Genomic DNA, 121,896 nt, shown 5'->3' with positions numbered 1-121,896 from the left:
GCGGCGACCACTTCTAGTCGACTCCCTTTGGGCAAATCCGTACTGCAGGACGAAGCACACTTCACAAGGTTACAGCGCTCGTTTGTCCGACATATTACATCCGTGTTGATGTGCGTCGCTGTGTTTGATCGCAGTCAGGGGGGACCTCAGATGTTGGCTTTGAATCATAGCAAAGATCAATTAAAAAATAGAAGGTCCGCTTCAATTCTTTAATGCGTGCAAGCCAATATCTGTGAAGGTTTTCGTGAAAAAGTCAAACCCGTCTGGAAATCTTGCCTTGATACCCTCACACTGGAAGACTGAAAGCCAAATCTGCAGCAGAAAATTGGGCTTAGTGCCCTCATTAGAAACTCAAACTTGATACCACAAACCGGATTGATTGATACTCTTGAAAGCCTTTTTCCCCCCAAATCTAACCCTGACCTGAAATCACAATTTGATACGATAACCTTTCTTTAAAGGTTAAAGGACAAGCGACGTCACTTTTTTGTTTCCTAACTGACATCAGAAAAACGTTTTATAGCATCTAAAATAGCCAAAACACGCAGGATGATAGTTTTAGTCAAATGCAAAACACCAAGAAAAATGACTTCAAGTATCCAAAATCTGCAAAAAATTGAGCTGCGAATTGGGCATTTTTCAGAAAGTCCCGCCCCCTTGTTCGTGACGTCACGCCAGGACGTCTTGCACTGCTGGAGAATCAAAACAATGGCTTCAGATTCGGAAAATATGCTTTCTTCTTACACATCCAGTTATGAATGTGATTCAAATAGTTCTGAAGAGGAAAACGTACATGTTTGCAATCGATTAAAGAATTTATTCCGTGCCATTTTGAGGCAATAGGGGGCAAAATGTCGCACAAAATGTCGCACAAAAAAAAGTGGCAGAAAATAGCGACAAAGCTCCGTGTAAGGAATTAATCAGTCCGTTTCCACAGGCTGATTATTTCCTTACACGAACATCCTGAACATCGATATAACGAGACTTTACTGTAGCTGGATGAGTAACAAGAAAGCATCTTCTCCCAATCTGAAGCCATTGTTTTGATTCTGGAGCAAGGCAGTTTGTGAAGGAGTATCCTGACGTGACGTCACGAACAAGGGGGCGGGACTTTCTGAATCTCGCCCCTTTCCGAGCTCATTTTGTGGCAGTTTTGGGACATTTGAAGTCATTTTTCTTGGTGTTTTGCATTTGACCAAAAATTTCAGCCTGCGTGTTTTGGCTATTTTCGATGCTATCAAACGTTTTTCTGATGTCAGTTAGGACACAAAAAAAATGGCGTCGCTTGTCCTTTAAGTGACACTTCTAAATCTACTTTTGGTTTTCTCCCCTGAAATGTTGCAAAAGAGCTGAGTGTTCTGCATTTGAGAGCTTTTGCTACTTGAGCGGGCCAGAAAAAGCAGACGCGAATGGAATCCCTCAACAGGGCATCCATAATGCAGCTGCCATTTAACTGAAAGCCTTGATCGATGCTCTCGTATCAAGCACCGCTACACTAACGCAAGGAATTTCTATGTTAAGCTTGACTGAAAATCTAGAATGATCATGGCAGGTTATGGTTGTTGTCCAGAGTCACGGTTCCCAGAAAGGACATGCAAATTGGGGTCTTCAACCTGGATCAGTCTTTCAATAATTTGACTTTCACAAAAGAGTTTCAAGACAAGGTTAGAGTTTTAAAGGTTAGGGTTTCCAATAAATCTGTCAACCTGCTTTCAGGTTACAGTTAGAATCCGGAAATATGATTTCAAAGTAGAATTTAAGAAACATTTAAAGGACAAGCGACACCACTTGTTTTGTTTTCTGACTGATATCAGAAAAACGCTTGATGGCATCTAAAATAGCCAAAACACGCAGGCGGATATTTTTAGGCAAATGCAAAACACCAAGAAAAATGACTTCAAGTGTGCTAAATCTGCAAAAAAAATGAACCCGGAAGTGGCCAGTTTCAGAAGGCCCCGCCCACTTGTTGGTGATGTCACGCCAAGACGTCTTGCCTTGCTGGAGAATCCGAACAATGGCTTCAGATTCGGAGAAAATGATTTCTTCTTACACATCCAGTTATGAATATGATTCAAATAGTTCTGAAGAGGAAAGCATACGTTTGCCATCGATTAAAGGAGTCCTCCCATATCAATTCGAGCAATGTAGTGTCCCAGAAAATGCACAAGATGGCGCCCAAGCGCCGTTGGAAATGGGCTGATTTGTCCGCTGGGAATTTGTGTCAACTTACACCATCTTTATGCGTGTTATAATAATAATAATCCATTTCATTTCTAAGCGCCTTTCAAAACTCTCAAGGTCACTTTACAGTCACCGGATAAGTTCTTCTGTGGGTGAGCAGCGGCAGCCACACACGCCGGTGTTCACTCAACCCGGAATAACTCAAATAGAAAGTCTGAAAAGGTCAAATATATCTTTGTTTTTTTCCGGTGGAATCTTTGTCAAATGCGCTCGCTCAGTACAAGTCATTTTACAAATGACGGACACAGCTTGTCCAGAGGTGTCGGTTGTCCTTTAAATAGGTGGCTTTTGAGAGGGGATTTGAATGTTTATGTCATCTTAAAAGTCAATATTGTATGGGTCCTGGAATTGGAGTGACAATGACAAAAGCCCTGGCACTGGAGTGGACACATTTTTGCACCTCGTCTGCCAGTCAATGAGTTGAAAATGTCTTCTTGTTTTTGTGGTGAGTTGACATCCATTTTGTGGCTGCAACTGAATGGAATTCAGGTTCTGTCTTGTTGCCCTGTGATTTTCTGACAATAATCCCACTGCTTCATCGCTCGCTCGCTCGCTCTCTCACTCTCTCTCTGTGTCTCTGTGTGTGTCTCCGTGGCAGCATCCTGCTGAAGGACAGTCGTCCCGATCCGCTTGCGTGGCCCACTTCTGATTGGCTCCTCGCCCCCCCCCCCCCGTTCATCCTCGCCGCAAATCCCGCTGGTGGGGGTGCGCACTCGAGCGGAGGTCAAATCGGCGACTGGCTCGTTCGCCGGCGCACACGCGAGCGACGCGCGACCCGGCCGAGATTGTCCAACCGTTCCGCCGTTCGCCGTGGGAGCTGTCGGCGGCGTTTGCCCCGTTTGCCCCGTTTGCCCGCACCGCTTCTGGGACTTATCGTTTGGATTGCTGCAAGCGCTCATTTGCACTTGTTTATTATTTGTTGTTGTTTGACGTGGGTGGATTATTTCTTTTTCTGGATTCTCAGCGCGTGGACTCTGACAGGTAAAGATATGTACTCTTCTTCTTCTTCTTCTTCTTCTTCTTCTTCTTCTCTTGTTTTTACTTCTTTGGAGTTTTAGAAGTCTTTTTTTTATTTGGGTGTTTTTCCCTCATTCACTGCCATTCCTGAATTGGCAATTAAACATATGACGTGGAGCGCCATTCCCGCATTTGTTCAGGTCTTGTTTTTTCATCCTTGGGTGATGATAAAGCGCTGGTCAGACCTCTTTTAATTTTTTTCTTTTCCACAAGGGGCAGCATTGTCCCCTTTTTTTCATTTGAGCACTTTGTTCCAGTTTCAGCTGTTGTTGAAGCGCTATATAAACCAATATGGATTTATTGTATTGTTCGGGTTTTTTTTTCCATGCTTGGGTGACGATAAAGCGCTGGTCAGACTTCTGGCAATATTTTTTTCTTTTCCACAAGGGGCAGCATTTGCCTTTTTTTTCCATTTTAGCAATTTTTTCCAGTTTCAGCTGTTGTTAAAGCGCTATATAAACCAATATGGATGTTTTGTACTGTATTGTTCGGGTTGTTTTTTTTCATGCTTGGGTGATGATGAAGAGCTGGTCAGACCTCTGGCAATATTTTTTTCTTTTCCGCAAGGGGGCAGCATTTGCCTTTTTTTCCATTTTAGCAATTTTTTTTTTGAATTGAGCTGTTGTTAAAGCGCTATATAAATGTATTGCATTGTATTTTGGGCAGCCGCCCCCATTTCAAGCTCATATAACTCCAGACCCATATCATTTAGGAATTAGCTATTTTTTTAAACAATAACAATTAACAATATTATAATTAGATATAATTAACAACAATTCACTCATTCACTGCCATTCGCAAATTTATTCGGGGATTGAAAATATGACGTAGACTAGAGCGCCATTTCTGAATGTGTTGGGTTTTCTTTAGTCATGCTTGAGTGCCGATTAAGCGTTGGTCATGGCCGCTGGCTATGTTTTTTTCACTTCCACTAGAGGGCAGCATTTCCTTTTTTTCATGTTAGCGCTTTGTTCCCGCTTCAGCTGTTGTTAAAGCGCTATATAAATGTATTTCATTGTATTTTGGACAGCCGCCCACATTTCAAGCTCATATAACTCCAGACCCATATCATTTAGGAATTAGCTATTTTTTTTCCAGATGAAAGAAGAGAGTCTATGGGTTTTAATGCTGCATTGAATGATGATGTAGTCCTGAAACTCAATATTGTGTGGGTCCTTCAATTTGAGTGACAATGACAAAAACCCTGGCACTGGAGTGGACACATTTTTGCACATTGTCTGGCAATGAATGAGTTAATCCAAATAATGAGAGGATACATGTGGAAGCTCTTCTTTCATTATTCATCCAAATACTTTGTGGCTGTCCGTGCATGAGAGGGTGGGATGGGTGGGTGGGGGGTTCTAATCCTTGAGTGACACCGTTTTGCCGCACAGGAATTAAGACTTTTGTTTTCATCCTGTTTTGCGAGTAGATATGTCTTCTGGGTCAGTGTGTATATATGTGTGTGTTTGTGTGTGTGTGTGTGTGTTTTAGAAGCTCAGATTGTTTTGATGTTCTATCATGCCACGTTTCGAGACTGTCCTAATCTTTGTAGCAGATGGTAGTTGAAGTGTATGTGTGTGTGTGTTTGTATGACTAGGCTTGTGAAGACCACTAACATTTGATACCATACGTAGTGAGGACATTTTTGACAAGTGAGGACCTGCATCTGTTAAAGTTTCAGAGAGGTCCTCACGAATTCACCCAAAATGATTTTTGGTGTGTATTTTCATTTCACTCGGATACACACACTTTTTACTCACTGTGTTTGTGTGTTTGTGTGTTTGTGTGTGTGTGTGTGTGTGTGTGTGTGTGTGTGTGTGTGTGCGTGCGTGTTTAATGAGAGGAAAAAGTTCATACCACAAAAAGTAAAATGATATTTTAACCAAATTCACTAGAGGGGTGAGGACTTTGAGTGTACCCATTCAGAAATGTCACTCCTGCTGTTATTTCACTTTCAAGTCCACTTTTTATTTCTTTGTTTTTAAAGACGTTGAAGTGGGAAATGGGCTGACATTTAGTCTTCAAATGGACCTCACCAAACCATTGAAACAGGAATGTGTGTGTGTGTGTGTGTCTGTGGTGCGTGTAGTTTAAAGCAGATTAACTTCTCATGGACAGTAATTTACACCCTAGAGGGGTTTGAAATGAATTGTATACGGTGGTGCCTTGAGATGAATTTTGTTATGCGCATTCATCTTTTCAAATCATGTTTCTCCATTGAAATGAATGAAAATAACATTAATTTGTTCCAATGTCAGCTATTACGACACGTATTCTTTGGCATTTGAGTCAGCATGACTCACACTTGATTTTAGTGTTATTGCTTGGTGCTTTCTACCGTCTTTGTCAGTCATTTGTTGCTTTATTGTTGTATACGTGATAATTGCTCCATTTACAGCACTTTGTATGCAGCGATGTCTGTTTGAAAGTGCTCTGAAAATACAAAAGAGTTGAGTACCATTATTTTCGCACTGAAAGCCTTCATCATAATCCAGTGTGACTAATATGTGGTGAAGTTTAAAAATACTGTATGTCATTCACTGAATTGCGCCTAATAATAATAATAATAATAATAATATAATCATTTCATTTCTAAGCGCCGTTCAAACCGCTCAAGGTCATTTTACAGTCACAGGATAAGTTTTGCAGTGGGTGAGCAGCAGCAGCCACACGCACCAGCGTTCACTCAACCCGAAAGTAACTCAAATAGATATAAAACTAGCTTGCAAGCTAATAGATAGCTAAGAATAATAATACATTTCATTTGTAAGCGCCTTTTAAAACTCTCAAGGTCACTTTACAGTCATAGGATGCGTTTTTATTTTTGTGGGTGAGCAACAATAATACGTAACTCAGATAGAAAGCTAGCTAGCTAATAGCTAATAACAATAAACGTAACTCATATAGCCAGAAAGCTACCTAGCTAATAATAATAACAATAAACGTAACTCATATAGATAGAAAGCTAGATAGCTAATAATAATAAGACGTAACTCATATAGCTAGAAAGCTAGCTAGCTAATAGATGGGTAATAATAATAACAATACATAACTCATATAGATAGAAAGCTAGCTAGCTAATAGATAGCTAATAGATAGCTAATAATAACAATAATATTTAACTCAGATAGAAAGCTAGCTAATAGATAGCTGATAATAACAATAATGTGTAACTCATATAGATAGAAAGCTAGATTGCTAATAATAATAACAATAATATGTAACTCATATAGATAGAAAGCTAGCGAGCTAATAATAATAAGAATAATACATAACTCATATCGTTAGAAAGCTAGCTATCTAGCTCGCTAATAGATTAATAATAATAATAATACATTTCATTTCTAAGCACCTTTCAAAACTCTCAAGGTCACTTTACAGTCACAGGATAAGTTTTTTTTTTTTGTGGGTGAGGAACAGTAATACGTAACTCAAATAGATAGAAAGCTAGCTAGCTAAGAGTTAGCTAATAAACACTAAACCCGGAAGTAACTCAAATAGATAAAAAGCTAGCTAGCTCGCAAAGAGTTCGCTAATAATCACTCAACCTTTGAGGTGCCTAAGCTCTTCCAAAGTGGAACATGCTGGCATTTCATCTTTATCTTCAACTTAAAAGCTGTGCTGATCTCACAGCAGGGCACTTATGGTGGTTTACCAAACTGATTTTTCACAGATAAAAGAAGCGCTTTCAAGCCTACTCGAGTCTTACAAGGTAAAATATCGCTCTATGCGGTGGAGTCTTTGTCTTGTACGCTCATTGGAAGTGATTTGACAAATGATGGACGCAACTTGCGCGTAGGCGTCGGTTGTCCTTTAAGACAAAGTCGGCTTTCACGGCCCCTAAAAAGGGGAAAAATGAGCCCATTGTCAAATTGGATGCAAACCAAAATGGCAAATCTTTTTGTCAAAAACTTTACATTGGATTAGATTAGATGAGCCTTTAGTCTGACCTTCCGTTGACCTCCTTTTGCAAACCCGATTAACGTGCGAAGGCCGCTGAAGGCTTACCCAAAAAAAAAGAACGATCGATAGCGGTTGAAGAGCTCCGTGCTCCATCCCAAATGGAGGCTCCCATCTTTGACAACTCACTTGTGATTTCTTCAACCTCTGCTCGCCATCTTTGACACCCCCCCGCCCCCCCCCCCCCCCAAGGAATCACTGACCCTCATTTGTTGTGTGTGCCCGTCCATCTTGAGCTATTACACACCCGCAATCTTTCTGTGCTAACGGGCTGCAGATAGAGAGAGAGAAAACAAAAAAAACGCCCTCCGTGTATAATAGCTTTGAGCTAGCTAGCGGGGGAATCACATGAGAGCGATGCCATGCGTTCTTGCATGCGTGTATTGGTTTGTTTGAGAGACCCCCTGCTGCCCCCCGGGCCTTCAGCTCCATTTTTTTTCCTCACCTTCTCTGACATCTCAGTTGCCTCATTTTATACCTTTGCTAAATTACTTCAGGGAAAAAGTAAGACCGTGTGTGTGTGTGTGTGTGTGTGTGTGTGTGTGTGTGTGTGTGTGTGTGTGTGTGTGTGTGTGTGTGTGTGTGCGGGTGGGTGGGTAAGACGAAGACAAAGTATTCACACTTATACTGCTTGATTACTTTGGAGCAGCTTCTTCAAACTCAGTCCAAAGCTGTTCAGAATCCAAGTTTCATCCTGAAAGGCCTTCTCTGCTGGCCGAAAAATATCTGAATCATATACTAATGTGATTATATCATTTATCATTATTTATTATGATTTTTTTATTTTTATTTTTATTGTCTTATTTTACTCATTTTATTTATTTACTTTTTTATTTTTTATTGTTTTTTGTTTATTTTTTACACGCACCAGCAACACGCTGGTGCGTGTTGCTGCCGCTGCTCACCCACAGAAAAAAACGATCCTGTGACTATAAAGTGACCTTGAGAGTTTTGAAAGGCGCTTATAAATGAAATGTATTATAATTATCTTTTGTCTCCTGCAAGGCCAAAACACCAATAAAAATGAGTTAAAGTGTCCCAAAACTACTTCAAAATGACCTTGGAGATGCCGAGTTTCAGAAGGTCCCGCCCCCTTGTTCCTGACGTCATTATTGGTCACACACTGCCTTGCTCCAGAATCAAAACAATGGCTACAGAGAGTTCAGATTGGGAGAATATGCTTTCTTGTTACTCATCCAGTTATGAATATGATTCAAATAGTTCTGAAGAGACAAGCATAAATGTTTGCAATCAATGAAAGAAGTCCTTCCGTATCAATTCGAGCCGTTTGGACTCCAATGTAGCGGCCAGAAAATGCACAAGATGGCGCACAAGCTCCTTTGGAAATGGTCTGATTTGTCTGCTGGGAATTTGTGTCAACTAGTATCAAATAGTAGTCTTGGTGCAACACGCAACAATTCACCATGGCTTTATGTATGTGTTTTCCTTCTCATTTCGCCATCAACACGATGTTTTCAGAGCAAACAAAGTACCCAAAATGCATTGTGTGTCACTTTCTCGCTCAGTGACGATAGTTGGTGCTGTTCAATAAGTGTGATGGTCGTTGATGTAGTTGTCTCTTGATATCCGAATGAAGTTGTCGTGCTTTCTCTGCGATAATACCCTCACTCACACTGTCCCGTGCTAGCTGCTTATCGTTAATCCAAATCAACATAAGTTTTTCAACCTCTTCTATTGCCTGAGACCATTGCTTAGACAACACCGAAACACCCTTAGCCACACGTAGCAATGGCTGACTTAGCGTACTGGTACTGGTAAGCTAAGTCACACAAACGCACACCTTGTTGGTGTTTTTCGATGATCTCCTTCTTCTGCTCGACCGTCATTTTCTTTAGTGGTGGGGTCTTTTTCGGTCCCATTGTAGCAAAAGTACTCCACTCGATAACAAACCACGTCTGCACTCAAAAGCGGTGTGGAAAGCCACTGTGATCTCCTTCTGCTGCTCGATTGTAATATTTTTTATTGTCTTCTTAGCCTTAACACTAGTCTGTGGTGGGGTCTTTTTCGTTCCCATAATAGCAAAAGTACTCCACTCGATAACAAACCACATCTGCACTGAAAGAAAGTGGGTGTGGACAGTGGCGCTGTTCGACCGTGTAGTTTGAATGGAGTGATCATTTCAGTTAGCTGAAGAGCTAGCAGCTCATTTTGAGAATCACGCGGCCGTGAGCCAAAGCAAACATTGGAGAGCAATTTCAATCAAATGAGGAAACATTTCGTGGCTTCTAATTGGGGAAGATTGGCAGAGAGCTGAGTGTACTTTGTGGAGAACACAAGAACATAGCACGCTAGCATGTTGGAACACATATTAGTATTGCTAATTAATCTTTCGCTGACATTAGGAGTTAATCCCTTCACATTTCAACAAGATTCATTTGAGCCGCAGCAAGAAAAATTGGCGGGGGTAAAAAAAAGTTTTTGAAAATTCCAACCCTGGAGAAAAGTTTCACTCAATGTGACCTTTAATAAGCATGACAAGAAGCGGATTAAGTTTTTCAGCGGGTGAGCAGCGGCAGCCACACGAGGCAGTGTTCACTCAACCCGGACGTAACTCAAATTGATAGCGAGCTAGCTAGTGAATAGATAGCTAATACCTAGCGAATAAATATCTAATACCTAGAAAATAGAATGCTAATAGCCAGCTAGCTGGCTATATCTATCCAGCTAGCTGGCTATCTATTACCTAGCTGGTTGGCTGGCTATCTATTAGCTAGCTGGCTATCTATTGCCGATCTATTAGCTATCTAGCCGGCTATCTATCAGCTATCTATCAGGCTGGCTAGTTAGCTAATAGATATCTAATAATTATAACAATAATAATACATTTCCTTTATAAGCGCAGTTCAAAATCTCAATGTTACTTTATAGTCACAGAATAAGTTAGATAGCTAGCTAGCTAATAGATAGCTAATAATAATAACAATAATACATTTCCTTTATAAGCGCCTTTCAAAACTCTCAAGGTCACTTTATAGTCAGAGGATAAGTTAGCTAGCTAGCTAGCTAATAGATAGCTATAATAATAATAACAATAATACATTTCTGTTATAAGCGCATTTCAAAACTCTCAATGTCACTTTATCGTCACAGGATTAGCTAGCTAGCTAGCCAGCTAGCTAATAAATAGCTAATAATAATAACAATAAGGCGTGTCCTTTGTAAGTGTAGTTAAAAATCAGCAAAGTTATGAAAGGAAGAGGAAAGGAATGAAAGAAGTAGAAAAACACAATTATGCTGATGAGGTGATACCAGGACGAATTGTCACGTCACTTGAGGCTCGAGGGCTGGGCTCGAGTGACGAAAGGAAAGCGGGGGGTGTGGATCCGAAATACACGGCGAGACAGATACTCGTATACAAAAGTCTTTACTGAGGCACGCATAAAAAAGGACAGCAGGATGAGGTGAGTGAGGGAGATCGGTGACAGCTGATCTGACGGCACGGAAGTCCAGGATGGCTTTCAGAATACTCCGACGGCGCCAGAATGGCGCGATCGGTAGATATAGTCAGAAGGCACAATCAAGGGAATGACAGTCAGCTGTGGGGACCCAGGTGCGTGATGATGGGAGGGGCCGTCTCCCGGGAGCAGCGGAGGAGGTGACAGGAGGGGCGGGGCGCGCCCAGGACGGCGACGAGATGTGACACGAATAGGGCAATCAGAGCCATTTATAGGACATAATCAGTCAGGACAGTAGAAGTAATCAGTGTAGCCTCAGCGAATAGTCCTCTGCTCCCCCGAACCTGAGAGCAGGGACCAATCATCGCAGAGGTCTGGCACCGCCACCCCTGGACAGTCTATGTAGGGCCAAAACTACCAGCAAAAGTTTAGTTCGCTGACGAAACCTCATGGATGAGAAGCGAAACGTCCGACACATTCAAAGAAGTACGGATGACGTCTGAAGAAACCTTTTCATCGATGGATGGACCACTTCTGTACGGCTGAGAACGTACACAGACGCATTTCCAGCAGTCCTTCAAAAAAAACAATATCGGCTTTGCGAAAATGTGCCCTTTTCTTATCAATTTCGTAGATTGCTACGAATTTGACAGACAGCCAACCCCGATGGATTCCAGTTTTTGTTTTCATGTGTAAACATGACATTTATAAGGTCAATCAAAGATAAACTTTGAATGTTTATTGATCACAATGAAAAGGTTTCTTTCTTCTGCCATCATCTGTACTTCTTCCCAACTTTTCGCTCCTCATCCGAAAAGCTTTGTCAGCGAAATAAAGTTGTACAGTCATACCTCGCTTTACGAACCACTTGGCTTGCGAACTTTTCGGCTTACGAACGTTAAATGTATGAACATTTTACCTTGGCAGATGAACTTTTTTCGGGATATACACGGACCTGCCACAACAACAAAATGGCGGCAGGCTTGTTTTGGTCCTCTATTCCCCGCCCCCGGTCTTCGGTTAAAGCCACGTGATTGGTCAAGAACGCAGCAGTGAGGCGAGGTGGTTTAAACATTAAAGAGACAGGCAGACAAAATGGATAGAAAACAGTGACATTTGGACGTGTTTCAACTTTGATACTTCAAAGGCAGAGTGTAGACTGCAAGGTTAAAACATCCCATCAATCCACAGAGATGGGAGGAGATGCTACATGCTAATTCTGTTTTGTGTTTCCTGGCAGGAGTAAACCAATGGCGATGGCCAAACGGTGGTGGGCGGCCGTTTTACTGGCGGCGTTAGCAGCTTTCTACGCAGACGGGAGGCCCGACGATGACGACGACGACGACGGATCGCAGCGTTATCGGACAATATTGAAATTCAGACATAAGGTATCATATTAGTCATCAGAAAAAAAACCTTAAACTCTTCTTTCATCAGAAAAAAAGTTAATTCATAAATTATATTTGCTGTCTATTAATATAATCATATAATAATAATAATGAGCCCATAATATGTACTCATTCAATGTCAGAATCAGAATCAGAATACCTTTATTCGTCCCGCAATGGGGAAATTTGCAGTCCACAGCAGCAATTGAAGAGTGTGGCTATCTAGCTGGCTATGTAGCCAGCTAGTTATTTTCTATCTCTGAGCTATCTAACTATGCTAGCTACTATCTAGTTAGCTATCTATTTGCTATCTCTTAGCTAGCTAGCTGGCCAGCTAGCTAGCTATCTATTTGCTATCTCTTAGCTATCTAACTAGCTAGATGACTATTAGGTTAGCTATTTATTTGCTATCTTCGCTAGTTAGCTGGCTATCTAGCTAGCTATTTGCTATCTCTTAGCTAGCTGGCTAACTAGCTATCTATTCGCTATCTAGCTCTCTTGCTTTCTATCTATTTGAGCTATTCCGGGTTGAGTGAACGCTGGCGCATGTGGCTGCCGCTGCTCACCCACAGAAAAACTTATCCTGTGACTGTAAAGTGACCTTGAGAGTTTTGAAAGGCGCTTATAAATGACAATTATTATTATTATTATTATACGGTTGACGCAAGGCAGTTGGATAGTGGCGAAGCATCATTGCCATTGTTAAAATTCAAGAAAACCCCGAAGCAAAAAGTTGAGACATGAGATGAGATGACATGACATTTTTTCCCTTTTAAACGGCTTCCATTAAAGGACAACCGACACCTCCGCTTGCGTCCATAATTTGTCAAATCACTTCAAATAACTTCTACTGAGCGCCTTTGACACGGCATATAGCTAGATTTTACGTTTGAAGACTGGCGCTGAACATTCCGGAAGTCTTTTTTTTCAAGTTGATGACGATGCCCTATGTGATGTCACGGAGGGAACGCTCCTGACCGAGAAAGCCACACACAATGCATTTTGGGTACTTTTTTTCATCTGAAAACACAGTGTTGATGGCAAAATTAGAAGGAAAACTACATAAATAATGCCATGGTGAATCGTTGTGTGTCGCAGCCAATTGCGCTAACACGCACAAAGAAGGTATACGTTGACACAAATTCCCAGCGGACAAATCAGCCCATTTCTGATGGAGCTTGGGCGCCATCTTGTGCATTTTCTGGGCGCTACATTGGAGTCCAGACGGCTCAAATTGATATGGAAGGACTTCTTTAATTGGTTGCAAACATGTATGCTTTCCTCTTCAGAACTATTTGAATCATATTCGTAACAGGATGAGGAACAAGAAAGCATCTTTTTCCGAAGGCAGTTTGTGAAGGAGTATCCTTGCGTGACGTCACGAACAAGGGGGCGGGACTTTCTGAATATCTCCAGTTTCAAGCTCATTTTTTTGGCAGTTTTGGGACACTTTAAATCATTTTTGTTAGTGTTTTTCATTTGACTAAAAATATCAGCCTACGTGTTTTGGCTATTTTCGATGCTTTAAAACGTTTTTCTGATGTCAGTTAGGAAACAAAATGGTGTCGGTTGTCTTTTTTAAAAAAAAGAGAAAAATCCATGTGGATTTGTCAAACATTTTAGCATGTGAAACATCCCCCAGCGTGTATGTATTGCTTGCACCAGTAAACACAGCAAACATCTGCTTTTATCTCACTGAAGAGCGGCGCCATTGCTTATTGGATACTCCATCAATCAAGGAGAGAAAAAAAATGTGCCTCTTTGACAAGACTGCTGGATCAAATCAAATCAAATCGGAAGCCAAATATTAGCCTTTTTTTTGCAAGAGGATTAAAAGCAGCTAAGAAAAATAGAAAATCAATAGAGAAAATGACGAGTGTTCTTTTTGAGAAAATGTGCCCTTTTTCAAAGCGTTTGCATCACCCAATGTGGATATGTGGCCGTTATGTGGTGCCGATCATCTCAAATCCAGCCTCTCGTTTCCTTCAAATCATTTAGCTTTGGCCACATTTTTACACCAACCCAGAAACAAAATGGAGTCAAAAGGCCACTCGTGTGCGCGCGCGACATGCTAATCCAGATTAACATTGGCCGATTGGGATGGCGATGTGGTGGAAAAGGACGTGTAGCGAGGGACGTGGGGGGGGGGGGGGGGGGGCGCGGATATTCAAAGCCACAAGGGAGCGCAACAAGGCTGAAATGAAAAGGAAATAACAATAATAATAATAGTCATTTTCATTTCTCGGCGCCTTTCAAAACTCTCAAGGTCACTTTACAGTCACAGGTCACAAGTTTTTCTGTGGATGAGCAGCAGTAGCCAATCGCGCCAGCCTTCACTCAACTAGGAATAACTCAAATAGATAGAAAGCTAGCTAGCTAATAGATACAGTAGCACATAGATAGCTAAAGGATAGCTTGCTAGATAGCTAGACAGCTAATAGGTAGCTAATAGATAGCAAGGTAGACTGGTTTATATGTTTTTCTGTGGGTGAGCAGCAGCAGCCACATGCGCCAGATAGCTAATAGATACAGTAGCTCATCGATAGCTAATAGATACAGTAGCTCATAGATAGCTAAAGGATAGCTAGCTAGATAGCTCGACAGCTAATAGTTAGCATATAGATAGCAAATAGATAGCTAGGTAGCTAGCTTGATAGCTAGAGAGCAAATAGCTAGCCAGCTATCTAGCAAATAGAGAATTTATGCTTATATAATGATGTTATTGTTAATTATATACTTCATTTGAACCCATTTGATACTTTGTTTTGATTTTATTTTGATTTTTTTGAAATGAATTTATCTGTGCTCATATAAAAACGCGCCGGGAGAGTGGCTACCTTTACAGCAGCTCATGTATTTTGTTTTTGCTGCTGTGAAATGTACATTTCTCCACTTTGAGACAAATTAAGGCTCATTTATTCTAATCGAATCTACATCCCAGCAAGAAGAATTTATATGAAAAAACACGGGGAAAAAAGACCTGTCATTTCTCAAAACAAAACAAAAAAAAATTGATCTGTCCTCATTTTGATGACTTGCGAAACAGTATCAATACTCATTTTGTCACAAAAAAAACTTTATTTCCGAAATGTAGTGGAACGGACAAAGCATTCTCTTCACGTGAACTCAAAGAACTCTTGGACTTGTGCCGAGGATTTGTTGATGTAACGAGTGGGTTTTTACAAAAACAACAGCCAAAGAGAGAACATGAGAGGAATAAAAATAATAAGAATACATTTGATTTCTAAGCACCTTTCAAAACTCTCAAGGTCACTTTTCAGTCACAGGATTAGTTTTTTTCTGTGGGTGAGCAGCGGCAGCCACACGCGCCTGCATTCACTCAACCCGGAAGTAACTCAAATAGCTAGAAAGCTAGCTAGCTAATAGATAGCTAGATGGCTAATAGCTAGCTAGCTAGATAGCTAAAATGTTTCCTGACTCAAATAGCTAGGTAGCTACCTATATAGCTAATAGATAGCACGTTAGATAGCTAATAGATAGGTAGCTAATACGTTTCCTGACTTAAATAACTAGGTAGCTAGCTATATAGCTTATAGATAGAAAGCTGTATAGATAGCTAATAGCTACCTAGCTGATATATTCATTGACTCAAGTAGCTAGGTAGCTACCTATATAGCTAATAGATAACAAGTTAGCTAGCTAAAAGGCTAATAGATACATAGCTAGCTAGCTAGACAGCTAATATATTTCCTGACTCAAATAGCTAGGTAGCTACCTAAATAGCTAATAGATAGCAAGTTAGCTAGTTAGATGGATAATAGATAGCTAATATGTTTCCTTACTCAAATAGCTAGTTAGCTCGCGAGCCATATAGCTAATAGCTAGCTAGCTAGGTAATATGTTTCTTGATTCAAATAGCTAGGTAGCTAGCAAGGGTTTGGTTGGACGGTGCCGCCTACAGGTGGGAGGCGAGATGCATCGTTGCCTTCCTTGAAGGCCTGGGGGGAAAATCACTGTTGAAACAAACAGAGTATGAATTGTGTGGGTGCGTATCCATTCCTGTGTCATACGCTAATAAGACTCAGGCTAATACCGCCGCTACCTGTCGGGCTCTGCGAAATGTCAACCACCAGCGAGAAGGCAGGAATAGCACAAAGCCACAGGTGGCCATTGCACTAGTCAGCCGGAATTAAGCCCGATACAAGGGAAAGGGAAATGGATTCATTTCACTCTTTGCTGACAAGAAATTGTCAAAAAAAACAAAACCCAGAAAAGTTGCTTTCTATTATTTTTTTAAGAATGTTGGCTACATTGTACATCTCTCTAGCTGGCTAGCTGTGTGGCCGGCTAGCTACAGCTAGCCGTCTATTGGCTATACATCTATTTATCTGGCTAGCTGCAGCTAGCTATCTATTGGCTATACATCTAGCTAGCTAGCTAGCTCTGTGGCTAGCTAGCTATTTAGCTGGCTAGCTGTATATCTTTCTGGTTGGCTGGCTAGCTGGCTATCTATTTCCTATTAGCTAGATAGCTAGCTTTCTATCTATTTGAGATACTTCTGGGTCGAGTGAACGCTAGCGCGTATGGCTGCCACTGCTCACCCGCAGAAAATGTTCATCCTGTGACTGTAAAGTGACCTTGAGAGTTTTGAAAGGCGCTGATGAATGAAAATTATTGTTATTATTATTAATCTTAAAGCAGAGTGTAAAAGCATCTTTTTGGCTAGCTATTTTCAACCCGCGTTCAGGTGTGGCTGTTGATGATTGGCCTGTTGCATAATGCATCTTGTTCTTCATACCGCCAGCCAGCCAGCCTGGAATTTTTCAGTGCAAGAACAAGTATTGCAGAAATATCAAATATTTATGGTCTGTTTCTTCCACATTCACAAATCATGCAGGTGGAGATGTAGCACGCTAGCTTTTTTTCCGCAGAATCTTTTTTTTTTTAAAGCACCATTTCTTCTTTTTCGGAGTCACTTTTGACCCGTAGATTTGATCCATTCCTGCTGAGTTGTTGGTTGATTCTCAGCTTGATGTTCACGCCATGTCAAAGTAAGTCAAAGTCAGCTTTTGTCACGATCTGGTTGGCGACCAACGGGCGGCGCTGTCGGCTCCGCCTGCACCTGCACAGGTGTTGGTCGTTCCAATCAGTGGCAGTTAAAAGGACTCCCGGCATGACCAGTCTGTGTCGGGTCATTGAATGTGTTTTCTTCCCCCTGTCGGGTTTGTTTCATCTTGGCAGATTTTGACTCATGGTTTTCTTTGCTACTTTGTACTTTTCTGTTCGGATGACTTTGATGTTTTAGATTTTGTTCCTACTGACTTTATTTTAATACAATTTGTCAAATACAACCTGCTGCTCCCTCCTGACTGCTTATTGGGGATTCACCACCATCACCACCTCACAAACCGTGACAACTTTATTGTGAAATATGCTAATATGCATGACATACAGCACAGATGTGGCTAAAAAAGACAAACAATTGGCAACAGACAATACATGTCATTTCTGAATGTAAAGTGAGGTCTTGCAGAAAAAAAACCCCAAAACAATAGAGTTCAGGATGATACTACAGCGTGTAGCGTGTACTCAGAGTTCGGGGAGTTTGCTAGCGAATAGCTTGCTATTCGCTAGCGAATAAATACTTACTTAGTAGCGAGCTAAATAGCTACATAGCCAGCTAGATAACAAGATAGCCAACAAATAATATTTTCAAGGCGTCCTGAATGAGGCAACTGAAGACGCATAGCTGATGGATTGCCTACATATGCTCAATAATAATAATAATATCATAATAACTGATATTTTTTCTTTGCTCCGCAGGACGGAATCCCTGAGAGCTTAAAGATGAAAGGTACCTTTTCAATTTGTAAATTGTGAAATCAATGAATGACTTTTAGGGGGGAAAGATAATGATTGTGTTGTGCATCGGTGGAGATAAGCGCGTGTCATCTGATAAGCGACATATGTACACTCTATTATGATATGTAGAAGTTCATAGTGTCCATGCGTTTTGGAGCAGAGTGTGAGCTGTGGAAAACAACCTCATGACGAGACGTCATCTCGCCTGCTGTCACTTTGCTCAACGTCCACTTCTTTATCTTGTGGACGTCTCCATTTTACTGATTCAATGCCTCTACTTAAATAAAAGTCAAATAATAATAACAACACCAATAATAATAATAATAATAGCAATAATATTAAGACTACTACTACTACTATTCAATTCAAAATATGACAGAGCGCCATTCCTGAATTTGTTCGGGTTTTGTTTTTTCATGCTTGGGTGTCGATAAAGCGCTAGCCATGGCCTCTGGCAATGTTTTTCCCTTCCAAAAGGGGCAGCGTTTCCCTTTTTCCATGTTAGCGCTTTGTTCCAGCTTCAGCTATTGTTAAAGCACTATATAAACCAATATTGTATTGTATTTTGGATAGCCGCTCTCATTTCAAGCTCATATAACTCCAGATCCATATCATTTAGGAATTAACTCTTTTTTTTCTGATGAAAGAAGAGAGTCTAAGGTGTCTCAATCCTGAAAGTTTATGTAGTCGTAAAACTCAATATTCTGTGGGTGTGCATGTATTCATCCAGAGTTCATCAAAGGCAGACACTCCGGAGTTCATTTACTTTCTTAAGAGGAGTTTTTTGTTTGCTCATTTCATCATCAACAATTTTAACTTATTTTTATATTAATAATAATATTACATATCATTTAGCGGCAGCCACACGCGCCAGCGTTCACTCAACCTGGAATAACTCAAATAGATAGCAAGCTAAATAGCTAGCTAAAAGCTAGCCAATGGATAGCTAGCGAGCTAGACAGCTAATCGATAGCTAATAGATTGCCAGATAACTAATATATAGCAAATAGGGGGTAACTAGGTAGCCAGTTAGATAGCTAATAATAATAATAATAATAATAATAATAATAATAATAATAATAGCAATAATAATAATACATTTTAGAGGTGAGAGTGTAGCTGGGAGGACACAACTTTTTCTAGGAATGATCAGCCTTTCCTCAACGGTCTGCTTAAATAGTCCTTAAAAGACAACCGACGCCTCTGGACAAGTTGTGTCCATAATTTGTAAAATGACTTCAAATGACTTATGCTTTCCTCTTCAGAACTATTTGAATCATATTCATAACTGGATGACTAACAAGAAAGCATCTTCTCCCAATCTGAAGCCATTGTTTAGATTCTCCAGCAAGGCAAGACGTCTTGGTGTGACGTCACGAACAAGGGGGCGGGACCTTCTGAAACTGGCCACTTCCGGGTTAATTTTTTTTGCAGATTTTGGACACTTGAAGTCATTTTTATTTGTGTTTTGCATTTGACTAAAAATATCATCCTGCGTGTTTTGGCTACTTTAGATGCTCTAAAACGTTTTTCTGATGTCAGTTAGGAAACGAAAGAGTGAGTGGTGTCGATTGTCCTTTGAAATAGTCCTTAAAGGTGTCAAAACGTGGCCAAGTGCCGAGTAAAAATCTACCGTCAGATGGGTTGTGGACAAGGTCCAGGCAGTAATTCCGAAGTCTGTATTAGCATAACACGCCCAGAGGGAAGGTCTGATCGACTGCGACCTGTTTTCGACATCTCGTTTGCTGCCACAACGTTGACGAGGACAAGGATGAAGTCATACATAATTCAGAGTTCAACCTCACGCTCTCGCCGCCGCCGCCGCCTTCTGATGATTACACAAGTGAGGTCAATTGAGCCTTAATACCTCCTTGTTACCAACTGCGTTGCCTTTCTCAACTGGGATTTCACAGCAAAATCAGTCGATAAAGTTCAAGCCAACAACAAGCAAAATATCCAAACCAAGACCAAAGATCTTCCCCCTTTGTGTTAAAGGACAACCAAAGTCACTTTTTTGTTTCTTAACTGACATCAGAAAAACGTTTGATAGCATCTTAAATACCCAAAACACGCAGGCTGATCTTTTTAGTCAAATGCAAAACACCAATAAAATGACTTCAAGTGTCCAAAATCTGCAAAAAAAATTAACCCGGAAGTGGCCAGTTTCAGAAGGTCCCGCCCCCTTGTTCGTGACGTCACGCCAAGACGTCTTGCCTTGCTGGAGAATCAAAACAATGGCTTCAAATTGGGAGAAGATGCTTTCTTGTTACACATCCAGTTATGAATAGGATTGAAATAGTTCTGAAGAGGAAAGCATACATGTTTGCAATCCATTAAAGAATTTATTCCGTGGCATTTTGAGACAATATGGGCGGAAAATGTAGCACTAAAAAAGAGGCAGAAAATGGCGACCTCCTGTGGCCACCTCCGTTTCCACAGGCTGATAAATTCCTTATATGACTCTTGGATGCCCTCTTCTGGCCTTCTGGCGGCTTTTGGGTGCAACGCAGTTTTCAGACCAAACACATACAGCAAAATACATTGACGTGATGGAAGGACTGCTACAATGTGTGATTTTTTTTCGGTTAGGGGCGTTCCTTTAGTGACGTCACGTACAAACTGGTCACCAACTCAAAAACAAGACTTCTTGAATATTCAGAGCAAGTCTTAAAAGGTAAAATAGAGCTATATGCGGTGGAATCTTATTCAAATACGCTCAGTAAAAGTCATTTGAAGCCATTTTACAAATTATGGACGCAACTTGTCCGGAGACGTCGGTTGTCCTTTAAAATCAGACAGACGATGACATCGCAGGGGGCCATGTTGGTGAGCAGTTGTCGGACAGATGGTTGGACGACTGGACGGACAGAGAGCCAAGCTAAATATTGCCTTGAAAACCATGAGTCAGGCTTTGGTGACGAGTTTTCAGCGCGGGAACTCCCAATTAGGAGGCAACGCTGGCAAGCGCTTGTCATTTTTTTTTGTCCACGTTGCTCTTTTGTGCGGCAAAAAAGGCCATTTGCTCGACCAAAACGGCGACCCATCTCGCTTCATTTTAATCGCATACTTGCTGTACCACATAAAAGCCTCAAGGGGGGAATATAAATTGATTGTGTTAGCTCCTCGTATAAAATGATGCTGATTTCAATGCAACCTGATGTTTTTTTTTTCATAATTCGTGATAATAATCATAATAATAATCGTACATTTGATTTCTAAGCACCTTTCAAAACTCTCAAGGTCACTTTAAAGTCACAGGATCATTTTTTCTAACTCAAATAGACAGAAAGCTAGCTATCTGTCGAATAGATCGCTAATAGCTAGCCAGCGAATCGATAGCTAATCTCGCTAGATCGCTAATAGCTAGCGATCTAGCAGCGGCAGCCACACGCGTCAGCATTCACACAATAACTCAAATAGACAGAGAGCTAGCTCGCTATCGAATAGATCGCTAATAGCTAGGTAGCGAATCGACAGCTAATAGCTAATAGATAGCTACTGTAGCTAGATCGCTAATAGCTCGTGATCTAGCTGGCTCTCTAGCTGGCTACCTCGCCGGCTGGCCTTTAGCCAGGCGTGAACGGCGTCAATGGAGATCGCGCTGAGTGAATGGGGAAACGTTTGCCACCGTGATGGAGTCGCAGGAGACAATCGATGTGACTAAAATGTCCAAAGACGCGTGCGTCCTAATAGCTTTTTGAACGTAGCCTCCAGAAGATCTTGTTTACTGGCCTTGTCGACCCGCTCGCTCGCTCGCTCGCGCCTTTCTCGTCCGTCAACTTCTCTACCAGTCGTAATTGTTTCATTTGGATGCTTGCATGGCGTCATTGAAGCCGATTTTTCCTCTTTTCTTCTAATCGTATGCCTGCAGATTTGCTTATGCAGTGATACTTTGCTTTACGAAGCCCTCGGCTTACGAACTTTTCGCTTTACGAAACCTTCCATTTAGGAAAATTTGACCTTGGCATACAAACTATTTTTCGGGATACACATGGAGCTGCCACAGCGAGTGATGTGTCGTTCGCGAACTAGCCCGTTCTACGAACAAGAAATTGGCAGCCGATTGTTTTGGTCCTCTCGTCCCCGCCCCCAGTCTTCCCGTTAAAGCAACGTGATTGGTCAAGAACGCAGCAGTGAGGGGAGGTGGTTTAAACATTAAAGAGACCGGCAGACGACAGAGTGAGAAAATGGATAGAAAACAGTGACAGTTGGACTTTATTGATAGTTCAAAGGCAGAGTGTAGACTGCAAGGTTAAAATATCCCATCAATCTCTCTTTACCTCTCTCTACCTCTATCTTTCGCTCTCTCTTTATCTATCTTTCTTTCTCTCTCTTTACCTCTCTCTCTTTATTTATCTTTTTTTCGATCTCTCTTTCTCTTGCTCTCTGTATCTCTCTCTACATCTCTCTCTTTCTCTCTCTACCTCTCTTTGTCTTTCTCTCTCTCTATCTCTCTCTCTTTGAAACTCTCTCTACCTCTCTTTCTCTCTCTCTCTATTTATCTCTATTTCTCTCTCTGTTTTTCTCTCTCTACCTCTCTATCTCTCCCTCTCTCTCTCTCTCTCTCTCTCTCTCTCTCTCTCTCTTTCTCACTCTACCACTCTCTCTCTTTCTCTTTCTTTCACTCTCTCTTCTCCCTTTCTGTCTGTCTCTCTCTCTCCTAGTGAGTGTGTATGTGTGTATTCAAATAAAGCAACTTATTTGCAAAGCCAACACAACCGATTGTTGCCTTCTGAAGTAAAGAAAACCTCCTCACACGCAACCCAATGGCTAGTCGATATAAAAAACAAACTACATAAATAAATAAAATAGTTGCTCAGTGAGGTGGAAGTACGTCATCAATGTTTGAAAGGCGAGCGAGTCGTTCCTGCGAAGGGATGAAGAAAACTCTTAAGCCTCAAATAGCTTCTCATAAAATCTTCACAACTTGTTTGCTGCCAGCGGGAGCTCAAGCGTTGTCGCTAGCGCAGCAATTAGCAAAGAGAGAGACGTTTATTTGCTTAGCATTTCTCGTCTCCACTTAACGTTGAAAATGTCTTTGTCAGCGCGGTGGTGTCCATGCTGCTTCCATGACAGCAGGGGAGCAAAAGAAAAGGAAGAAGAAGCCACGGCCGTTGGCGTCTCTAATGAAATGCGTGCATATATTAGCACGTTTTTGCTTGACAGCAGGTGCGCTAAAAATATACCCGCAGCGAATACCACTAAAAGTGTCCTTGTCGTACTCTCGGGTTTCTTATGCATGTTCCAATCAAGTTATGACCGTGAACAAGCAATCAATGCCAGATATATAACATACGTATATATTCACCCAGCGATGCTTTACCGATACAACTGTTTCAAACTACAGTGATACCTCAGTTTATGAACTTAATTGGTTTTGTAAGGCGACAAGTGTGTATTCCAAACATTAATGTGTCATGGGAAACCATTAAAATGAGAATAATCCCTTCCCAGGTCACCATAAAACATCATTTTCTACTAAATAAGCCTTAAAACTAGACAAAATATACCTTATTTTATGTATAATAAATGTGACATTGTATTATAAGTAAAAAAAAAATATCACAAATCACCAGTGTGGATTTTCAAGACAAACATTTGTCGAAATCTTGGGAGATCATTGAGGCCAAGCTCTCACTTTCAATGCAATAAAGAATAAACATTTATAGTACATCGATACTTCAGCTTTCAAACTTAATTGGTTACCAGAAAGTCTGTGTTTGGCAAAAAAAAGTTCATCTTCCAAACATTTATTTTCCCATTGGAAACCATTAAAAGGAGAATAATCCGTTCCCAGGTCACCATAAAACATCATTTTCTACAAAATAAGCTTTAAAAGTACACAAAATATAGCTTATTTTATGTATAATAAATGAGCTATTGTATTGTAATTGTTCAATAAACATCTTTTTCCCTGATGTCCTTTGACAAACAGACGCTCATACAAAGCATCCCGGTGACAAATGAGGGCGCCCTTCAACGACCCCGCCGGTGGCCCGGTCGGGTGGCTTGCCCTCCCTCTCCTACCGCGTGGTGCAAATTTGCGGAATAATCATTATGCCGGAGAGCCGGCGGGAATTAATAAAGCTGCAAATTGACTGTCTCCATTCAGGTCGTAGCGCGCTTGCCTGTGTCACTGTGGAACTTTGTAATGGCTTTGTTTACACCAAGATGTTCTCCTTTGGAATTGAGGCTATTTATCTAGCTAGCTATCTATTTGCTATCTAAGAGCTATCTATCTATCTCTCTCACTGGTTATGTAGCTACCTATCTATTTGCTATATATTACAATAATAATAAAAAAGATAATAATAATAATAATTCATTTCATTTCTAAGCACCATTCAAAACTCTCAAGGTTACTGCCTGGACTTTGTCCACAACCAATCTGACGGGAGCTTTTTACTCTTTACTTGGGCACGTTTTGACACCTTTAAGGACTATTTAAAATGTAAATGTATTATTACAGTAAAGTCTCGTTATTATTATTTATAGCATCGATATATCCGTTGAAGTGCGTGCAAAAATAGGATATAACTATCGATATATCCATATCCAAAATCCTTTACTGATTATTAAAGTTGTTATCCTCCCAGCTACACTCTCACCTCCTTCAATATTTGATCTTGACTCCTGGTTTTAGCTCCTTCAACTTATGATCTTGACTCCTGGTTTTAGCTCCTTCAACTTATGATCTTGACTCTAGGTCTTAGCTCCTTCAACTTTTGATCTTGACTCCTGGTCTTAGCTCCTTCAAGTTTTAATCCTGACTTATGCTGATGGTACACCACACAAAGCTAGCTCTATTTTGAGCTATCCCCATCAAAGTCTTGGTTGTTACTTAGTCTTGACCCCTTAAAGGTACATTCACCATGGATGACCGTCTTTTACTGAACAACAACCTGATGCTTTCTGATATCGCAGAAGTCGACGGTTAACTGTTGCATCCCTTTGCGTTTCTAGGTTTGATGGGCCATCACGGCGACCCGCATCCATGCGAGACCAAGTACTGCGGTCCGGGCCGCCGCTGTACCGTCAGTTCGCAGACGGGCCAAGGGGAATGTACCTGCTTGGATGGCTGCAAACCTCACAACAAACCCGTGTGCGGCTCCGATGGGAAACTTTACGCCAACCATTGCCAACTGCACCGTGCTTCCTGTTCGGAACATCGCAAGATTACCATCGTTCACGGCGAAGAGTGTCTCTATAAAGGTAGGAGCTCATGTGACCTTTTAGTGAAGCATGCTGGGATTTTGTGGATACTGTCTTTTGCGGAGTCTGATGAGGATCCAATGTCGCGTTTCCTTTTCCACTGGATTATAGAGACATTTTCACTCCTGCTTGTGAAATATACCAATGAGGTGCTTGAGAATTGTCCAGACAGTTACATACCGAAAAGTCCTTGCTAAGCTCGACAACCAATGAGTTTGAACCTCCAGCTATGAACTCGTTGAACAGAACATGAGTTTTTTTTTTTTTTTTTGGGGGGGGGGGAATCTGACCCCCAATTTTGAGAGCACACCTGAGGTCATGCAATTAAAAATGTGACTCAATTTTGAGGTGACATTTTCAAAGTCAAATGCAATGAAATTGTATGTTTTCAACTAACGTGCCATCACCACATGTTAGTCTGAATCTGTTTTGCTGGGTTTTAGTGTCTATTGTTCAAAGGTAATACTTTAAAGGACAACCGACACCATTTTTTTTTTTGTTTCCTAACTGACATCGGAAAAACGTTTTATAGCATCTAAAATACCCAAAACATGAAGGTGTTTGTCCCAAAACTCCTTCAAAATGACCTTGGAGATGGGGAGTTTCAGAAGGTCCCGCCCCCTTATTCGTGATGTCACGCCAGGACGTCTTGCCTTGCTCCAGAATCAAAACAATGGCTTCAGATTGGGAGAAGATGCTTTCTTGTGACTCATCCAGCTATGAATATGATTCAAATAGTTCTGAAGTGGAAAGCATAAATGTTAACACGGATCAACACAAAGTTTTCAGACCGAAACAAAGTACCCAAAATGCATTGTGTGTCGCTTTCTCGGTCAGGGGCGTTTACCAAGTACTAAATTCCGCCCAAGGCCAAATCTCCTACATGAAGATGAACATTTTACAGGCTGTGTCTGTTCACCTCAGATTGACCCCAGATTTTCTGTGCTTCCATTGTGGCCCTTGTGTTCGCCCAACTACATTCGTACAACAGCATGGTACTTCTATATGACAACTTTGCTTTGCTTTGGACACAACAAATGATCGACAGCCACATATCAGTTGTTAGCTTCGCCCGTCGTCTGTTTAGCAGCATCCCAATCATCATTACTGCCTCCGCCCTCTCTCATCTTTGGTCCAATCCTGGCATGCAGATAGCGAAAAGTGCCGACTGTGAGCCTTTTCTGACTTATGGACTGAATAAAACGTCAATGCTCCAGTAAAGTTGATGATGTGATTTCACACGCCGGTCAAAGATCATTTTTATGCTGAAACAACACATTGCGGGATGACGTCTCACTGCGGTGAAAGTAGGAAAAAAGATGAGACCTTGCACTTGTAACGTTAGATGGTAAGTCTTTCGATATGAGCCGCCGTTTAATGGAACAAAACGGATGTCAAAATCAATCCAGAAAATGAAGCGATGCTCACAGAGATGAAAACATTCTAAAGGCTAATGTTTCCCATATCTTAGTAGCGGAGATAGCATCTAGCTCACTTTAAAAGAATAATGGTCGTACGTGTGTGTGTAGGATCGTTAAAACCACATGAATTGTGTTATCCCTCTGTCTCTAATAATAATAATAATAATAATAATAATAATAATAATAATAATAATACATTTCATTTCTAAGCACCTTTCAAAAGTTATTTTCGGTGGGTGAGCAGCATTCACTCAACCCGGGAGTAACTCAAATAGATAGCAAGCTAGCTAGCGAATAGATAGCTAATAGCTAGCGAATCGATAGCTAATAGCTAGTGAATAGATATCTAATAGCTCACCAATAGGTAGCTAATGAAACGCAGCTAGCAGGGGACAGTGTGAGTGAGGGTATTATCGCCGAGAAAGCACGGCAACTTTACTCGGATATCATCGAGAGGCAACGACATCAACGGCCGTCACAAAGGTAAATAAAACGACTTGATGATACAGTACAGTTTATTTCTTTTATTACAACAAAATAGCACATTTATTATACATAAAATAAGGTATCGTTTTGTGTAGTTTTAAGGCTTATTTAGTAGAAAATGATGTTTTATGGGGACTTGGGAACGGATTATTCTCATTTTAATAATTTCCTATGGGAAATTAATGTTTGGGATACACACTTTTCAGCTTACACACACTTTCTGGGAATCGATTAAGTTCATAAGCCAAGGTATCATTGTCAAATGTGTGCTGGATATGTCCTCCATTTTGCCTCAATCTAAGTATAAGTGAAGTATCTGTGATATGTATTTTCATCTGGGAAATATGGCTCATTGCATTCATTTCATGGGGTGTTTGTTCCAAGGCCAAGTCCCGAGGGACTTCGCATGCTGGCTTTTTCCAGGAGTGCCGCTCGTAAATAAATGACTCTTGCCGTCCTGTCGCTTGCCAAGTGGGAGGGCGACGTGGCCGAGCTGCCTGCCTGCCTGCCAATACGGCAGATGACTCCATACATCAGGCAACATTTCCATTTCTGACCGCTCATCCGAAAAGACCAATCAATGGGCTTTTCTGGAGGACAATCTTTTACCGTCCTGTTGACCTGGATACAGAGTCCAACCAGTGATACCTTTGCTTACAAACTTCATTGGTTCCCAGACGGAGTGTGGAAGGCGAAACGTGTGTATCCCAAAAATTAATTTCCCATAGGAAACCATTAAAATGAGAATAATCCGTTTCCAGGTTCCCATAAAACATCATTTTCTACCAAATAAGCCTTAAAAGTACACAAAACATACCAGATTTTATGTATAATAAATGTGCTATGGTATTATAATTAAAGAAATAAACGGTCCTGTTAATAAAGTGGTTTTATTGACCTTTGTGAAGGTCGTTGATGGCTTGATGGAATGGAGTGGCCGCTTTCATCAGCATTAAACACTTGATGAGGAACGTAGCCTTCTTCTTTCACCATCTTGAGGAATGATCCCTTGGAGGTGCTTTCTCTGCTATCATTTTACCTAGTTCCTCATCAATTGTGTTCTGTTTAGCTGGGTTGATAGCTTTTTGCATCAAGTGTACAGATGGCTTCTGCGGGTTATTTGTGGAGCCTGATTGATGGGAAATTTTGAAAAAATCTACTTCCGGGTCGAGTGTACGCTGGCGCGCTTTTGCTGCCGCTGCTTGCCCGCGAGTGTTTTAGCCTCTTTTTAGCAATCAGCTATTTTATTATTGAACATTTTAGTTCTGGTTTTATTGTTCTGTGCTTTGTTTTTATTGTAAAGTGTCCTTGGGTGTTCTGAAAGGCGCTTGTAATTAAATGTATTATTATTATTATTATTATTATTATTATTATTATTTTCACCTTGCAGTCTACACTCTACCAAAGTGGAAACGACTGGGGGCGGATAATAGAGGATAAAAATGAGTTGCCTGCCATTTTCCCGTTAGAACGGGCTAGTTCGCGAACGACACATCACTCATTGTGGCGCTCCGTGTGTATCCCGAAAAATTGTTTGAATGCCAAGGTAACGTGTTCATAAATTTAACGTTCATATACCGAAAAGTTCGTAAGCCAAGGGGGTTCGTAAACCGAGGTCTCACTGTATCCATCAAGCTATCCGTCTTTCTGTGAGATTCGCCTTCCTTGCCGCACAGAATTAGACCGGTGACTTGAGCTAGGTCGTGGTATCTGTTCGACTTTTCGTCTTTCCTTTTGGATGGCACTCTCGGGCGCACTGACGTGATGGATCCAATTAAGATTGCGCAGTCACACAAGCATTGAAAAGTTGTACCCCTGTGTAGTCGTTACCGTTAATGAAAAGGACTGAAATACAAATTTGAACTGAAACCGCATCTTACGTAAATCATCGTCGCTACAATTAGAGTGAAAAATGTTCTTTGGTGCAGTCGCTGGAAATTAAAAATATATCGCAGCAACCTGGGTGGATTTAAAATGTACTAAAAGAAGCTATTTTCATAAAAAAAGCACAATACTTCCCTTAACCACCATGGTGGGGTGAGGTTCAATTTGGATCGTTTGTACAATAGACTGCTTAGGCAACATAGGCTTACTTATGCTGATGAGGTGATACCAGGGCAAATTGGGCAATCAGGCCAGTCGTCAGTCAGACCAATAGAAGCGATCAGTGGAGCCGCAGGGATTAGTCCTAGCTAGCTATCTGTCTAGCTACCTATCTAGCTAGCTATCCAGGTAGCTATCTATCTAGCTAGCTGACTAACTTGATATATCTAGCTAGCTATCGAGCTAGATAGCTATCAGCTACCTCAACGTCCAAACTTCCATCAAGTTCCGCCTATTGTGCCTTTATCGATGTTATTATGCTGAGTGGACTTTGAATGTGGTCTCCGTGGCGATTTATGCCTGGGAACTTTTAATGCGCTCTAATGATAATTTAATGAAAGGTCACATTTGAGTGCCCGAGTGTGGTTTAATCACACGGGAAAGAAAGTCCCGATGGGGAAGGTTGCGATGGGGACGGACGGCGCTGTCGAGCGGACTATTCATAGCTTTGATATGAGCAAAAAGGGCCCACGCTACGCTAACCAAACCGGCGCTCTCTTTCTTTTCCTCCTCCTCAAGTGTGCGGCAGCAAAGAGGCGAGTGACGACACGCTAAAGCGTTTTTTAAAACCTCATACATCTAAACAAACAGCCACAAGACGTCGTCTGAAAGATTAAACACACAGCGGCGCGTCACGCGAACTGCCCCTCGCGCCGACGCTGTGAATAAATAAAACAAATATTGAAGTCACCTTAGCTTACGAACGCTTTAGCTAACAAACTTTTCGCCTTACGAACATTACAGCGCCCCCCCCCCCCCCCCCCCCCCCCCCGATACTCCCACGGCATGCTGGGATTGATGATGTCATCAGACTTGTAATTATGATGTCACTCTGTCTACGTCCACCGGCCAGTCAACATAAAGCTTTTTTTGACATGTATTTTTTATTAGCGATGAAGAAATTAGCCACATGTAGCATTTTAACGTAGTTAACATGTTTTGCTGAGAATACTGATGGAGATTCGGGGCCCCATTTACTTGGCTATCTGTTAGCTATCTATCCAGCTAGCTATCTGTGAGGTAGCCGGCTAGTTGGCTAGCTCTCCAGCTGGCTAGTTATCTATTAGCTGGTTAGCTGGCTATCTATTAGCTATCTATTGGCTAGCTTGCTGGCTGGCTATCTATTAGCTATATATTGGCTAGCTTGCTGGCTGGCTATCTATTAGCTATCTAATAGCTAGTTAGCTAGCTTTTTATTTATTTATTTGAGTTATTCCGGGGTGAGTGAACGCTGGCGTGTATGGCAGCCTTTGCTCACCCACAGAAAAACTGATCCAGTGACTGTAAAGTGACCTTGAGATTTTTCTTCTTCTTATTATTATTATTTAAAAAAGCAACTGCTTCATAGACATTGATTTTAATGCTCCAGGGCCTGCAGAACTGATTGTGAAGGCGCCCAGTTTGTTTTGACTATTTGAGATGCTATAACACGTTTTTCTGATGTCAGTTCGAATGGTGTCGGTTGTCCTTTAAGGTGTGTCTGAATGCTGCGTGTCTGCATCATCTGGAGCACATGCAATACATCCAAAAACAACATTGATGAAGTCCAGTAATTAGGATGTTCCCATAAACATGGCGCTTCAAACTCCCCCGGGTAGCACCAACAAGAACGTAAACAACAAGAAGCCTCAGGAGAGCCTCTGCCGTAACAAGGCGTCTGGTTGTCCTCGTGGACATGGGATGTGTGTGTGTTTTTGTGTGTGTGTGTGTGTGTGTGCGCTGTGTGTGTGCTGTGCGTGTGTGTTCTTGCTCTCCTTTAATGACTTGTTGGCATTTGATAGTTAATTATGAGGTCATCCGGTTAGGTGTTGTCTCCCATGTGAGAATGATTGCACTGGTAGGTTTGAGGATTTGGTTCCCAGACAGAGTGTGTAAGGCGAAACGTGTGTATCCCAAAAATTAATTTCCCATAGGAAACCATTAAAATGAGAATAATCCGTTCCTGGGTCCCCATAAAACATGATTAGCTACGAAATAAGCCCTAAAGCTGCACAAAATAGACCTTATTTCATGTATAATAAATGTGCGTTCTTGACTACTACTGCGCGCTTGACCAATCACGTGGCTTTAACCCGAAGACTGGGGGCGGGGAATAGAGGACAAAACAGTCGGCTGCCATTTTCAACACTTCACTCATCGTGGCGCTCCGTGTGTAACCCGAAAAATCGTTTGTATGCCAAGGTAAAATTTTCATAAATTTAACGTTCGGAAACTGAAAAGTTCGCAAGCCAAGGGGTTTGTAAACCGAGGTATCACTGTAATGAAAAACTATAGCCTCCATCACTCTTTCCTCATTGTGCATTCAGATATACATACCATTTTTATGTTCACAATGTTAGCAGTCGGTCCGACTTTGCTCTTCTTTTTGCTCGGCGGAGCAAAAAGAAGAGCTCTGCTATCCTACATCGATTTCACCGACCTTGGACGAGCGCTCGCTAGCAAAAGAAAACACACGTCACATTGTAAATCATTTACGCTTTACATCTGCGTCCCGCAAGCATGTCATCTTATTCGCTTGCAGGTTAGCCGAAGGCTTTGCCTACGTGATCAATAGGCTTATTTATAGCACGGCGGTCTTGAGACCTCGCCGTATCGATTTGCATGTTCATTACGGGATGTCAAATGGACCTTTTATTCGTGACGCTGAGACCAAACAATCATATGACAAATTGGCCGATTAAGCGTCTTTGGATGTTTGTTCTCTCCCCAAAGCGCCGCGTGAGACGCTGGTGACGTCGAGGCGCTCGATTCATCGACGTTCATTAGAGTGAAACTCCGTGGAGCGGGAACAAGGATGTAAGATCTTCGCTGACTCTTAACGTTTGAGTGACATTTTTGAACACTATGAACTCATTCAAAGGCACGGGTGTCAAAGTCAAGGCCCGGGGGCCAAATCTGGCCCGTCACATCATTTTATTCGGCCCACCGAAGCAAATCTAACTAGCTAGCTAAAGTCTCACCAAAAATTTCAAATTGTGGTATGAAAACGACAATAAGTATTTTTTTTTTACTTTCAAATTTCATTTCAAAGGAGTCATTTATCAATTTGTTGTGCACTCAATATGTAATATGTCGAGTGGATGAAACATTCTAATGGCTTCCCCAAATTCAAAATGGCCCCTGAGAGGAAACTGTAACTACAATGTGGACCGCGGCATAAATGACTTTGACACCGCTGATTTAAAGGACAACCGATATCACTTTTTTGTTTCCTATCTGACATCAGAAAAACGTTTGATAGCATCTAAAATAGCCAAAACACGCAGTATGATATTTTTAGTCAAATGCAAAACACCAATAACAATGACTTCAAGTGTACTGAAACTGCAAAAAATTGAAAGCGGAAGTGGCCAGCTTCAGAAGGTCCCGCCCCCTTGTTCGTGGGGTCACGCCAGGACGTCTTGCCTTGCTCCAGAATCAAAACAATGGCTTCAGAGAGTTCAGATTGAGAGAAGATGCTTTCTTATTACTCATCCAGTTATGAATATGATTCAAATAGTTCTGAAGAGGAAAGCATAAATGTTTGCAATCAGTTAAAGAAGTCCTTCCGTATCAATTTGAGCCGTCTGGACTCCAATGTAGCGCCTAGAAAATGCACAAGATGGCGCCCAAGCTCCGTTGGAAATGGGCTGATTTGTCTGCTGGGAATTTGTGTCAATTTACACCTTCTTTATCCGTGTTGCCGCAATTGACTGTGCCACACGATTCATCATCGTGTTATCTATGTTGTTTTCCTTCTAATTTCGCCATCAACACGGGAAAAGTTTGTGAGCTACCGCGTTCGTAAGCTGAGCTGTCACTGTACTGTATGTACATTTGCCTTTCATCTTGAAGAGTTGTTGGGTTTTAAGGTTAAATTAATTTTGAATATTTTTGTGTAGTAGATTCTTTGCCATATGGTTTTTTTTTCTGTAAATTCGAGTCAAGGGCTCATATCAATTTAACTGTCTCCGATGGTACAGTGGCTTACAATAATAGCGAAACTTGTTTTGGATAAACACTTGAAATATTTCAGGTGGTACTTGATGTAAAGAGTTTAAGAAGTACTGCGTTTCGACCTTCAAATTGATACATTTCAATATGGTGTCTGTGTAAGCTCTGTCGTAGAGGAGTTGTCCATCGATGAAAAGGTTTCTTCAGCCGTCATCTGTCCTTCTTTCAAGGTGTCGGACGTTTCGCTTCTTATCCAAAAGGCTTCGTCAGCAAACTACATTTTTTGCTGGTAGTTTTGGCCCTATTTATATCCCACCTGTCCAGATGTGGCGTTGCCAGACTCTGCTATATACATTCGGAAACGGCAGTAAATGAGTTAAGGAGATAGATACTAGTCTTCACTCTATTTAATGACACGTGGTAACCCCATTTATAAAACAACCTTGGCAAAGGTGATGGAACATAAAAGCCATGGCTGCCAAGATGGTGACGGTTCACGTAGGTGTCAAATCGATAGATTTCGGATTCAATCAATGACGGTTGGTGAGAAGACCACATGTGGCGCAGGCGATCTATGGGATTATATCACTTTACACTTGGATGGATGCTGAAGACGCTGCCTTGAGAGGGTGTCAATGTGTATGCTTGTGTGTAAGTGTGTGTGTGTGCGTGTGTGTGTGTGTGTGTGTGTGTGTGTGTGTGTGTGTGTGTGTGTGTGTGTGAGTGTGTGTGCGTGCGTGCGTGTGTGTGTGTGTGTGTGTGTGTGTGTGTGTGTGTGTGTGTGTGTATATGTGTGTTCTCATTTCTCACTGGTTGTGGGGACACAAATCTGTTTACACAGTCATGGCTCTATTATTATTATTATTATTATTATTATTATTGTTATTGTTATTATTTATTTTTGCAAAACTTGAACAAACTGGCAAAGGTTCTGTCTGTGTGTGTGTGTGTGTGTGTGTGTGTGTGTGTGTGTGTGTGTGCGCGTGCGTATGTGTGTGTGTGTGTGTGCATGCGTTTGTGTGTATGTGTATGTGTGTTCTCATTTCCTACTGGTTGTGGGGACACAAATCTGTTTACACAGTTATGGCTGTATTATTCTTATTATTATTCTTATTATTTATTTTTGCAAAACTTGAAGAACAAACTGGCAAAGGTTGTGTGTGTGTGTGTGTGTGTGTGTGTGTGTGTGTGTGTGTGTGTTCATCAGCTACTATCATAGTATTTTTCCAAATATGAGAACCAAGTCAGCTAATCCAGCGGCGCTTTTGAAGTGAAGTGCAAACATGCGGCATAACGTACGGGTTTACAGCCTCGCTCGGTTGTCACGTCTTGCGCTTGCTTGCCCTTCAAAATGGCCTTCAATGACCTGCACTTGGGCGTTTGTCACCGTGCTGATGGATGGCGGCGGCCTCGGCAGCGGTGGCCATACCTCCCGACTCACATTTCTCTCTCAGTTGCTGAGTCGCAGCTTTTTTCACAGAGAAATAAAAGAGCAAGGTTGGATTTTAAAGGACAACCGACGTCTCCGGACAAGTCGTGTCCATAATTTGTCAAATGGCTTCAAATGACTTCTACTGAGCGTACAAGACAAAGATTCCAGCATATACAGCTCTATTTTACCTTTTAAGACTGGCGCTGAATATTCAGGAAGTCTTGTTTTTGACTTGGTGACAAGTCCATACATGATGTCACTAAAGGAACGCCCCTGACCGAGAAAAGGACACATTTTAGCGGTCCTTCCATCACGTCAATGCATTTTGCTGTATTTTGGTCTGAAAACTTCATGTTGCACCAAAAAAGAGGCAGAAGATGGCGAAAGAGCTCCGTGTAAGGAATTAATCAGCCTGCGTCTTCAGGACGATTTGAATCATATTCATAACTGGGTGAGTAACAAGAAAGCATCTTCTCCAAATCTGAAGCCATTGTTTTGATTGTCCAGCAAGGCAAGACGTCTTGGCGTGACGTCACGAACAAGGGGGCGGGACCTTCTGAAACTGGCCACTTCCGGGTTCATTTTTTTGCAGATTTTGAACACTTGAAGTCATTTTTCTTGGTGTTTTGCATTTGACTAAAAATATCAGCCTGCGTGTTTTGGCTATTTTAGATGCTATCAAACGTTTTTCTGATGTCAGTCAGAAAACAAAAAAAGTGGTGTCGCTTGTCCTTTAATGGTACTTTTGCTTACAACCTTTTAAAGCAAGCGTTGTTGCTTATTGCGGAGGATGTCTCGCCTTATCGTTGTCAGATGGAATATTCAAAGTGTGGACATATTTGTGAACATTTATTTTTTCTTGAAAAAAAATTGGTCTGACATAAAAATGGTACTGTTACAGCAAACAGTTCCATTGTGTGAACGTGTGAAAAGCTCTTTGCTATCAAAGCGCAAAGCTGTGAACACCTCAAAGAGGCCACTTCCTGTCTGACGTGGCACATGGAAATCAGCACTGCAATTCTTTTTCTATCTATCTATCTATCTATCTATCTATCTATCTATCTATCTATCTATCTATCTATCTATCTATCTATCTATCTATCTATCTATCTATCTATCTATCTATCTATCTATCTATCTATCTATCTATCTATCTATCTATCTATCCAGCTAGCTAGCTATGTTTCTATCTAGCTAGCTCTCTTTCTATCTAGCTAGCTAGCTATCTTTCTAGATAGCTAGCTAACTAGCTATCTTTCTAGCTAGCTAGCTATCTTTCTCTCTAGCTAGCTAGCTAGCTATCTTTCTCTCTAGCTAGCTATCTTTCTCTCTAGCTAGCTATCTTTCTGTCTGGCTAGCTAGCTATCTTTCTGTCTATCATCGATATATCTAGCTAGCTGCCTATGTATTTAGCCCGCTGGCTATCTATTTAGCTAGCTGGTTAGCTCTCTCTCTATTTAACTATCTATCTATCTGTCTATCTGTCCATCTATCCATGGATATAATGTCTATATTTAATTAGCTGATCAGTCAATGCATTTCCACGGTCGACTTTTCAGAATACTGCGTGCTAGCAAACAAACACATCAACATCTCATCACAACACATGAATTTCTCCACTCACAATCGGAGAGAGAAAAGCCGTGTATGGAGTTTACAGTAGCTCAGAGCATGCACGTGTGTGTCCGTGTTCGCGGCGTAGCGTAGCGTAGCGTGACGGCCGTGACCTTCACGTCCCCGAGGGTCCGCCGACAGCCATTTATCTTTTATTCATTGTGCCATTTGCCAAGCGGGCGGCTTGTCAAGAGGATGGAAGGGCGTCGTGGAAACAAATCTTTAGGCTTTTAAAAGGAGTTAAAAAGTGCCGGGCGACGTCTCGAAAATATGTGACAGAGTTCTTTATTACAGTTTAAACTATCCTAACTTTCTTAATTTAGATTGGCAGATCTTAAGGAGTAAGGTACCATTGGAAAGCTTTTGAATTTATAAACAAGAACCGAAAACACAAGAAAAGATTGAAAATATAAATGAGCAAATATCAACAATCGAATGCAGGCAGATTTTCCTCAGGAATCCAAAATGGCTGTCACTGAATACTAGGAAAGAAAATTGCTAGCTCTAGAAATATAGATGCTAATGCTCCTTCTTTCTTCAAACTTGGCAGTTATGGAGAAAAATATATGTTGTACCACTTCTATGAGTTATGAAAATACAACTTACTCACCTTTATAAACTGTAGTGTTAGCAAAAAGAGTGTAAACTTCAATCAAATTTTCCCCCGTTTCTCGTTGTCGTATTGGGAAATTTCAAGAACCAGCATGGAGGCAAACGTGGAATTCGTCGTAGTAAGCTGCATAGCTTGGAAAATCCCATGAAAAACCATGACGTACTTCACAAAAATGCAATGAAACAATCGCGGTGTAATATAGCTGAAAAAAAAGTCGGCTCACATTTCCGGCTCCTTCTTGGGAGCCGGCTCTCTTCGTTCAATTCAGAGATCCAGCTCTAAGAACCGGCTCGTTCGCGAATGACACATCACTAGTATTGTTTTTTTAACTTATTCATATTAAACGCTTAAATTGTATTAAATGTCATCTTTTTTTTTTTTGCTCCTTTCAGGTGACAGCTGCAGACTGAGCGACTACCGACGGCTCAAGGCAAAGATGTTGGACGTGTACGACAAAAGACACATGGTAACAAAGATGGCACGTGGGAACCACCAGGACAACATGGCCGCCAGGAAGCAGCTGGTCGACGCCATCTTCCGAAGTTTCGATGCGAACAACAATGGGAAAATCTCAACAGGGGAACTTTCGCAGGTAAATGGAAAGCGCATCAGCCATTTTATGTTGAAATGACTCCTTTTTTTCAACATTAATTCATTCGCTGCCAGACAATGTGCTAAAAATGTGTCCGCTCCAGTGCCAGGGTTTTTGTCATTGCCACTCGAAATCCAGGACCAACAGAATATTGACTTTTAGGACGAGATAAACATTCAATGCAGCGTTAGAAACCTGAGACTCTCTTCTTTCATCAGGAAAGAAGAGAGTTAATTCCTAAGTTATATGGGTCTGGAGTTATCTGAGTTTGAAATGGGGGTGGTTGTCCAAAATACAATGAAATACATACATATTGATTTATATAGCGCTTTGACAACAGCTAAACCCGAACAAATTCAGGAATATTTTTCATTTTCACTCAAATTCCACCAGCTCGACTTACGAGCACGACCTCCATTTTAAAATGTTCATTCTATGTCGAGCATTGCAACGTGCTAGCAGGCCGGCAACGTGTTTGACAATTTTGGCCAGGCAGCCAGCAACTCACTCTCACACAGCAATCGACCGCGTGATGGCACCACAGGGGGTGAAGTTTGCCAGTCATTTAGCCTCCGAGTCTCTATTCAACATTTTTGAATGGATTTCGAATTACAACCATTTTGACTTACGACCGTTTGGTCGGAACGGAACTCTGTCGTAAGTCGGATGTTACCTGTATTGACCTTGAGAGTTTTGAAAGGCGCTTATAAATGAAATTTATTATTATTATTATTATTATTATTATTATTATTATTATTATTATTATTATTATTGAGACTATTTCAGACTACATAAACATTCAATGCAGCGTAAGAAACCTTAAACGTTCTTTCATCAGAAACAAAAATGTTAATTCCTAAATTATATTGCTCTGGAGTTATTTGAGCTTGAAATGGGGGCGGTTGTACAAAAGGCTTTCGCCTCACTGCTTATTTGCCAATGTGCACAATCAAAAGCTATCTAGCTGGCTATCTATTAGCTATTTAGCTATCTTATAGTTATCAGTAGCTATCTATTAACTAGCTTGCTAGCTTTCTATCTGAGTTACTTCCGAGATTAGTTAACGCTGACGCGTGTGGCTGCCGCTGCTCACCCACAAAATAATGCTTATAAATGAAATGTATTATTATTATTATTATTATTATTATTATTATTATTATTATTATTATTATTATGCTGCCCCCTCGTGGAAAAGAAAAAAAAAACATTGCCAGAGGCCATTTCCAGCACTTTATCGGCTCCCAAGCACGAAAAAAAATAAAACAAATTTGGCAATGGCGCTTTTCTTCATCTTTCCAATTCCCGAATAAAATTTGTGAATGGCAGCGAATGAGTTAAATGGCATTTGATCTTTAATTAAAAGTAAGGTTACTTTGCTTGTCTTTGTATTATACATCAAAATGTCTCTTTGTCATATTCCTCTTTCATGTATTCCGTCTGAAGTTCAGAGCGTGTTATGAGACGTCTGACATGTCATTTGAATCCATATTTTGACGTTTTTTTTTTTTTTTTTTTTACATGGCCTCGTGACGGCGTACAAGGATGAACGCTCGTTAAGGCAAACGTAACGTCAAATGATGATGTTGTAGCTCGCCTCAGATGACTTTGAAGAGGCCCTTCGCCAGCCTGCCTTCTGCATCGTTTCAATTTCATTTAGCCTCCAGAATGACATTAAATACGACAAGGGTGTTCGTAGACATCACATATTAACAGCATGGAACACCTGTTAAAGGACAACCGACGTCTCCGGACAAGTGTGTGTCCATAATTTGTAAAATGGCTTCAAATGACTTCTTACCTTTTAAGACTCGCGCTGAATATTCCGGAAGTCTTGTTTTTGAGTTGGTGACGAGTCCGTACGTGACGTCACTGAAGAAACGCCCCTCACCGAGAAAGGACATCCTTGCATCACCTCAATGCATATTGCGGTACTTTGTTTGGTCTGACAACTTTGTGTTGATCCGTGTTGATGGCAAAATTAGAAGGCTACTATTTGATACTAGTTGTCACAAATTCCCAGGAGACAATTTCCACGGAGCTTTGTCGCCATCTTCTGCCTTTTTTGGGTACTACTAAAGAGTTTGTCACTACATTTCTCTCCAGATGCATCCAAATGACCGGAATACATTCTTTAATAGATTGCAAACACGTATGCTTTCCTCTTCAGAACTATTTGAATCATATTCATAACTGGATGAGGAACAAGAAAGGCTTGATGGAAAGGAGTGGCCGCTTTCCTCAGCATGAAACACTTGATGAGGAACGTAACCTTCTTCTTTCACCATCTTGAGGAATGATCCCTTGGACAAGCTTTCTCTGGGATAATTTTATCTAGTTCCTCATCAATGTGGGTTGATAGCTTTTTGCATCAGGTGTACAGATGTCCTGTGCGGGTTATTTGTGGATCCTGATTGATGGGATATTTTAACCTTGCAGTCTACACTCAATGAAGTTGAAACGAGTCCAAATGTCACTGTTTTCTATCCATTTTGCAGTTCCCCATACAACATAATTTTCTACCAAATAAGCCTTAAAACTACACAAAATAGACCTTATTTTTTGTATTATAAATGTGCTATTGTATTGTAATTGAAGAAATAAACTACCGTATAATCAAGTGGTTTTATTGACCTTTGTGATGGTCGTCGATGTCGTTGCCTCTTGATGATATCTGAGTGAAGTTGCCGTGCTTTCTCGGCGATAATAATAATAATACATTTCATTTTACTTTCCAAACTCTCAAGGTCACTTTACAGTCACAGGATATGTTTTTTAATGTGGGTGAGCAGCGGCAGCCACACGCGCCAGCATTCACTCAACCCGGAAGTAACTCAAATAGGTAGAAAGCTAGATAGATAGCCAGTGAACCAGACAGCTGATAGATAGATAGATAGCTACATAGCCAGACAGATAGACAGTTGACAGATAGCTAACAGATAATAAATAGCAAATGGATAGCAAATAGCTAGCTAGCTAGCTAGTCATTCAGCTTTGAACTGCCGCTTCACTCCTTATATTAATACCTCTTTTATATCCAGAAAATGCCCAAATTCAGAATTGCGTGCATCCACTTATAATACCCTCACTCACACTGTCCCCTGCTAGCTGCTTTTGTTAATCCAAATCAACAGATGTTTTTCAACCTCTTTTATTGCCTGAGACCGTTGCTTAGACAACACAGAAACACCCTTAGCCACACGTAGCAATGGTCGACTTCAAACTTCAAAGTCACACAAACGTAACATCTCGTTTGTGTTTTTCGATTATTTCCTTCTGCTCTACCGTAATTTGCTTTAATGTCTTTTTAGGCTAAACACTAGCCTGCGGTGGGGTCTTTTTCGGTCCCATAATAGCAAAAGTACTCCACACGATAACAAACCACGTCTGCACTCAAACAGAGGGTGTGTGGAAAAGTAGTCCGCCAGCCACCGTGGCGCTGTGTGGTATGGTTCGTCCTCCGAAAACTAGTTCAAATACCAAGATTATATTCTCGCGAATTTAATGTGCGTAAAGCGAAAAGTTTGTGCGCTAAAGCGTTCGTAAACCGATGTATCACCGTATATGTAATTCTCTCTCTGTCTTTGTCAAGGTCATCAAGCACCGGGGTCTGCCCAAGGACATTGGCGAATGTACATTATGGGACCTACTCAAGTACAACGATGTCGATGATGACCAGCGCCTGACCAGGGAGGAATTGTACACTGCTTTCGGTATGCTGGCCATGTTATTTTCATTAACATTTGGAATAAGACCCGCAACGTTTCAATAACATCTTTGTCTGATTGCGGTTGTATCATCAGTATTTGTAGCAACGGCGCAACTTAACTTGAGAGTATATGCAAATTGAAGTGATACTTTAGTAAAACATAGTCTTCTTGATTTGAATAGCACGTCCCTGCATGTCCCAAGCGCCGACATCCATAAACCAACAGACCACACACATTTTAATGGGTTGTCTTTCCTTGAACTGATAGATTTGTAACCTGGCTAATGAGCTCTTCCTGTGAAGGGGTTTACCATGTCCTAAATTCTACCAGATCTCCTACATGAGGATGACACTTTAACAGGCTGTGTCTGTTCACCTCAGATTGACACCAGATTTTTCTGTGTTTCCATTGTGGGCCTTGTGTTCGGCCAACAACTTTTCAATATGATAAATTCTATTCTGTCTATTCCATACCAGTCAAGCGGCCGTATTTTGCCGCAGTCTGTACGATTTTTGTACATGATAATAATACATGTCATTTCTAAGCGCCTTTCAAAACTCTCAAGATCACTTTACAGTCACAGGATAGGTTTTTCTGTGGGTGAGCAGCGGCAGCAAATAGATGGAAAGCTGACTAGGAGGTAGCTAATAGCCAGCTAGATAGCAAAAACATAGCAAATAGATCGACAGCTAGGTAGCTAACTAAATAGCCAGATAGCGAGCTAGATAGCAAATAGATAGACAGCAAGGTAGCTAGCTAGATAGCCAGATAGCGAGCTCAATAGTAAATAGATAGCAAATAGATAGCTAGATAGATAGGTAGCTAGCTATATAGCCAGATAGCACGCTAGATGGCCAGATAGCAAAAGGATAGCAAATAGATAGATAGTTAGGTAGATAGCCAGATAGCGAGCTAAATAGTAAATAGATAGCTAGGTAGCTAGCTAGATAGGCAGATAGCGAGCTAGATAGCCAGATAGCAAGCTAGATTGCAAATAGATAGCAAATAGATAGACAGCTATGTCGCTAGCTAGATCGCCAGATAGTGAGCTAGATAGTAAATAGATAGCAAATAAATAGATAGATAGCTAGGTCGCTAGCTAGATAGCTATACTGCAGTTGGTTTCGAGAGTAAGAGACATAACAAGGCAAAATATTGATCACTTTTGGCATCATTAGTGAATGAAAGGGCAAAAACGGGGACAAAAATAGTGTCTTTCTGTGTGTCCGTGGCAACCTCGCTTAGCTTCGACGTTTGTTCGTTCATCATCTCACGACATCAAAGCAGATTGAGTTTATCCCGCGGGAATAGCCAAGAAGTACGAGCGCTTCGTAGTTGCCAACAAAGAAAGCAGGTCGCACAACGAGTCATTAAGGTGCCAACGCAAAAGGCAAAGGCGCCATTTTTTCCCCCCGTTCTCTTTGTTCCTCCTCCGCCTCATTGCTTTGCTAGCATGCTTGCTTTCATGAACTCCCTTTTTTCCCCATCTGACGTTTGGTGGCCTGCCTTGATATCTTCTGACAGGATCTCCTCTGACATTTGGCTGCTGGCGGGACACATTTAGTGGCGGAATACGCCTTCATCTTATCAGGCAACACTACACCTTCTCAGCCAGTGTGTGCGTGTGTGCGAATCATCATCATCATGATAAAAATAAAAATTAAAATAGCATAATAATAAAAATAGCATAATAATAATAATAATGTGTTTAGTTTACCTCAGCACTGCTTTTGAGTTGAAAATAAAGATTGAATTTTGGCTGAATGTTGGACGTCGAAGTTTAGCGATGGTGTTCAAAAACAGTTCCCTTTCATCTCTCTTTCATCTAGAACTGCTTTATGTCATGAAATGTATTATTATTATTATTATTAGATAGCTATTTGCTATCTATTAGCTCTGGCTGGCTAGCTATCTATTTACTGTCTAGCTTGCTGGCTATCTAGCTAGGTATCAGTTGGCTATCAATTGGCTAGCTAGCTAGCTTTCCATCGATTTAAGTTACTTCCGGGTTGAGTGAACGCTGGCGCGTGTGGCTGCCGCTGCTCACCCACAGAAAAATATATCCTGTGACTTTAAAATGACCTTGAGCGTTTTGAAAGGCGCTTATACACGCGCCAGCATTCACTCAACCGAGAAGCAACTCAAATAGATAGAAAGTGAGCTAGCTTGCTAATTGATAGCTAATAAATAGCTAGCTAGATAGCTACCAAGCTGATAGATAGCCAGATAGTCAACCAGCCACATAGCAAATAGATAACGAATAGATAGCTAGCTTGGTAGCTAGCCAAGTTGCCAGCTACGTAGCCAGTTAGATAGCTGGGAGATCTTAGAAAATTATGTTGTATGGGGACCTGGGAACGGATTATTCTCATTTTAATGGTTTCCTATGGGAACACAATGTTTTGGAATGCACACTTTTCGCCAATCTCCTCGCCATTTGACGTTTCGTCACCATCTTTATCGCAACGGAGATGATGAAAGGGAGACTTTAGTAGCAGGTAAAGGTCTGCTTTTGCTTTCAAATGTTCTTTTTGTTGATCAAAGAAGCTCCGAACCAGCAACTCCTCCTCTAAAAAGATAAAAAAAAAAAAGGTGTACGTTTGACGGCAACATGTGAGCAAGTGTTGCTGTCTTGGCTTGCTTGCCGCACTCCACATCAAAGTCCCAAATAGAAGAAAGGAAGACAAAAGGGAGCGCTTGTTTTTCTTCAAACGACTTTCTATCTTTGTCATAGCATCAAAAACACAAAGCCGTCCGTCCGTGCGTCCGTGCGTGCGTGCGTGCGTCCGTCCGTCCTTCTTGTGGGAACCGAGAAGCCATCCAAGATCACACAAACCTTCTCTCGTCTTCTTGACGTCTTTGTTTTGTTTTGTTCTGTCTGTACACTGACATGCGGGAAAATGCTTCTATTTACACTTTATGACACACAAGTGATGACTGAAAAAAATTGTAATAATTAGGATGTCGTTTTATGTGTATTATTAACTCATTCACTGCCATTCCAGAATTTATCAGTAAGAAAGCCTTTAAAGGACAACCGACACCATTTTTTTGTTTCCTAACTGACAGAAAAACGTTTGATAGCAGCTAAAATAGCCAAAACACGAAGGCTGATATTTTTAGTCAAATACAAAACACCAAGAAAAATGACTTCAAGTGTCCCAAAACTACTTCAAAATGACCTCACAGATGATGAGTTTCAGAAGGTCCCGCCGTGCCTATCAATCTGACTAGCTATCAATCTATTAGCCGACTAGCTATCTAGTTAGCTATCTGGCTGGCTATCTATTAGCTATTATTATTATTATTATTATTATTATTATAGTAGTATTATTATTATTATATTGGTTACTTCCGGTTTGAGTGAACGCTGGCGCGTGTGGCAGCCGCTGCTCACGCGCAGAAAAAATATCCTGTGACTGTAAAGTGTCCTTAAGAGTTTAGAAAGGTGCTTACAAATGAAATGTATTATTATTATTATTATTATTATTATTATTACTACTACTACTACTACGACTATACTACTACTACTACCACTACCACTACTACTATTACTATTACTATTACTTTTATTACTTTTATTACTTTTATAATTTTTTTTATTTTAATTTTAATTTTAATTTTAATTTTTTATTTTTTTTATTTTTCATTTTTCATTTTTCATTTTTTATTTTTTAACTTTTTTATGTTGTAATGTTTTTTTTTTTTTTTTAATAGTTATTTTTTGTTATTTTTTGTATTTCATTTTACTACTCCCAGGCATCCGAATTCGAGTCTTGGCAGGTCGCTTAAGTTGTTGATGATGAACCTGCCAGCGACCAGTCGAAGGAAAACGATTTACGTTTAACAACTAGCCAATTGTTTGTCTCCATGCGACGACCCCCCGCTGGCAATTTGCCGCCTTCAACTCAGTCCTGCTTCCTTAATTGCTTGTTACAGATTGGATGTCTGAGGTTGATCCTTCCCCCGTGGGAGGTCTGGTCACTCCTGACTCGGAGTCTTCCAGAAAGGCCAATTATTCTTTTGACAAATATCAAAAAAGGGAAAACTTTTGTTTTTCATTCACAATTAGTTGGGCTTCAAATCTTCATAGATGTTCTCGTTTTGGAATCGACAGACGATTTACGAACATTCGAGTCAGGAGGAACGGTACATACAACGTTACGTATGGTTTTTAACGTTACGTACGTTTTTGTGGGTACAGTACAGTGATACCTTGGCTTACGAACTTAATTGGTTCCCCGACAGAGTGTGTAAGGCGTAAAGTGTGGAACATAAAAAATAGGAAACCATTCAAATGAGAATAATCCATGGCATCGACCTTCCGATGAGCTGCGGCTACGTCTATTTGTCCGCCGCCAAATCTCGGGCCAAGTCAGACCGATTCAAAATTCCTACAACGTCGTCCTCTACCTGTTCAATCTTGTAAGCTAACGGCGCCAGGATGCGCTACAAGCTACAAACTCCATTTGCCGTCGATCCCCCGGAGGGGAAGCGCAAGCCAAACTACTCAGAGAGGATTATTTTTTCCGAATCACTTTCCCCGATGGGACATCTGAATTTGGCGACAGGAAGTCTTCGTATCTTGTGCTGCAGTCGTATGTCGACTCCGTAAACAAACACGGTGTCCTTCTGCCTCTGCTTATTATAATAATACGTTTCATTTATAAGCACCTTTCAAAACTCTCAAGGACACTTTACAGTCACAGGATATTTTTTATGCGGGTGAGCAGCGGCAGCCACACGCGCCAGCGGTCACTCAACCTGGATGTAACTGAAATAGATAGAAAACTAGCTAGCTAGCTAATAGATACAGTAATAATAATAATACATTTCATTCATAAGCTCCTTTCAAAACTCTCAAGGACACTTTACTATCACAGGATATTTTTTCATTCATGTGTAGTAGTGCAGGATGAGAAAGGGAATTTTTTTTAATGTACCGTATTTTCCGGTGTATAAGGCCCGCCGGAGTATAAGGCGCACCCCAAAGGAATGGTGTATTTTCAAACTTTTTCCAGATATAAGGCACACCTTCAATGAATAAAACCATTTTTCCAATCATCATATAGAAATCTCTCGAGTACTTTGCACACTGCAACAATCGAAACAAGGGTGCGGAAAATCCTGCTGGACCTTCCGCACCCTGCCCACCACCTTTTCCAGCCACTCACCTCAGGAAGGCCAGGCGCTACCGATGCATGCGCACAAAATCCAGCTGACATTTAAAAAGCTTCATCCCCGTCGCCATTAACTCTTTAAACAGTGACCCAAGTAGAACTGTATAATTTTCTGATGATGATACTAGTGCAGCGTGTTCTAGCGGAGACAAATTCCTTGTGTGTTCTACATACTCGGCAATAAAGATGATTCTTATTCTGATTCTGAAATACAGGTAGCATCCGAGTTACGACCGGGTTCCGTTCCGACAAAACGGTCGTAAGTCAAGCGGTTGTAAATCAGAATCAGAATCAGAATCATCTTTATTGCCAAGTATGTAGGACACACAAGGAATTTGTTTCCGGTAGAACACGCTGCACTAGTATCGTTGTCAAAAAAACTGCTAAGTGGCACTATACAGTTCCATTTTGGCTACTGTTGAATGTTGAGTGTTGCAAATCGAAATCCATTCAAAATGGCCGACGTGACATTTACACGACAGGATAGTAGTGCACGATGTCGATCTGTTGTTTTTAAGCAGCGTTTTCTATTGAATACTATTATATAGCAAACTGTTTACAGTTCATGTATACATTTGGGAACTTTTAGTGTCATTTTTATCATTTTATATTTTGGATTTTTATTACTGTATAACTGTACTTGTATACAAAACTGTTTACTGTACAGTTTATTTATAAATGTTCGACTTACCTTTTCGTGTCGTTTTCATCATTTTATATTTCATATTATCGATTATTATACGTATAAGGCGCAGGGTCATCTTTTGAAGAAAATCAAAGCTTTTGGGTGCGCCTTATATACCGAAAAATATGTTAATTTGTGAAAAAATATCTGCAATTATTTGAGCAAAAGAGACAAGAAAAAAATTCTGAGAATGCACTTTATATCATCTTTATTGCCAAGTATGTAAAACACACAAGGAATTTGTTTCCGGTCGAACATGCTGCACTAGTATCATCAGCAAAAAAGGCACTATACACTTCCATTTGGGCTACTGTTTAGAGAGTTAATGGCTTGGGGAAAGACGCTGTTTCAATGTCTGCTGGATTTGGGGCGCATGGATCGGTAGCGCCTGGCCTGCCTGAGTGGAGTCGCTGGAAAAGGTGGTGGGCAGGGTGCGGAGGGTCCAGTAGGATTTTCGCAGTGTGCAAGTCTTCGAGAGTGGCTAGGGCGCTGACAATGATTTTTTTCCGCCATCCTAACTGTCCGTTGAAGTTGGATTTTGTCTTTTTGGTGTCATTTTTATCATTTTATATTTTGTTTTTTCGATTTTTATTACTGTATAACTGTATTGTAAAAAAAAAGCCAATTTCACTACTCTAATTAAATAAACAGTTAAATAAATCCATTGATAAATACATAGATATAGATATCTAGCTAGCCAGGGCTACAAAAGCTAGCTAAAAAGATCTTTAGCTAGATATATCGTCTAGCTGGCTAGCTATCTATTAGCTATCTAGCTATCTGGTTAGCTATATAGCTATCTAGCTCGCTGGCTATTGGTGATCTATTACCTAGCTGGTTCATCTATTTGAGTTACTTCCGAGTTGAGTGAACTCTGGCGCGTGTGGCTGCCGCTGCTCACCCACAGAAAAAAATATCCTGTGACTTTAAAATGACCTTGAGCGTTTTGAAAGGCGCTTATACACGGGAAAATAGGATCATATCAAGATTGAAACTTGATGCGACTGGCCGATTGAACTATTCATCTTTTGACTCATTCGAGCCGCACGGGAAGCACCCCCGAACGACAGTTCGTGGCGAGGTGGTGGAGGTTTGGAGCGCTGGGCGTCATTAATCCTCTTATTTGGCTGTGATCCGCCCGGCGATTTAGAGAGAGATTACCCGTTTTAGCCGTTAGCCTCGCCGTTCTCTCAAGTACTCTGCTCCCATTGGCCGAGGTCGCCCAGACAGGAGAAGGTTCAGGCGGAAATGCACTGGGGGTCTTTAGCTTGGGATTTTTAGCCTTTCAGGGGCAGCGCTAACGGAGTCTGTTTTCAAGAGAAAGCTGAAAGCAGGCCCTCTCTCAGATGGAGGCTTTAGAAACAAGTGAGTTCACTTAGTGCTTCATGCATTTTGAAGAGAACCTACAAGCAAGGGAAGCAGCTATTAATAAAGTTTCGAGTGTGTCTGCTTGCATGTGTTGCTTCTAAGATGCACAACCCACAGCTCCTTGAGACACTTTACGCAAAAAGATATCCATTCATAGCCATTCATAAAACCTAATTTCTTAGTAAATAAGCCTTAAAACTACACAAAATAGACCTTTTTTATGTATAATAATTGTCTCTGTGTAAGCTCTCAGTCGTACAGGAGTGGTCCATCCATCGATGAAAAGGTTTCTTCAGCCGTCATCTGTACTTCTTTCGAGGTGTCGGACGTTTCGCTTCCCATCCAAGAAACTTTGTCAGCAAACTAAAGTCTTGCTGGTAGTTTCGGCCCTATATATATATATATATATATCCCTACTGTCCAGACATGGCGGTGCCGGACTCTGCTATGATAGGTCCCTGCTCTCAGGTTGAGGGGAGCAGAGGACTACTGCCTGCGGCTCCACTGATTATTTCTATTATCCTGACTGATTATGGTCTACGACTGCCCTGATTGCCCCATTCGCTCTGGTGTCACCTCATCAGCATAACTAAGCCTATGTTGCCTAATCAGTCTATTGTAGGAACGATCCAAATTAAACCACCATGGCGTGAAGTGAAGTGAAGTGAAGGGTTTTGCTGTTTTATCAATATAGCTTCTTTTACTCCCCTTTCAAAGCATCTATTTTCTTTTGCTAAGATTTTAAGCTCACTGTCGTCAAATGAGTGGTTGCTAGCAAGAAGTACAGATGACGGCTGAAGAAACAAAAGATTGTCCCGCGTTTCAACATGAACAATCCAACCGAGGTTAGCCTTGGTCCAAGTACACTTGACTTCTTCAGTTGTTCGGGGATTGCTAAATTATTGAACTCTTGTTTCTCGTGAAATTGCAATAGCAAGATTGTGATTTTAACCTTGCGTTTATTCATGATCACGTTTTGCTCTCTCAGGATGGATCGAGACTATTAGCTGCTATTTTACCTTCGACTTCAACCACAAAATACAAGATGGCCTCCATGACTCATTTTGGTCCTTTGGTCAGTAGATGTTTACCTGCTGGACCTCCCGGACGACCAGAAGGTGACGGTGAAGACCGTAACGGTGGGCCAAAGCACCGTCCTGACCTGCGCCATCACGGGTCGGCGCCGCCCGCCCATTCTGTGGAAAAGGAACAATCAGTATCTCAACGCCTTGAACCTCAACGATATCAACGTAAGTCTGATATCAAGACACGGTTAAAGGACAACCGACACCTTCGGACAAGTTGCGTCCATAATGTGGAAAATCACTTCAAATGATTTTCTACTGAGCGCATTTGACAAAGATTCCAGCGCATAGAGCTACATTTTACCTTGTAAGGCTGAATATTCAGGAAGTCTTGTTTTCGGGTTGATGACCATTCCCTACGTGATGTCACGGAGGGAACACCCGTGACCGAGAAAGCAACACACAATGCATTTTGGGTACTTTTTTTCGTCTGAAAACACAGTGTTGATGGCGAAATGAGAAGGAAAACTACATAAATAACGCCATGGTGAATTGTTGTGTGTCGCAGCCAATTGCGCTAACACGCATAACGAAGTTATACGTTGACACAAATTCCCAGCGGACAAATCAGCCCATTTCCGACAGCGCTTATACGCCATCTTTTGCATTTTCTGGGCGCTACATCGGAGTCCAGACGACTCGAATTGATACGGAAGGACTTCTTGAATCGATTGCAAACATTTATGCTTTCCTCTTCAGAACTATTTGAATCATAGCCATAACTGGATGAGTCACAAGAAAGCATCTTTTCCCAATCTGAACTCTCTGAAGCCATTGTTTTGATTCTGGAGCAAGGCAGTGTGTGACCAATAGTGACGTCACCAACAAGGGGGCGGGACCTTCTGAAATTCGCCATTTTCGGGGTCATTTTGAAGTCGTTTTGGGACACTTTGTCATTTTTATTGGTGTTTTGCATTTGACTAAAAATATCAGTTTTGGATGCCATAAAACGTTTTTCTGATGTCAGTTAGGAAACTAAAAAATGGTGTCGGTTGTTCTTTAAATTTTGTTTTTGTTTAACTTTGCAATAGAAACAAAGAGCAACAATTACATTTTTAAGGGTATTTTTTTAAAGGGCGATTTAAACAAAGTGTTAATTTGGTGCATATTTGAAGATATTCTTTTTAAGGAGTTCCATTATTTTGTTTTTCTACTTCTTCCTTTCCTTTCGTCATCCTTTTAATAACTTGAAAATGAAATGGAAATGTCTCCACTGCGAGACTAATAAAGGCTAATCCAATCCAATTCAATTACTGTATCGAGGAGAAATACGATACACAATATTAAAAAAGAATGATACAGAAATATGCGATAATGTCTACATCAGTACAAATATGGTCAATATCAGACAATCACCGATCGAAAATAGTTGAGAAACCCCCCAACGTGTCGAAAAATGATTATTTTTTACAGAAGGGAGAGAAAATCTCAATTGATGGAGCACATCCCGATCAGTCACGAGGCAGCCTGCTTTTGTAAATTTCCCATCATGCCTTTGATTGACAAGCCATCAATCCACAGCATTTTCTTCACATCAAGCCATTTTGATGTGATTGTTTAAATACTCTCGTGGGCAAGCCCTTTTTTCAATCCAACCAGTTTAGTCTGTCACATGTGCTTGAGTGACGACCAATCAAAACGGACGCTTCCAAGCTGACGGCTTTGAGTGATGATGCAACGGTCAGCAACGCTGGGATGGATTTATGCCATAAGCCGACTTTTCGCAGCGGCGAGAGGCTACGGTCAACTTCCTGTCAACTGGCGCACGCACCGGGATTAGCGTGGATACCAGGAAACGTTGATAAAAACCGCTAAAGGCTAAAGAGCCCGAGGGACCGATATGGATAATTGATAGTGAATAGACAGATGTTATCTTGTTTATCGTGTTACAGTGATACTTTGTCTTACGAACGTAATTGGTTCCCAGATAGTGTGTAAGGCGATAAGTGTGTATCCCAAAAATTAATTTCCCATAGGAAACCATTAAAATGAGAATAATCCGTTACAAGGTCCCCATAAAACATCATTTTCTACTAAATAAGCCTTAAAACTACACAAAACATACCTTATTTTATGTATAATAAATATGCTATGGAATTATATTGAAAGAAATAAACTGTACTGTGTAATAAAGTGGTTTTATTGACCTTTGTGATGGTCGTTGGTGGCTTGATGGAATGGAGTGGCCGCTTTCATCAGCATGAAACACTTGATGAGAAACGTAGCCTTTTTCTTTCATAGGTGCTTTCTCTGCGATAATTTTATCTAGTTCCTCATCAATGGTGTTCTGTTTATCTGGGTTGATAGCTTTTTGCATCAAGTGTACAGATGGCTTGTGCGGGTTGTTTGTGGAGTCTGATTGATGGAATATTTTAACCTTGCAGTCTACACTCTGCCTTCAAACTCTCTCACTGTCGTCTGCCTGTCTCTTTACGCGAGGAGTCAATTTAAGCAGGGTGTGAGTATGGTTTACTAAACCCTAAAAATAAATACAGTGATACCTTGGCTTACGAACTTAATGAATTGTAGTTTTAAGTCTTATTTAGTAGAAAATGATGATTTATGGGGACCTGGGAACGAATTATTCTCATTTTAGTGATTTGCGATGGGAAATGAATGTTTGGGATACACACTTTTCGCCTTACACACTGTTTGGGAACCAATTAAGTTCGTCAGCCAAGATATCACTGTATTTAAACCTTCCATAACCCCTCCCCCCTGCTTACTTTGACTCCTAGCGTCAATGCATCAGCGCTACGTGAAGAAATACTTTTAATTCTCACTTTCTTGTTCCATCTTGTTTTTTTTTTTTTTCACGAGCGTGATGTAAAGTGTGAAAATGGAGCGTTTAAATGCGTCACGCTTCATCCCGAGGGTGTCGGCGGATGAGCGCGGACAGCTGGCCAACTCATTTGAAGGGTCATCAAGATTTCATGTTTTACATCCGCAGCTTCACTTCAGCGACTGCCGTGCTCTTGACTTTATTACGTATCACGTGGACACACAATGGAAATGACAACAACCAAAAAATGCGAAAAAAGCTCATCTTACACACACATGCACAAAAACCTCGTGGAGTTGCTTTGAAACCCACTCGCTCTCAATCTTCATTTTCGTTCCCAGGCCTTGATGAACAATATCAATAAAGTTGAAACGAGTCCCAATTTCACTGCGTTTTCTATCCATTTTCTCACTTTTATTTTTTGTTTTTTTTCTTCACTTTTTTTCACTAGTGACACATTTTTTTGCCCAATAGTACAGTTTTTGTGAGGAAAAAAGATGCATTTTGTGAGAAAGAAACTAGCTGTTCCAGGAAAAACGTTGCATATTCTTTAGCAAAAAAAAAAATATTTTGCAACCCGGTTGTTCAATGTCACGCTTGCCTTTGTCTTGACCTCAAACAGGACTTTGGCGACGACGGCTCCTTGTACTTCACCAAGGTTAGCATCACCCACACGGGCAATTACACCTGCCACGCCGACGGCTACGAAAAACTCTTCCAGACGCACGCTCTCCACGTGGACGGTAAGTAAAAGGCCTTCTGCGTTAACTTGACTTTTTTTGTTCTTATAATAATAAATAATAATTGCATAACACACTAGGAATTTGTCTCCGGTAAAACACGCTGCACTAGTATCATCATAAAAAAATGCAAAGAGGCACTACACAGTAATAATAATAGTAATAATAACAATTATATTATTATTATTATAATAAGACATTTATACATTTACATTATTATTATAATAATACATTTTCATTTCTAAGCGCCTTTCAAAACTCTCATGGTTACTTTACAGTCACAGATAAGTTTTTTCTGTGGGTGAGCTGCGGCAGCCACACGCGCCAGCCTTCACTCAACCCGGAAGTAACTCAAATAGACAGAAAGCTAGATAGATAGCTAATCGATAGCTCGCGAGACAATTAGATAGCTAATAGAAAAACCTATCCTGTGACTGTAAAGTGACCTTGAGAGTTTTGAAATGCGTTTATAAATGAAATGTATGCATCTTGGTTGAACATGAGGTGATGAGTTTTGCTACTTTGCTAATTGGGCTAAACTTTGGGTGTTAAATGTGCTCTGTATGGAGATGGTAAAGGTCATCTGGTCAATCTGCTGTTGGAGTCACTGCCGTCGCCTTTATGCCTAATGAGCTTGCAGGCAGTGGAGGAAACTTCCTTTTTCATTTGACAGACAGCTAGCTAGCTGCTTCATTAGCATTCATTCAAAAGATGATCCGTGCGAGGTTAATTGAAACGCTACGGGGAGACGACCAATTGTTCTGTTTATGACGCCCGGGAGAAAGCGTCGACTCCCACTCATAATTGATTTCCGATTGGAGCTTTTCAGCGTCGCCGCGATGGATTTCACGTGGCCGGAAAGGGGGGGGGGGGGCTCGACGAAGCCACTTGACGCTTTCCAAAAGTCAATTAGGCGAAAGGACGCTATATATATATATATATATATATATATATATGCCGACACATACACATACATGTTGCAGCGTGCCCGCAGTGCGCGTTGTCTGCGTTCTATCTGGATTGGCGCTCAAACCGTGAGCTCAAAAAGGCTTTTCTTCACACTTTTACAGAATATAAGGCGCACCCCCAATCAATGGTGTATTTTCAAACTTATAGACGTGTATATATTTGTGTGTGAAAAAGCTAGCTAGCTACTTAGCTATCTATTAGCTGTCTAGCTAGCTATCCTTTAGCTATCTATTCGCGACTGTATCCAGTGACTGTAAAGTGACCTTGAGAGTTTTGAAAGCTGCTTATAAATGAAATGTATTATCATTATTACTGTATCTTAGCTAGCCAGCTTTCTATCTATTTGAGTTACTTCCGGGTTGAGTGAATACTGGCGCGTGAAGGCTGCCGCTACTCACCCACAGAAAAGCTTTTGAAAGGTGCTTAGAAATGAAATGTATTATTATTATTAACATTATTATTATTATTATTATTATTATTATAAAAACAAAAATGTAACAGAAACAAAAACATAACAAACACAAAACACTGAGCTACCTAAAAACTTTTTTTGTTGCTATCTTTGCATGCCTTTTGCTCTCTGTGCTCCTGTTCCATTCAATTATTTTGCAATTATTATTATTGTTATTATTATTATTATTATTATTATTATTATTTTATTTTTTTGCTGCCGGATTAACCAAAATTAATCCCCTCCTCCTGTTCCAAATGCAAAAATGCATTTGATGAATATCAGTGCTACACTTGTAATTTTTGGGGGGTGATTTGCCAACACCACCGGGTAAAGATTTTATTTTATGTTATTTTTGTTAAGTTTCAAGTCAAGTGTGAGACGTTCCGCTTTATCTGCTTGGCGACAAAAGGTTGCCCGCAATCGATAAGAAGCCAGAAAACAAAGTCAATGACCCCCTAATGCTTCCCTCGCTCATTTCTCTGCGTAAGAAAGGTACACGATCAAAGGCTGCTGCAAAACACACGAAAAGCATTGATTGACACTTCGAAATACGCCAGCAAAGTTTACCAAAGAGGTGATACTAATAGAATGCTGATAGTTTATTCAATGAGACTGTACATTTCAAGATGGCACGGCTTGGCTTGGTTTGTAGTGTTAAATCCAGCATACTGTCTAGAAAGCATATTAAAAAAATATCTCTATATATTTTTATCTACCATAAACAATGCTTGAAAAATGCAATCTTACATCCAATGTAAACCAAGACCCTTTACAATTACAAACAGACAACTGCCAACCAGGCAGAAGTTCCACATGGTATCGTCATTTTGTATTTTCATTCATATCTATATAAATAAATAAACAAACAAACAAAGCAATAAATAAATAATTTGAGAGAGAGAGAGAGAGATGCCACTTGAAAGCTTTCCAGCCTCTTGACCTTTGTGCCTTTTTTCCCCGTTCCAGTGGCACCTGTCCTCCGGGTGCACCCGGGCAGCCAAGCCAGGGAGCCGGGGGTCACCGCCAGCCTCCGGTGCCACGCCGAAGGCGTCCCCCGACCGCAACTCAACTGGCTCAAGAACGGATTGGACATCACGCACAAGCTATCCAAGCGACTCACCCTGCAAGGTAGGTAGCATTTAGCCCAGCATTTTACTTTGCTTTTAGCCTAGCATGTTAGCGACTATTTTTTGTTTTATTTCTATCTGACATTTTTCAACGGTTTTGAATGACATTTCGCTCATCTCATCTAGCTAAACCTGCTAAATTACCCGATTTAGCTAAAGTTCAACTATCCAAGCAACTCACCCTGCAAGGTAGCCTTTTGCTTGCATTTTAGTTTGGTTTTAGCCTAGCATGTTAGCTACAAATTTTTTTTGAATCTATGCCATTTTTTGACTTTAAATCGTGCAATTTTCAATGAAATTTAGCTCATCTAATCTAGCTAAGGCTGCTAAACTATCCAAGCAACTCACCCTGTGAGGTAGCATTTTGCTTGTATTTTAGTTTGGTTTTAGCCTAGCACGTTAGCTACAACAGTCGGTTTAATTTATGTAATTTAAGGAGGTTTTATTTTGTATTTATAACTGCCATTTTTCAACTTCAAATCATGCCATTTTCAATGACATTTAGCTAATCTAGCTAAAATACCCAATGTAGCTAAACTATCCAAGCAACTCACCCTGCAAGGTAGCATTTTGCTTGCCATTTTAGTTTGGTTTTAGCCTAGCACGTTAGCGACGACAGTGAGTTGAATTTATGTAATTTAAGGAGGTTTACTTTGTATTTATGACTGCTATTTATCAACTTTAAATTGTGCGATTTTCACAGAAATGTAGCCGGTCTTGCTAAACTGGTGTGTTTGTGTGTGTGCATCCAGCTAACGGCAGCGAGGTTCACATCAGCAACGTGCGCTTCGAGGACACCGGCGCTTACACCTGCGTCGCTAGAAATCAGGCGGGAGCTGACGAGGACATCTCCTCGCTCTTTGTGGAGGACTCCGCTCGCAAAACCCGTAAGTCAACATGGCGCCGTGCGTCCGTTCGAGATCTTAACAACAAAATAGTTTTCGGCGGAGGAACACCAAACCACACGGTCGAACAGCGCCACGGTGGCTGGCGGACTAGTTTTCCACACCCCCTCTGAGTGCAGGTGTGGTTTGTTATCAAGTGGAGTACTTTTGCTATTATGGGAGCAAAAAAGACCCCACCGCAGGCTCGTGATCAGTCAAAGAGGAACCGAAAGAAAATTGGTCGAACAGAAGAAAAACACAAACGAGGTGTGTGTTTGTGTTACTTAGCGTCCCAGTACCAGTATGCTAAGTCGACCATTGCTACGTGTGGCTAAGTGTGTTTCTGTGTTGTCTAAGCAACGTTTTCAGGCAATAGAAGAGGTTGAAAAACTTCTGTTGATTTGGATGAACAAAAAGCAGCTAGCAAGGGACAGTGTGAGTGAGGATATTATCACAGATAAATCACGGCAACTTCACTCGGATATCGTCAAGCGGCAACTACATCAACGACCATCACAAAGGTCAATAAAATGACAATCTAGCTAGCTATCTATTAGCTGTCTGGCTCGCTGGCTTGCTATCCAGCTGACTAGCTATTCACTATATGGCTATCTATCTATTAGCTAACTGGCAAGCTTTCTCTCTATTTAAGTTACTTCCGAGTTGAATGAACGCTGGCGCGTCGGGCTGCCACTGCTCACCCACAGAAAAATGTATCCTGTGACTGTAAAGTGACCTTGAGAGTTTTGAAAGGTGCTTCGAAATGAAATGTATTATTATTATTATTATTATGCAAATTTCCCCATTGCGGGACGAATAAAGGTATTCTGATTCTGATTCTGATTCTGATTCTGATTCTGATTATCGCAGAGAAAGCACGGCAACTTCACTGGGATATTATCAAGAGGCAACTACATCAACGACCATCACAAAGGTCAATAAAACCACTTTATTATACCGTACAGTTTATTTCTTTCATTACAATACAATAGCACATTTATTATACATTAAATAAAGTATATTTTGTGTAGTTTTAAGGATTATTTATTAGAAATGTATGTTTTATGTGGACCTGGGAACGGATTATTCTCATTTTAATGGTTTCTTATGGGAAATAAATGTTTGGCAGACTAACTTTTCTCCTTAGACACAATTTCTGGTAACCAATTAAGTTTGTGAGCTGAGGTATCACTGTATTCTGTGACTTACTCGCTATCTTAAAAATAGACTGTTTCATGAGGAAAGGAAAGCCGCCATTTGGCTGGTGGGCGAAAGACAGCGTCAGATGTTTGAAAGTGGTCTTATTTGAACCTTATTTACCTTACTTTTGGTGTCTTTAACAGTCTCGTTTTTAGCTGTGCATCTTTTGCTGTGTTTACACTTCTCTTAAAAAAAAAACATGGTTTCATTACCGGGGACATGACTGGCTGACTTTAAGGGCATCGTGAAGCCATAGCACATTCCTTCTCGTCAAAACGTCAGCACCGTCGGATGCCGGCGGGTCGTCGTCTGCTCTCACCACTGCTCTCAAATCCTCCCCATCAAACTTTATGACTCACAGTGAAGGTCCGTTAGATAAGAAATGACTTCAGCGGGAAAAAGAGAACATAGCGACGGCTTGGAAAAGCCAGTGGGCTGAAAAAAGTCGCGTGTTGTATCAACCCGCCCAAAGACTTTTTGACATTGTAATCACGAGCCTTTGTTACGTTGTACCGTTCGCAACGTGAAGAGCTTCGTTGCCGTCATGTCCGTAGTCGTCAAATGACCTTCAAGATAGCACCGAAAGAAATAACACAGATACCTCAGCTCACAAACATAATTGGTTCCCAGAAAGTGTGTGCAAAGTGAAACGTGTGTCTCCCGAACATTTATTTTCCATAAGAAAACATTAAAATGAGAATAATCCGTTCCCAAGTCCCCATAAAACATCATTCTCTACTAAATAAGCCTCAAAACTGCACAAAATAGATCTTATTTTATGTGTGTTAAATGTGCTATTGTATAGTAATTAAAGAAATAAATTGTACTGTACATAATAATAATAATAATAATAATTTATTTACAGTGATACCTCAGCTCACAAACATAATTGGTTCCCAGAAAGTGTGTGCAAAGTGAAACGTTTGTCTCCCGAACATTTATTTTCCATAAGAAACCATTAAAATGAGAATAATCCGTTCCCAGGTCCCCATAAAACATCATTTTCTACTAAATAAGCACACACAATATACCTTATTTTATGTATAATAAATGTGCTATGGTATTATAATGAAAGAATAAACTGTACTGTATAATAAAGTCATTTTATTGACCTTTGTGAAGGTCGTTGATGGCTTGATGGAATGGAGTGGCCGCTTTCATCAGCATTAAACACTAGATGAGGAACGTAGCCTTCTTCTTTCACCATCTTGAGGAATGATCCCTTTTAGGTGCTTTTTCTCTACCATAATTGTATCTAGTTCCTCATCAATTGTCTTCTGTTTAACTGGGTTGATAGCTTTTTGCATCAAGTGTACTACGATGGCTTGTGCGGGTTATTTGTGGGGCCCGATTGATGACATATTTTAACCTTGCAGTCTACACTCTGCCTTTGAACTATCAAAGTTGAAACGAGTCCAAATGTCACTGTTTTCTATCCACTTTGTCACTGTCTCTGTGTCGTCTGCACGTCTCTTGAATGTTTAAACCAACCCCCCTTACTGCTGCGTTCTTTATAAGCACTGAGTTCTGAGGTTGATGTACGGGCCTCTGGCACCGGCACAGCAGCCGCAGTCTTTCCAACCAATCGCATCAACATGGTGCTTCTACGACTCTGCTCTTTTTCTATTATGTTTCCATCTCCCGGCGAGCTCTCACATAAACGCCATTGTTCTTCCCGTCTTTCGTTTTGCCCATGACGCATCCGCCCCTTTTGTGACGCTTTTTAATGAGTAGAAAAAGATACGCAAGAGAGCACAGAAGGGGGACATACTTGACAATCTAGTTTTTTTTTTCTGGAAAGATTACGCCTGACCCTGCTGCTTTGTCTCTTTCTCAGCGCAAGAACGAGTGCAGCAGGAAAGATTAGCATCAGTGCCAATTGGCCCGCAAATTGGACGGCGCATCGGGAAAGTAAAAGACGGGAATGGGTTGACGGAGGAAATGGGCAGACAATAGGTAGAGAAGGTCGACATTAAGGACGTAGCGTCGATTTTGCAAATTCAGAACGTAGCTGCATCTCCTCCGGTTCTCATTCCGAAACATCTTTGCGCACACGTTTGGACATCGTAAAACCATCATAAAACTGCGAAGCCACCATTGGGAAAAATCATTAGCACCGCCCTAGCCACTCTCGAGGACGAGAACACTGCAAACAAGGGCGTGGAAAATCCTACTGGACCCTCCGCACCCTGCCCACCACCTTTTCTAGCCACTCCCCTCAGGCAGGTGCTACAGATCCGCGCGCACCAAATCCAGAAAACATTTAAACTGCTTCTTCATCCGTCGCCATGAACAGTGACCCAAATTCGGATTCAGACATTTTTGATCTTAGCTGGAAGTGAAGCCAAATTGCTTCAGATAAAGCAGCAATTGGTCAGATAGTGAAAAAGAGGCTCAGAATGGTTTCAAGCTGCCGCTTAGTTGAAGGTTAACCTCACTTTCTAGGTAGTGCAGTGTCAGAGTTATTCGGTCGGACACTGTGGACAAAGGCTCGAACACAAGAAGATTGTCTTTTACTGCCGCCAGGGGACGCAGCCATTCATGACCGATGCCCAACTTCTACAGCCGCCTGCCAAGTTATTTATTGAGAGTATATGCAAATTGAAGTGATACATTAGTAAAACATAGTCTTTTTGATTTGAATACCACGCCTCTGGACAGCCCAAGCACCGACAACTATAAAACAACAGAACGTAGACATTTTAATTGGTTGTCCTTTCCCTGAACCGATAGATTGTAGCCTGGCCAATGACCTCTTGATGTGAAGGAGTTTCCCAAGTCCTAAATTAGTCCATATGAAGGAGTTGACCAAGTACTAAATTACAGTCCACGGCTAGATCTCCTCCATGTAGATGACAGGTTAACAGGCTGTGTCTGTTCACCTCAGATTGACCCCAGGGTTCTCTGTGTTTCCATTATGGGCTAACTTTTAAATATGATAAACTTCTACTCTGTCTATTCCAATCATGCAGTTATGAAGAAAGAACATGTTTCTTCTTCTTTTCCTTTTGGCTTTACCCTTCGTGGGTGACCACAGCGAATCAGTTGCGTCCACCTAACCCTGTTTTGTGCATCCTTTTCTCTCACACCAGCGACCTTCATGTCCTCTTTTACAACATCCATAAACCTCCTCTATGGTCTTCCTCTCGGTCTCCTGCCTGTTCAAGACTCAAAGTTCAAGACTCAAAGTCCTTCTCCCAATATTTTCACTTTCTCTACCCTGGATATGTCCAAACCATCTCACTCTGACCTCTCTGGTTTTCTCTACAAAACCCTCTAACTTGAGTTGTCCCTTTGATATACTCTTTCCTGATCTTGGTCACTGCCAAAGAAAACGTCTGTAAAAGCTCTCAGTCGTACAAGAGTGGTCCATCGAGGAAAAGGTTTCTTCAGCCGTCATCTGTACTTCTTTCAAAGAAGTCTTCAGTTGTCATCTGAAGACTTCCATTAAAGAAGTACAGATGACGGCTGAAGAAACCTTTTCCTCGAACCCAAAGAAAACCTCTACATCTTTATCACCGCTACCGCCGTCCGTCTTGTCTTTTCTTCAGTGACCAAGAACAGGAACAAGGTTATCTTAGTATAATCAATCCATGAACTAAAACACAGTCAAATGACTCACCCTTTGAAGTAGTCTGACGGACACACTAACGATTGAGGTCGCAGTTCTCAAAGCATCGACCTATCCGAAGCACTCTAGCTCTGGTGTGACATCGCTATTGGTCATTAGCCACCTCCAAATGACTTTAATGAAAGAAAATAATCAAATAATGATCAGGTCTGCTGCCTTTCAGGACAGAAAGATGGGCCATTAATTCATAGTCATCAAGCATTAAAATTTCCTTAGGTTGAAAGATGATTCGGTCATGGGGGCGCGTGAGGTAAACCATATCAGGTCGCATAAGTAGAAAGGAAATGAGTAAGAATCTGTTTGGATTATTTCTTATATGTAATAACAATAACAATAACAATAATAACAACAATAATAATAATAATAATAGTTTAGTTCGCTGACGAAGCCTCTTGGATAGGAGGCGAAACGTCCGAAACCTTCAAATTTGTACAGATGACGGCTGAAGAAACCTAACGCCGAAAGATAAAAGCAGTGTACAATATTACAGGAGACTGTATCTGCACTGCATAACTACTGTCTTGAGTGTAGTCACACAGTAGATTGCTGTGCGAGTGTGTGTCATGCTGGCTGGCCAAAATTGTAGTACGCGTCGCCGGCTGATTGTGTGTTGCGGGGGATCTGGCAGTCGTGGTCGTAAGTACGGGTAGTCGTAACTCGTGCCGGTCGTAACTTGGATGTTGCCTGTACTTACTAATGGTAAATACTAATGTCCAGTACGGATGCGTTCGCTTGAATGTGTGTCTACAAGACTTTGTTTGGTGTTCAAACAACAACAAGCAAAGCATCTTGGCTAGGCTGCTGCTTTGACAACGTTTCAGTCTTAGACTAAATTACACCGTTGATTTAAGGCGATTCACAAAAGTGTAAACATATTGAAGAAAAACATCCAGATTTCCAAGCAGAAGACTCAATTATATGCTGCATTGGATAGCGGCAGCCGAGCGTTCCTCGAAAAGTCTCACACAAATGTGATGTTATTGATTTTGCCATTAAAATGTTCTTGTTCTCTTTTTCTCCCTGGCAGTGGCCAACATTCTGTGGCGGGAGGAAGGTACGTTCATTTAAGTGGCTTAAAGGACAACCGACAGCATTTTTTGGTTTCCTAACTGACATCAGAAAAAACGTTTGATAGCATCGAAAATGGCCAAAACACGCAGGCTGATATTCAATTCTGATATATCAATTGCTAAACACCAAGAAAAATGAGTTCAAGTGTCCCAAAACTACTTCAAAATGACCCCGGAAATGGCGAATTTCAGAAGGTCCCGCCCCCTTGTTCGTGACATCACGCCAGGACGTCTTGCCTTGCTCGAGAATCAAAACAATGGCTTCAGATTGGGAGAAGATGCGTTCTTGTTACTCATCCAGTTATGAATATGATTCAAATAGTTTTGAAGAGGAAAGCATAAATGTTTGCAATCGATGAAAGAAGTGCTTCCAGATCAATTCGAGCCATCTGGACTCCAATGTCGCGTCCCAGAAGAAGCACAAGATGGCACCCAAGCTTCGTTGGAAATGGGCTGATTTGTCTGCTGGGAATTTGTGTCAGCGAATATCAAATAGTTGTCTTGGTGCAACACACAACGATTCACCATCGCGTTATTTATGTGTTTTCCTTCTAATATGGCCATCAACACAAAGTTTTCAGACAAAAAAAGTACCCAAAATGCATTGTGTGTCGCTTTCTCGGTCAGGGGCGTTCCTTCAGTGACGTCACGTCAGGAATCGTCACCAACTCGAAAACAAGACTTCCTGAATATTCAGCGCCAGTCTTAAAACGTAAACTATAGCTATATGCTGTAGAATCGTTGTAAAATACGCTCAGTAGAATTCATTTCAAGTGATTTTACAAATTATGGACACAACTTGTCCATAGGCGTCGGTTGTCCTTTAATTGAATTCCTGTAATAGCGTTAGTGACAAGAAGGATTAAATGATTGCACGCTGGTTTATTTACTTGAGGGTGTATGTTCTTTGTTCTTTGTTCTTTGTTGTGGCAGGTCTTGGTATCGGAAACATGTTCTACGTCTTCTACCGGGACGGCATTAAAGTCATCCAACCGGTGGCTTGTGAGATACAGAGGCACATCAAGCCCAGTGAGAAGCTGCTGGCTCTTAAGGTCTTAAGAAACACATTCATCAACAAAATAAACACAAAGAAAAACAAACGGGGAAAATATAGGTCCAGAATCGACATATACAGTACAGTAGTGATACCTAAGCTTACAAACTTAAGTGGTTACCAGAAAATGAGTGGAAGGCGAAAAGTTAGTCTTCCAAACATTTATTTCCCATTAGAAACCATTAAAATGAGAATAATCTGTTCCCAGGTCACCATAAAACATCATTTTCTACTAAATAAGATTTAAAACTACACAAAATACTGTGATACCTTGGCGTACAAACTTAACTGGTTCCCAGAAAATGTGTATAAGGCAAAAAGTTAGTCTTCCAAACATTTGTTTCCCATAAGAAACAATTAAAATGAGAATAATCCGTTCCCAGGTCCCGATAAAACATCATTTTCTACTAAATAAGACTTAAACTCCACAAAGTCTACCTTATTTTATGTATAATAAATGTGCTATTGTATTGTAATTAAAGAAATAAACTGTACTATATAATCAAGTGGTTTTATTGACGTTTGTGATGGTCGTTGATGTAGGTGCCTCTTGATGATATCAGAGTGAAGTTTTTTCCTAACTGACATCAGAAAAACGTTGTCCAAAAGTGTCCAAAATCTGCAAAAAATTGAGCTGCGAATTGGCCATTTTCAGAAAGTCCCGCCTTCAGTTCGTGACGTCACGCCAAGACGTCTTGCCTTGCTGGAGAATCAAAACAATGGCTTACCGATTCAGAGAATATGCTTTATGTTACTCATCCAGTTATGAATATGATTCAAATAGTTCTGAAGAAGAAAGCATACATGTTTGCAATCGATTAAAGAATTTATTTATAGTCATTTTGAGGCATCAGGGGTGGTAAATGTCGCACCCGAGGGAGGCAGAAAATGGCGACCAAGCTCCTGTGAGGAATTAATCAGCCGGTTTCCACAGGCTGATAAAGTCCTTCCATGGAGCTTCGTCGCCCTCTTCCAGCGGCTATTTGGTGCAACACGAGGTTTTCCGACCCAACTCAAATACATTGATGTGATGGAAGGACTGCTACAATGTGTCTTTTTTTTGGTCAGGGGTGTTCCTTCAATGACGTCACGTACGGACTCGTCACCAACTCAAAAACAAGACTTCCTGAATATTCAGAGCGAGTCTTAAAACGTAAAACATAGCTATATGCGGTGGAATCTTTGTAAAATACGCTCAGTAGAAGTCATTGGAAGCCATTTTACAAATTATGGACACAACTTGTCCGGAGACGTCGGTTGTCCTTTAAGTACCAGTGTCGATTTATTGCAGTGCTCCAGAGGACATAAACGCTATCGGCCACTTCATAAGCGAGACAGGTTGGCATGCAGTCACCACACTGCCTCCGTCGTTATAAACACACACAAGATGTATAAATTCCAACATTCCAGGCGCCTTTTTATTTCATCCGTCCTGGCTAGCAGCGGCTCTATATCGCTCCGCAGAGTCCAGGATAGCGACGTCGGCCAGCTAGCCCCCAAAAAACTGCCAAGGAAATGGAAGCTGAACATCCGTTGGCACGTGCAGGCTTTGTTGTGTGGATTATGCGCTCGGAAAGGGGGAAAAAAATAAGTTGATACGATAACGGCAAGCTGCTTTTTTGTGTGTGTAGGAGGAAGTGTGTCCCGCATCTGAAGAAGACGAGCCGCAAAAGTGTGTATGGTCAGCGGCGGTCAACGTCAAGGACAAATTGATTTATGCTGCTCAGCCCACGTTGGATCGTTTGCTCATCGTGGATGTCCAATCGCAAAAAGCTGTCCAGGTAACTCAATTGATGATATTAACGCTCAATTAATAACATGGATCCATTTCACTAATGACACAGTTGGTAAGCAGTCAAACTCGATAAACCGATGCGTCATTTAGAAAACTTGGAAGTGGTTTGGGGGGGGGGGGGATGAATAATCACACACACCTGACTGACGACTGGCCTGATTGCTCTATTTGCCCTGGTATCACCTCATCAGCATAACTCATTCTATGTTGCCTAAGCACTCTGTCGTACGAACGATCCAAATTGAACCTCACACCACCATATCGGTTTAGTAAAGGATTTAGCTGTTTTATGAATAAAGCTTCTTTTACTCCCCTTTCAAACTGTCTATTTATTATATATTAACATTATATTTTAACATATGTTACGACAAAAATGTTCGTATGTACCGTTGTTCGTAACTTGAATGTTCGCAAGTAGGGTATGTATCTTATATATTATCTATACAGGTAACATCCGACTTACGGCCTAGTTCCGTTCTGACCAAACGGCCGTAAATCGAAATGGTCATAAGTTGAAATCCATTCAATGTATGATTAAGGCTTATATACAGTATGTTTAAGGTTTTTAAATAATAATAATAATAACACATTTCATTTGTAAGCCCATTTCAAAACTTTCAAGGTCACTTTACAGTCACAGGATAAGTTTTTTTTGACGATGAGCAGCTGCAGCCACAACACGCGCCAGCGTTTACTCAACCCGGAAGTAACTCAAATAGATAGAAAGCTAGCTAACTACCGTATAGATAGCTATTAGCTATCGAATAAACAGAAATTAGCTAGCGAATACATAGCTAATACCTTGCGAATAGATAGCTAATACCTAGCGAAAAGATAGCTAATACAACGGAGCTTGTGCGGCATCTTGTGCATTTTCTGGACGCTACATTGGAGTCCAGACCGCTCGAATTGATGCGGAAGGACTCCTTTAATCGATTGCAAACATTGATGCTTTCCTCTTCAGAACTATTTGAATCCTATTCATAACTGGATGAGTAACAAGAAAGCATTGTCTCCCAATCTGAACTCTCTGAAGCCATTGTTTTGATTCTGGAGCAAGGCAGTTTGTGACGGAGTATCCTGGCGTGATGTCACGAACAAGGGGGCGGGACTTTCTGAAACTCGCCATTTCCTGGGTCATTTGGAAGTAGTTTTGGGACACTTGAAGTCATTTTTCTTGGTGTTTTGCATTTGACTAAAAATATCAGCCTGTGTTTTGGCTATTTTAGATGCTATAAAACGTTTTTTTCCCCCCCAAAAAAATGGTGTCGGTTGTCCTTTAATGAACAGCTGCTAATATAACGTAGCGCAGCTCAAACCCCAGGAGGCCCGAATAAATGAGCTGCTGACAGTTTTGGGAGAAGCTCAGCCCTGCTTAGTGGCGGCTTCTTGGCTCTTCCCCCCCTCCCCCCACGAGACCCGGCGAAGCGTAAACAGCCATCTGCAAAAAGGGGGGAGACGGGGACGGGGGAGACGGGGGACGGATGTGAGACAAACCCAGGAACGCCAGCGACATACATCACTGCACTCACAGCCACACACACACACACACACACACAATTTAGGATGTTGCCACGTTGAGTGGCAGACACGCGAAATAAAATCAAAGCAAAACGGTGTAGTGAATTCATTCACTGCCATTCGCGACTGTGTTTAATTTTTTTTTTAATGCTTGGGTGCCGATAAAGCGCTGGTCAGACCTCTGGCAATGTTTCCCCACCCACAAGGTTGCATTTGCCCTTTTTTTCCATGTTAGCGCTTTGTTCCAGCTTCAGCTGTTGGTAAAGCGCTGTATAAACCAATATGGATGTATTTCATTGTATTTTTTGGACATCCCGCATTTCAAGCTCAGATAACTCCAGGCCCATATCATTTAGGAATTAACTCTTTTTTAATGCTGCATTCAATGATATGATTATTAAAACATTTTTTCATGACTATCATGTCAAACCCAAAAAAGAAGCAATATGGATTTATTGCATTGTATTTTGTACATCCGTCCCCATTTCATGCTCAGATAACTCCAGACCCATATCATTTAGGAATTAACTATGAACAAAGAGAATCTAAGGTTTCTTATGTTGCATTGAATATGTATGTAGTCCTAAAACTCAATATTCTCTTGGTCCGGGAATTCAAGTGACAATGACAACAACCCTGGCACTGGAGTGGACCCATTTTTGCACATCGTCTGGCAGTTCATGGGCCCTGAAATGCTTGCAACTTCTCTGTCTCCCTGCATCCCTCCTGCAGTCAAAGGCTATCGTTTGCGCAACATATGCTAACATAGCTGAAGATGCTGTCCATTGAAGTAAAATAATTGTGTGTTGCAGACTGTGAAAACGGATCCATATCCCGTCAAGCTCCATTATGACAAGTCTCGTGACCAGTTATGGATCCTCAGCTGGGGGGACAGGCTCAAGAGTTTTCCTACCCTGCAGGTCAGCCAAAAGGAAAATCCTCCATTTTCAATTTTACCTTTAATGTGAATGAAGGAATTTGGTCATTTGGATCAGGGATTAAGCGGATTAAGAGACGATGTTTGTGTGATGTGTGTCATTTTGTAATGTCCTTCCCTTCAAAATAAAAGTGAGGGTGGTGGTGTTTGCTGCAAATGGCTCCTTCTCTCATAAAACTAACAAAAAAAAACTTTTCGACATTCTTGGACGAAAGCGATGGAGATTATGAATATATGATGGATCCAGTGGTGGGATTTCAGGGCCTGCAAGGCCTTCTCCGCTGGCCTAAAAATATCTGAATCAACGACTAATGTCAATTATATTTGTCCATGAATTCTTACGAAATAATTCCAAGGCCTTCTTTGCTGGCCTAAAAATATCTGAATCACACACTAAGCGATGGAGAGTATAAATATATGCTGGATCCAGTGGTGGGATTTCAGGGCCTGCAAGTCCTTCTCTGCTGGCCTAAAAATATCTGAATCACGGACTAATGTCAATTACATTTTGTTCATAATTCCCAGGCCTTCTCCGCTGCCCTAAAAGTATCTGAATCATAGAATAATGTGAATAATATTTAACCATAAATTCTTATTAAATAATTCCAAGGCCTTCTCTGCTGGCCTAAAAATATCTGAATCACTGACTAATATGGATTATATGTTGTCGCTAAAAAATCAATGACAATGAAACTGTTGCTTTAACCAATCAGATTTTGAGTTGGCAAACCAAGGCCTGCTAGAAGTCGCTGGCAACATCGGACTTTTCGCAAATTATAAGTGGCTAGTCATAGTATCACTAGCTGCTTATACTGGCAATAGCTAGCGCACTGTATCTGTCGCGAGCTGCATAAGCAAATATATTGTGTCAATTTAATATCGGTTTTGTCAACCCACAATGGCTGAAGGAGAGAGCCATTTTCAAGACGGACTTTTCAACAATAGATGGACATCATCAAGAAATGCAAATAATATTGCAATTTTATGCAATTATCACGAATCCACACGTTCATACTCAAAATTCAAACAGTTTAATGCAAGGGTGTCAAAGTCATTTTTTTGCCGCGTGCCACATAGTAGTTACGGTTTCCTCTCAAGGGCCATTATGAATTTGGGGAGGCCATTAGAATGTTTCATCCCTTCTCCATATTATATATAGAGCGCACAACATAATAAATAAATACATAGTTTTTGAATTTGAAGTAAAAAAATAATGACCGTTATTGTGGTTTACATATATACATACATATACATTTATATACATAATTTGAACTTTTTTAGTTCGGACTTTAGCAAACATCAAGAAACTTGACATGCTTGATTCGCTATCGCGGGCCAAATAAAATGATCTGCTAGGCCAGATCTGGCCCCCGGGCCTTGACTTTGACACCTGTCTTTTAATGACAGTATTTCTGCAATTTCTTCAAGTCACCAGTTATATTCTGGCCAACGGCACCCTCTAGTGGACGGGTTGTAATATCACACCACATTCACGGCTGATTGATTCAGACATAGCACTAGTGAAGGCCTAGGAGTGGCACGCATAGTGTGTATGTGTGTTTCGTGAGAGCCTGCTCAATTACAGTCATATGTTATTCATAAGCCTTTTTTTAAAATAATGAAATTAAAACTAAAAAAAAATTAGACAAGCCTCCTCTTAAAGGTGTGAAATGTCCCTCCAGGTGATCGGTGAAGCGAGTGTGCGGGTATCTCAGCACACGCTGCACACGCAGCCTGTGGGCGGACGTTTCGATCGGGCAGACGACTTTTTCATCCCTTCCACCAACCTGATCGTGGATGGCGTCAGGTACGTGATTGCACATCATCCACGCACGTCTCACTTTGGTCCGAATGCTGATTGGCTTTCTTTGCTGCCTTCTGGAACTGATTGGCTTTTAGCAGCTTGCCCGTCAAGCCGAGAGCAGGCAGGTAGGCGGTGTAATTACGTTGCCGGGCATCCAGCGCCGAGAATACAGGCAGACGAGGTCTTATTTTCTGTGCTGCATGAGTATGTTTTGATTTTGGACCAAGCGCTGACACAAATAGTGAAAACACAAACTGACCTCGTCCACCAAAAAAGAAAAATATCACGATTGTTTTCAAATCTTCATACAACATCAGCATTAAAAAAAAAATCAACGTTTTTTGGATAATTTGTTTTGGGAACAGATTCACCATTAGTATGGCTCCATGCACATGTTGCAAACATTCATTCTCCTCCAACAAATGGTGACCCCGACGTGATATCAGACTGAGGCATAACTCATCCTATGTTGCCTAAGCAGTCTGTTGTACGAACGATCCAAATTGAACCGCACCCCACCATATCGGTTTAGTGAAGGATTTAGCTGTTTTATGAAAATAGCTTCTTTTACTCCCCTTTCAAACCATCTATGTTCTTTCGCTAAGATTTTAACCTCCAGGGCAAATAGGGCAATCAGGCCAGTCGTCAGTCAGGACAATAGAAGCAATCAGTGGAGCCGCAGGGAGTAGTCCTCTGCTCCCCCCAGCCTGAGAGCAGGGACCTAATATATATATATAGCGCCGAAACTACCACTAAGACTTTAGTTTGCTGACGAAGCTTATTGGATAAGAAGCGAAACGTCCGACACCTTCAAATTTGTACAGATGACGGCTGAAGAAACCTTTTCATCCACTGACATTTTAGGATACTACAGATTGTTTTTGACAATTTTACATTTGTCGGGTGTCAGTGACTTTGCTCAACATGCACACTGTGTCTTGGGTGAATGGACACGTCACCGCGTCTGCGACGTCGACGCGCATCAGCTACTTTTCTGTCCGTCTGAGAAATCGAAAGGCTTCCCTTTTGGTTTTGACATGATAGTAATGAAAAAAATGTTTGGACCGAACAGCAATTTGGAAGTCTTGACATTTTGGTCAGATTTTTCCATACAGCGCCTCCGTTCGACCTCATTCGCTGACAGACGATGTGCAAAAAATGTGTCCACTCCAGTGCCAGGGTTTTTGTCATCGTCACTTGAATTCCACAACCCACAGAATACAGTGATACATCAGCTTACGAACTTAATTGGTTCCCAGAAAGTGAGTGTAGGGTGAAAAGTGTGTCTTCCAAACATTAATTTCCCATAGGAAACCAGTAACATGAGAATAATCAGTTTCCAGGTCCCCTTAAAACATAATTTTCTACTAGATAAACATTAAAACCACAGACAATATACCTTATTTTATATATAATAAATATGCTACTGTATTGTAATTACAGAAATAAACTGTACTGTATAATGAAGTCATTTTATTGACCTTTGTGATGGTCGTTGATAGCTTGATGGAATGGAGTGGCCATCTTGAGGAATGATTTCTTGTAAGCTTTGGCAGCTTTATCGTCAGAACTAGCTGCCTCACCATGACGAATGACACTATAAATCCTTGTACGACACTGAAAGACATCATCAAGAGGCAACTACCTCTTGATGATATGTGCTATTGTATTGTAATGAAAGAAATAAATTGTACTATATAATAAAGTTGTTTTATTGACCTTTGTGATGGTCGTTGATGTAGTTGCCTCTTGATGATATCCGAGTGAAGTTGCTGTGCTTTCTCGCCGATAATACCCTCACTCACACTGTCCCCTGCTCGCTGTTATTTTTTAATCCAAATCAACAGAAGTTGTTCGACCCCTACTATTGCCTGAGACTGTTGCTTAGACAACACAGAGACACCCTTAGCCACACGTAGCAATGGTCGACTTAGCATATTTCTACTGGGACGCTAAGTCACGCAAACGCACACCTCATTTGTGTTTTTGATAATCTCCCTCTGCTGGACCGTAATGTTCTTTTTTTGTCCTCTTTGGCTTAACACTAGCCTGCGGTGGTCCCCAAAAAGCAAAAGTACTCCACTCGATAACAAACCACGTCTGCACTCTGTGCAGTAAAGAAAGTGGGTGTGGAAATCTAGTCTGCGCTGTTCGACCGTGTGGTTTGGTGTTCTTCCGCCGAAAACTAGTCCGCCAGCCATTGTGGCTACATGTGTTTCCCGAAAACTAGTTTGTATGCCAAGACTATATTCTCGCAAATGTAATGTTCGTAAGGCAAAAAGTCCGCTTAGCTAAAGCGTTCATAACCCAATGTATCACTGTATTGAGTTTTAGGACTACATAAACGTTCAATGCAGCGTAAGAAGCCGTAGAATCTCTTTTTTCCTCAGAAGAAAAGAGTTAAGTCCTAAGTTATATGGTTCTGGCGTTATCTGAGCTTGAAATGAGGGCGGCTGTACGAAATCATGTGTATATAAATACGTATCATGTGTATTTAAATACGTCTTAGGTAGACGGAGGCTCTGTGTGTATGTGTGTGTCTTGTGGATTTAAAGAGTTATAGTCTTGTGGAATATAAGTGGAGCTGAAAAAAAATGTAGCTGTTTTTTATGCGTCTCAGGGGGCTGCCATTTTGCCTTGTAGTGCCACTGGCTGTTGACTGAAAATAACATCACAGTACCTCGGGACTCAAATTGCTAAGGTCACATTAGCATCCATCCATTCGCTTTATCCTCAGTAAGGTCGGGTGGGGTGCTGGAACCTATCTCTAATGTCTTCAGGCATTAGTCGGGGGACACCCTGAACCTCGCGTCTGCATCTGCTAATAGATAGCTAGCTAGATAGGTAGCCAGCCAGCTCGACAGCTAATACATTGCTTAAAAATAGCAAATAGATAGCAAATAGACAGCTTGGTAGCTAGCTAGATAACTGAGATTGAATGGAATTTACAAGCAAAATCTATATATTTTAGATGTCATCATTCCTTTCAATGTCTGTCTTCAGTGGAGAAATTGACATTTCACAGCAGCAAAGTTCATCTTAGCTTTCAACGTTCTCATATTAAAATACAGAGCAAAAATGTTTTCTCAATTTGACACAGCTGAAAAAGCCAATTTCACGACTGTAATTAAATAAATATTTAAATAAATACATAGATAAATACATATATATAGATATCTAGCTAGCTAGTGCTACAAAAGCTAGCTAAAAAGATCTCTAGCTAGCTATATTGTCTAGCTGGCTAGCTATCTGGCGAACTATATAGCTATCGAGCTCGCTGGCTGGCTATCTAGTTCGATGGCTATTGGCTATCTATTAGCCGGCACGTGTGGCTGCCGCTACTCACCCACAGAAAAGCTTATCTTGTGACTGTAAAGAAGACCTTGAGAGTTTTGAAAGGGCGCTTAGAAATGAAATGTATAATAATAATAATAATAATAATATTATTATTATTATTATTATTATTATTATTATTATTATTATTAATATGCTTTCTGTGTGTGTCCTGCCAGCGATGTCGAAACGCGATCCAAAGATGACAAATGACGTGAAAATGGACACGCCTGTCAGTCGCTTTTTGGTCAGAAGGTTTTATCTTCTAATGGAACATCTGAGCAAATGTTTGGGTTTGTTTTGGGAGGTTTTCCTGGATTGCATCATAGACCAGTCACAGAAAAAAGTGGCTTTATTTTCTTCAGCATTGTTCTCAAAAGTCAAAGCACCCCATTTTCTTCTTCATATTATTCACTGACTTGAATGGCATCCAGAAAATTGGCCTTAATCCGCAAAGTCTGGAGACTTTAGAGCCTTCTAACGGGCCGAGAGAAGATCAAAACGTGCTGAGTTCTGTCATCTTTTTGGGGAAAACCTTCAATAATAATAATAATAATAATAATAATAATAACCCATTTCATTTCTAGGCGCCTTTCAAAACTCTCACGGTCACTTTACAGTCACAGGATACGTTTTTCTGTGGGTGAGCAGCGGCAGCTGCACGTGCCGGCGTTCACTCAACCCGGAGGTAACTCAAATAGGCAGAAAGGTAGCTAGATAACTAATAGATAGCTGGCCAGCCAGCTAGATTGCTAGAAAGCTAGATAGCTAGCCAGCCAGCTAGACAGCTAGATATCTGATAGCTAGATAGCTAATACATAGCCAGCTAGATAGCTAATAGATAATGAGCTAGATAGCTAGCCAGCCACCTAGATAGCTAATAGATATCCAGCTACATAACTAATAGATCACGAGCTAGATAGCTAGCCAGCCACCTAGATAGCTAGTAGATAGCTAATAGATAACGAGCTAGATAACTAGCCAGCCACCTAGATAGCAACTAGATAGACAGCTATATAGCTAATAGATAACGAGCTAGATAGCTAGCCAGCCACTTCGATAGCTAATAGATAACCAGCTAGATAGTTAATAGATAACGAGCTAGATAGCCATTCAGCCACTACAGAAAGTGCTTCAGAATGACTATCTGTCTTTTTGTTGTCATATTATTTGTTATTTTAACTTCAAGATGGTACCACGAGAGTGACTGCCTTTACAGCAGCTCCTGTGTTTTGTTTTTCTAATTCTTCTTTTCATTTCCTCTTCCTTTCATAACGTTGCTCCTGCGAAATGTCATTATTATTATTATTATTATTATTATTTATTATTTGCTAGCTATTTTCTATCTGGCTAGCTATTTGATATCTATCTATCTAGCTATTCACTACCTAACTGACTGGCTATCTATCTAGGTATCTGTTGGCTATCGATTAGCCAGCTAGCTAGCTTTCTATCTATTTGAGTTGCTTCCGCGTGTGGCTGCCGCTGCTCACCCGCAGAAAAACTGATCCTGTGACTGTAAAGTGACCTTGAGAATTTTGAAAGGCGCTTAGAAATGAAATGTATTATTCTTATTAAAATGAAAATGTGTGTGGGCTAAGCTTCCGGTTGTGTTGTCATTTTTGACCTGAACCAAATATGGTTGTGGTGTGCACACCCACGATTGATGACTTTTCACCCCGTAACAAAGCGGCGACTTGTTCAGCCGTCGTAGATTCACTGGTCGCAGAAGAAAAAGCGTCCCGATTAGCTATCGATTGAATGTTTTGTGTTGCCTCTCAGATTCGGCCTCATCTTTCAGCGAAATGAGCCTGTCCTGCACAAGATGGACTTGGAGACCTTGTCCTACGTGAAGAACATCAGCCTACGGGACTTGGACTGCATCCCCAAGGCGGCGGCTTACACCCACTTGGGCGGCTACTACTTTATCAATTGCCGGCCGGATTCCACGGGCGCCACTCGGCCTCAGATCATCGTGGACGGCGTGACGGACGGCGTGGTGGGCCAGAACCGCGACGTGACCGGAACGCCCCACGTCTCGCCCGACGGTCGCTACCTGGTGACCGTGGACGACGGTGACGGTCTCATGCGTATCCAGACGATCTCAGAGCGTGGTCAGATCGGGGAACCCTTTGACATCCACACCAACCTCCATATCTCCGATCTGGCTTTCCAGCGTTCCTTCACCGAGGCCCACCAGTACAACGTGTTCGGAAGCTCCGGGCGCCAGACCGACGTGTTGTTCGTGGAGCTGCGCAGCGGTAAGGTGAAGATGATCAAGAGCTTGAAAGAGGCCATCGAGGCGTTTGAATGGCCGTGGAGCGCCGGGAACCGGGCGCTGGTGGGCGGTGGTACCTTCGGGAAGTACCTCATGACCCCTTCTCGGGAGTCCCTGTTCATCCTGGACGGGCGGCTCAACAAGCTGAATTGCGAGATCACGGACGTGGTCCAAGGCAATGTGTTGGTTTGGGTCGGGGAGTCTTAGTCCACTTCCGCTATCCCTCCAGTGAATTTTGTGGCACAGGAACGGAGAATTTGAATTGACCATGTCGTGGTTCCACGTCAAGATAAATCTAAAAGTTCTTCAAGTCCCTGAATTATACTTCACTGGTCAACAAGTTTTTCAAATCTACCCTTACGTTTGTAGAAGCTCTCAGTCGTACGGGAGTGGTCCATCGATGAAAAGGTTTCTTCAGCCGTCATCTGTATTTCAGATGTTTCGCTCCTCATCCAAAAAGCTTCATCAGCGAACTAAAGTTGTGCTGGTAGTTCTGCTCCGATATATATCTCTAATATAGCTTTGATAGGTCCCACCTCTGAGGTTGGGGGTTAGCAGTGGGCTACTCCCTGAAGCTAATCTGATTACAGTGATACCTCAGTTTACAAACGCTTTAGTTCACGAACTTTTCGCCTTACGAACATTAAATTTGTGAGAATATAATCTTGGCATACAAACTAGTTTTCGGCAGACGAACCAAACCACACAGCACCACGGTGGCTGGCGGACTAGTTTTCGGCGGAAGAACACCAAACCACACGGTCGAACAGCGCCACGGTGGTTGATGGACTAATTTTCATCACCCCTTTCTTTGAGTGCATACATGGTTTGTTATCAAGTGGAGTACTTTTGCTATGATGGGACTGAAAAAGACCCCACCACAGGCTAGTGTTAAGCCGAAGAAGACACAAAAGACGATCGAGCAGAAGGAGATCATCATTTGTGTGATTTAGCGCCCCAGTACCAGTATGCTAAGTTGACCATTGCTACGTGTGGCTAAGGATGTTTCTGTGCTGTCTAAGCAACGGTCTCAGGCAATAGAAGAGGTTGAAAAACTTGAGTTGATTTGGATGAACGAAAAGCAGCTCGCAGAGGACAGTGTGAGTGAGGGTATTCTCGTCGAGAAAGCATGGCAACTTCACTTGGATATCAAGAGGGAACTACATCAATGACCATCACAAGGCTAAATAAAACAACTTTATTATATTGTACAGTTTATTTCTTTCATTACAATACAATAGCACATTTGTTATACATAAAATAAGGTATATTTTGTGCAGTTTTAAGGCTTATTTAGTAGAAAATGATGTTTTATGGTGACCTAGGAACGGATTATTCTCATTTTAATGGTTTCTTGTGGGAAATTAATGTTTGGAAGACTGATTTTTCTTCTGACACACACTTTCTGGGAACCAATTACATTCGTAAGCTGAGGTATCACTGTACACAAACTGAACAAAGAAGTACAGATGACGGCTGAAGAAATCTTTTCATCGATAAACAACATTTGGCAAACTTTGATTCTGTTTTTCTTATTTTATTTTTTGGTTTCCGCCTAAAGCGGGGAAATCCAAACTCGATCCTGATGCTTTAAGAAGGGCAAAAGAAAAGATCAATGACTTCAAAGATTGATACTTGAGGATGAAGTCGGTAGCTGTCTGTATGAAATATTACAATCTTGGACCAAACAAAAAGAAAACGGAGGGAAATTAATCACTAATCTCATCGGGTGCATCCTAGTCTAGTCTAGAGTGTGATAGAGTTGCATTTCATCGCTAGGCCTTCAGTAGTGCTATGTCGGAATCAATCCAGACTGAAAAATGTGTGGTGTGATTTATGACGAGTCCACTAGAGGCTACCGTTAGCCTGGAAATAATTGACCGACCTTTCATAACGATGTCCATTTTTTCTTGAAAAGTCCGTCTTGAAAATGGCTTTAACGGTAAATCTGCAACCAAATCCATTTCTGCTCCTCCTTCGGCCATTGTGGCTTGACAAAATTGCTATTAAATCAACACAAAAATATATATTTGCTCATGCGGGCTCGCTACTGATCCAGTGTGCTAGCTCTGGCCAGTATGCGCTTATCACTAGCTGCTAGTGATACCATGATTGGCTAGTCACTAGCCAATCATGCGTTTAGCCAATCATAATTTGCGAAAACTCGTTTCCAGCGCCTTCCTGCAGGCCTTGGGTTGCTAACTTGAACTCTGATTGGTTAAAGTAACAGTTTGATTGACACTTATTCGATGTTCCAGGGCCTGCAGAACTGATTTTGAAGGCGTCCAGGTCGATTTCTGACCCTGGTAACAAATGATGGCTAAAAATGTGATTGGTTAAAATCTTAAATACAAAAACAGAGAAAAGTACTGAAAGGAAGCTGAAATTCAGTTTGGAATTTTTTTCACTCATTTACTGCGAGACGTGCAAAATAAATAAATAAATAATAATAATACATACATACATACATACATACATACATACACACATAATAATAATACATACAATACATTTCATTTATAAGCGCATTTCAAAATTCTCAACGTCACTTCACAGTTACAAGATACGTTTTTCTGTGGGTGAGCAGCGGTAGCCACACGCGCCAGCGTTCACTCAACCCAGAAGTAACTCAAATAGATCGAAAGCTAGCTAGATAGCTATCTAAAATGTGTCCACTGGAGTGCCAGGGTTTTTGTCATTGTCACTTGAATTCCAGGACCCACAGAATATTGCATTTTAGGACTACATAAGCATTCACTGCAATGTAAGAAACCTTACACTCTCTTCTTTCATCCAAAAAAACAGTTAGTTCCTAAATGATATGGGTCTGGAGTTATCAGAGCTTGAAATGGGGGCTGCTGTACAAAATACAATACATACATTGATTTATATAGCGCTTTAACAACAGCTGAAGCTGGACAAAGTGTGAACATAGAAAAATAAGAGAAATGTTGCCCTCTTGTGGAAGGGAAAATATTGCTAGAGGTCTGGCCAGCGCTTTTTCAGCACCTGAGCATGAGAAAAAAAATCGGGAATGCTGCTCTACGTCATAATACATTTGTGAATGGCAGTGAATGAGTTAAAATCAATGTATGGACAAAATTTAAATAATTATTCTGTGATTCAGATATTTTTAGGCCAGCAGAGAAGGCCTTGGAATTATTTCGTAAGAATTCATGGACAAAATAAAATTCACATTAGTCGTTGATTCAGATATTTTTTGGCCAGCGGAGAAGGCTTTGCAGGCCCACCACTGGCTTTCTTGTGATACATTGTGTGCAAGACGATGACAGTGAACACTTTCTATGCATTAACAGTCCCAACGAAAACCGCGTCTAGAAAAATTCACAATGACATTTTCACCTGTAAATTCTATCGAAAATCTGTTTTTCCTGTCGCATTATTGTCACGCCTCACTCTGACTTTTTTTCCTGCCCGATTGGTCTTTGTTCTTTTAAAGGACATCCGACACCTACGGACAAGTTACGTCCATAATTTGTAAAATCACTTCATATAGCTATATTGTACGTTTTAAGACTCGCGCTGAATATTCAGGAGGTCTTGTTTTCCAGTTGATGACGATGCCTGACGTGACGTCACGGAGGGAACGCCCCTGACAAAGAAAGCGACACACAATGCATTTTGGGTACTTTTTTTTCGTCTGAAAACACCGTGTTGATGAAATTAGAAGGAAACCTACATAAATAACGTGATGGTGAATCATTGTGTGTTGCACCAAGACTACTATTTGATACGAGTTGACACAAATTCCCAGCAGACAAATCAGCCCATTTCCAACGGAGCTTATGCGCCGTCTTGTGCATTTTCTGGGCTGCTACATTGGAGTCCAGATGCCCCAAAACGAGACGGAAGGACTTCTTTCATTAATGGCAAACATTTATGCTTTCCTCTTCAGAACTATTTGAATCGTATTCATAACTGGATGAGTAACAAGAAAGCATTTTCTCCCAATCTGAACTCTCTGAAGCCATTGTTTTGATTCTGGAGCAAGGCAGTGTGTGACCAATAGTGACATCACGAACAAGGGGGCGGGACTTTCTGAATATCCCGTTATGAGCTCATTTTGTGGCAGTTTTGGCACACTTTAAACTCATTTTTCTTGGTGTTTTGCATTTGACTCAAAATATCAGCCTGCGTGTTTTGGGCATTTTAGATGCTATCAAACATTTTTCCGATGTCAGTTAGGAAACAAAAAAATGGCGTGGGTTGTCCTTTAAAGTCCCCGAACGGCTGATTCAGTTCGTTTCATGTCCACGGTTGTCATGTTTTGTATGTCCGAGCGTGTATCCTTTAGTTCGATGACCGATTGTGATATTTATATGTAAATATATCTCCAAAATAAAAAAAAAAACAACAACACTTGTCCTATTTTCCCTCCTCAACAATAAAATCCATACAAAGGAAGCCATGTGTAATATCTCCTCTTTCGGTTACGACCACACTCTTCTCTTCGCTTACGCCAGGCGATCAATTTAACGCTAGCCGCTTATCATGGCTAACAACACGCGTGTTGTTAGCCATTGGCGGTGATGAATGGCAGAGATGCTATTTTATGTAGCGTGTGATTGTCCCAAGAGAGATTATGATGACTTGAAATTGAAAGAATTCACAATGCATCACTGACTGACATTAAATAGTGACGCTATTGCTAACGTGTTGTAGAAAAATGACAAATAAGTTATCCCGATGCAAGATGTTTCAAAATATTAATAATGGATTTTAGATGTTAACGATTTTTTTTTTCATCTTTTTTCAGAATCAGAAGCATCTTTATTGGCCAAGACAAGGAATTTGTCTCCGGTAGAACACGCTGCACTAGTATCTTCATTAAAAAAAATTGCAAAGAGGTGCGATACAGGTAATATCCGAGTTACGACCGGGTTCTGTTCCGACAAAACGGTTGTAAGTCAAACGGTCGTAAGTCGAAATCCGGTAAGTCGGTAAGTATAACATTTATTAATGAACTGTCCAGTAAACAATTTTGTATACAATTCAGGTACAGTCATAAAAATCGATAATACAAAATTAAAAAATGATAACAATGGCACTAAAAGATATCACATTTATAAATGAAGTGTAAACAGTTTGGCTACCTTTCTATCTTTTTGAGTTACTTCCGGGTTGAGTGAACGCTGGCGCGTGTGGCTGCCGCTGCTCCCCCACAGAAAAACATATTAGCTATGTAGCTAGCTAGCTATTAGCTGTCTAGCTATTTATTATCTAGCTAGCTAGCTTTCTATCTTTTTGAGTTACCTCCGGGTTAAGTGAACGCTGGCGTGTGTGGCTGCCGCTGCTCACCCACAGAAAAACTGTGACTATAAAGTGACCTTGAGAGTTTTGAAAGGCGCTAAGAAATGAAATGAATTATTATTATTATTAGCTTTCTATCAGCTAATTTAGCTAGCTAGCTATTTGAGTAAGGAAACACATTAGCTATCTAGCTAGCTAGCCATCTATTAGCTAGCTTTCTATGTATATGAGTTACTTCCGGGTTTAGTGATTATTAGCTAACTCTAGGTTTCTATGTTTTTGAATTATGCCGGGTTCAGTGAACGCTGGCGTGTATGGCTGCCGCTGTTCACCCACCGAAAAACTGATCCTGCGACTAAAGTGACCTTGAGTTTTGTAAGGTGCTTACAAATGAAATGAAATGTATTATTATTATTATTATTATTATTATTATATAGTATTTAACAGAATACATTGGTTAAAAACAACAGATTGACATGGTATACTATCCTGTCGTGTAAACGTCACGTCGGCCATTTCTAACTGACTTCGACTTACGACCGTTTTGTCGGAACGGAACCCGGTCGTAACTTGGATGTTGCCTGTATATACAGGGTGACTAGGTAATTAGGCCTTCTTTCTTCGTGTTTTGTTTGAATGAAATGAAACGTTGGTCATAACGAGTTTATTATATTCAAAACATCACATCAAAATACAGGTAAGATCCATTTTTGCGGCGTCCACGAACCAAACCGTGATGGTTGATGTGCATCTCGGATGTGAGACGGCCAGAGGCTAATTAAAAGCTATCTCTTCTAGATTAAAGACATATACTGCATATTTCATCTCTAATTCATTCAGCCGCTAGCGGAGCGCACATGTGCCATTTCAGGATGGTGGGCAACAAACGCTGCCTTATATCATATTCTTCTGAAATGCACCCCCCACCCTGCCAACCCCGACACACGCACAGAAATCTTAAATGAGATCTCATTACACTTTTCCGCTGCAGCGATAAGGTGACAGTTTGCTATACTTTAGCACCATCGTCGGGAAAATGAACAGTGGCATGTCCAAAATGTTGATGAGAGGAAATGGCGTATATGTACGTACCTACGTATGTATCTATGTGTGTGTGTGTGTGTGTGTGTGTGTGTGTGTGTGTGTGTGTGTGTGTGTGTGTGTGTGTGTGTGTGTGTGTGCGCGTGTGTGTGCGTGTGTGTGCGCGCGTGTGTGTGCGTGTGTGTGTGTGTGTGTGTGTGTGTGTGTGTGTGTGTGTGTGTGTGTGTTTGGGTAGGTAGGTATGTGTGTGTGTATATATGTGTGTGTATGTATATGTACTGGATGTATGTATGTATATGTATATATGTGTGTGTGTGTATGTATGTGTATGTATGTATGCATGTACTGTCTGTGTGTACATGTATTTGTGTCTATTGTATACTGTATGTATGTATACATATAGTATGTATGTATTTGTGTATATGTGTGTCTATGTATTTGTGTATATGTTTGTATGTGTGTACATGTATGTATATGTATGTACAGTTTATGTATATAGACAGAGAGAGAGAGAGAGTTTGACTTGACTTCTTGAACGTCCCTTTGTTGATGCATAGTTTGCAATGGCCATCTCCATTTCTTGTCACTGGCTGGTGTTTTCTCGGAATAATTCTCTTGTCTGAAATTCCCCCCGAATAACACCAGCGAGTGAATGAATGGGAAAGGAAATACGTGCACTTTCTTAATTATCTGTCGTCGGCGCTTTATCTGGTGGCAATCTCCATCAGGAGACGTGAAGTGGAGGCCGCTTCATCACGCCGTCTCCTTGACGACTGATTGGTTGCGGCTTTCTGCTTCAGTCGCGGCGCCGACTCAAAGACTTTTTCCTTGGCGTGTCAATACATTTGTCACGCAGTCAAATGCGGCTGGCTTGCATATGACGCCAGCTTCAAGTTGACGTGTTAACCAAGAGCAACAGGAAGTGAAGATTATATTACTAGTCCTTACAGGTTTTGGATTACTCACCTAGTTTTGGTTATTTTACAATGGAAGTACTTCCGTGTATTAACAGATGTAGAAGTGAACTTTATAACTTTTTTTCTCTTTTCATTTGTAACAAAGTCTGGCTTAACAAACAGTTCTCCGCTAACGACTCTGCATCGGTGTGGGATGGTCGGAAAGCAATAACAAATTATCGTTTACCTTCCCCCGAAGTACGTCTGTGTAAGCTCTCAGACGTACAGGAGTGGTCCATCGATGAGAAGGTTTCTTCAGCCGTCATCTTGTACAGATGACGGCTGAAGAAACCTTCTCATCGATCCCCCCAAGTAGTGTACAACATGGTCTGGCTAATGAGCTAAATACATTCTTTTGCCGATTTGAAAAGGACACCCCCATTTCCCTCCACCATTACCAGAAACTAGCGTATCTCCGCCCTCTGCCCTACAGATCCACGAACTGGACGCGAGGCGGCTCTTCAAGCAGCAGAAGATCAAGAAAGCTGCGGGACCTGACAGAGTGTCCCCCTCCTGCCTGAAAGTCTGCGCTGACCAGCTGGCTCCGGTCTTCACGCGAATCTTCAACAGATCCCTGGAGCAGTGTGAAGTCCCATCCTGCTTCAAACAGTCTACTATCGTCCCAGTTCCAAAGAAACCAGCACCCTCGGGATTGAACGACTATAGACCTGTCGCTCTGACGTCTGTGGTCATGAAGTCCTTTGAACGCCTCGTGCTGAACCACCTAAAGAACATCACCGGACCTCTGCTAGATCCTCTTCAGTTTGCTTGCCGGGCAAACAGGTCTGTGGAGGATGCGGTCAACATCGGACTGCACCACATCCTCGACCATCTTGACAACACAGGAACCTACGCAAGGATCCTGTTTGTGGACTACAGCTCTGCGTTCAATACCATCATCCCAGAACTCCTCATCCCCAAACTTCTCCAGCTTGGTGTGTCCCCCACGATCTGCCAGTGGACCCTCAGCTTCCTGACAGGACGGACACAACAGGACAGACTGGGAAATATATCATCCATGACACGAACCACGAGCACTGGAGCCCCGCAGGGATGCGTCCTCTCTCCATTGCTCTTGTCTCTCTACACGAACGACTGCACCTCAACGCACCCGGCTGTCAAATTCATAAAGTTCGCAGACGACACCAAGTCATCGGTCTCATCAAAGACGGCGACGAGTCTGCGTACCGACAACAAGTGGAGCAGCTGGAGCTCTGGTGCAGCCGTCACAACCTGGAGCTGAACACGCTCAAGACAGTTGAGATGATGGTGGACTTCAGGAAACATCCATCACCGCAGCTACCCCTCACACTATCCAACTGCCTGGTGTCAACCGTTGAGACCTTCAAGTTCCTGGGAATCACAGTCTCCCAGGACATGAAGTGGGAGGTCAACACCAACTCTATCCTGAAAAAGGCCCAACAGAGAATGTACTTCCTGAGGCTGCTAAAGAAGCATGGCCTGCCACAGGAGGTGCTGCAACATTTCTACACGGCTGTCATCCAATCCATCCTGTGTTCTTCCATCACCGTTTGGTTCGGGGCCGCCACAAAAATGGACAAAATCCGACTTCAACGGACAGTTAGGACGGCGGAAAAAATCATTGTCAGTGCCCTACCCACTCTCGAGGACTTGCACGCTGCAAGAATCCAAACTAGGGCGCGGAAAATCCTACTGGACCCTCCGCACCCTGCCCACCACCTTTTCCAGCTACTCCCTTCAGGCCGGCGCTACCGATCCATGCGCACCAAATCCAGCAGACATTTAAACAGCTTCTTCCCCCAAGCCATTAACTCTTTGAACTCTTTCAACAGTAGCCCAAATGGAACTGTATAGTGCCACTTAGCAGTTTTTTTGACAACGATACTAGTGCAGCGTGTTCTACCGGAAACACATTCCTTGTGTGTTCTACATACTTGGCAATAAAGATGATTCTGATTCTGATTCTGATTTAACATTCGTAAGACGAAAAGTTTGTTAGCTAAAGCTTTTGTAAGCCGAGGTATCACTGTACCTCAAGGAAAATGAACCAGACACGGGCGAATTTCGAGGCATGTGCGATGCAATGGAGCAAGCAAGCAAAACCTGGCGTCACCCCGAAACAATCCGAGAGGCACGCCTGTACATGTTAGCTTTCTCCATTTATCCCCCATGTGACATCGCTGTCGCCTGGGAGCTTTTCTCGGAGACGCCTTCCACCTGGCTGTGTGCTCATTAGCAGCAGATGATACCTAGCGCATGTACTGTGTGTGTGTGTGTGTGTGTGTGTGTGTGTGTGTGTGTGTGTGTGTGTGTGTGTGTGTGTGTGTGTGTGTGTGTGTGTGTGTGTGTGTGTGTGTGTGTGTGTGTCAAAAACAAGACTTGCTGAATATTCAGCGCGAGTACAATATAGCGATATGCGGTGGAATCTTTGTCTTGTACGCTCAGTAGAAGTCATTTGAAGTCATTTTACAAATTATTGACACAACTTGTCCGGAAGCGTCGGTTGTCCTTTAATGGTGTGCGTGAATGACTACAACAACCCAGCAGCATGCTAATTGCGCACTTTTTGAAAAGCGAACTGATTTAATGACTGTGCACAATGTACTGAAATGAAGCATCTGGCCTCAACAAGCAGTAGGCAACAAAATAATGAGCAATAATTATAATTGCGGCATTTCAATTTCCCCTGAGTGGGAAATTTGATACTATCTGAAAATGGCCGTTAATTGGTGTGTGACGGAGAGAAATTCCAACCGGATATTTTCAAACTCGCCTTCACGTGCAACTTTGGTACCACGTCTGTGTAAGATCTCGGTCGTACAGGAGCTAAATAACAAATAATAAATTAATTAAATTAAAAAAAACATATAATAAATAAATATACAGTGATACCTTGGCTTACAAACTTAATTAGTACCCAGACAGAGTGTGTAAGGCGAAAAGTGTCTATCCCAAAAATTAATTTCCCATAGGAAACCATTTAAATGTGAATAATCCGTTCCATGTTCCCCATAAAACATCATTTTCCAAAAAAATAAGTCTTAAAACCACACATAATAGACCTTATTTTATGTATAATAAATGTGCTATGGTATTATAATTCAAGAAATAAACTGTACTGTATAATAAAGTGGTTTTATTGACCTTTGTGATGGTCGTTGATGGCTTGATGGAATGGAGAGGCCGAATTCATCAGCATGAAACACTTGATGAGGAACGTAGCCTTCTTCTTTCACCATCTTGAGGAATGATCCCTTGGAGGTGCTATAATTTTACCTAGTTCCTCATCAACTGTGTCCTGTTTAGCTGGGTTGATTGGTTTTTGCATCACGTGTACAGACGACTTGTGCGGGTTATTTGTGGTGCCTGATTGATGGGATATTTTAACCTTGATTGGATATTTTAACCTTGGGATACTCTAACCCTCCATCCCTCCTCACTGCTGCGTTCTTGACCAATCACGTGGCTTTACCCGAATACTGGGGGCGGGGAATAGAGGACAAAAACAATCCGGCTGCCATTTGCTTTTAGAACAGTCTCGTTCGCAAATGACACATCACTCATTGTGGCGCTCTGTGTGTATCCTGAAAAATAGTTTGTATGCTAAGGTAAAATTTTCATCAATGTAACGTTCGTAAACCGAAAAGTTCGTAAGCCAAGAGGTTCGTAAACCGAGGTATCACTGTATAAATAAGTGAATAGGTGAATAAAAAAAAACAAGTCGATACATAAATAAAGCAAATAAATAAGTGAATAAATTAATGAATAAATAAACATATATAAATAAATAAATGAAACGGTAAATAAGAGAATCAATAAAGTAATGAACCGAGAAAGCGACACACAATGCATTTTGGCTACTTTGGCCTGAAAACTTCGTGGTGATGGCGAAATTAGAAGGAAAACACATAAATAACGCCATGTTGAGTTGTTGTGTGTTGCACCAAGACTACTATTTGATACTAGTTGACACAAATTCCCAGCAGACAAATCAGCCCATTTCCAACGGGGCTTGGGCGCCATCCTGTGCATTTTCTGGGCCGCTAGATTGCAGTCCAGATGCCTCAAAATGACACGGAAGGACTCTTTAATCGATTGCAAACATGTATGCTTTCCTCTTCAGAACTATTTGAATCATATTCATAACTGAATGAATAACAAGAAAGCATCTTCTCCCAATCTGAAGCCATTGTTTTGATTCTCCAGCAAGGCAAGACATCCTGGCGTGACGTCACGAACGATGGGGCGGGACCTTCTGAAACTGGCCACTTCCGGTTTCAATTTGAAGTCGTTTTTAGACACTTGAAGTCATTTTTCTTGGTGTTTTGCATTGGACTCCAAATATCAGCGTGCCTGTTTTGGCTATTTTCGATGCTATCAAACGTTTTTCTGATGTCAGTTGGGAAACAAAAAACTGGTGTCGGTTGTCCTTTAAACAAGTCAAAAAGCTGCCAGCGTTGTTTGTATCGATCTGCACAAGCTAAAAGCAGACGTTGCGCTCAAAAACAAGGGCACGGTGTGCAGATAAGTGGTTTTTCCACTTTGGCCTTTTTGTCTCGTGTGTTTTCGTGTTTGTGTCTCGCACATTCTTGCTCGTGTAGACAAAGTCAAGTCTTCTTTTTGCCGCTCCTTCAGAATACGGAATGAGTTGTTTGCCAACACAAACAAGGGGCTCCGAGGTGCGTTTGTCAAAGTCATGTCAAGGAATTCTTAAACGGCATACACACAAGAAAACTACAGTTATATAGACCTCAGCTCACAAACTAAATTGGGTCCCAGAATGTAGTGAATGTAAGGCAAAAAGTTTGTCTGCCAAACATTTCTTTCCCACAAGAAACCATTAAAATGAGAATAATCCGTTCCCAGGTCCCCATAAAACATCATTTTCACCTCAATAAGCCTTAAAACAACACCTTATTTTATGTATAATAAACGTGTGATTGTATTGTAATGAAAGAAATAAAATGTACTATATAAGAAAGTCATTTTATTGACCTTTGTGATGGTTGTTGATGTAGTTACCTCTTGATGATATCCAAGTGGAGTTGCTGTGCTTTTTCGGCGATAATACCCTCACTCACTGTCCCCTGCTAGCTGCTTCAGGTTAATCCAAATCAACAGAAGTTTTTCAACCTCTTCTATTGCCTGAGACCGTTTCTTAGACACCACAGAAACACCCTTAGCCACACGTAGCAATAACGTACTGGTACTGGGACGTTAAGTGACAAAAATGCACACCGAGTTGATGGCTTGATGGAATGGAGTGGGTGGAGGAGGAAGGGAGGGAGTTACTGTTTGGAAGGAGAGTCACAGACGCACCCTTAATAGCTTCCGTGTTCTTAAGGATGGTCGCAATGGTCGACTTGGCGTAATGTCGGTCGTAAGTCGGATGTTACCTGTGTAGATAATATATAACATACAGACGCTCCCCTACTGATGAAGATTCTAGTTACGAACAAAGGTACATATGTACATTTTTGTAGTAACATATGTAGTCTTCTCTCCAGTTGTACATGGACATATCATCTAATATATTTTATTAAACGTTTATTTTTCAGTACAAACCAATACAGGTTACTTATAGAAGCCTTAAACATACTTATATACGCCTTAAATATCCATTCCATACGAAATATAGCACTGAAGCAAGTCGGATGTTACCTGCATATGGGAAAAGTTACACCATTCATTGGGGCCTTATACTTCGGTGCACCATGTACACCCGAAAATATGATACAGGGATACCTTGGCTTATGAACTTAATTGGTTCCCAGACAGTGTAAGGCGAAAAGTGTGTATCCCAAGAATTAATTTCCCATAGGAAACCATTAAAATGAGAATAATCCATTCCCAGGTCCCCATAAAACATAATTTTCTACTAGATAAGCCTGAAAACTCCACGAAATATACATTATTTTTTTGCATATTAAATGTGCTATGGTATTATAATTAAAGAAATAACCTGCACTGTGTAATAAAGTGGTTTTATTGACCTTTGTGATGGTCGTTGATGGCTTTATGGAATGGAGTGGCCGCTTTCATCAGCATTAAACATTGATGAGGAACGTAGCTTTCTTCTTTCACCATCTTGTGGAATGATCCCTTTTAGGTGCGTTCTCTGTGATAATTTTATCTAGTTCCTCATCAATTGTGTTCTGTTTAGCTGGGTTGATAGCATTTTGCATCAAGTGAACAGATGGCTTGTGCAGGTGGTTTGTGGAGGCTGATCGATGGGATATTTTAACCTTGCAGTCTACACTCTGCCTTTGAACTATCAAAGTTGAAACTCTTTCACTGCTGTCTGCCTGTCCCTTGAATGTTTAAACCACCTCCTATCACTGCTGCGTTCTTGACCAATCACGTGGCTTTAACCGAAGACTGGGGGCGGGGAATAGAGGACAAAAACAGTCGGCTGCCATTTTATTGCTAGAAGAACGGGCTTGTTCGCGAACGACAGTGAGGCAGCTCAGTGTACGAAAAAAGTTTGTATGCCAAGGTAAAATTCGGATGCCAAGGTATAATTTTCATAAATGTAACGTTCGTAAACCGAAAAGTTCGTAAGCCAAGGGGTTCGTAAACCGAGGTATCACTGTATTTTTGATTTCAGCCAGTTGTCTGCGTCGCCAAAGCATGTGATCGGAGAGCATCTCGAGCACAAACTATTTCCTCTTCTCTTTCTGCGTCCTCCAATTGCTTGATTAAAAGCGGCGGCGGCACAATCACGGAGAATGAGCCAGCCGCTTCGCAGCCGCACCGAGTCGACGTGAGTCTGCGTTCGACGTGATTACAATGAGTCCCGCCAGCCTCGCCCAGAGAGAGCGCATCACTCTGGAAGTAAATGAAGCCTGCCAAGCTCTCGCCGAGACATTTGGAAGGCATCGTTATTGCTTTTTACAGACAAACGTAGAATTTAGCTTCACAAGTGTCTTTCAACGGATAGTTAGGACGGCGGGGAAAAATCATTGGCACCGCCATAGCCAATCTCGAGGACTTGCACACTGCAAGAATCCAAACAAGGGCGTGGAAAATCCGACTGAACCCTCTCCACCCTGCCCACCACCTTTTCCAGCAACTGCCCTCCCCTCAGGCAAGCGCTACCGATCCATGCGCACCAAATCCAGCCGACATTGATACAGCTTCTTCCCCCGTCGCCATTAACTCTCGAAACAGTAACCCTAATAGAACCGTATGGTGCCTCTGGATGACTGAAGCGACCACAGAGTCATAGAAAGTCTTTAGGGGTGACCCCTGAACCCCAAAAGACCTCAATTTCCTGAGTAGGAAGAGGCGACTCTGACCCTTTTTGATCAGGGCATCCGTGGTTGTAGTCCAGTTCAGTTTATTGTTGAGAGAAACACCCAGGTACCTCGGCTTGTGAACACTCGCAAACTTCCTACTGCCTATACTACTACTACTACTACAAATAATTATTAGTGTTGCTTCGTTAGCCTTTGCAAGCTTTCACTAGCCTTTGTTAGCCTTCGCTAGCTATACTACTACTACTACGACTACGAATAATAATTACAATTATTGTTGCTTTGCTAGCCTTCACTCGTCTTCGCTAGTCTTCACTAGCCTTGGCTAGCCTTCGCTAGCTTTGGCTAGCCTTTGTTAGCCTTGGCTAGCCTTTGCCAGCCTTCGCTAGCCTTCGCTAGCCTTCGCTATCTTGCCAAGAGTCCCAAATGTTCAGCTCTCAGTTGTGTTGTCGACTGACTTTTTGAGACTGTATAAGTGTTGTTTCCTTCACATGGTAGAATTGAAACCTTTTCAACAGATGCCCATTTCACGCTAATATCAGAGCATTGTCATCAAATGCTGAGTAGTATTACTTTATTTCAATGTTGCTGTACCGATGACCAGAGAAATACATCTGCGGAATGCTATGCATCGGGAGAAATGAGGCGGAAAGTGGACTTTCCCACGTTTGCTGAGATGCGGGCTTCCCCGGGGAGCCCTTCCAGCAAAGGAAAGTATCAAAAAGGCCCTTTTCAGATGGCACCCAAGAGGAATTGAAGTTGCAATTGGCCCAGCGATGGCCCATCGCTCCCCCTACACACCAAAGTTTGAAGGTTCACCACATGGGAGGGAATGAAACGGGGAGTGACTCAAGGCGGAAATTCATCTCTTCAGGGCTGTACACCACATTGGGGCTACGCTCTGATTTCATGGAGCTTTGCTCGCGGCAATGGCTGCCCACTCCCTAAAAAAAATCACGTGCCAGCGTTCACTCAACCCGGAAGCAACGTAAATAGATAGAAAGCTAGATAGCTAGTGAGATAGCTAGATAGCTAATATATAGCCAGATAGATAGCTAATATATAGCCAGATAGATAGCTAATATATAGCCAGCTAGATAGCTAATATATAGCCAGCTAGATAGCTAATATATAGCCAGATAGATAGCTAATATAGTGTAACGTCCGGTGCTTGTGATTTGCATGTTTGAGGGCTGGGCCAGTCGGGCGAGCATGACGTCACAGAGAGAGGGAGGACCCGAACGAGTAGTCCGCGGGAGAGCCTGAGGGAGAGCATGAGCATGAGTTGTACCACCGACATCTCCAATTTGAATGCTAACTGCTACATTTGCTCAATAAAAGCCTGACCGGCTGTGCCAGCGACTGTGCGCATCGTTTATCACGCCGAGGGCCATTACAATATAGCCAGCTAGATAGCGAGCTCGCCAGCTACATAGCCAGCTAGCCAGATAGATAGATCGATAGCCAGCTAGATAGATAGATAGCTAGCCAGCTAGATAGCACGCTAGATAGGGAATGAAAGACATGTCATGCATTTTATTTTCCACAAACAAACCCAACGCCAATCAAAGTGGCTGCCGCGACGTCGAGTCGAGTTTGCCCAACCAAATGCCAGATAATAGAAGATAGGATTCATCACCTCCACTTTATTTCCATCAAAGCCGCCGTTTTATGAGGCAACGTCGTATCATTCGCATGCAAATATCTTGTCAAGCTTTGGCCACAAACTCCCAGCAGCGCAGACGGCGGCGGCGGCGGACCGTTTCAGAATGTCAAGAAGAGACAAGCGTAAAATGAGCGAGACGCTGCAGGACAATTGCGGCGCTTCATCCATGAGAAAGACTCCAATTGAGTGGTTCTCCGCAAACTAACACAGCGCCGTCCACTCGAGATACGTGAGCGGGCATGCGGGAAGGATTTCCGCCCTTGGTGTCTTTGAAGAGTTGCCTCACTCGCCCTAATTGTCTGGCCTTTGTGGACTAATTGCTTGTCTGCTTCTCGCGACTGCTCAAAGGCAAAATCGCTTCTTTTCTTCCTACCTACATCCACCCCACCTCACCCTCATACCTGTCAAGCGGCCGTATTTTGACGTACAGTGATACCTTGGCTTACAAACTTAATTGGTTCCCAGAAGGTGTGTCTAAGGTGAAAAGTGTGCATTCCAAACACAACACAACAGGTCTCAATAAAACATAATTTTCTTATTTTTTAAGCCTTAAAACTACACAAAATATGCCTTATTTTATGTATAATAAATGTACTATGGTATTATAGAGAAATAAATAAATGGATGGATACATCAATAAATACATAGATAAATAAATAGATGAATAGATAAACAAATAAATGGGTAAATACATCAGTAAATACATAGATAATTAAATAAATGACGAGATAAACAAATAAAAAATGGATAGATACATAAATACATGGATAGATACATACATACATATATAAATAAATAGGTGAATAAACAAAAAAGGATAGATAAATAAATGGGTGAATAAATATGTGTAAGGTGAAAAGTGTGTATCGCAAAAATTCATTTCCTAGAGGAAACCATTAAAAGGAGAATAATCCGTTCCTAGGTCCCCATAAAACATAATTTTCTACTTTCTTATTTATTTTTATTTATAAGCCTTAAAACTACACAAAATATACCTTATTTTATGTATAATAAATGTGCTATGGTATTATAGATATATAAATGGATAGAGAAATAAATAAATGGGTGAATAAATATGTGTAAGGCGAAAAGTGTGTATCCCAAAAATTAATTTCCCATAGGAAACCATTAAAATGAGAATAATCCGTTCCCAGTTCCCCATAAAACATAATTTTCTTATTTTTTAAGCCTTAAAACTACACAAAATATACCTTATTTTATGTTTAATAGATGTTTTATGGTATTATAGATAAATAAATAGATAAATAAATTGATAGATACCTAAATAAATACAATACATTGATAAATAAATAGATGAATAGATAAACAAATGGGTAGATACATCAGTAAATAAATAAATAAATAAATAAATGACTAGATAAACAAATAAAAATTGATAGATAAATAACTACATGGATAGATACATATATAAATAAATAGGTGAATAAACAAAAAAAATAATAAATGGATAGATAAATAAATAAATGGGTGACTAAATATGTGTAAGGTTGAAAAGTGTGTATCCCAAAAAATAATTTCCCATAGGAAACCATTAAAATGAGAATAATCTGTTCCCAGTTCCCCATAAAACATAATTTTCTTATTTTTAAGCCTTAAAACTACACAAAATATACCTTATTTTATGTTTAATAAATGTTTTATGGTATTATAGATAAATAAATAGATAAATAAATAAATTGATAGATACCTAAATAAATACAATACATTGATAAATAAATAGATGAATAGATAAACAAATGGGTAGATACAACAGTAAATAAATAAATAAATAAATAAATGACTAGATAAACAAATAAAAATTGATAGATAAATAACTACATGGATAGATACATATATAAATAAATAGGTGAATAAACAAAAAAATTAATAAATGGATAGATAAATAAATAAATGGGTGACTAAATATGTGTAAGGTTGAAAAGTGTGTATCCCAAAAAATAATTTCCCATAGGAAACCATTAAAATGAGAATAATCTGTTCCCAGTTCCCCATAAAACATAATTTTCTTATTTTTAAGCCTTAAAACTACACAAAATATACCTTATTTTATGTTTAATAAATGTTTTATGGTATTATAGATAAATAAATAGATAAATAAATAAATTGATAGATACCTAAATAAATACAATACATTGATAAATAAATAGATGAATAGATAAACAAATGGGTAGATACAACAGTAAATAAATAAATAAATAAATAAATGACTAGATAAACAAATAAAAATTGATAGATAAATAACTACATGGATAGATACATATATAAATAAATAGGTGAATAAACAAAAAAAATAATAAATGGATAGATAAATAAATAAATGGGTGACTAAATATGTGTAAGGTTGAAAAGTGTGTATCCCAAAATATAATTTCCCATAGGAAACCATTAAAATGAGAATAATCTGTTTCCAGGTGCCCATAAAACACATTTTTTTATTTTATAAGCCTTAAAACTACACAACATATACCTTATTTTATGTATAATAAATATGCTGTGGTATTATAGATAAATGAATAAATGGATAGATACATTAATAAATACATCATAAATAAATCTTCGACATCGATGACGGACTGTCGACTTTACCGCCTTCAAGCAGGGGTTAAAAAGTCAAATCCACTTCAAGGTTTGTCTCTTTGATGTTTCAAATGCCCGGCCGGCCGGCCGGCGCATGGTCTGTCAGCTGTCCCTTCTGGGAAATGTGCACCGCATTGCCGCTGACACTCGACAGAGAAAGTCTTTTGCGGCTCAGCACTCCGACGCTCCACAAGAGAGATTGGATCCACAGCCCAGGCATAAATAACACGCGACTGCGACTGGGGATGACGACGGACAGCAAATAAGAGAGGCGAAGGGGTGACATTGCAAATGCAGCAAGTGTTCAAGTAGACCGCAGCCGACTCGCCCGACTGCTCAAAATTCAACGCAGACGCCGGCACAGACATATATCAGATGCGGGGTGATGGTGTCTGTTTGTTTGGTTTTTTTTTTACAGACTTCCTGGAGCCCTCAAAGTAATGCACCGGAACACTTTCGGTATTCCGAGTGAGTCTGTGTAAGCTCTACAGTCGTACAGGAGTGGTCCATCGATGAAAAGGTTTCTTCAGCCGTCATCTGTACTTCTTGGAACGTTTCGCTTCTCATCCAAGAAGCTTCGTCAGCAAACTAAAGTCTGACTGCTAGTTTCGGCCCAATGATTACATTTATTAAAATTGTAAAGAGCAATACATTGGGGAGACTAAACAAATTTTCAAAAAAAGACTTTATCAACATGGCAGGGATAATTCTAGTGGGCCTCAATCGGCACCTAACAACCACCTCAACCACTCATTTGACGACAATGAGGTTAAAGGAAGGAAAAGAAGCGATTTTCATAAAACAGCTAACTCCTTCACTAAACCGATATGGTGGGGTGAACTTCAATTTGGATCGTTCCTACAATAGACTGATTAGGCAACATAGGCTTAGTTATGCTGATGAGGTGATACCAGGGAAAATTGGGCAATCAGGCCAGTCGTCAGTCAGAGCAATAGAAGAAATCAGTGGAGCCGCAGGGAGTAGTCCTCTGCTCCCCCACAACCTGAGAGCAGGGACCAATCATAGTAGAGTCCAGAACCGCAACCTTTGGACAGTGGGGATATATATATATAGGGCCGATACTACCAGTAAGACTTTAGTTTGCTGACGAAGCTTCTTGGATAAGAAGCGAAACGTCCGACACCTTCAAAGAAGTGCAGATGACGGCTGAAGAAACCTTTTCATCGATACTAGTTGACACAAATTCCCAGCAGACAAATTAACCCATTTCCAACAGAGCTTGGGCGCCATCTTGTGCATTTTCTGAGATGCTACATTGGAGTCTTGACGGCTCGAATTGATCCGGAAGGACTTCTTTCATCGATTGCAAACATGTATGCTTTCCTCTTCAGCACTATTTGAATCATATTCATAAGTGGATGAGTAACAAGAAAGCATCTTCTCCCAATCTGAAGCCATTTTTTTATTCTAGAGCAAGGCAAGACGTCTTGGCGTGACATCACGAACGAGGGGGCGGGACTTTCTGAAACTCGGCATCTCCGAGCTCATTTTGAAGTCGTTTTGGGACACTTGAAGTCATTTTTATCTGTGTTTTGCCTTTGACCAAAAATATCAGCCTGCGTGTTTTGGGTATTTTCGATGCGATAAAACGTTTTTCTGATGTCAGTTCGGAAACCAAAAAAGAGGTGTCGGTTGTTCTTTAATGGATAACACATACGGTATGTGAACTACGCGTACTCTTAAATTCTAAACAATCTGTAAAATTCCAGAGTCGATTTATGATGGCTGTTTTTTTATTGATGCGTGCAGGTAGGAAGAGGACAAACTCCACTCTAAGTGCTAATTCATCAGCAGAGTCATTAAAGCTAATGACTGCGCCATCGCCGCATCAGCATCTTAATGGCCTTGCACTACTACCGCCAGCGAGCGAGCCCCCCCTCAAATATATTGTTTACACATGAAGCAAAACAGCGTGCAGATAATTAATTTTTACACCGACACTCCACCTTCACCAATTACTCTTCTTTTGGGTGGCATTACGATGCCGAGATCGGAATGTTATTACCTCCGCACTCTGAATATTCTCGCCGATCTACTTGCGCAGAGGCACATTGAACAAAACAACAACGCCGAAACATTACGAGCTCACTAATCACATTTGGACATGTCATATTTCAACAAAATAATTATCTGTGGCTAAAAGTGAAAACTAGCTATAGAGAGCTATTGAGCTTCCGAGCTAGCTATCAAGCTAGCTGGCTGGCTAGCTACATATCTATCCATCTAGCCATTTCTTCACCCATTCATATCTATCTATCTATCTATCTATCTATCTATCTATCTATCTATCTATCTATCTATCTATCTATCTATCTATCTATCTATCTATCTATCTATCTATCTATCTATCTATCTATCTATCTATCTATCTATCTATCTATCTATCTCGCTCGCTAGCCATCCACCTATCTAGCTAGCTATGCATCTATCTCGCTCGCTAGCTACCCACCTATCTCACTCGCTAGCTATCCACCTATGTCGCTGGCTAGCTATACGCCTATGTCGCTCGCTAGCTATCCACCTACCTCACTATTTATATCATAGATACACACACACACACACACACATGTTGAGTGCATATTGTGCAGTTGACTGTAGTGATATTTTGCAGTCCACATAAAACATATCAATGTGTGTGCGTGCGTGTCTGTGTGTCACTTGTATAATCCATTTAGTCTCACAAAGCAATATTGCTTTGTGGAATTCTTGTGCGGTAAAATGCGGCGCGCAAATGAGATTTGTGCGTCTTGATGAGACGGGAATGCCTTTCAGGCGTAACACCGGCGCCGCCGTCAAGGTTAGCAAAATGTGGAGAGGCTACGACAGCAACTCTTGTTGAAGTGTTGTGGATCAAATGCTCCATTAGATGAGCATAGTCAATGAGTCATCGGATAGGAAAGTAGTCATTCGTGCCATTGAAGTACATAAAGTCATCTCGACAGGGCTGGACTGGCACAAAAATTGGCCATTACATTTTTGGCTTTGCACAACCGTATGCTAATGTATTAGCATTTTTATCTTCTTCTTTTCCTTTGGGCTTTTCCCTTCAAGCCCTTCACAGCGAATCAGTAACCTCCATCTTCAGAGGTATGATACGCATGTTTGTTTTGGCCAAGCTTTTACGTCGGATGCCCTTCCTGACACAACCCTCTGCATTTATCCGGGCTTGGGACCGGCACAAGAAGACTTATGTCCCTTTTGTGGCTACAGAACAAGCAACTCGCTCAGTAAAAGGCTCCCAAGCACAAACTGGTCATCGGTACAGCAACAATCAAAAAAATAGCATTGATATATATTTAGGCCAGAGTTATGTTGTGATGTCACGATTCCTTTGTGTTTACAGTGGCCCTAACTCGCTGTTAGAGTTGAAATCAAGAAATAATTGAAAGTCACACCAAAAGGAGGGAAGACGTCTCTTTGTTGATTTTTTTACTTGCAAGGAGAATATTAAAGACGTCCCTTTTATTACAGTGACTGGCTTTGGTAGATAGTTTCTCGTAAGCAGGAAATTATTTTATTCTAATCAAAGTTTCAGCTAGGTCGATCTATCTATCTGTCGGTCGGTCGGTCGGTCGGTGTCGGGCTGTCGGTCTGTATGTCTGTCTGTCGGTCGGTCGGTCTGTCAGTCGGTCTGTCTGACTGTCTGTCAGTCTGTCAGTCTGTCAGTATGTCAGTCTGTCTGTCGGTCGGTCTGATGGTCTGTCTGACTGTCTGTCTGACTGTCTGTCTGTCGGTCTGTCAGTCTGTCGGTCGGTCGTCTGAGTCGTCGGGTGGGGTGTTGGTCTGTCGGTGTCGGTCTGTCTGACTGTCTGTCAGTCTGTCTGTCGGTCGGTCTGACGGTCTGTTGGTCTGTCTGTCGGTCTGTCTGATGGTCTGTCTGATGGTCTATCTGACTGTCTGTCTGACTGTCTGTCTGTCGGTCTGTCTGACGGTCTGTTGGTCTGTCTGTTGGTCTGTCGGTCTTTTTGTCGGTCTGTCGTTCGTTCTGTCGATAGGTCTCTCTGTTTGTCTGTCTGTCTGTAGTAGTAACATATTAAACTGGCAAAAACAACATCATGCCACCACCACCACCACCCTAACATTTTCCCCAATAACAAACACCTGGTGCGTATTTAAGGATCAGGTGTGATTTTGAAGGATCGCTAAGAATTCAAGTCCTCATAAAGGTTGAGAAGGCGCGGAAAACAAAAATGTCCGTTTCATTGCTGAAACATGAACACTAGTGAGACATGAGACTAGGAATGAGGCTTTGTAGCCACTGCTGCGTAGTAAACATCCAATTGATTAAAATTGATGAGTATTTATGTGTGTATCGGATGTACACGCGCACAGGCGCTCATCACCCTGAGTCTAAGAAGAAGTAGCAACTCAATGGGTCCGTGAGGAACCGTCGAGTTTTCTTCTCTCAACAACCCGACATTAAAAGGCAGCGTTGAAGGCAACGCCTTGAGATCAAAGATAGATAGATAGATAGATAGATAGATAGATAGATAGATAGATAGATAGATAGATAGATAGATAGATAGATAGATAGATAGATAGATAGATAGATAGATAGATAGATAGATAGATAGATGGGAGGGGGGAGAGTCGGTCGGTCGAAACACCCGAGGATTACGAAAAAAATACTAGAAAGATGGAAAGAAACCCCAAAGACATTACAAGATACTTTGATCAGCATGCTAATAGCTAATTAGCATGCTAATGAGCAACTAAATGATTTGGGGTTTTTTTTTCTCTTTCCAGTGAAGAATGTTTACATAACATGTTTGTGTTCTTCATATTATGCTAATGATGTACCCTGTTGATGAGATAGCTTTTGAATATAATATTTGCGAAAACAATGATAGCGGCTCCAATAGCCACAGGGTGCGTCAAATAAACACATCCAGAAAACAAACTGTTTGGAAATATAAATGCCACAAATGAGAAGTAGTCAGATATGGACTTAAGAGAGTAACTCATTTTAAAAGTACAATTTAAAATAAGTTGTTTTAACTCATTTACTGCAATTCACAAATGTATTCAGGAATTGAAAAGTGTGAAGTCGAGCGCCATTCCCGAATTTTAGTTTTTTTTCATGCTTGGGTGCCGATAAAGCACTGTTCAGACATTATTTTTTTCATTTCCTCAAGGGGGCAGCATTTGCCTTTTGTCCATGTCAGCGCTTTGTTCCAGCTTGCGCTGTTGTTGAAGCGCTATATCAACCAATATGTATGTATTACATTGTATTTTGGCCCTCATTTCGAGCTCATATAACACCAGAACCATATCACTTAGGAATTAACTCCTGATGACAGAAAATAATCTAAGGTTTCTAATGCTGTATTGCTATCTATTTGCTATGTATTAGCTTTCTATTAGCTATCTATTTGCTATCTATTAGCTAACTGGTCGGCTTGCTAGATATGCGGCTAGCTATCTATTAGTTATATAGCTAGTTGTCTCTCTTCATCAGGTGAGCTCACTCACGCAAACGCTGACCAAACGTCTACCTTCAATTTTCAATTCTGTATCCGTTTTGCCGTCAAAAAGCATGTCGTCATTGATCATTTGCGAGCTGCGAGCTGCTTTCTGATCCAGAAAAAGTCCACGCAAAGCGCCTCCCTCCATGCTGCTCTGCGTGTTGTTAATGCAGCCTGTCAGATGTCTCGTCCACTGACGACGCCCTAAAAGCCAAACGGGCCTGCAGGCGTCGGGGGGGATGGGAGGGGGGGGGGGGGGGGGGTCTTTCCCAACCTTTTCTAAGGAAACGAGCGTCTCCTTCGCCGATGGCCGCTTTGATTCCAGCTTTTGCCTTTTGGAAAATGTCAGCCCTCATTATCTGGGAAATCCATCTGTGCCCGCTTCCCCACAGGCGCACTCACGGTGTTTTGTCAACTTCTGGTCTTGGCTATCACCTTCAACTGCCAACACACAACAATTCAAGTTGATAGCGTCTGTGTAAGCTCTCAGTCGTACAGGAGCGGTCCATCGAGGAAAAGGTTTCTTCAGCCGTCATCGGTACTTCTTTCAAGGTGTCGGACGTTTCGCTTCTTATCCAAAAAGCTTCGTCAGCGACAATGACGCTTAAAATCTTAGCGAAAGAAAAGTGCCTAAACTACCAGCAAAAGATTTCAGTTCGCTGACGAAGCCTTTTGGATAAGAACTAAAATCCCGACTGATTACTTCTATTGTCCTGCCTGATTATGGGGTCAACAACTGGCCTGATTGCCCCATTTGATCTGGTATCACCTCATCAGCATAACTAAGCCTATGTTGCCTAATAAGTCGGTTGTAGGAACGATCCAAATTGAACTTCAGCCCATCATGGCGATTTAGTGAAGGATGTTGCTGCTTTACGAAAATAGCTTCTTTTACTCCCCATTCAAACCATCAATTTGAGAGGCAAATGATGTCGTTGCGGCTAACGACCGACACTAACGTTGTCGTCATTCTTTTTTTACTTTGCGCTGAAAAGAGGGACTGCTTGCTTGCTGAATCATAATTTTGTCTGTCACCATCGCCATATTCATTTGTAACAATAATAATAACAATAATAATAATAATAATAATAATAATAATACATTCCATTTCTCAGCGCCTTTCAAAACTCTCAAGGTCACTTTACAGTCACAGGATCAGTTTTTCTGTGGGTGAGCAGCAGCAGCCACACGCGCCAGTGTTCACTCAACCCCATTTGGTATCATGGGGTCCCATGATACCAAAAGTACTCCACTCGATAACAAACCACGTCTGCTCTCAAAGAAAGTGGGTGTGGAAAACTAGTCCACCAGCCAGCTGTGTGGTTTGGTTCGTCCGCCGAAAACTAGTTCATTAGCCAACACGATGCTCGCAAATTTAATGTTCTTTAGGCGAAAAGTTCGTGAGCTAAAGCGTTCGTAAGCCGAGGTATCACTGTATATACAGGTAACATCTGACCTATGACCAGCTTGACTTACGACCACCCATACTTACGACCATGACCTCCAGACCTTATTCTTTAACATTTTAATTCTACACCTGGCACCGCAACAATTTTGGCTAGCCAGCATGTCACACACTCGTACAGCAATCGACCGTGTGATGGCACCAGAAGGGGGGGGGGGGGGGGTTTGCGTGTCATTTAGCCTCTGACTCTCTACTCAACATATTGAATGGATTTCGACTTACGACCATTTCGACTTACAGCCGTTTGGTGGAACTCGGTCGTAAGTTGAATGTTACCTGTATTTACATTTAAAAAAAAAAAAACTTGTCACAGCATGCGCCTCTCTTCCGGGACCTGTTATACGGAGTCATATTCCAAGAATACCACCGCACCGTTAAATGGCCAAAACGGGAGGGTGTATTTTTGTGCTATTAAAAAAAAGGGGGGAAACAAATTCTCTCTTCCTGTATTTTCTCTCCTCTTGGCCTTCACCAAGCGCCATTAACTTTAGATGTACACAGTATATATATATATGGATGAAGTGCAAGGAATTCAATCTCCTGACCTCGGCTACAATGCTAAGGATTTGCCTTCTGTGGACTCGTGAAATCTCCTCGTGAAATATACTCCCATGCAACTCCGCTATAAATATATATATGACATCGTGCGCCAGCACGCCGCCCGATAACAAAAAGAGCACAAGGCAAAGACCTTTTTGCACTTTATTTGCACTTTTTTTCTTTCTTTCTCCGTGAGCGCAGGTGCTAGAAGAAGGTCAGCTTGTGACAAAAATGAAAACGTTCATTTTCACCCTCGCGAATTGAAGGAGTAAAAATGACACCTTGCAAGATGGGATTTATTAATTTTGTTGTGTGTGTGTTGGGGAGCTCAATTAAACCATGAGCTGCCAATAGGGAACAAACATTTTTAATCATCTTCCCACCAAAGTGACAATTAAAGGACAACCGACGTCACTTTTTTGTTCTTTAACTGACATAAAAAAACGTTTGATAGCATCTAAAATACCCAAAACATGCAGTATGATATTTTTATTGAAATGCAGAACACCAATAAAAATGACTTCAAGTGTCCAAAATCTGTAAAAATTGAGCTGCAGAAAAAAATATACTGTGACTGTAAAGTGTCCCTGAGAGTTTTGAAAGGCGCTTAGAAATGAAATGTCTTTTTCTATTATTATTATTATTATTATTATTATTATTATTATTATTATTAAAAAGCCCAAAGTTCCATCATGCTGCGGGCGTGTTTTTATACAATCCAGTGCAGTAATTGATCTATCGTTTCACCGCCAGGGGGCATTGCGTACTAAAGTTAAGCTTGATATGGCGTGAACGAAGAAGAAAGAAGAGCGCCTGTTTGACTTCTCGTAAGTTTGAAACAAGAGTTCAATAATTGTTATGAAAGCTAAGAAAGTTTTCGAGCTAATGCAGCCTAAGGTTTAGAAACAAATATGTTTAATGTTTAGAAACAAGCGCGTGGTTCCACATTTCAAGTTTGAACTTGACTCCAGCGATGGAAGCGCCATCACACGCAGTTTGTGAGCCGTCTGAGATAAAGTAAGATGAACTATACTTTTTCCATTTTGTAGTTTTGACAAAGTGCGTCCGGGTGGAGGCTTATGGCCTTTCGCTAACTACATTTTATTTTTATTTCATTTTTTCAATCACCTGTACACGCGATTTTTAATTTGTGTGCGACGTCGAGTCTGCCGTGAGACATCGTCAAGTGTGTCGTGAGAAATTGTCCGATGTCACTTCTTTTAAATTTAAAATTTTATAAAACATTTATTCATCATGTTCTGTAATTATAATGTAATTACCCGGTGCTGTCAAGGCTGCGAGTGTAACTTAATATTCGTCCGTGTGGCAACACGTAACTGATTGCCTCTTTCCCCCGAGATTGTTAATAATAATAATAATAATAATAATAATAATAATAATAATAATAATAATACATTTCATTTATAAGCTCTTTTCAAAACTGTCAATGTCACTTTACAGTCACAGGATACAGTCGCAAATAGATATCGCTGATGACGTATCGCTAATTGATTGCTACCTCCGGCTCGATAGCTAAATGATAGCTAGTTAGATAACTAGCAAGCCAACTAAACAGCTAACAGATAGCCAATAGATAGCAAATAAATAGTTAGCTAGCTAGCTAATACATACAGTAATAATAATAATACATTTCAGTTAGAGGCACCTTTCAAAACTCTTGGTCACTTTACTGTCACAGGATACAGTCGCGAATAGATAGCGACCTAGCCAGCTAGGTAGCTAAACGATAGCTAGCTAGATAGCTAGCAAGACAGCTAATGGATAGCAAATAAATAATTCAGTAGCTAGCTAATAGATACAGTAACACAAATAATACATTTCATTTATAAGCATCTTTCAAAACTCTCAAGGTCACTTTACAGTCACAGGATATAGTCGCTAATAGATAGCTACCTAGATAGCTAAATGATAGCTAGCTAGATAGCTAGCAATCCAGCTAATAGATAGCAAATAAATAGTTCAGTAGCTAGCTAGCTAATAGATACAACAATACAAATAGTACATTTTATTTATAAGCATCTTTTAAAACTCTCAAGGTCACTTTACAGTCACAGGATACAGTCGCTAATAGATAGCTACCTAGCCAGCTGAATAGCTAAACCATAGCAAGTTAGATAGCTAGCAAGCCAGCTAGACAGCTAACAGATAGCAAATAAATAATAATACATTTCATTTATCTGCGTCTTTCAAAACTCTCAAGGTCACTATACAGTCACAGGATAAGTTTTTTCTTTGAGTGAGTAGCGGCAGCCACACGTGGCAGTGTTCACTCAACCCGGAAGTAACTCAAATAGATAGAAAGCTAGCTAGCTAATTAGCTAATAAATACAATAATAATAATACATTTCATTTATAAGCACCTTTCAAAACTCTCAAGGTCACTTGACAGTCACAGGATACAGTCGCTATTAGATAGATAGAACCCACCTATTCAGAATCGCCTTTTCTATGGAGCTCTTTCTCTTGTTTCTATTTATAACTGTATTTTGTTGATTGTATTCTATTTGTCATTGTATTTTATTTATTCTAGTACCTTGTATTCTATTTGTCATTGTATTTTATTTATTCTAGTACCTATGCTTGTCTGTGACTGTAAAGGGTCCTTGAGAGCTTTGAAAGGCGCTTAAAATAAAATGAAATGTATCATTATTATTATTATAGATTTTTTTTTCCAATGTAAAAAACGCGCTCTGGCTAAAAAAATGGTTGAAAACTTCAACAGAACTTCAGATAGCACCCAAGATGAATCAGGTTGCTTTGAATCACGCAACAAATCCAAAAAAATGGAGGTTGTCCTTCAGAGGTGAGTTTGAATTTGAGACTTTATTTATCCATCGTGTGGAAAGATGGAACTAATGTATTTATTTGGTTCCAGCTCTTTAGTGTACAGTCTAAATTATAAAGTCACCATGAAGACCAGCCACTCATCCGGGCTGAAAACGGCTACAAATAGAAAAAGTGACAAAAATCACGACCTAAAAGAAGATGTCGTCCAACGCCGGATTCGTCCAAAGACGAGGAGGAGGAGGAGGCGGGAATTTGATGTCAGCGATAATAATAATAGTGATGACGACAGCCTGTTAAGGAAGGATAGGGATATCATCAACAGTCATGTGGAGGAGGAACCAGAAGAGGATAGTAGCGTACGAGTGATTGATCGAGGATTAGATGATTCCGATGATCAATGTTGTCCCCCACTCGTGGTCCAAAAGAGAAGACCACCAAGTGGTTTCTGCCCCTCGTGTCGGAAACTCTATCAGAGCGCAAAGAGGTTGAAAACGCCCCTCAAAGATAAACTCTTGGATAACGGTAAGTGGACCTGGTGTTGCTTATTCGGCTTTTGTTGTTTATATTTTTTGAAACAATAGCTGCCAAATTGCTTCAGATTTCACCATTGATATAATAATAATACTACTGTTATACCTCGGTTTACGAACCCTTTGGCTTACGAACTTTTTGGTTTACGAACGTTAAATTTATGAAAATTTTACCTTGGCATACGAACGATTTTTCGGGATGCACACGGAGCTGCCACAATGAGTGATGTGTCGTTCGGCAACGAGCCCGTTCTCCTAACAAGAAAATGGCAGCCGGCTTGTTTTGGTCCTCTATGCCCCGCCCCCAGTCGTCGGTTAAAGCCACGTGATTGGTCAAGAACGCAGCAGTGAGGGGAGGTGGTTTAAACATTAAAGAGACAGGCAGACGACTGAGTGACAAAATGGATAGAAAACAGTGAAATTTGGATTCATGTCAACCTTGCTAGTTCAAAGGCAGAGTGTAGACTGCAAGGTTAAAATATCCCATCAATCAGGCTCCACAAATAACCCGCACAAGTACAATTTGAAGAGAAAAGACAAGCAAGGGAACCAGCTATTAATGAAGCTTCTAGTGTGTCTGCCTGCAACTGTTTCTGTTGCAATATCACAACTTCTAAGATTGAAGTACAACCTGGAGCTCTTTGAGACACTTGATGCAAAAAGCTATCCATTCCATCAAGCCATCAACGACCATCACAAAGGTCAATAAAACCACTTTATTATAAAGTACAGTTTATTTCTTTAATTATAATACCATTTATTATACATAAAATAAGGTATATTTTGTGTAGTTTCGAGTCTTATTTAGTAGGAAATTATGTTTTGTGGGGACCTGGGAACGGATTATTCTCATTTTAATGGTTTCCTATTGGAAATTAATTTTTGGGATACACACTTTTCGCCTTCACACACACACACCAATTAAGTTCGCAAGCCAAGGTATCACTGTAATACATTTCATTTATTAGTGCCTTTCAAAACTCTCAAGGTCACTTTCCAGGCACAGGATCAGTTTCTCTGTGGGTTAGCAGCGGCAGCCACGTTAGAAAATTAGATTTTATCTCAAATAATGGTTTTTCATTTGCAATTTTGAAATATGTCATGTTCCAATGAATGTGTTTTATTTTGTTTCAATCAGTTTAGTATACTTTTGCCATCCCTGTGTTTTTGTCCGTGACCGCATAACTCCTTTTCCAGATTCAAGTACCTTTTACCTCTCTTTTTCCTGTGGTTTGCGCTTCAGATCCCACCTCCTTAACATGCGACCACTGGCTCCTGCTAAAAAAATGGAAGCCAAGTCGGCGACCTCACTCAGGGTAAGTCAAACCGTCCACCCGAATGCTGAAGGCTGGCCCGTGAGCACAAATAAGGACACATGATGGATTATTATTATTATTATTATTACTGTATTAGCGAGCTAGCTACTGTTAGGTTACAATGTTGCGCAATAAGGTAAATATTTAATTCTGACCAAAGATTTTTAGGTTAAAATATTACAGGCTACTATTAGCATCTTACGGCTTTCCTTAAAATTGTAAATATTACTACCGAACTATTTATTTGCTATATATTAGCTGTCTAGCTTGCTCGCTAGCTATGTAACTAGCTATCGTTTAGCTATCTACCTGGCTAGGTAGAACTCTATTAGCAAATGTATCCTGTGACTGTAAAGTGACCTTGAGAGTTTTGAAAGGTCCTTATAAATGAAATGTATTATTATTATTACTGTATCTATTAGCTCGCTAGCTACCTAACTATATATTTGCTATCTATTAGCTGGCTTGCTAGCTATCTAGCTAGCTATCCTTTAGCTATCTAACTGGCTAGGTAGCTATCTATTAGCAACTGTATCCTGTGACTGTAAAGTGAAAAGTATTATTATTATTATTATTACTGTATCTATTAGCTAGCTAGCTACCTACCTATTTGGATTGGATTGGATATGCCTTTATTAGTCTCACAGTGGAGACATTTACATTTCACAGAAGCAAAGTGATGAAAGGAATGAAAGTAGAAAAACAAACATTTATTTGCTTTTAGATATCTATTAGCTGTCTAGCTGGCTTGCTAGCTATGTAACTAGCTATTGTTTAGCTATCTAGCTGTCTAGGTAGCTATCTATTTGCAACTCTATCCTGTGACTGTAACGTGACCTTGAGCGTTTTGAATGGCGCTTATAAATGAAATGTATTATTAGTATTACTGTATCTATTAGCTAGCTAGCTAGCCTTCTATCTATTTTAGTTACTTCCGGGTTGAGGGAACGCTCACGCATGTGGCTGCCGCTGCTCACCCACAGAAAAACTTCATCCTGTGACTGTAAAGTGACCTTGACAGTTTTTAAAGGCGCTATGAATGAAATGTATTATTATTATGATTATGATTATGATATTGATTGATTTTGTCAGGACGCTTTCCCGCAGTGTTGACGCACGTTTGAAGGAGAAGAAAAAAGCAAATCTGAACCAGGATGACGCGTGCTCCAGGCTGCATGTTTTCCTTCAGAGGTGATACTCTAATAAACCTCCGTATGTTCGTTCCCCTTCAACGACCTGTGGATTGACTCGTTTTTCCCCAAAACACGATAAATATACAGTGCTACCTCAGCTTACGAACTTTTTGCCTTACGAACGTTAAATTGGCGAGAATATAATCTTGGCATACAAACTATTTTTCGGGATACACACGGAGCTGCCACAATGAGTGAGGTGTCGTTCGCGAACGAGCCGGTTTTTGGAGCTGGATCTCTGAAGTGAACGAAGCAGCCGGCTTTTTTTTGTCCTCTATTCCCGCCCACAGTCTTTGGTTAAAGCCGCACGTGATTGGTCAAGATCCGTGGTAGAGAGAGAAACAGAAACACACAGAATCAGAATCATCTTTACTGCCAAGTATGGATTTGGATTGGATTGGATTTGCCTTTATTAGTCTCGCAGTGGAGAAATTTACATTTACATTACAGCAGCAAAATTATGAAAGAAATGAAAGTAGAAAAGCAAAATAAGGAGCTGCCTGAAAGGCAGCCACTCTCGCGGCACCGTCTTGAAGTCAAAAGTCACCTCAACTAGTGTCAAATAGTAGTCTTGGTGCAACACACAACGATTCGCCAATGCGTTATTTATGTGTTTTCCTTCTAATTTCACCATTAACACGAAGCTTTCAGACCAAACAAAGTACCCAAAATGCAATGTGTGTCGCTTTCTCGGTCAGGGGCGTTCCTGACGTGACATCACGTCAGAAATCGTCATCAACTCGAAAAACAAGACTTCCTGAATATTCAGCGTGAGTCTTAAAAGGTAAAATATAGCTATATGCCGTGGAATTTTTGTAAAATATGCTCAGTACAAGTCATTTGAAGCCATTTTACAAATTATGGACACAAGTTGTCCGGAGGCGTCGGTTGTCCTTTACGGTTTATTTAGTTGAAAATGATGTTTTATGGGGACCTGGGAACGGATTATACTCATTTTAATGGTTTCCTATGGGAAATAATATTTGGAATACGCACTTTTCGCCTTGCACACACTTTGTGGGAACCACTTAAGTTCGTAAGCCAAGGTATCACTGTACATGTATTTCGGCGCCTAGGAACCTCAGACGACCTCGCCCAGTGCCGCCGAGAAAGAGCAGCCAAAAGGAAAGCGCAAAAGAAGACCCTCACGGTCCTCAGATGGCCAAACGCAAGCATCTTAGCGGCAACAACCTCCCGCAGGACGATAGCGGCTACGGTCACGAGCAGAGCGGCTTTGACTGGACCCGTAACGGATGTTCCAGTGGAGAAAGCGACATAGTAGCCACATTTAGCTCAGTTGGCAAGTAAGGTAGTTGTTGATCCGACGCTAATGAATTACTCAATTTATTCTCTTTACAATGTTATGCAAAGTAGAGTCAACAAGATTTCAAAATAAATGTTTGAATTCCACTCAAAGTGGTTGCCCTTTTCTCGTAGAAGAAAAACGAATGAGGCCTGCCCCCGCCCCCCTCTTGGGCCCGTCCAAAAAACTCAGTGGCAGGTATCCATTGACGTGTTTTATACTCTGTTGTTTTGGAGTCTGGTAGCGGCGAACGAGGAGAAAGGCGCGAGTTTGAGATAAATGGAACACTTTAGATTTGGGCCTTGCTTTGTACTGTTTGTTCGCAGGATTTGTCGATCTATTTGCTGTCTATTAGCTATCTATCTAGCTGGCTGGCTGTCCATTTGGGATATCGGGCCAGGGTTACAGTAGACTACTTGAAGCTAATCTGATGACTTCTTTTGTCCTGTCTGACTATGTTCTCTGTCTGCCTCTGATTGCCCCATTTTGCGAGCGTTGGATTCTTTCGGTGTGGTAGCTAGCAAACTGGTCACTTACAACATTCTAAACATTGAAGTCATCCTGCCATCGAAACGGTATCGGCAACTGACGACGTCCAGAAACCGTAAAAGTATTTGGAGCTCCAACGTAACCTCAGCGTGGCCGTTGAAAGGCGAGTCCATCATGTCGTACTACGAGCTACGTCAGCTCCATTCAATGATTTTGTTCTCCTGCTTGGCATCTCATCTGGTTCTCTGTCATCTCTAGCTTAGCCAATCCAAGGACACCAGCTCCGGGGGATCTGGTTCTGGTGACATCAGGGGAGGATCTGGAGGAGCCCTGTGATGACCTCGGATTTCCAGCTGGTATTTTAACCCGTGGTCTACGCTCTCATCTTCCTCTTGGAGATCACCCGGGTATGGTCTGGTGGTCTTGGTGTTAGGCTGAGGCAACCGAATGATCTGTCCCTTCGTTTCAGATTCAAATCCAGCGTTCTCATCTCGGCCTTCATCCATCTGGACCGCTACCTGGCGGTGGTCCGAGCAATGGACACCAACAATGGTGGGCCTGAGGCAGATGCTGGTGAATCGGTTGGTCTACGTGGGTGAGTGTCTCCCTTGGGATTTTGACGAGGTCCGTGATCGATTCCCACTTTTGCTTTTTTATTTTACCCAAGATTAGTTAAGAAGACTCACGTTATCAAATATACAGTGATACCTCAGCTCACTAACATAATTGGTTCTCAGAAAGTGTGTGAGGCGAAAAGTTCGTCTTCCGAACATTTATTTCCCAAAAGAAAACATTGAAATGAGAATAATCCGTTCCCAGGTCCCCATAAAACATAATTTTATACTAAATAAGCCTTAAAACCAAACAAAAAATATACCTTATTTTATGTATAATAAATGTGCTTTTGTATTGAAATGAAAGAAATAAACTACTGTATAATAAAGTCGTTTTATTTACCTTTGTGATAGTCGTTGATGTAGTTGCCTCTTGATGATATCCGAGTGAAGTCGCTGTGCTTTGGATTGGATTGGATTGGATAATTACCTCACTCACACTGTCGGAATACATGAGCTGTCACCACTCTCGCGGCGCCGTCTTGAATCACTTCAAATAATATGACAGCATAGAGACAATATGACAAAACAAAGACACAGAGAGACATTCATTCTTCAGGACTTGCTGTACCCTCTTTGTGATGACATGAAACAGTTCTAGATGAACTTTATGGTTTCTCGGCAATACTGGCACTGGGACGCTAAGTCACACAAGTACACACCTCGTTCGTGTTTTTCGATGATCTTCTTCGGCTCGACCGTCATTTTCCTTAGTGTCCTCTTCGGCTTAACACTAGCCTGTGGTGGGGTTTTTTTTCGGTCCCATAATAATAATAATCATCATCATCATATCATAATAATAATACGTTTAATTTATAAGTGCCTTTCAAAACTCTCAAGGTCACTTTACAGTCACGGGATAAGTTCTTCTGTGGGTGAGCAGAGGCAGCGTTCACTCAACCCGGAAATGACTTAGATAGCTAGCTAGTTAGCTAATAGATAGCTGAAGATAATAATAACAATAATCATAATAATACATTGTATTTATAAGCTGCTTTCAAAACTCTCAAGGACATAGCTAATAGATAGCTAGACAGCTAATAGATTGCGGGCTAGATATCTAATAGATCGAAAATAGATAACAAATAGATATATAGCTAGGTAGCTTGCTAGATAGCTTGCTAATAATAATAATTTCAAAAGTACTCCACTCGATAACAAACCATGTCTGCACTCAAAGAAAGGGGGTAACCTAAACTAGTCCGCCAGCCACCGCGGCGCTGAGCGACCTTGTGGTTTGGTGTTCATCCGCCGAAAACTAGTCCGCCTTTTTGATCTGAAGCGTAGGTATCACTGTATGTCATAAATCGAGAACATGTTGTATAACACCTGTTGATGATCTCTTTAGGTCTCTTTTTCAATTCAAATTGTTACGTCTTGTGATGCCTTGACATGTACAATAAATCAATTACATTCAAACGCGCTTTGAAGCACTGAATAAGCGCACCGAAGCCGCTACATTTGTTTGTACCGCAAAAGTGTAATAGAGTGAAGTGGAGACAAACAAACATTTGAAGCAAAGACTTATTTTGAATGCATTAACGTGTCAACCCAACAAGTGCTCAAAGCGAGATGGTAAATAAAACAAACGGTGTGACAAGGCCAATGGATGTTTGAATTGGTTGGAAAATCGCTCCAAAATGTCAGCGGGGAGGCAAAATAGGCCTGCAGTCATTTGTATTGATCAAGTTCCTCCAACTGTTCGCTCACATATCCAATTACATTGCGTTCCGCTTGTCTGCACCACACGCTCGACGCGCTTCAAATACAACGACTTTTAATAAAGAAGGGGAAAAAAACAATTGCAGAAATCTCCTACTGTGATTGGACTTCAAACTCGCCAACGAACCTCCGACGACTGCCAAACTTTGGCCAAACAGCAATAATTAGACGCCATCATGGATAGAGTGATACCTTGTTTTACGAACTCCTTGGCTTACAAACTTTTCGGTTTACGAATGTTAAATTTAGGAAAATTTTACCTCAGCATACAAACTATTCTTCGGGATACGTACGGAGCGCCACGATGAGTAATGTGTCGTTCGCGAACGAGCCTGTTCTCCTAACAAGAAAATGGTGGCCAACTGTTTTTGTCCTCTGATCCCCGCCCCCAGTCTTCGGTTAAAGCTTTGTCAAGAATGCAGCAGTGTGAGGAGGTGGTTTAAACATTAAAGAGACAGGCAGACGACAGAGAGAGAAAGTGAGAGTGAGAAAATGGATAGAAAACAGTGACATTTGGCAGAGTGTAGACTGCAAGGTTAAAATTCCCATCAATCAGGCTCCACAAATAACCCGCACAAGCCATCTGTACACTTGATGCAAAAAGCTATCAGCCCAGCTAAACAGTAGACAATTGATGAGGAACTAGGTAAAATTATGGCAGAGATAGCACCTCCAAGGAATTTCTCAAGATGGTGAAAGAAGAAGGCTACGTTCCTCATCAAGTGTTTCATGCTGAGGAAAGGGGCCACTCCATTCCATCAAGCCATCAACGACCATCACAAAGGTCAATAAAAACACTTTATTATATAGTACAGTTTATTTGTTTAATTATAGTACCATAACATATTTATTATACATAAAATAAGGTATATTTTGTGTAGTTTTATGGCTTATTTAGTAGAAAATTATGTTTCATGGGGACCATGGAACGGATTATTTTCATTTTAATGGTTTCTTATGGGAAATAAATGTTTGGAATACACACTGTTTGTCTTACATAGAATTTCTGGGAACCAATTAAGTTGGTAAGCTGAAGTATCACTGTATGTTCTTTGTTGTAGAGCATTGTGGCTGACAGGAAAAATGCTTTTTCCTGTCATTTTAATGAACTACGGAGGCATATTAACTCAAGAGCAAAAGATGTGTCAAGTCTCATTGCGGGGACGCAAATGACGAGACAAACCGAGCCATAAAAGAACAACAACATATCGGACGTTGCTAGCGATGTGCTGTTACGTCACTGCGTAGCATCCACGCTTGCCTAGCAACGATTGTTAGCCAATTTCATGGCAAGTCACACGATGAAAACAAACATCCACGGGGCATACCAGGTGACCGACGCTATTTCCCCTTGCGATTTTTATCGTTACCACCTCATTATTACGACGCGCAAAGCCAGCAGTCGTGCGATCTGCGGCGTTGATCTGGCCGAGAAGAAGCAGCCAATTAGCGAGTGCTTATCTGGCGACTGATAGGGAGGGAGAATAAAGACTTTTAACGGATGCGTGAAATTCAGACGCCGATGCAAATCAGATGACTAAATATAAACAGGACAGTTGCGCTTCAGCGTAAACCTTAGGGGGAAAAAATGGCAGCGCTACTTTGTTTTTACTAAATTTGCATGATTAACGTCTTAGTGCTAATAGTGGTCGCGCCACTCGTAGGCTGTACAATTAGTCTCCGGGTGCGTCATCCACTTTAGACACATAATAATAATATAAGTGCCTTTCAAAACTCTCAAGGACACCTTACAGTCACAGGTCACGTTTTTTTTCTGTGGGTGAGCAGCGGCAGCCACATGCGCCGGCGTGTGCAATCAACCCGGAAGTAAATCAAATAGCTAGCAATAAGGACCACTCTCAAATCAATGGTGGCAATCGGTTAAACTTTCAATCGAACGACAATCAAACCTAGACTTGGAACCGATTAATGTTTTTTACATTGATTATAATGGAACGTGCTGTTTTGGCTTTCAAACTAATCCTTTGATTATTGCCAGGTTTCTGGAACGGCTTATGGTCGAACACCGAGGTGTCAATGCCAACAACATGAAGCCCTTTCTGTTACATTCAACCAACATCTCCGCTTGCTTGGTATGTACCACAGCTTTAAGTTCATGGATCGATTCCTACTGACGAGAGGTAAGGAACAAAATTCTTCACTACACATTTTCTTGTTGATACAAAATATGAACACGTATATTCAAGAAATGTCTGTTTTATTTGTAAGTCGCGTTCCATTTCATTGCATGGAAAAATGATCAATATTCCAAAAACGTGTTCATGAAGATCTCCCACCATCTGCGCTCCGAGTTAATGAAAGTCCCTGGCCACTATTTTAATTTTTCTTCTCATCTCCATAATCATACAAATAATGAGCACTCGACCATGACGAAGCCGCGATGGCACTCATAAAAAATAATGGCACAGTTAGTATCTCTTATTACAAGTATGATGGCGTGCCTTGCGTGGCTTACATGGAAATGAAAACAAGGCAATTGTTCAGGGCTAATGGGAGACAAAAAGAAGGATTTGTGGAAGCGGGATATTGTACAACACTGGAAGAATATTTTGCTGGCAAATAGGACATTTTGCAACCATTTGCATATGTGCAAATGGATAAGAGACGGCAACTTCATTTTTTTATGTCATTCGACTGAAACTTTCTATTACGCCCTTGAGAATTTTGAAAGGTGCTTCGAAATCAAATGTATTATTATCATCCGTCCATCCATTGCTTCTTCCTTCCTTTACCTACCTTTACATAGGTAAGTTGGGTGGATAGATAGATAGATAGATAGATAGATAGATAGATAGATAGATAGATAGATAGATAGATAGATAGATAGATAGATAGATAGAATTTGATTGATTGACCAAAATATTGATTGCTTCTGGATGCCATAACGTGTCAAAACAGCACTACTATTCTATAGGACAGCATTTGGCCTGTGAGAAGAATCCGTTCCCAGGTCCCCATAAAACATAATTTTCTACTGAATGAACCTTAAAATTACACAAAATATACCTTATTTTATGTACAATAAGTGTGCTTTTGTATTGTAATGAAAGAAATAAACTACTGTATCATAAAGTCGTTTTAATGACCTTTGTCCATTATGATACGCTCGCCACATGGAGTTTCTGCCTAGCAAAATCGCAGTCAATGGTAAGCACATCCAAATGTCGATTTGATTTCCCCAGGATGAGTTTGGTTCTGATTGAGTCCAGCCCTCAGGCGGCCTCGCATCACGTCCTATCTCAACCCGCTAAAATAACCGCGGCGGGAGTGGCCGGAGGGAACTCCCGCGGAATGATTTCAGAAGCGGCTGCCGGAAGCCTATGAAAAGCCTCCGTCTTCCTTCTCATTCCTATTCAATGGCCATTCGTTTAGTCGGGCTTTCATCATAGGGGGGTTGGGGGTCTCGCAAGGCTTTGAGAGGCGATGAAGCAAAATGAGGTGAGATGCTGTGCGTGAGGGGCTGGTGAGATTAGATTACACTGGTGAGATCTTACTTCCCAACGATCTCCCATCAAAGTTGGAAAAAAAAGCCAAAAAGTTCTAATGTTGCTACGTGTGGCAATTATTGTCGCTCTCAGCCTGAAATTTACATGAAAAGAATATATTTTGGGACAGGGATTGGATTGGATAAGCCCTTATTAGTCTTGCATTGGAGAAAATTTACATTTCACAGCAGCAAAGTGATGATAGGAAGAGGAAAGGAAAGGAAGAAGTAGAAAAACAAAATACAGGAGCTGCTGTAAAGGCAGACACTCTCACTAGCGCCATCTCTGATTGGATTGATCTTTATTAATCTCGCAGTGGAGAAATTGACATTTCACTGATGCAATGTGATAAGAGGAAAGGAAAGGAAGAAGTAGAAAAACAAAATACAGGAGCTGAGAAAGCACCTACAAGAGATCATTCCTCAAGATGGTGAAAGAAGAAGGCTACATTCCTCATCAAGTGTTTAATGCTGATGAAAGCGGCCACTCCATTCCATCAAGCCATCAACGACCATCACAAAGGTCAATAAAGCGACTTTATTATACAGTACAGTTTATTTCTTGAATTATAATACCATAGCACATTTATTATACATAAATATGGTATGTTTTGTGTAGTTTTAAGGCTTATTTAGTGGAAAATTATGTTTTATGAGAACCTGGGAACGGATTATTCTCATTTTAATGGTTTCCTATGGGAAATTAATTTTTGGGATACACACTTCTCCCTAAGTTCATAAGCCAAGGTATCACTGTCCTTCCCTTTTTTTCATGAGGTGAACTTTCACATATCTTCCGTGAGAGCCCCTTTGCGAGTTAAAATTCCCTCCAATTCTTGCGTTAATTGAAAGAGAATCCATCTCCTCCTCTAACGCAACGCCGGCTCGCCTCCATCGCTGGCTTTAATTAAAGTTTAATTTGTAATTACGGCAGAAGTGTTTTGAAGGCGGAGAACGGCAGGAATCATTTCAAGACACCTTGAAAGGATCCAACTTGTCAGATGACGGAAGCAACCAAAAAATTAGCAATTTTGGAGCTAGCTCCAAACGTATCCACACACGAAGACTAATTAGTTTCACCAAAATAATGAACAACAACAACAAAAAAGGAAGGAAAAGAAGACATTCCAAAAGGCTAATTAGTGCGAATCTATCACGCAGGTGTGTGCATGTTATCCCCATCAGATCAATAACATGAGCCAGAAATCAAGTGGCGCATCGCAGACAAGAAGTTAAAAAAAAGAGGTCATTATGCATAACAAAAATGCGCAACAATTGAAGCCGACGGCTTAAACTGGGGCAAGTTTGATGAGGGGGGGGATGGGGAATCCCTTCCTGTCTTATCGCTGACAATGATGCTGGGCCGAGCATTTCAGAGAAAGCGGGAAATTTAGAAAGCTGTTAGTTGTTTATTTTTTCTTGTGTATTCCAGGAATAAGATGCTGAATATATAAATAATTTCTGTATAATGATAGATCGCTAGCTAGTTAGCTAAAAAGATAGATAGATCGCTAGCTAGTTAGTTAGCTAAAAAGAGCGATAGATCGCTAGCTAGTTAGTTAGCTACAAAGATCGATAGATCGCTAGCTAGTTAGCTAAAAAGATAGATAGATCGCTAGCTAGTTAGTTAGCTAAAAAGATCGATAGATCGCTAGCTAGTTAGCTAAAAAGATAGATAGATCGCTAGCTAGTTAGATAAAGAGATAGATAGATTGCTAGCTAGTTAGCTCGAAAGATAGATAGGTAGGTAGCTTGATTGAATGATTGATTGATCACTAGCTAGTTAGCTAAAAAGATAGATAGATCGCTAGCTAGTTAGTTAAAATGCTAGGTAGATCGCTAGCTAGTTAGCTAAAAATATAGTTAGACAGATAGATCACTAGCTAATTAGCTAAAAAATAGAGTCGATTTGTAGTTAGCTAAAAAGATAGATAAATAGCTATTTAGTTAGCTAAAACGATAGATGGATCACTAGCTAGTTAGCTACAAAGATAGATAGGTATATATATATACACAGTAAAGTATATACAGTAAAGTCTCGTTATATCGATATCGGATATATCGATAGTCCCGGTTATATCGATACTATTTCTATGCACGCACGGAGAAAATTACATAAACAGGGTCGGATATATCGATAGTCCCGGTTATATCGATATTTTTTCGGACTCCCTTGAATATCGATATAACGAGACTTTACTGTATATATGTATATATATATATATATATATTAGCTAAAAGGAAATAGATAGTTAAAAAGATAGATAGATATATCTTTAGCTAAAAAGAGATATAGTTTCTAGTTAGCTAAAAAGATAGATAGTCGCCAGCTAGTTAGCTAAAAAGATACATAGTCGCTAGCTAGTTAGCTAAAAAGCTAGCTAGTTAGCTAGATAGAGATATAGTGGCAAAGAGAGACAGAAAGGGAGGGGGCAGAAGAGAGAGAGAGAGAGAGAGAGAGAGAGAGAGAGAGAGAGAGAGAGAGAGAGAGAGAGAGAGAGAGAGAGAGCGAGAGCGATCCACTTTTTATGACCGACGTGGCAACAGTCATTTCAATTACTTGTCAAAAGGAAGGAAGCTAAATATTGACGCAAGCGGCAGGAAGCGGGAGCCGACTGTTCTTTAATTACGTTCGACAATTGCTTTGTTTTTCGCCTTCACAAAGTGAAGTGGAGCGTACGAGTTCTTGATTTCATCAAGAATAAAACATCAAAATGACTGCCTCGTAAATTTTAGACGGTCGCGTTATTATTAATATTGTTATTATAACTTATTCGACTTCGAATGCAATCCGTCACACTCAGTCACTCTCTCGTGTGGTCTTTGGCGCCCCCCTGCTGACATCATCACCCAGCGACACTCATCTTGTCAACGATATCAGGTAATAAACCCCAACGATATCAGGTAAGGTCATGAGCGTGTCATATCTATCGAATCTAAAGTCAATCAATAGTACCTATTGAAAATACTTTTGTTATGTGCGGAGGAATAAGAGACTTTCTTTGTCAACGTATTTATTATGTCGCCACGTTCGTCTACTTGCGGTCGTGACGTCACCGCTGCTTTACGACCTGTCGTGAAATTCTGTGGCAGTGTGACACGCTACAGTTTCAATGAATAACGATTAAATGCCGCGAAACAACACGACCGAAGCACTCTTTTGTGAATAAAATTGCGTCACGTGACAACATTAATAATACATTTAATTTGTAAGCGCCTTAAAACTTATGACAATATGTTAAGGCGCCAATGTCTGCAAGTAGCGTGACGTCAAAAGGGAGGAGCTTCCAAAGACGGAAGTCCGCTCTGGCATCAACAATAAGTCGTGTATGTATGTGACAACTGCTACCTTTTTGTCGATTAAAAGACCGACTCGCTATGTCGGCGACTGTGTGCGTCATTTGTCACGCTGTGGGGGCATTACAGTATGCAAAAATTTGAATATTATTTGACAGAAAATCCATCGTGAAGTCAAGCGAAACGCTAACCTTGGGAGACGAGGGGCCACAGAATACGTCAAAATTGGTTGCCATGACAACAAAAGTTTTGTGATGTTTCAGCAATAATAAAATAACATTTATTATTATTAAATGAAAACAAAGCAAACTTGAATTGTCAGTGGAGGAAAGTGACCAAGGTTTGTCCAACGTTTTGTTTTCTGCAAATGTGAGACGAATAAAGGCCAATCCAAATGTTCCACTTGTTGAATTATGATGTTGAAGCGATACTAGTAATCACATTTATAGTAATCAGATACGTGGTCGTTTTTTTTGGCTAAAAACGCCTTACTATACATCGCCTTTTTTTTTCGGCTAAAAATGCCTTACTAAATGGTGGTTTTTATCGGCTAAAAATGCATTACTATACGTTGTGTTTTTTTTTCGTGTCAAAAACGCCTTACAATACATGGTGTTTTTTTTCCGGCTGAAAACGCCTTAATATACATGGTGTTTTTTTCCAAATAAAAACCCCTTACTATACATAGTGTTTTTTTTTTCGGCTGAAAACGCCTTAATATACATGGTGTTTTTTTTTCCGGCTGAAAACGCCTTAATATACATGGTGTTTTTTTTTTCGGCTGAAAACGCCTTAATATACATGGTGTTTTTTTTTGCCTAAAACGCCTTACTGTACGTGGTGGGGTTTTTTTTCCGGCTGAAAACGCCTTAATATACATGGTGTTTTTTTTTTGGCTAAAAACCCCTTACTATACATAGTGTTTTTTTTTTCGGCTGAAAACGCCTTAATATACATGGTGTTTTTTTTTCCGGCTGAAAACGCCTTAATATACATGGTGTTTTTTTTGCCTAAAACGCCTTACTGTACGTGGTGGGGTTTTTTTTCCGGCTGAAAACGCCTTAATATACATGGTGTTTTTTTTTCCGGCTGAAAACGCCTTAATATACATGGTGTTTTTTTTGCCTAAAACGCCTTACTGTACGTGGTGGGGTTTTTTTTCCGGCTGAAAACGCCTTAATATACATGGTGTTTTTTTCCAAATAAAAACCCCTTACTATACATAGTGTTTTTTTTTTTTTTTGGCTGAAAACGCCTTACTGTACATTGTGGTTTTTTCGTGTCAAAAACGCCATACTATACATAGTCTTTTTTTCCGGCTGAAAACGCCTTAATATCCATGGTTGTTTTTTATTGGCTAAAAATGCCTTACTATACATGGTCGCTTTTTTTCGAATAAAAACGCCTTACTATAGTGGGTGGGGTTTTTTTTTGGCTGAAAACGCCTTACTATACATGGTGGTTTTTTTCCGAATAAAAACGCCTTACTATACATTGTGGGTTTTTTTTGCCTAAAAACGCCTTACTATACATGGTGGTTTTTTCAAATAAAAACGCCTTACTATACATGGTGGGGTTTTTTTTGCCTAAAAACGCTTTACTATACATGGTGGTTTTTTCGAATAAAAACGCCTTACTATAGTGGGTGGGGTTTTTTTTTGGCTGAAAACACCTTAATATACATGGTGTTTTTTTTCCGAATAAAAACGCCTTACTATACATTGTGGTTTTTTCGTGTCAAAAACGCCTTACTATACATAGTCTTTTTTTCCGGCTGAAAACGCCTTAATATCCATGGTTGTTTTTTATTGGCTAAAAACGCCTTACTATAGTGGGTGGGTTTTTTTTTTGGCTGAAAACGCCTTACTATACATTGTGGTTTTTTCGTGTCAAAAACGCCTTACTATACATAGTCTTTTTTTCCGGCTGAAAACGCCTTAATATCCATGGTTGTTTTTTATTGGCTAAAAACGGCTTACTATAGTGGGTGGGTTTTTTTTCGGCTGAAAACGCCTTACTATACATTGTGGTTTTTTCGTGTCAAAAACGCCTTACTATACATAGTCTTTTTTTCCGGCTGAAAACGCCTTAATATCCATGGTTGTTTTTTATTGGCTAAAAACGCCTTACTATACATGGTGGTTTTTTATTGGCTAAAAACGCCTTACTATAGTGGGTGGGTTTTTTTTTTCGGCTGAAAACGCCTTACTATACATTGTGGTTTTTTCGTGTCAAAAACGCCTTACTATACATAGTCTTTTTTTCCGGCTGAAAACGCCTTAATATCCATGGTTGTTTTTTATTGGCTAAAAACGCCTTACTATACATGGTGGTTTTTTATTGGCTAAAAACGCCTTACTATAGTGGGTGGGTTTTTTTTTCGGCTGAAAACGCCTTACTATACATTGTGGTTTTTTCGTGTCAAAAACGCCTTACTATACATAGTCTTTTTTTCCGGCTGAAAACGCCTTAATATCCATGGTTGTTTTTTATTGGCTAAAAACGCCTTAATATCCATGGTTGTTTTTTATTGGCTAAAAACGCCTTACTATAGTGGGTGGGTTTTTTTTCGGCTGAAAACGCCTTACTATACATAGTGTTTTTTTTCCGGCTGAAAACGCCTTACTATACATTGTGGTTTTTTCGTGTCAAAAACGCCTTACTATACATAGTCTTTTTTTCCGGCTGAAAACGCCTTAATATCCATGTTTGTTTTTTATTGGCTAAAAACGCCTTACTATAGTGGGTGGGGTTTTTTTTTGGCTGAAAACGCCTTACTATACATGGTGTTTTTTTTCCGGCTAAAAACGCCTTACTATACATTGTGGTTTTTTCGTGTCAAAAACGCCTTACTATACATAGTCTTTTTTTCCGGCTGAAAACGCCTTAATATCCATGGTTGTTTTTTATTGGCTAAAAACGCCTTAATATCCATGGTTGTTTTTTATTGGCTAAAAACGCCTTACTATAGTGGGTGGGTTTTTTTTCGGCTGAAAACGCCTTACTATACATAGTGTTTTTTTTCCGGCTGAAAACGCCTTACTATACATTGTGGTTTTTTCGTGTCAAAAACGCCTTACTATACATAGTCTTTTTTTCCGGCTGAAAACGCCTTAATATCCATGTTTGTTTTTTATTGGCTAAAAACGCCTTACTATACATGGTGGTTTTTTTCGAATAAAAACGCCTTACTATAGTGGGTGGGTTTTTTTTTTGGCTGAAAACGCCTTACTATACATGGTGTTTTTTTTCCGAATAAAAACGCCTTACTATACATTGTGGTTTTTTCGTGTCAAAAACGCCTTACTATACATAGTCTTTTTTTCCGGCTGAAAACGCCTTAATATCCATGGTTGTTTTTTATTGGCTAAAAACGCCTTACTATAGTGGGTGGGTTTTTTTTTTGGCTGAAAACGCCTTACTATACATGGTGGGTTTTTTTTTTTACTATACATTTTCTTTTTTTTCTGAAAAACGCCTTACTATACATTGTGGTTTTTTTGTGGTTTTTTCGTGTCAAAAACGCCTTACTATACATAGTCTTTTTTTCCGGCTGAAAACGCCTTAATATCCATGGTTGTTTTTTATTGGCTAAAAACGCCTTACTATACATGGTGGGGTTTTTTTGCCTAAAAACGCCTTACTATACATGGTGTTTTTTTCCAAATAAAAACCCCTTACTATACATAGTGTTTTTTTTTTCGGCTGAAAACGCCTTACTATACATTGTGGTTTTTTCGTGTCAAAAACGCCTTACTATACATAGTCTTTTTTTCCGGCTGAAAACGCCTTAATATCCATGTTTGTTTTTTATTGGCTAAAAACGCCTTACTATACATGGTGGTTTTTTCGAATAAAAACGCCTTACTATAGTGGGTGGGGTTTTTTTTTGGCTGAAAACGCCTTAATATACATGGTGTTTTTTTTCCGAATAAAAACGCCTTACTATACATTGTGGTTTTTTCGTGTCAAAAACGCCTTACTATACATAGTCTTTTTT

At 40.8% G+C, this 121,896-nt stretch overlaps 2 protein-coding genes across 9 annotated transcripts; both read left to right on the top strand.

The window, feature by feature from the left end:
- Positions 1–2,935: 2,935 nt before the first annotated feature.
- On the top strand, positions 2,936–79,277 carry fstl5 (follistatin like 5). Of its 4 annotated transcripts, none has more exons than XM_088991221.1 (16): positions 2,936–3,222; positions 11,878–12,025; positions 17,810–17,840; positions 24,812–25,060; positions 37,055–37,254; positions 40,844–40,964; positions 49,275–49,444; positions 52,684–52,804; positions 55,191–55,352; positions 56,104–56,238; positions 62,094–62,120; positions 63,070–63,188; positions 64,822–64,971; positions 67,319–67,426; positions 69,126–69,250; positions 74,363–79,277. In XM_088991221.1, exons 2-16 carry the CDS (start codon positions 11,888–11,890, stop codon positions 75,063–75,065), a joined length of 2,559 nt encoding a protein of 852 aa, XP_088847347.1. In that variant the 5' UTR covers positions 2,936–3,222; positions 11,878–11,887; the 3' UTR covers positions 75,066–79,277. The 4 variants fall into 4 exon arrangements, with proteins under 4 accessions (XP_088847347.1, XP_088847348.1, XP_088847346.1 ...); XM_088991222.1 differs by having other exon boundaries at positions 2,937–3,222; positions 49,278–49,444; XM_088991220.1 differs by lacking the exon at positions 62,094–62,120 and having other exon boundaries at positions 3,089–3,222; positions 49,278–49,444.
- Positions 79,278–101,831: 22,554 nt separating this feature from the next.
- On the top strand, positions 101,832–114,084 carry LOC148902575 (uncharacterized). Of its 5 annotated transcripts, XM_088991217.1 has the most exons (7): positions 101,913–101,946; positions 102,046–102,136; positions 103,863–103,943; positions 104,016–104,449; positions 105,701–105,773; positions 106,866–106,964; positions 108,043–109,544. In XM_088991217.1, exons 2-7 carry the CDS (start codon positions 102,093–102,095, stop codon positions 108,272–108,274), a joined length of 963 nt encoding a protein of 320 aa, XP_088847343.1. In that variant the 5' UTR covers positions 101,913–101,946; positions 102,046–102,092; the 3' UTR covers positions 108,275–109,544. The 5 variants fall into 5 exon arrangements, 3 of the variants coding, with proteins under 3 accessions (XP_088847344.1, XP_088847343.1, XP_088847341.1); XM_088991218.1 differs by having other exon boundaries at positions 101,832–102,136; XR_016114318.1 differs by lacking the exons at positions 101,913–101,946; positions 102,046–102,136 and adding an exon at positions 113,094–114,084 and having other exon boundaries at positions 103,084–103,943; positions 108,043–109,353.
- Positions 114,085–121,896: the final 7,812 nt, after the last annotated feature.

Source organism: Hippocampus bargibanti, linkage group LG02 (genome assembly GCF_051943395.1).
Source record: "Hippocampus bargibanti isolate YZ-2025 linkage group LG02, ASM5194339v1, whole genome shotgun sequence".
Lineage (NCBI taxonomy): Eukaryota > Metazoa > Chordata > Actinopteri > Syngnathiformes > Syngnathidae > Hippocampus > Hippocampus bargibanti.
The sequence above is the reverse complement of the archived record's forward strand: the minus strand, read 5'-3'. Positions and strand labels throughout refer to the sequence as shown.

Bases quoted from the DNA above. Each gene is read 5' to 3' on its own strand.
- LOC148902575 (XM_088991215.1), top strand. From the start codon at position 103,774: ATGAAATGTATCATTATTATTATTATAGATTTTTTTTTCCAATGTAAA. The intron at 105,774-106,865 runs GTAAGTCAAACC...TGATTTTGTCAG, and splicing joins AGTCGGCGACCTCACTCAGG to GACGCTTTCCCGCAGTGTTG. The intron at 106,965-108,042 runs GTGATACTCTAA...TTCGGCGCCTAG, and splicing joins CTGCATGTTTTCCTTCAGAG to GAACCTCAGACGACCTCGCC.
- fstl5 (XM_088991221.1), top strand. From the start codon at position 11,888: ATGGCGATGGCCAAACGGTGGTGGGCGGCCGTTTTACTGGCGGCGTTA. The intron at 37,255-40,843 runs GTAAATGGAAAG...GTCTTTGTCAAG, and splicing joins CAACAGGGGAACTTTCGCAG to GTCATCAAGCACCGGGGTCT. The intron at 49,445-52,683 runs GTAAGTCTGATA...GACCTCAAACAG, and splicing joins TGAACCTCAACGATATCAAC to GACTTTGGCGACGACGGCTC.